Source organism: Phaeoacremonium minimum, assembly GCF_000392275.1.
Source record: "Phaeoacremonium minimum UCRPA7 unplaced genomic scaffold PA7_03_scaffold_359, whole genome shotgun sequence".
NCBI classification, from domain to species: Eukaryota; Fungi; Ascomycota; class Sordariomycetes; order Togniniales; family Togniniaceae; genus Phaeoacremonium; species Phaeoacremonium minimum.
In genome coordinates this window covers 78,448-208,562 of record NW_006921263.1, presented here as the reverse complement: position 1 = coordinate 208,562, position 130,115 = coordinate 78,448, and the positions used below count along the sequence as shown (strand labels likewise).

Here is a 130,115-nt window from a genome sequence, read left to right as displayed (position 1 = left end):
CGACCTCATTCCTTGTTCATCGTCCTAAGAAACGCCGATCCAGAGAACGCCACGGGTATACCATCTAAGAAGGTCCGTATCCCGAACCATATGCAAGTTTGTGATCAAGAAAGTGTCCACCTCCTATCCTTGTCAGATACCAGAACGTATCAGACCATACTCTAGCGAATCATTTATAAAAATCGTAACCAGAGCCACTCCCAGACAGGAAGGCCCATAGCGACGCAGCACCTAATGCCGATGCAAGAAACGAAGGGAAGAAGACAAAACGTCCGTCAAATGGTAGACAAAACCGGAAACTTTTCCTTGCTTTTCCCTCAAAGTACTGTGACACTCATAGTACACATCCAGTCCGACAATGTCTAAAAGAAGGAAACCGGGTATCAGGAAATTTGTGCTTTTGTCCGGGGCGAAGAAGATCAGAAGATAATTCCGATCGCCGTGAAGATGCGTGCCATGCTGATATCGTAACTACATTTGCCCCATTTATATTATTGTACCATGGGTTTGTTCAAGTCGAAGGAGTATTCGTTATAGCGAATTTGGAATTCGAGAATTGCCGTTTCTAAAGGCCTGGGTTGCCGCTGCCTGGTTCCACAACGTTGTCGGACAGGTTGATGAGCAACTGGGCCAGGCATCTCTTAGTTGCGGCGTCGTCACGAAGGACCGAGGAGAAGGTCGCGTCACGCAGCGGCTCCGGGAGGCACTGCCTAAGGGCTTCGCGGGCGCGTGCATTGTCACTAAGGCTGTTGAAATATTAGTACCCTTCCGATAAACGACACATGACGAGGTCCGCGGAATGCAAAGTCATCGTATATCATGCATTCAAGGACTTCAACTCACCGAAGGAAGCAGCGCACGACATGCTTAAGGAGACGAGCGGTCTGCTGCTCCACCAATTGGGCGACCATGTTGCTGAGGACCGTACCGACGGCGTAAAACCGCTCGTAGGTAGCGCAGATATAATTGAGACCATTGTCATCCAACAGAATCTTCTGTACAATGAATATGGCCACGGTCTTGCTCAATTCGGAGCCGGTTTCCATGATTCTGAGACAAAGAGGAATGATCTCTGTAGTCAAGAGAAAATTGATAACTTCGGAGGAGTCGTTCTTAACCAGAGCACCAATGACTCCGAGGCTTGTAAGACGAAGATATTCGAAGGGTCGCGATTTCGAGGTGGTGTTGAGGAAGGGATACAGGTATAGCGGAATATGCGCTGAAAGGAGTCAGTGTGTATGACAGCAAAAGTAACACGAGGAATGTCTCACCATTCAGGAACAATGTCCGAGTCTCGTTGTGAGATGCAACGCACTGAAGAAGCGCGAGGGCGTTGCAGACGCGGTTGGAAGCAGCGGCAGTGAGCTGAGACGGGTTAAGGAGCGTATATACAGAAATGATCTCCTGCAGCAGGGAGGTCATGACGCCTGCTAGCATTTTAGCATGTTGCCGATATCAACAGCAATGGGCTTGCTTGTCTTCAGAGACTGAGCTCAGCCGGTCACGTACCAAAAGAATGCCACAGGATCAGAGCCAATTCTGGGACTTGCTCGCGCTTCTTGCTGAGCTCCAGCAAAGCAGCCTCCCGAGTGTTCTCGTTGAGCAAGTCGGCGATGTAGGCCAATGTTCTACGATTGTCCTCAGACACCGAGGTCTCAATATTGCCATCCTGAGCATGAGCTGCCGTCAGAGCACTCGCGTTATTGTGGGATCCGGCGATGCGGTTGTAGTGAGCCTGCTGCGCAACGGAGGCGGCGGCGGCGGCAGCTGCTGCTTGCTGGGCATGCTGGTGGTGACTCGGCTGGTGCATCCACGCGGCCGAGTCGCCCTGAGGGTTGTAGTGATGCTGGCTGTACATGTGTGGATTGGGCATCATCTTGGGCCGATTCTCCTGAGGTAGAGCACCCAAGTGCGATCGGTAGGGGGTAGACGTTCGGCAGGTGAGTCGAGAGATAAGTGAAGTATCGTCGGCAGATTTGACAAGGGCAGTTGTGCGGTCTGCGTGGTCCTGATCGTCAAGGGCGGGCAGCACGGAAGAAACACCGATAGGTAGTTAGACAGGCAATCAAAGTACGAAATGCCGTTGGAAGAAAATGTAGTCGATGTTGAAGCGGCGCTATGCCCTCACTGTCTAGGTAGAGGCACGTTGAGGAATGAGGAGCGGAACGTGGGATGGGAAACCTGAGGTACGGTAAGTGAAGAAGCGGTCCAATGTCCAACCGCTAAGCAGGAAGGAACGACGGGCAGACAGGCGGGTCAGGGCTCACTTTGGCTAGCCTGGCTTTTTTGCCGAAGATTGTGTAAGGCAAGGTCAGCACTGTAAGATAGCGCCCAGCATGCAATAAGGCAGAAAGGTAAGGTGCGAGGAGGGGTCTGTGCTCCATCATCCCTCCCTATCTATCTTCCCTTGCCCTATAGCCCTTGGTCTGTGCTCACCCGTTTTTTGGTGGAGCACATCAAGCAGCTGCCCGATTGTGACTGCTCACGTGCTTTGACAGCTACACTGCACTAATGGCATGAGCTTCATTCCGTGAGCGACTCTTTTCTTTCAGCAGTTTATGTTCTCTAAAATTTAAGTATTTCGTATGATTGTATATGCTGCATTACAGCTTCTTGATAGAGTCATCAAGGCCAGGTAGACTTGTTGAATTGAGATACATGGTTACGGATCAGTTTGAAGACCAGCACATGTCTGACCCATCGAATTAGTCCTCACTTCGCTTGCCCGGCAATGGAATCTTCTTCATCCTATTGAAGGCCTCTTCAAGCCTGGGGTCATCGTTGTCGAAGAACTTGAGAGACCGAAAGGCCACAGAAACTACTATATACCCGCCAATCTCACCAGCTTCACAAACCGTACCGGTCCCTGAAGATGAGAATGAGGCAGATGGCCCTACGTTCGGCCGGCCATATCGAGATGTAAGTGGTGACATATAAGTCAATAAGAGACCTTATTGACTTATTCGATGTAGCCGATAGCGAGAGATGATCAAGTTGTGTTTCCACTGGATCACTTGGAGCTCGCGCCGGTAACAAATGACAGACTCGTAGAGCTCTTTCTAACCAGACCCAGAGTTCACCATCATGTTGGCGTGAGAATCGTACATATCGCAAAGTCTCTCGTAATAAAAGGCGGGGGGAACGCATCCCCGGGCGAGGGAGAGAACATGATACTCGCTGCTCAATCGCTCCATTCGCCGGTGCCTAAGGTCTATCATACATTCGGGGCCAGCAATCCCGACGACGGGGGGAGGCTGTGCTCAATCACTTCATCGTCACGGACTACGTATCTGGACCGACTATCGAGGACTGCTGGCCTTCTCTTACGCATGAGGAGCGAGAATCTGTAGCTGTGCAAGTTGCCAGTATGATCAAGACCATGCAATCAAGGCCACCGAACAACTTACCGTCTGTTTCACTCGCAGGGAGTGGTGGCAAGGCATTTGAGGGACCCTGGTTCACGGACTAAAGAGCGGGACTATTCTCGACAATCCAGGATCTCGAGAATTGGTGCAATCATAAGATCGACATCTGTCTGTGCTCCCATCAAATACTGCTAGACACTAAATTTCAATTCCACGATCATGCCTTTACGCACCAGGATATCGCGCCTTGGAATCTCCTTCTTGACGCCCAAGGGAAGGTATGGCTGGTTGATTGGGGTTGTGCGGGGGTTTATCCACGCGGGTTCGAGCAGGTCGCCCTGTCCAACCAGTCTAAGAATAAGGTATTTCTCAAGATGGTGCTCTCGAAGCTATCTGATCGACAGGAGGGATTGTGGAAACAATATCTAGCCATTTCATATTGTCTATCTACCGCTGCACTGCTCTAGTAGTTGAAGTTAAAGCTATATAGTCAAGAAAGGCGTTGTCTTCCGGTTCCATACTGTATCACCTCATTATACCACAGACTTTGCTGACCATGCCCAAGGTTGGGCCTTGCAGTGTACAGCCACTTCTCCCAACGTTACCGCCGTCTACGACGGCTTCTGTTCAGATCTCTCAGATAATAGCCACTGGTAGCTGGCCACGAGCGCGTCGCACGGCCACCTTCCCACTCTTGGTTCATCGCCTCCTCTACCTGCCTCTCATACCCAGGCTGCAGAAGGCCCTGTTGAACAAACAGGAGGTATTGGTCACCCATCCACCCTGTGCATCCCCTCCCTGCCTGCGTGAACTCATACCGATGATTGTCAGCATTGACGATCGCGGTGATGAAATGCATGGCAGCCACACCAGGCCGCGCGGGAATGGTGATCCGATGTTCGCAGTTCCTAGTGATAGGATCCATCTGATGGCTGATATCGAGTCGCCCGAGGTAACCTTGTCCAAAGGGACCAGGCCATGCGCCAGGCTCCATGTCAATTCTGACGGACTCGTTGCCAACTTGAAGGTGCATGTTCCAGTGATCCCCACCCGTCTGGAGACGTGTAACAGCGACGAAATGTACCTGGGATACTTGACGCTCAGGTTTGCGAATCCATGATTCATCATTGACAAAATTCAAAGGACTCCACTGTGATAGTTCGTGGTTGCTACCTCCATCTTGCTCAGCGCTGCAGCAGCCTCCCATCTTTCGATGATAATGTACACAGAGTTCAATGACAATGATTAGGTGAGCAATATTCTTTGTAAGTAAAAAACAGATGCACATAGCGGTTAGAGATCCGTCCACATTTATACGTTGAATCGCTCGATAACTTGACGGCATTGCGGTGATGGTTCTGTTGCTGTTGGTTCCTTGAGGCCTGGAAACCGACCAGGACCTGAAACTGAAGGCATTTGATTACAACGGGTCTCTGTGCTTGAAATTCATATACAAGCCAATGGGATATATTGATCTTGAGGCTCTACTAGTCACTGTGCTACGAACTGAAGCCAACACGCGCGTTCATGACCACCAACAGGGTATCATTCGCGCGGGGAGCGCTTACCCCTGACCGCAATGTCGACTCTACCAAACACAAAAGACTTGCGAAGACATTACGTATACAGGCTCCTGCTATGAGCGCGAAATTGATCAGCTACTATGATCTAGACAGAGTGAGGGCTTTTTATCTGGTCAACATGCAGTGGGCGGGCGGTTAGGCAGGCACTGGTATACACACAAACTGGAATTTGGACACCAATCATTTAAATCGGCGGGATTCCCAATCTATAAAGTACTTAAGAGACAAGTTAATAGCCTGCCTATCAAGCTCAACTCAGATCTTCGGAGGGTGATAGACGCCGCGTAGACAGACAGCGGGGGATGCGAGTCCCAGACGCACGCTCGTCCGAAAGCTTCTGCCTACCTCCTTAGGCACCAACAAGCAACCACCCCCAAAGTGCACAAACCATATAAATGTGATTAAGGTGACTACTCGTCAATAACATAATATCAACATCGGTGGTGTAGTGGCCTGGAGAGCAGAAAATAGCCCAGAGGACTCGGGTTCAGTTCCCAACCCGCCCAGAGTTACCTGAATATGCACCGTTGGTATTATCATCAATTTTTTTTATTTTTTATTTTTTGGGCCTCTCTTGCATCCCTTGATTCCCTCAAGCTTACTATCAAGAATATTTCGTGTGCTCACTGAGTCTTCATTTTCTTTTTACAACCGTCAAACATTGCAAGACTGGATCGCAAGGCACATGATCAAGCTTCAACGTCAGCAAGGCAAATTTTGGATTTCATAACAGCATCTATTTGTTTACTCTATTAAGTAGCCACATAGGGTCACTCTGCTCACTATTTTATTTCTGTCCACTGCTTTTGTCCCGGGCCGCACTGAAGGCCCAGGGTAGCAAATCATCATCATCATCATTGCCATCACAAAAATCTTCAACACAATCGACAGCTTAGTATTGCCACTCCCGTTTGACATGTGGCCGTCCTCTACCCCTGGGGCTTCCACGACTGCCGCGCCCACGGTAAGCACCCCGACCAGAAGGAGGGAAGAAAGGTGGAGTCAGCCTGCCACCATCCCAACCCCAGCCATTGTATCCTTTCTCATTCTCGTACTTGTGTTCCGTGTGTTCCTTCTTCTCTGCTTCGCGCTTGTCCATCTCCTTGATGAGCTCACGCCCACAGCCTTCTTCAATTTCTTGGCCATCCTTGCCGACAATCACAGATGCGTTTTCGTTCAGACTGTTTCGGAGGTGATGAATGACGGAGAACGGCATCTCCGTCTTACAGAACCACTCGACTCGGAAGGGATCTGACGAGTGAAAGTTGCAGTGTTCCAGCCACTTAGGCTTGGAAGAATAAGGCGAAGGTACTGTCACCATTCGGGCCTGTGACGTGACACGAGTTTTGGTCAGCAACACAATCGTATCAGATCGCAAGTGGATAGAATTGAACCCAAAGTTCGAATGGAGAGTTTCCTGAACAATACCATACTCACATAACCTTGGAATGCTTTGCTTTTGTTGACGGAAAAGATGAGGATGACGTTTTTGCATTTTGCAAACGCACTGGCGAAGATTTCGCTGTTCACAGTTTGAGTGACCCATAGACCCTAATAAGCATAAGTCAATGACAGACGTCTAGCTTGAAGGCAAGATGTAAGTGCATGGTAAAGCCGAGAAGTTGGCCAGTCGTATTCACCCAAACTCACATCATTCATACACACCTCCACATTGTGCTCACTGTATGATTTGATAGCGAAGAATCGAGACTCTGTGTAGATCGGTCAGTGAAATGCCAATAAACTTTCAGAGGAAAGTAGGGCTAGGGTCCTGTTCATTGGTATTTGGCCAAGTTTTACAGCAGGGAAAACTCACCGCCTGGTTTACCTAAATTAAGCTTCGGCGATTTGCCACTTTGTAAAGTCTCAGAAGACGGAGTGTAAGGATGAGCTAGAGAATGCTTGAAATTACTTGATTTAGAAGATACCGGTCGACGAAGAGGTGGTGATTCTGTTCTTGAACACCCCAAGGATCTATCATCGGAAGATACCTGGCGCTGAGAATGTAGCTGAGGGGTTGGTGGGCTATAAGATGTCCCGTCAAACATTTCCTCTCCCCATTTGATGTGATCTTGATTCGCTCCTGAGCGGTGTTGCTCAACACTGTCACTATACTGTGTGCGAGGGAATTTGACAGTTCGGAAATCTATTCGTGCTTTATCACCACAGCTCCGTTTGGTTGCTCCTACGCCTGGTGGAGCCCGAACTTCAGCTGACAATGGTGGAGTCTCAATCGCGGCCAGCGGTGCAGGCACATTGCTGCCAATGTTCGTCTTCACAGCGATCTGTGTCCTCGTCGAGGAAAGAGAAGACTTGGAAATAGGAGTGGCAGCTCGGTTGTAAGACGACAATACCATTCCCGGTCGGTCATTTTCGTCCTCCTCCAATAATTCGACTCGTAATTGCTCCAACGCAGCCATTTTTCGCTGACGGGCTAGGTATCTCGCCCGATACTGAGGGTTGTAGAAGCCAGTGAACTTCAGCCAGTCATGTAAGTCTGTGTCTTGTGAAGTACACTGGGTTTCTACAACTGATATATCTTGACTAGTAGAAGGCGTTCCGTGAATCTTTGGTGATGTGGATAAATTTGTTGGCAAGGCTGACTCGTCGGAGCGGTTTTCTTCATTGCTAACGGCCGTATTTGCCTGAGAAGGAGCTTCCGATGGCTGCAAAGAATCTATGTTCTTATCAATCTGGGCAAGAGATGTCCTAGATCTTCTCTCCTGTTGACCTTGCACTCGACCTTTGTCAAGAGTGTTCGAGATGTCGCGTAACTCAAGAGGTTCAGGCGATGGGCGCGAATAATTGGCACTACCGCACTCATATACTGAGTACCTGATCGGTCGTATCACATTTGGAGCAGAGTTTATTCGTGGGACATCCATTGCGTGTGTGATCAGAGGTTGTTCGCGCTCATTTGTACCTTTCCGGTGGTCTGCTGGACTGTTTGTGACCTCGCCATCGTCAGGAGAACTTAGCGAATGCTTCTTGGCAGTATTTGAAGAAGGGGTTGTTGAATTGTTAGGCAGCATCGATTCTTGCTTGGTGACATTAGCATGATGCCTCGTCGGGCTTAGACTGAACGAGTTGGGTTGTGGGGTTTCTGTGGCAGAATTGCCTAGCTGTTTGCAAGAGCTATCCGGTGCACGACCCTGTAGATCTGTAGTGTAAGAAGAGGAGACTCGATGCTCCTTCGATGTTTGGTTGTTTAGGGTGCACTCGCCCTGGGACACAGTGCCCGACGTCTCTGCAGAGATGCAAGAGATAAAGTCAGATATTTCATCACCCGTCGCATTTGATGGTTCTCGAGGATGAGATTGTGACAAAAAGTGTGGGAAGGATGCAGTTTGTGCGGGAGTAGGCGTGCGCAGTGTCGGCATGGCGGTATTCAGGGCTTGACTACTCTTCGAAGGAGACATCGGGTCAATGGGATGCTTTTCTTGCTGCTGAGCTTCACGTTTCTTTCGCAGCTGCTCCCTGATTCCTGTATTTCGATCGTCCGTCTGGACGATAGGAGCTTTTGGTGATCCTCCCTGACCTGGGAAGCGCTGTGCTTCCCACATCTCTTGCATCTGTGTTTGTTTGTGTGTGAGAGAGAGATGATTCCAGGCAACTAAATCAGCTTCAATTTGTGGATGAGATAGCAACCCTAGTACCAGGAGAATACGGTTGACATGCTAGGAAAGCGTACAACGCAGCTCGTCGATCGAGTTACTGGGCCCTTGGGGTTATGTAGGTAACTTGAGGGACAGTAGATGATTCACTGGGCAACAAATAGTATTTCTCGAGTTCTAGGAAAGAGAATCAACATAGGTATCGTGACTGTCTTGCAAGGCGGTAGAAAGGAAGTGGATATGGCTCGATTAGAAGCAACTAGCAGCAGCGAATTAAACAAAAGAACTCAGACAAGGAAGGAACAGTTCATTGGGAGCAAGTGCGATCTAGCACACGTAGGTTGGGCATCCGTTTCACAGGCTTTTTCCTTTGGGCGCGGTGTGTGGAGAGAACGCAGCTCCCATCAAAGATTATCTACCTAGGCAGTAATTTATTAAAAGATGGCGATATGTATTCAACGGGGAGAAAGCAGTTTTATGCGACTATTAACGAATAAAAGACTAAAAGAACGAGAAAGTCGGTGACGAAGTGTGAACGGAGGAGCGGTGCACGGACGGATCCCTGCTTTTGAGCCATCGGCAGTCAGGACCGGGGGCGGTGACGGTCTCGGCGCGGAGGTACCCCAGACTTCTGGTCAGCACCGGCTATCTATCACTGTAATTCTCTATATCTTAGCTTCACTAATAACAATTGAATCGACATTCAACATCTCACGCGGAATAGATAGGTGACCTTCGAACTTGTTTCGTAGCTATGAGGGTTTCTCAATATGCGAATCTCAGAGCCTATGCTGGTGGTAGGAACGATGCAAACAGAGCTCCCTGGATGGATGCATACATGACCATGAACACCACGATGCCATTCCCGAGTCTGGAATCCTTCCCATTGACCAGAGACGCAGCTAGCCACCAGTACCATACCGGATATCCAGAGGAGATACGAGTGATGATCTGGACGTGATAGCTAGTCAGAGCCAGTACGGCAAGAACCGTTTGGGCCAGTGCCAAACACCAAACCAGAGACACGAGACGGCTAGATACCTCTTCCGAGACCCCGGATCTTTTAGGCAAGAACCTGCCAGGAGTTGTCAAGAAATCCACTCCACTTCTGCTCAGCACGAATAGCATGGGAGCTGCAAGCAGGAACAGAGGAAGATTCGACAAAGTCCAATAGCTGAAGAGCCCGGTGTTCCTGTGAAGGCATGTGAGTCTCAGGAAATGCCAAAAGAGCGATGACTCCTACCAGTAGTGGTGCTGCACAAAGGAATAGATGCTGGGCACAAGCTCGCTGCACCATGGCCTCAGATCACTGCCGGACGATCCGGAGCAGTATGTCTGATACGCCCAGAACTGCGGTATCACAGATCCAGCCGCAACGCAGAGTCCCCCAACGCCAAGAACAGCCAACTTCTGAACAGAGGCAAAAGATGGTCGTGTGACGATTTCTAGGGACTCCCGTAGAAACTCGTAGGCAAACGGAATGCCGTTCAGGAGGCCATTGCTGCGGAAGGTGGTGGCAAGGCCGAAGGAGACGCCAGCGAGCACTAAAAGGACATCCCGTGCGGCTGGAGAGCCGTCTTTGAGGGAGCTGTAGGCCAAGAGGAGAAAGCCGGTGAACGACAAGAAGGAGTAGGTGCTCTCCTGGTAGGGCGCTGACAAGAACAAGCCCGCCGGCGACAGCACATGCAGCAGCGCGCTGAGGACGGCGACCTTACGGTTCCCCCAGATGACCCAGCCAAGCTGGTACAGGGCCAATACGGAGAGTAGATGGGCAGTATGGGCGATGACTATGCCCATTAGCGGTTCCAGCGCCCAGGGGCTTCGGATTCCCAGCACCTCCGAGCCTACGGCGGAAAGGGGATGTCAGCGCACTGCTTTGGCAACGAAAACTGCCCGGAACCTGCGGTCGGCGACAAGAAATGAGCGAGACCGCCTACCTTTGACGGCCGAGGAGATGAGAGTTGGCAGACCTAGGCCAAATGCCCATTCTTGCTCAAAGAGATAACCCCTCTTCGCGTTTTGGATGAAGTAGATGGCATCCCAGCTAGCCAGCCTCGTGATCAAAGTTGGAACTGACTGATTCCCAACGCCATCGGACAGAAGGAGACTCCCCGAGGTGTCGTATGATGGACCGACGCAACTACCGACTGCAATGGCAAGGAGCAAGCCCTTCCATGCTAGGAAAGCCGTGATCAAGGTCTGATAAGGGGGTGCATCATAATGGAAGAGCATCATGAAGCTGGGTCACGAGGCGAGCCCGTGGTCGCCCTTCCGTGTCTTAGCCCAATTGGCGCTCGAAAAAAGCCAGCAAGTCAAACAGTGCAAATGCACAAGCCTCAAATAGATCGAAGATAAGATATTACCACATGGCAAGTGCCGTTCTGGCATGAACACGGTTGGGAACTCCACTGCAAGGTACTTGCGCAGTAAGATCAAGCGCGACGCGATTTGGCAAATTAAACGAGGTGGACAGTGCCTGGGTACGTAGTGCAGCCTCATTTCGGAAAATGCCATCTGCTATTTTGCCCGCTCCTACAACAGGAAACACGCGCATCAAACACGGGATATGGACTGGGTCATGTATGTAATTATAGAAAGAAAAAATGAAAAGAAATAATAAACAGCGTAGTGTAGGCAATATCACCACACTTGGGATGATCATGTTTTCATACCTCTAAAGTTGCAAAGCTACGAGAGACTGGACACATGCGACTCTTCACTTACACATGCCCACCTACCGGTACTCTACCTGTTACCGCCCTACCTGTATGTATGTATGAAACCCCTGTCCATTGGGCACCTGCATGCAATGCACGCTCTTTCGGCAACTCTGGAAGGTCGATGTGGGGGCCAGAACCCGAACGTTGAAACTTTCTCGAGACTAACAAAGCGCAACCTGACGCCGTCGGCATTTTGCTAGAGCCCGGCCTCCGAACGGGGGACGGCGTCGGGAAGCGACAGGCAGGATATGCACGCGCCGCACTGCGATGCGCGTGCCCCAAGCCCTACCGTAGTACCGCCGTAAGATCCTTTCTGCTGCTACTGCTAGGACGGCAGTGGGTTGCCGCATTGATCTTATAGGATCTGAGATGAATTGAGTCGGTCCCTGCTTACGGCGCCGCTGTTTGGTGAGCGACCGACACGGCCCAATTTGTCTCCGATGCGATGCGAGTGCGAGTTGTCCTGCAGATAGGATAGAACCCCTGGATGCCTTCTGATCCTCAAGCCGGTCACTAATCGCTGGATCGGATCAGCGGGTCGCTGAAGGACTGATTATTGAGCCTGGACACGGTGGAAAAGTCTTCTTCTCTCCACAGGAAACTGGACTGCCCGAGGCATGAGAGCAATGCCGTGAGCTAGATCGTAGTAGTCTTCTCTGTGAGTGGCAGGTCGAGTTCGGCGGTTCAAATCTACCCGCGCGGGTCTTGGATGAGTGCCGAGGTGCGGTCGCCGAGTATGCGAGTGCCAGTGACAGTGCCAGTTCTGGGCGGGTGGTCATGCTTGGTTAAGCAGTTCGGAGGCGAGAATGTCATGACTCTTGGCCTTTGTTGGTGTGCAAAACCTTGCTCTGAGCCAACTGGGGCCTTCCAAGAGCTTCTTCCTCGGCCCCGTCCACCGCCGGGGACCATTTACTGACTGACTGCCTGGCTTAGATAGTATGGAGCACGAAAACTCATTAGCTACACTATGAGGGATCTAAAGTCCTTGAGGTTACGGCATAGTAGAGAAGACTGCAAACCTTGGCAGCTGGGTTCTCTTGAGCCTCTGGGAGCGCGCTGCCGGGATGCCGGATGTGCTAGTTTTCTTATATTGTGTATGACCTCAGCCTAGATTCTGCCTGTTTCGAGCTACCGTCATCTGTTTGTTTTCCAAGCTTGTTTGCGCCTGGCTCGTCATTGCCATCACTGTGAAGAGAGCACACCTTATCGTATACCGGTAGCCACCATTGTCTTCATAAGAGACTGCTCAACTGCTCTTGCTCTTCAGATTCAAGACAGAAGGTGATTGTTATCGCATTCCTGTCGCGAGCAGCACCAGAGACATACGATATCACTGTGTCTTGCCTTGGCGCAGCATCTTTTAATTGCTATTCATGCCCCGCATCAGGCATTTGCCATTTTGCATCCCACCCACCACCACCACTACCACCACCATCATCATCTAGGATTGGACGGCATTACTGCATAGGACAGACCACCAACCATCCATCCACCAGCAATCAAACAAGTGGTGGCAGTCGGTCGGTCGGTCACCTCCTCGTTTACCTTGTCTGACCGACAGCCAAGCGACAAGCAGAAGCAATTACGAGAGCAGCTACAATTTAGGGGGAACACAGTCACAGACACACCATCCCACCCCCCTTATTAACGTTATTTCTGACCAAGTAACTTTACATTAACCTAATCTTCCCTCGTCTGACGGGCGCACCAACAACAAACCTTGAAAATCTGAGCGGCGCGTACAAACGAGGGCGTAATAAACGAGTGCGTGGGTGCGTCAGTGAGAGCCCGGATCGCCCATCCATCAAACCCAATCGTCGAATCCATCACGTCTCACCTTGGCCTGCCTGTCCTTGCCTTGGCTCAGCACTACGGTCTACCCACCGGAAGAAGCACCTAACCTAACACCAAAGAGGGCAAGAATCAGAAAGCGTCTACCTCTACTCAGCGTGAGACGGCGATTGATTGATTGATTGATTCATCGGGCTCCTCCTCACCGACCGACGACTCTTGTTAGTGACCGATTAAATCACCAAAAGCAGCAAAGCGAATCCCTACCGGCCTCGTGGGAGCTGGCCTTACGGCTTACACAGCATTCCTCCAGACTCCACCCCTTTCCAGGTTTCCCAGCCCAGCCCAGCCCAGTCCCAGTCCAGTGTGCAGCAAACACATTTCTCGACTACTGGTACTGGTACTGCCTTAAAGGGGGAAAGGCGCAGCAGCAGCACAACAGCAACAGCCACAGCTCAAAAGCTACCTCCCTCCTAATAAGCACCCCCAAGGAACCCCCCTATTCCTTCGGCGCCGCACTGCTTACCGCCCGAGTCGTGCCCAGTCATTGAAGCTGTCAGGCCACCCTGATTCTGGATCTGCCGTCAAATCTCCACTGTCCCGCTCCAACCTGTCTGCGTTGCGTTAGCGGCACCCCTTCCCATTGGCACCCAATTCTCCGGCTAGTGGTACTTTCCAGCGGTGCGATCAGCCAGCAGCACATCCAATTCGAGCGAGCCTCGTGGACATTTGACATTAGCATCCTTCCCCAGGCCTGCTATTGCTAGCAGCCTAGCACCTCGGACCCTTCGGTCGGTCGTCGTCTCAGCTCAGAAAAAGCTGACATCGTCCGTCCATCCGCCGTCCTTGTCCTTCGTGCGTGCCAAGGTTCAAGGTTAGGTAGAACAGCCCAGAAACGCTTATCAAGACCGCCGCCACTCCTCTTCTTTTCCATTTGTCTCAAACTCTAACAACATCCAACCGTCCATGGGCCACGCCGTCTGAAGCAGCTTCGTGCGGCTATTCTGTCTACGATTCCCGGATAAGGAGGGCTCGAGGGTTCAGGGTTCGGCGAGCAGGCTCCATCCCCAACTCAGCCTTCCTAATCCGATTACGATTAATCTACGAACGCGGGGAGGACACACTCAGGAGGCTCACCACACTACCTACTCTCCAGCAACCTCGACCAGGCCTCGCCATTTCCTTTGCCCTCGTCGGCACGCCATACTAAACATTTCCTTACGTCGCCAATTCAGTTACTGAACCGTGCAGCACATTATAAGTGCTCCGACGTTATTTCTGCTAGATACCCCCCAATTGTAGTCAACTGAGAAGCGGAGCGATTCGCAACCTCTCTAAAGAGAAACTCCAGGGCAGGAACCAACTGGACGGGCAACTACCACTGCGCCTTAGTTTATTTGCAGGAGCTTCGCGACACAGGAAGGAAACACGGAACTATTGATTCATCCCTCTTGACCCTCGAAGTCGCAACTTCCCGTCAATTGCAGTCGCGGGCTCTCCTCAGTGCCCAGACACAAACATGTTTCTGCACTCGGGCGCAAGCCTACACGGGCATGAATACTCCAGGCCTGCATCTACCTCCCCTTACGGCGCCCAGCAACGCAAGACGCCACTACTACGATCAGCTTTCGCGAAGCCATTAGCCCGCCAAAGCCCCAACTCAGAGTCTGATAGCCTTCCCCGGCAACGACCTAGGCGGCCGTTGTCCGAAGTCTATAATCGCCCAGTCTCCGAGGTATTGCCCGGTCGATTCCTAGACGACCAAGGTACGCCCTCTCCGGTAGTTCGGTTCAAAGAACCCGAGACGATACAGTCGCCGGAGCCGATGAGTGAGGACGAGCCGTCGTCGCTGTACGACTCGGATACGAGCCAGCAGTCAACAATAAGCGACAGGAGGAAGAAGAGGCGCGCACCAAAGGAAAGCACCAAGTATCTTCTGGCGAAGCCAGCTCCGAGACCAACGAGAAGGAAACAGCTTCTGATCCAGTCGATCCGCCCCAGGATTCTCATGCAGCTTCAGCAACTCTCTGCCGACAGGCGACCTCGACCCACCATCGATGTGTACCCTTCATCTCGCATAGCCGGTCCACTTGTAGCTACGCGTTATGTTCGGAGATTCCCTGGTGTCTTTGGCATCAAGGGAGAACTGGGCCTGCACGACACTATTTTGGTGAAGAGCGAAGACTACGACTCAGCAGGGGCAGATAGCGAGACCGACGAGGATCACGTGGAGAATCGCGAGCTTCTTGCCGTTCTAAGCCCCCTAAGAAGAGAAGATAAAACAGAGATTGTACTGGATGACGGCTCCGTATGGACGGCCATTCCTCTAGCTACACCTCCAGGATCTTACGACTTTGTCCACGTCGATGCGCAGGGCAACACTACCACAGCGAGATGGGTAAGGAGGAGTCAACCGCCAAAAGCCTCAGCACAAATCAACAGCACAGGCGCTCTGAACAGTCCTGCACCTAGCATGACGTCGAGTGTAAATGGCACATCAGCCCCTGATTATCATTACACTTTCAGCATCATCAACCCCCTGGCTCGACGACATCCCATCTTAGCATCCATGACTCCCCACTCTCTTGAAATTCAAGAAACATATACTACTGTCACATCATCCCATGGCCGATATCCACCTACAAGGCCGATGAGCCGTTCGAGCTCTGGGATTGGACCCTTCTCAAACCCTTTGAATCTCCAATCGGTGGACCCGACAATGGAGAAGACGACACACCCGGTTGAGGAGACTACGAAGAAGCTCATTACTGTCACCGCCATTTTCCTTGCAATGAAAATAACACCCACTGCGGAACCACGCGACTCGGCTGAGCTACCACCGTCCGAGACCCCGTCGACGGCACCATCACCCCCGCCAACAGCGTCAGCTCCACCGCTGTGCCCCCAGATCAAGCGCTCCTGCACGTTGAGCACGCCGCCGCAGGTAACAACCGGGATACCGCGGCGAGCGACAAGCACAGGCGCGGCGTTCATGCACCGGCGGATCTCCATTATGCAGAACCAAGACGTGCGCCAGAGCATCAGCGAGACGGGAGAGTTGGCAGAGCACGGAGGGTCGATCGCAGACGGGAATTCTGTTAATGGGAGCGCGACGGAGGGCGCTGCGATGGGGCCGACGCATGGTGGGAGCCCGGCCGTGAAGCAGAAGCGCAGGCTGAGCTGGTTTAGGTTGAAGTTCACGCACTAGGGTTGCTGTACATCACTAGGCACGGATGGAAGATGACACTACGGATGTGTTGGAGTTGGAAATGCAAATCAAATCATGTCAAATCAAATGGCCTTTGCGCCTCTCTCCCTCTCCAGTCTTGTCGCATATGTGTATTCTTCTGCGTCTCGCCAAGGTGACCTGATTGAGAAAAGTGAGCTGGGCGATCCTTGCCAGTCGTGCCATCTAGCCCCCAAGTCCCAAGTTCTTCTAGAAAGACATCGAGCGGTGACACAATCTACTTACCTACCTACCTACTTAGGCAGCTTTGCTTGCTTCCCTACGGTAGGTAGAACGAACTCGTCGGATATGATTCCGGGTGCGAGCCAAGCGCGGCAGGACGCTCCGCGGGCAGGCCCCATCGCGGAGCGCGAAGAAGAGAGCCACGCCGAGCCACGCCGCATTAGCGCGAGCGCGGTCACCGCTCTTCGCGTCCGGGCGGGGGAGGGGGGAGAAAGCCTTGTGTGTCTCTCCTGCTCGCTCGCTCGCCTCCGTGTCTTGTGCCTACTCACCGCTGCTCCCTCGTCAAAGACAGGAGAAACAGTACAGTACACGCACGCTCGCAGCAGGCGATGTGAGACACGAAGGGTGCGCGGCGAGCTAACGTTAGCTAGCGCTGCTAGCCGGTGGGATCCTTTTGCTAGCTGCCGTCAAGACATCTGGCTAGTGAGCCTGGGAGGGTAGCGCGGCACGCACTACCGCCAAGATGGTGAGTGCAGGTGTTGCTGTTGTTATCCGTGCTGTTTTCGGTTCATTTTCTTATCTTGATCTCAGACATGCAGCTCTTGGGGGTGTTCTTAGGAGCATCTTGTGGCGGTAGAGTTGCCAAATCAAATCAACTTGTCTGTTCGCGAGCCATAAGAGATCGATCGACTGGCCCGGTGACGTCTCAGTGACACCGAAGATCTAGAGGTATACTCAGGTCTTGGAGGTGGTCCAGCCCTGTGTTCCGCTAAGGATGCCATGGCCATAGCACTGCGAGGTCTTGATTGGCTTGTTGATACTCCGCTGGCATATGGCATATGGCATGTGGAGAGCTTTCTTTCTCCCCTTCAGAGCGGACGACGAGGCTTGAACCGTCGCTGCTCGCCTAAAGTCTAGGTATCTGCCATCGGTATCACCATGTTCCGTGTGGTGTCAAACAACTGACAAGCTCTTCCTACCAAGGGGATCAACCACGTGGGAGAGCCAGGCACCAAAGGGACACAGCCGTGGCACCTCAGGGGGGGAGGGGGGATGTATCGTACCTGAATGGGACCGAGTCTATGACGGCGCGGCCTGTCTAAGACAATCAGGATAAGAGCAAGCCGGGTTCGCTTGTGCAAGGCTTCATTTCAGAGATAAGACTGGGGCCAATGGGGTGCCACCCGCGGATCGCCCGTCTCTCGTTGCGCGATCCTTGGCGGAGAAGATGCGGCTCGTGAGATTGATTATCCGGACTCTTTGGGCAGAGCAGAGGCGGTCCTCGGGAGGTCCGCCAGCACGTCTTTGATGGCCAAGCCAGATTCAAGTCAGAGAAATGGCGACTAGCTGGGAATCTATTGCGTTGGAGGACTGTTCTCCACTGAGTGTCTCCCACTTTCCGTCCAAGATCGTCTCGTTCTGTCGCAATCGATAGCAGCCTCTCGCTGTGTTGATGAGGGCGACGCAACCGCCATTTGGCCGGTTATTGTGAGTCCCCATTTCAACACCCTCGACCGGGTCTTGGTGTGATCCGATGAAGGCGGGACGGTAGTGAGCCAATTTTCCCTGGCCCGGATGAGGTGGAAAATGTTTATTACTGGGATGTCAAGGTATTATTGCAAACTGGATGGCAAGTAAGTGCTATCGATATCGCTTGGATAATTGCCCACCGAGTATCAACTTGGGTTTGTGCTGCGCTTTCAATCTCAATACCACCAGACTATCATAGGTAAAAGTGTTCCAATGCGAGTGTATCCTAAGAAGACCTGAGACTCTGGATTTCTGTAGCATGTAATATATCTTCGGCACTTATATCCCATCCTCCGCGTCCTGTTCTTCTTATCGTGGGTTGACAGTTGTGACAACTGGGGTGCAGATGCGGGGTGCACTGTTGCACCACTTGGCGCTTGGGGAAACCGCGGGGTCTAACAAGGCCAAGGCCAGATGGAGATCATAGTGGCGATCAACTTCAGGGGTACAGTACCACAACATCCCCCTGCTTCTTCGATTTCTCTTCGAGACAGTTTGACAAGATCAAGCTTAGTCTCCAACATGAGGATGGACTACATTCTAAGTTCCGAGTCACTCAAAACATATTATACCATGGTCATCTGGTAATTGATCATAGTATAATAGAGACTCGCAAATTGATCTTTCGTTTTTCTTAGACCTAGGTAGGTTGTTCCCGGTTAGTAATTCGCCATCGTCGGAGACTTTCAGCGACAGTTCCTGCCACATGCATCTTCCCTGTTCTTTGGGCATTCGGATTAATTGCCACGTTTTAGCCTGGATATCACCCCGATGACACTCTCCACATCGGCCATACGATGGATACCATAGACCTTACCTGACATGACTCCCCAAGAGAAACTCACGGTGGCAGGGACCGAACGGGGCCGAGAATAGGAAGATCCAAGTCCTCAGGGTCCTTGATTGATGCCGTCAAGAGGGGCGGATTATCTACAGCCATGTTCGTGCGCAACGGCTCTGGGTGGCACAACTCTGCCCTCGATGAGGTGATCATGCCGTTCCCGGTTGAGTGCATCTACTGCGAGAGGGGTCATTGGTCGGAGTGTAACCTGTGTCCCACGGACTACCTAGATACTCTTCAAAGATATTGGGACAATATGTCTCCCCCGGGTCGATGGCTCTGGGACTTCGGGCCTGCGCAGCACACCGCAGGGCGACCCGCTTGGTAGAAGGGTCAAATATAGCTTCATCTATCCTCTACAGCAGGAGAACGCGTAACTCGCTGCAGGGCAGCTTTATCCATATTGGCTGGAGGCTCTCAAGCTGGGACGCGGAAATGAACCGGGGAGAGCAAGCGCAGCTATCTAGAGTGTATCCTGATGATCGCCACGATAAGCGTCCAAAGATGGTCACTATATAAACAATGGCTCAAAGCAGAGTCCTGTGAGGAGACTTCTTGTGTCTTCGACCAAGTCTCTACCGCCTTCAACAACACACGACAGGCCCTGTGAACGAGAAGCTTCAAGATGCAGACTCCGTCTCTTATCCAGGTTCTCCTGACGGGCCTCCTGGCCTCGTCCCAGGTCACCGGCTTCCAGGTTCAGCCTGCTGCTGGTGGAGCCGCTCTGGCCAGACGCTATGCTGTATGATCACCAAATGGAATCTAAGAAAAGATACACGGTACTAATTCCAACCCAGGGAGCTCTGGCTGCTCTCGCCGCGCCGGCCATGTGCAAACCCATCTACGAGCCGCACACCGGTCGTCGCCAGGTTGACGATGATGACGACGATGACGATGAAGACGAGGAGGATTGGGAGTATGACGAGGACGAGGACGAGGATGAGGATGTCGACGACGACACGGACAAGCTGAAGCCCTGGCCGAAGCCCAAGCCCAAGCCCAAGCCTAAGCCGACGCCGACCAAGAAGCCGTTCCCAACTCCATCCAAAAAGGCAAAGGCCACCCCCACCAAGAAGCCTTTCCCCAGCCTGCCGACCCCGTCCAAGAAGGCCAAAGCCACGCCTACGAAGAAGCCCTTCCCTTCTCTCCCAACCCCCAGCAAGAAGGCAAAGGCCACTCTGACCAAGAAGCCCTTCCCGAGTCTCCCAACGCCGAGCAAGAAGGCCAAGGCGACGCTCACCAAGAAACCGTTCCCCAGCTTGCCTACCCCCAGCAAGAAGGCGAAGGCGACCTTGACGAAGAAGCCTCTCCCTTCCTTGCCGACTCCGTCGAAGAAGGCCAAGGCTACTGCCACCAAGAAGCCGTTCCCGTCTCTGCCTACTCCGAGCAAGAAGGCTAAGGCTACGGCGACAAAGAAGCCGTTCCCCATCCCGACGGGGAAGCGCATGTGAGAGGTCAGAGATGCAGGAGGGTTGGAGTGTAGATGAGGGTGCTCGTCTGTTCTGGGCTGTTAGAGGGTTAGATGATCCTGAATGAGCGAAGGGATGTGTCATTGCCGCTTGAAGACAGGAGCGATAGCTCGACAATGTCCAATTCTATTCAACAAGACTTACTTGTATATGTGTTACATTACTGCATCATAAAGTGTCCCGCGCCAGGGAAATGACTCTCGTTGATATAAATCTCTTGCTGCCATATAATGACATCACACACAAATTCCTCAGGTTGTCACGAAATCATGGAATCACGGCACAATTTTAAAGAGATATAGTCAGGGAAGATTTGATGTGACTGCAGTAATCTTTGATTGGTATCGATGACGTGAATCGTGGCCAGTATTCCTATCTAGCCCTCTAACGCCAAAATAATAGCCATGTCCATTGCGGACCCTCTGTTGGAAATGCAAAATAATTGTAAAATGCAAAATAACAATATGCCAAGCTAGTTTATATCGGTTGGGGTAGACGTTCCATATGGTGACGAGGGGATAACAGGTGAGACGAGCGGCGAGAAGTACCGAGAACGCGCGATGGCCTCTTCGGCAGCGTCTCGTAGCTCATGAGCCTGGGTGTGTGAAGTTGGTGTAGTTGGGGTTGCAGGAGAGCTAAGGTCGTTTGTAGAGATTTTGACACCGGAGAGGCCGGTACAGGGGGAGAAGGTGACTCGAGTAGGCGACAGGTCCCAGGCGTCCGTCCTCACCACATGGGCCTGGCTGTCTTGCCGCCCTCAATGCTGCGCGACGTCGCTGCCCGTCCCGTTGATCTCAGCGGCAGGCTGGGTCGTAGCTTTCTCGGGTACGTCCTCGGGGCTGTTGCCGAGAACAGCGCCGGTCTTGACATCGACGAGGTCTTCGCCCTGGAGAACCACCTCCTTGTCGCAAATGCGACGCATCAGCTCCAAGAAGGACGAGTTCTTGAACTTCTCGCCCTGGTTCTTGCCGACGGTGTCGAGGATGTCCATCGCTGCCTTGCGGAACTCGGTTGTGGCGCCGTCGTCGACGGGGACTGGGGCACGCGCGCTCTCCTGACGCTCCTTGCGCTCTTGGCGCATGCGGTTGACGTCCTGTTCATCGGCAATAGCCACCATGGTAGCCTGCACATCATCCATATCGGGCGCGTCTTTGGGTCCATGAGAACTCATCCACTGATGCATCTCGTGCTCAAAGTCTTGATCGTACGCAGCGAAAGCGGCGTCCAGAGCCTCGTCAGTGCTCTGAGAGAGCACGATGTTCTGGGGGTAATGCGCATACTCTCCATGAGCCGCGGGCTCCTGTTGAACCGCTTGGAAGGGAGCAGGAGACTGATGCTGCTGGTGCTGGAAAGGCTGAAACATGACTGGATTGTGAAGAGCTGCCATGGCCTCGGGCTGCATATATGGATTGGCGAACATCGACTGAGCTCCAAGATTTGGTTGAGCTGGAGCTTCTACGCCATGAGACGCACTGCTGTGCACGCCGTTCATCGCTGCACCACCGATTTGCGGATTCATTGCGGAATGAGGTGAATTGTTACCGAGGCGCATGCTCTGAAAGTCTCTAACCCACGAAGGAGCTGCGGCGATTCCAGCAGGATGTACGGGTTGTCCGCCAGTGTGCAGAGTTTGAGGCACGCCGGGGATTTGCATCTGCAAAGCAGGAAGAGATGATGATGAAGGTTGAGACTGGAAAGCATCAAAAGCAGCATCATTGCGAGCTGGATGAGGTGATGAGCGGAACGACTATTAGGGGCGGATTAGTATTGTGGTATTGTTCTTCATTGTTGGGGGGGGACTTACAGCGGCGTTGTGGGCCGGGGATGAGTTGACAAAACGATCTTGTTGAATAGAGCGATTTCGGTCAAAGTGATTCACCAGACTCTTGCCCGCGTTAGAGGGGCCACAAACGCTGTCAGCCATCTTGGTACACTGCTTGCTATCTGCCTAAGAATATCTTGATATCAAGGATAAGAATACGGTGAAAGTTCTGAGAGAGCCCATGTAAGTCGAGCGCTCAGAGTGAGGCTAAGAGGCTAATATCACCCCTGAGAAAGAAACGAGCGTCAGCCGAGGTTTGTATGAATACGGAAGGCCAGTGAGCAAACTGGCTGGCGCAAAACGTGAGACGAGAGGGAAAACTCTCAGTTAGGAGGTAAAAGCGGAGGTATAGGTCGCCTCCATAGCGAAACTGCAAAGAATTTCGTTTGAAGACTGGGTGGAGTGGACGTGAGGCTTAGTGATGAGAGGTGAGATGAATGGGTTGTGCCGGCCCGGTGATATTGTGTGTAGTGGCTAAAGTGGCCGCAGCTTGTGATAGTCCGGGGAACAAAAACGCCGCCACTGCAGAAAGCCGCGGCTAAGATACGGTATAGGCAGGTCTCCACTGGCTTCCACGACGTGCCCTTTCCGTCGTTTACTGCCGTTTCAGGCCGCCTTCCGGTTCGCTAGTGTAGAACCGGACGATCTTATGTAAGCATGGGGTTGGGTTGGTTGGTTTATTGACGATGGATCCATTGTCTCGATTGTTTGTAGAGATGAATAGAGCCGAATGGAATAAAGCCGATTGGTATGGAATTGGTAAAGGTGAAATCCGCAATGACCTATTGTATGTATGTATGTTCACAATAGGAACGTCTATAGATTGTGTCTAAGTAATGCAACGACCGCAGACTATTGTGGAATTTCCAGAGTCATGATTCATAATTATGGATTGCCAAGCGTCTAGGAATCAAGTGGTTGTCCCCCAAGAGTCTTGGGACTTTGTGAGTGATCTTGCCGTTCAGCTCAAACGAGATATTGCATGGAGGATAGTGAGATGTTTTATAAATTTGCGATAGCGCAGCAAGTTGCATTAAGGTTGACCGTGTTCTCATTTAGGCTCTTCGCTTACGGGCGTGGATCGCGTATCGAAGCCTCACGGAGACAGAGCCGGGGTGCACTTAGATAACTTACATAGAAGATCAAAGCCTTGGATTCAGATCAAAACGTGGTCAGCTATGTAGCACCCATAATCAATGACGGCGTACAGGCAGGTTTGAGCTGACTACGCACACGCTGATAATGCAAGACAACCCTTAGCATGCATATAATACGAGATTCATCCTCCTATCGTTGCTCAGGTGTGCCTGGAAATAGATGGCTGCTGCGTCTTGATCTCGATTGAGGCTGCTTCAGCTCCGCGCAAGGCAACCCGGTTGGTGGATCAGCGCTGTACATGCAGTAATAATACCTATACCCCGCAATGGCCGGTGGTCGCCGTTTAACGTTAACGTTAGCCAGTGGAAAGTCCGTGGTGTTTTGACTGTTTTATAGGGGATCTCGGACGGTGGACGGATGAACGGGCAGTTAGTCTGGCCGAAGGCAGCACACCTAAACGGAAACTGCAGATCGACGACGCGTGGAGACGTCTAAGCCGCACTTGGCTTCTTGGGACTCTTGGACCTTAATTCTTTTTTGCGCATTCCCTCGTCTTCTCGATGGTCGTGGCTTCGAATCATTGCTCAAGGATACTTCAAAGCTCTGGTGGTTGACTTTGCTTGCTGGCAAACTTTGCACCGGGGAAAGTGGCCATGAAGGCGCAAAGTGAAGAAGCATCGACATCCGCTGCCCGCATCCTCTAAACTGGGGGGCAATCCGCAATTCACCGTTATCACCGACATGATCACGCGCCGCCTTCTACCAGCAACTTCGTGATCGAGGCTGCGCGACTGTTGCTCGCAAGAACACCAATTAGTGCGCCGCTCTCCCATTCGGCGCCATCATCGCCAATTCATTCGTTGCCGCAGTTCTTACGCAGGAAGCCGGGCCTTTGAGGCACGGACGGCGAACACCGGGAATATGGCGTTCCTCAAGCAGACATGGACGTTGACGTCCAAGAATCTTCTCATTGTCTTTGTGCGCCACTCGTTTGCGACAGTCGTCCGGGCTTTTCTTCTACCAATTGTCCTCATGGCATTCCTTTCCTTCGCTCGAAACCTCTTCGTTCCGCCAGCAGTCTACGGCATTGGAGACACGACTCCACTCAGGTCGTTAGAGGATGCACTGGCGCATGCAGCCCATTCTGGACGGGAAACTTTAGCTTTCGTGAACAACGGGTATACTGGCGGTGATATTGAACGGGTCATCAATCAATTGTCCTCTAGGGTGACCGGGGCCGGGAAGACGGCGACGGTAGTGTCGGAGGAGACAGATCTCGGCGTGGTCTGCCGATCCACCCTGCGCGGCGTGTCACCTTGTTACGGCGCAGTCGTCTTCCGTGCCTCCCCGAGCGAAGGATCCGGCACTATCTGGAATTACACTATCCGCTCGGACGGCGCCCTCGGTAACGGAAGGATCGATGTCGATAAGACCACCAATGATGGAGAGGTCTATATCATACCGCTCCAACATGCAGTTGATAGCGCCATCACGAGTCTCAACTCCTCTACGAACAGCTCTGCCCTGCAAGGCAATGTGCAAGAGTATCCCTTCACAGACTTGACAGTGGAGGAGCGGGCAGATCGCATTCGTGTCCGGTACCAGGGCGCCATCATAAGCTTTATGGGCGTCGGCTTCGTCCTAGGCGTCATTGGAGTATGCTATCACCTAACTGGATTTATAGCTACCGAGAGGGAGATTGGCATGTCAACACTAATTGAAGCTATGATGCCGACTAAACAAAGATGGCAGGCCCAGGCCGCAAGGCTGCTGTCGTACCATATCTCGTTTACGATCCTCTATCTTCCCGCATGGATCATCGGCTCTCTGATCCTTGCTCGGGGAGTCTTCAAGGACACCAATGTGGCTATTGTTCTCATATATCACATCCTAGTGGGACTGGCGATGACTTCAATGTCTATCTTTGGCGCATCTATCTTCAACAAGTCCCAGTTGAGTGGTGTCTCTGTCACCATTGCCTATTTGCTCTTAGCAATTATCGCTCAGGTCATCTCGCATCCGAATACAGGGCAAGTGACCGCTTTGAGCTTGCTCTTCGCTCCATGCAATTACGTCTATTTTATCACTATTCTAGCCCGATATCAGCAAAAAGAGTTGCCCACAGACTTGATCAAAATTGCGCCTAAAAGCCCTTTCAGGATCCCAGGTATTGTACTCTGGGTCTTTTTAATTATCCAGATATTCGTATATCCAATACTTGGTGCCTACATTGAGCGGTATCTTTGGGGGACCGCCACCCACGGACGCAATATCACATTGGGCTCGGACAGATCTACAGACGCCGCCGTCCAGCTGGAAGGCTTCACCAAGGTATATAAGCCTGGGTTTGTCCGGCGCATGTTTGGATTTGTGTCGCGGCCCAAGGATCCAGTGATTGCCGTCAATGGGCTCACACTGACTGCCCAGCGTGGGCAAATTCTTGCTCTCCTCGGCGCGAACGGCAGTGGCAAGAGTACAACGCTCGACGCTATCGCTGGAACTAATCGTCTCACAAATGGCAATATCACCATCGATGGAACAGGTGGACTGGGTATTGCGCCACAAAAGAACGTTTTGTGGGATGAGCTTACCGTAGAAGAGCATATCAGGATCTTCAATAAGCTAAAATCTCCGGATAACGTTGCCACCAAAGAGGAAATCCGGCAGCTAGTCGCATCTGTGGACCTCGATCGAAAAATACACGCCGCATCGAAGACACTCTCGGGTGGACAGAAGCGAAAAGTCCAACTTGGTATGATGTTAACGGGTGGGAGCGCCGTCTGTTGTGTTGATGAGGTGTCCAGCGGTCTGGATCCTCTAAGCCGCAGAAAAATCTGGGATATCTTGCTCGCCGAGAGAGGACGTCGTACCATCATCATGACGACGCACTTCCTTGACGAAGCCGACTTGTTAGCAGATCATATTGCGATTCTTTCAAAGGGGACACTGCGCGCCGAAGGCTCATCCGTCGAGCTTAAAGATAGGCTTGGCGGTGGCTATCGGATCCATGTCGACAGTCACGCAAAGCAGCTAGGGGCGACGCCTGATATTGAAGGAGTTCACAAGAAAGCCTCCTTTGATATTGTCTCATATGTTGCACCTTCATCGAACCTCGCGGCGCAGGTCATTCGCACATTGGAAGCCAATGGCGTTACGGATTACAGGTTCTCAGGCCCCACTATAGAGGATGTGTTCCTTCAGGTGGCTGAAGAGGTTCGATCCGAGGAGGGCGATCACGGCGCACACAAGACGGTCAGCCCTGTCGCCAGCGGCGACGAAAAGCATGTTGCATCTCAAGATATTCCCGGCGGCGAACCTCCCGAAAAGGATGGCCTCGAACTTCAGTCCGGCAGACGTATCGGTTATATCCGCCAAGCTGGCGTTTTGTTCTCAAAGAGGCTCGTCATATTCAAGCACAATTGGTTCCCTTACTTTTGCGCGTTTGCCGCACCTGTCCTTGCTGCTGGATTAACTACACTATTCGTTCAAAACCAACACCCGGTGGGATGTAACGCAGCCGAGCAAGGATCTGATGAAAGTGCTCAAAGTATCTTCAGCTCTGGTATCGGCATATTCCTTGTTGGCGGACCATCTTCTAGAATGTCCCAACAAACATTACTGAACCTGTTCCAACCTGTTTTCAAAGCATTGGCTGGGGGTACTGGCTTGGACAGCACTAGCGAGCTGATTGGCTTGGCAGCCTCGTTCATCGACAACATCACTTTTGTGGACACCTTCGACGACTTCAATAATGCAGTTGTTCAATATCGCAAAAATATAACACCGGCTGGTCTTTGGCTTGGAGATGACAGCTCTCCAGCAACACTTGCTTACCTGGGTAGTGGTGCAGAGGTCTACAGTGCGGCTTTTGGAATTAATTTCTTGGACATTCTCCTTTCAAATACATCCATTGCTACGACATACGCCCCATTTGATATTCCTTGGAATCCTGACACTGGCAAATCGCTCCAGCTTTTAGTCTACATGGGCCTTGCATTTTCTGCTTATCCTGGATTTTTCGCACTATATCCCAATCTCGAGCGACGACGCAATGTTCGCGGTCTCGAGTATTCTAATGGTGTTCGGACACTACCCCTTTGGGTTGCATATACGGCGTTCGATTTTGCCATAGCCATCGTTTCATCGGCTTTGGTCACTATCATATTTGCAGCGTTGTCAGACGTTTGGTGGTATATCGGCTATCTCTTCCTCATCTTCACCTTGTATGGCCTAGCCTCGACACTTCTAGCATATGTCATCTCCTTGTTCTGTCAAAATCAGCTTTCAGCATATGCATTCACAGCTGCTAGCCAAGCGGTCCTGTTTCTCGTGTATCTCATTGCGTATCTCTGCACTATCACATATGCCCCTGTCAACAAGGTGGACGACTATTTGCTCTTGGTACACTATCTCATATCTGCATTCGCACCTATCGGATCTATCATTAGAACATTGTTCCTAGCTCTTAATCTGTTCTCTGCTACTTGCGATGGAGACAAATTGTCAACCAATCCAGGCGGGATCCTGTACTACGGCGGACCGATTCTCTACCTGATCGTACAGTCCATTATCCTGTTCCTCCTCCTGATATGGTTTGATAGTGGCGATGTCGGCGCATCAATCATGCGCATCTTCAGATCGCGGAGGAAACAGCCCGAGCCTCAGGACAATTCCGTCTCGGACGAAGAAGTGGCCAACGAACTTGTGCGGGTTAGCACTACCACGCGCCAGGACGGCACTTCCGACTCGACAGATGGGCTCCGTGTGGTCCACCTGACCAAGACCTTCGGCAAGAACACAGCAGTCGACAACGTAACATTTGGAATCAAGCGAGGCGAGGTGTTTGCCCTCCTTGGTCCTAACGGCGCTGGAAAATCTACAACAATCAGTCTTATCCGTGGCGATATCAAGCCAAGCGGCCGTGGCGCTGGTGATGTCTTCGTGGAGAATATTTCAGTCTCCAAGCATCTTGCCACGGCACGCTCCCATCTTGGTGTGTGTCCGCAGTTCGATGCGATCGATGTCATGACGGTGCGTGAGCACCTACGATTCTACGCACGTGTCCGTGGCATCACCGATGTCGATCACAACGTGAGCGCCGTTCTGCGTGCAGTCGGCCTTACTGCCTTCGCCGACCGGCAGGCACATGCTCTTTCAGGGGGCAACAAGCGTAAGCTGTCCCTGGGCATCGCGCTTATGGGCAACCCGACAGTTGTTCTCCTCGACGAACCATCATCAGGGCTCGACGCCGCAGCTAAACGCATAATGTGGCGCACACTGGCAGCCACTGTACCGGGCCGCTCCATTCTATTGACAACGCACTCTATGGAGGAGGCGGACGCTCTCGCGGGCCGTGCCGGCATCCTGGCCAAGCGCATGCTCGCCATGGGCTCGGCCGAACAGCTCCGCGCCCGCTTTGGCGATGCCCTGCACGTGCACATTGTATGTCGGGGAGCGCCGCGCACACCGGCCGAGGACATGGACCGCCTCGTAGAGTGGGTGCGGACTGCCTTCCCGGGTGCTGCCGTCGAGGACAAAATGTACCACGGCCAGATGCGCTTCTCGGTGCCGGCTGGGGACGTCATCTCGCGGTTCATGAACAGCAACGGCAAGACTGGTCAAGGAGGCGTTGCTTCCTCTGCCGCGTCCTCGGAGACGGAGCGGGAGAAGGAGGCTATCCTGCCGGTGGGAGACGGCGATGATGTAGCCTCTTCACAGAGCGCTATTGGCCAGCTGGTAGTCATGCTCGAGGAACGTAGGGCGGATCTAGGCATTGAGCATTATAGTGTGTGCCCTACTACGCTGGACCAGGTCTTCTTGACGATTGTAGGCAGACATAATGTTCAGGAGGAGGGCGAGGAGGAGCCGGCGGCAAAGAGTAAGAAGGCTTGGTGGAGGTTTGGGCTTTAGATGAACATTACTGTTGGAGCCTCATAAATGAGAGTCCGAGGGTTTTGGAACAGTACTAGGAAGGATACAGGACAGACAGCTTTAATCTCTATGTCGGTGTATGAATGAAATGATTTAATATTGAGCCCATGCAGGGTTATCACCTTGAACTATCAACATTGCTATTTAAAATAGAATGCGCTATGACTCCCTGTCTGCCTACACGGGAGATAATGCGGGTAGGCTTTCATACGAAGTCATAGTTGGTAAATTATAACTTTTTTAGCCTCTATGACCGTTGAACTTAGTGTCACCCGTTTGCACCTGCAGACCCACGGTTGTGAAGTCTGTTGCCAGTGTGCATCATATGCAAACAAGGAAACTACGAGTAACGGCTCATTTAGGCTTGAGGCTTCCACAACCTTCCAGTGAAAGACCTCTTTTCCAACTGAGGGGACTGATTTGACTTCTTATGCGTATAACATACATGAGAACGCCGCACACCATTTCTTGGCCCATGGTTAGACGCAAGTTGTCAATCACCCTGAGATATCGCTGTGATGTGTGAGCAGACAGTGGGGCAGAGTATTCCTCCAAACCATCATAAGCAGACAGTGGGATAGAGTATTCCCATGAGTGCTTTCCTTTGGCGATATTGTCAAGTTTCCGGCGCCACTCACTGAGGGTTAGATCATTGGACTCAGAAGTCTTAGTAGGAGGAGGGTTGTGCTTTGCAACCGTGACCCACGGAAACAGACGCTGTCTTTTTGTTCCTTCTTTACTTGCTAGGCTTTCAAAACCGAACACGATGTCGAACTTATGTATGTTGACAGGGTCCTCATTTTCTGAGACGAATGACTTCGCTGGCGATGTCTCTAATTCGCCAGAAGGCAAGGAGGGAAGCTTTTCCAGGGGTTTGGCCTGGACAGCAAAAGTCACGACGCCATACACAAGACGCCGAATCGTTGATAGATCGGCCATCAGTTCGGTTGCCGACACTGGCGGATTCGTCTTTTCCGCAAGCATATACATAGGAAAGCCAGTTGCGGACCTGCCAAACTTATCCTCAGGATAAAAGGACACCGCACATAACTCCAAACCATCAGAAGTCGTGCTCGAAAGCTGTGTAATTAATCCAATGGCCAGGGGTGATTTTGGCCATGCAAAATTGTGTTTGACAAAAAGTTGTTGCATTCTTCCAGAGCGGGCCCAAAACTCTACGCTTGGGAGCTTGTCGATATGTACCCGAAAAAAACGGGAAGTGCTTATTTTTTGCACTAATATAGACACCCTTGACTTCGTATGATCTTCAGTCTCAGAAAAGCAATCCAGTAAAGCGCTGTAAAGGCCATGACTGTTACGTGGCTCGAGGTGCAAGTTCAAGTCGAGTCCGCCCGGAGATATGGTCACACGCAAGCTATCAGCGGAGAATCCAAACGGCGTGGTGTAAACAGTCATGGAAGAGCTGAAATCTCGAGGTGATCTGGCCAGGAAGCCACTGAATTGCAATGTTTTGGCTTCCTCTTCGCTGATGCGCCAGGCGAAAATACTATTGTCGTCAGTCTGTTTAATGATTGCCTCCTGGAGGCGTAGAAAGGCTTTCCGTGCTCCTTCACCATACATGAGAGGCAGATTGACGTCGAAAAGTCCGAGCAAACAGTAAGACATGTCTTCAGGCTCTGAGGTCATACGCATTGACGCCCATGACATCCTCTGCGCGACGCATAGCTCGTCTAGTGCGACAGGGCCGCGAACGAGTACCTCTTCAGGGATGTGAGTTATCTCGCTGATGATCGCCCTCAGGTCCTGCCGCGTGCCCAGCGGTGTCCAGTCTCGATCATAGAAGATCACGACCTCGGGGGCGATAAGCTCTTGCAGAGTCCATCCTCTTCGAAACCATCGGCTCCTGCGAAACTGCGCCTCCCATTGCTCGTCCAAGGCTGACACGTCGGATAAATACACCAGGCACTCCGCGGAATCTTTGTACCATTGGAACATAGAGTTGATTGATCGAGACAATTCCGCCGAGTTCGTCTGGTCAATACAACACGTATCGACCCATAGGTATTTCAGATCGTGCTCTGCAGCCTGCACGCAAGCCATTTCGACTTTCTTAAAACCCGCATGGTTGTTCAGTGCTCCGTTTGTGATCTTATCTATCTGAAATTCCTGCAGCGAGATCTCGCCATCTGGGTCCTGCAGCCATGTGTGTGAGAGGATAGCATAAGGATGTTCCTCATCCGTCTGCCTCTCAAGTTTGAATGTGTCGACGTTAATTAACCTCATGACTTCAGATACGAACGAGCGGGGCCCGTTGCGTTGCGACCTATTCAACTGGAGACACGACTCGACAATATCAGATCCCTATGGTACAACAGATGAATAACGCCAGTGGGTGAGGTGGCTGATACAAAGTGAGTGACCTTCGAACTGCAATAAACGTGGCAGCAGAATGCCCGACAGAGATGCTCAAATCAAGAGTTCCAACAGAAGACCGCACGTGTGGGGTGAAGGACAGCAGGCAGCTCAGCCTCACCTATCATGCCTATTGGACATTGTGCAACTCCGAAGCCAATGACAGGCCGCCTCAGCTTGTAGACAACGCCACAGTATAAAGCCTTGCCTGGCCAAGGATATATGGAAGTGACCATTCCTGAATTAAAAGAATAGCATGTACCCCTAAACCTGTCAGTGAACTACGACCACGTATATCTCACAATGAAGCTCTCAATAATTCCATGTATGTCAATTACCCATGATGTTTATATACCATAACCAAGACCATGATCGTCGCTAGTAATGTATGCGAAACCTATCCGATACTGCCCAAAAAAAGTAGTCCTGAATGCTCCAATAACATGCGCTCACCGACCGACCGTAAGTAGACCTAGTCCCGTCTTCGTGCTTGGCCTTTAGATGCCTTTTTTTCCTCCCTCTCCCTCGCCAAGTCCTCTTTGCGGACCGCTCTCAGTTCCTCGGCCAGCTTCTGCGTGAGCTTCTCGAGGATCCACTCCGCCTCCTCCTGGCTGCCCATTAGCGGGCTACGAGACCCTACCCAGCTCCATTGAAGCTTGTCGGTGTCCTCACTCGTAGCCTTGGCATCTTCGGTCTTCGTCTCGCCATCGCGGCAGACCTCGCCTCCAAGATGGAAATGTGCCGCCGTCGCGTGGAACAGGCTGGCATGCTCGCTGCCTGCCCCCTCGCTCGGGCCGTCCGTGTTGGTCGTCTTGTTCTCGTGCTTGCGATGCGTGTGCGGCCGCGCCTGCCTATGGGTGTCCGCACTGCGCTCGTCCTCGCCCAGCAGCTTCAAGTACCATGCCCACTCCCGGAAGGTGTACTTTCGCGGCGGGTGCGACTTGAGGTGCTGCGTGACGCGGTTGATCTCGTCGATTAGTAAGACGTGGTAGTCAGCGCGATTGGTGGGCACCTCCTGTGGGATATCCTGCCTAGGGATGGACATGGCCCGCTTCATCTTCACAGTGTTGGCGTTGATGTCGGTTTGAGATCTCTGTGGCCGACTGCTACTTGGTCTGGGTGGCTCCTGGATCTTGATCTTCCCTTTCGTCGAAGATGAGTTGCCCGAGGCGGATGGATCAGCGGAGACGGTTCTGCTGCCGTCAGCATCGGTACCACCATTGCTGGGTGCTCTGGCTATGTTCATGTCTCTATCAGAAGGGTCGACACTACCCGCGACTCCGCGGACTTCCTTGTCAAGGTCACCGGTCGATCCCTCCGGCCCTTCTACCTCCATATCGGTGTCTTCTTCGTCTTCGTCGTCTTCCTCGTTCAAAGTCTCCTGTGAATGTGCTTGCCCCAAAAACCCTGGCGGTAGATCCTCAATCTCCTCCTCAAAGAGTTGACCACAAGACAATGTCTTGATGAAGAGCTTTAGGTCCTTGCGAAAGCCGTGCTCGCCCGGTAGGATGGTGATGTTGCCAATCTGATTTGTTGCATCCCTGATGCCCTTCACGACGGTATCCCCTGCATTAGAGATCAAAACCGTCATGGTGGGAAGGGCGAGCAAAGACCAAAAGACAAAGAAGGCCTTTCCAGCGGGCGAGGCCGGAGTGACATCACCATAGCCAATAGTCGTCAAACTGACAAATGCAAAGTAGAAACCATTGTAGTAAGTCCATCCAGAATAAGCAGACTCGCAGCTCTGAAAAATCAAGGCGCCGATGAGCCACAAAGCTACCCATGTGGTTGAAGAGATACCCATGGCAATCCATCTTCTTCGATGATCCGCCCGCTTCTGGATTTCGCGCATCAACTTGAATTCCTTCTCTCGCCGCTCGAACTCGGTAAGCCCGGTGTCAGCGGACATGGGGCTTTGCGGAGGCATTTCATCAGTAATCGGGATCAGCATATCGTCCTTGCCCTTGCGCGCCATCTGTCGCAGCATCCGGCGTCTCTTCTTCTCAACCATCCGAGCGTCCAGCCGCCGTCTTCCACGCTCAAGGACCAAGCTTCGGATGGAACCAATGACCAAACCGAGAGAAATCACACCAATGAGCGCGTATGGAAAGAGCAATGCTCTCCCGAGATTCGTCTGCACAGAAAAGTCGCCGAATCCGACGGTGAACAGCGTAACATCAGCCCAGTACACGGCATCCAGATACTGCCAGCCTTCAATAGTTGAGAATATCAGAGCACCGATAAGCAAATACATCAGAAACATTATCGTCTGCAGCATAAGCGTGCGCTGGCTGGTGGTGAGCTGGAAGTCCTTGTCATAGTGACCAGCTTGGGCGCCGTGGTAGGTGACCACCATCAGGGAGGAGCAGAGAAAGTAGAGGGCGGCAGAAAATATGCCGTAGTAGAAAGCCTGCGACCAGATGAACTCATCCTTGGGTCTGATGACCAGGGGTCCTGACGCGGTTGCACTTAGTGCGATGAGACATATCGAAGAGATGTACCTGATACATGTGAGTAGAATGTCTTTTGGAGGATCAATGCGGTGCCGGGCAGTCGAGAACCCACCATCCGACGATAGTCACAGGCTGCGCTATAGTGAACCTAAGCCTCCTCGTCATGTTCAGCAAAAGGAACAGATTGGCAATGATGGCAATAACCAGCTGTGCTCCGTTTATACCCAAGAGCCTGTTCACAGTCCGTCATCAATAATGGCACTTCAATATTGGTCAAACCGCTGAGGATCTCACCATTTCGGATCAGGAATGAACTCCAGAAAGGCCATGTCGTCTCCCGGCGCATACTTTTGTCTCCACGGCCGGACCAGTGCACATATACTGAAGGCGGAAGCAACTGGGCCCAAGGTGCCTGCAATCATGGGGAATGCCGAGCTGGCAAACCACCACCGGCTGGTCATGTTAGCATGTAGATCATCCATTAGATGCTAATGCGTTCGTCGTAGACTCACCTTGGATCAAGATGCGCCTCATCATTCTCGATCTGATTCTTGGGCAATTGCTTCTCGTGCTCGTCGACTCGGTCTCCGCCGGCGTCCTGCATTTTCCCAAAGTTTCTTGGCTGGAAGCTGGTAGCTGGCCTGACTAAGAGCCCGACGATGCTCTCGTCAAGCGCGCGACGGACTGCACGACAAACGAATGAAGCGTCTCCTGCGACAGACAAGACGGTCGTTATCGAAGAGCCGTCGTCTCGGCGTCCATTTGGCAGAAGCTTGGCAGAGACTTTTGGTGCGGATTCAGCGGATGATCGACTGTGGACAGCTTCGAGATCTACAAAGACGCGAATTGGGGGATCTACCTTTAGATCTGGACCATTTATGACGTCGTACTACAAACGCCCCCAGCGCTCAGTAACTGCGACCTTGGCACGGGTCGACTTAGCGCTGTTCGAGTGCTGGTTACAGGGTTACAGGGGAGGTGCTAGTCACCCGTTGATCCCTGTCGTGGGGTGCGTCCGCGCTGATTTCTGTTGGGCCTCCAGCGCTCTTCATTGGCTGGACTACCATCATATGCTAGGCATTTGGAGCATCATTTGCGGAAAGCTTGTCTTGCATTCCTTTCCATTTCGCCGGACGTTCTGGCCTTTTTCTGCGTATGAGCACGGATTGAGCGGGTGAGCTTCATAGTGCGCCAGCATCGATAGAAGAGCAATTGCATTGATCCGCATCGGGTAAGACGGGACATCGCCAGTTTCGGCGTGCTCTGTTGCCCGGATCAGGCGGCGATTGGACCGTCCGGCCGGACTCACTCCCGGGACGCGGTCGGCCGATCTGAAGTGTCCTTCGGATCTGAGCTAAGCCACGCGATGAAACGGCTCGGTGAGTTTGTTCTTGGTCTCCGGTGTGAATCATGCCATCTCAACTAACGAAAGTATGAGATGCCCTCTTATTTCCCTGTTAAACATGGGATGCGAAGATGGGCACCGCGTCTCAGACATTGGGGTCCATGCAGGGCCTTCAGTAGCGAGTCTCATCATATCGAGCGCATCTCCGTACCTTGTGGGTCGTCCGGAAGTGTCACCGTCAGGTAAGACTGTGCCATATTACAAAACCTCTCATTATCCCATCAACGCGTCCCTAAGTTGAAATCGTAGCCTTCACAATGTAAACAAGCATTCTGCCTCGGCTCCCTTAGTGATTTACATACCACCCTTCTCGTCCACAGTCGAGGACTCTTCAGAACAGCTTCCTACCTTTCTGAATCGCTTCCCCACCGCTTCGATTCACTACAGATGGAGCGAGACATTGGATGAAGTCAATGCTATCGTGACGAAGCCAGATGAAACCGGCGAGGGCAGCGGCGAACCCCCAACATGGCTGCACTGGCCGACGCCTATCCACGACACTCTCTTCGGCTACGAGTGGATCATCAACAATCTCTGTCCTTCAAACACGCAACGCAGAGACGTCTATGTCTACGGCTCCTTCATCGGCGCTAGCCTCGCTGCCTCCCTGGCGCTGACAGAGTCCCACGCGCATCAGCGCATGGCCGTCCGCGGGCTGCTGGCCTTCAACGGCATCTACAATTGGACCACCTTCCTGCCAGACCACCCAGTCAACAAAGTGAAGACGCAGAGCATCTTTGACACGCCACACCGCGATGCTGAAGGCACGACTTTCCACTTCCTCAAGCAGCAGATTCCGGGCCTCTTCAAGTCGCCAACGAACCTGTTCGACCCCTTTGCAAGCCCTGTGCTCTTCTTCCACACCGCTGGCCTCCTTGTGCCGAACTCATTCACGGACTCCACTGTGCCGTCGTCTCTGCTCCGGGCTATCGATGCGCTGTCTGGCGATGCCCATGCGGAGGAACCGACCGTAGAAACAGCCTTCAAGACGCCAAGGAAGGGCTATCTCGCCTTTCCGCCGCGGCAGTCCAGCCTCAAGATCCCGGAATCACTCTTGCTACATGAAATGCCGCCTCCAATATCAACAGCGGGTCTCGGTTTCGGAAGGAGGCGACGCTCAAGGAGGGTGCTCACGGCCAAGGGCGAGAAATCCGGCGTCAACAACTTCCAGACCCAGGCGGAGGAGCTGGCAGGCATGATGCGGCGCAGCATCAACAAGTTGGAGCTGAAGGAGCGCATGAAGTGGGACGAGGACTTTGACGATTGGGACCACGAGGCGGAGCGGAGGGTGAGGACCGCTGATGTGGGAAGGGTGGAAGGAGTCGGATTCGAGCTGAGTGAGCATGGCCAGGAGTTGGCCGTGTCATGGCTTGAGGAGAAGATGTCTGGATGAAGTAGTAAGGACATTGTGATTTTGATTGTAGCTATATAATGAACTCGACAGGAAATAAATTTGGTATCTTGCCACACAAACGCCAATTCTCCAACGTGGTCATTAACAGATTCTCGTTCGTAAATCATGCACAAAATCAGCCCTCACCGCCGACCGAACCTCGTCTGCCTCTCCCAGGGGCTCGCTGGCGGCGGCCCCGAGTCCAAATCCGGATTCGTCCCCGCCTGCTGATACGACTGTTGGTACTCCTGAAATGGCCCTTGGCTTGCAGGCGGTATGTTCGGCACAGAGTGTCCTGCGTCGAACGCGTGCGGATCCGAATACCGGGGGTACGAATGGTCGTTCTCTCTCGTATCGCCCACATAAGCCTCCTGTTCAGGCTCGGCGGCATGCTGTGCCGCCAGCCGATCTTTCCTGCGGCGGTAGAGGAAATATGATAGACCTACGACTCCAGCTACCAAGAATGGAATCCCGACGCCTAGTCCGGCCTTCACGCCGATGGATGGCTCACCATCTGCCGCGCTGCTAGAGCTGGTGCCCGTTGCCGATGAAGTAGTTGAGGATGTTGATGATGGCGTTGTGGTCGAGCTGCCATCTGAGGTGTTAGATGGCCCGGGATCCGATGAGGATTGGGTCTCTGCTGCTGCCGTTGTCGTTGGTGCCGTTGAGGACGGTATTGTCGATGGTGTCGTGGTCTCGGCTGAAGCGCTTGTGGTCGAGATATCGCTAGAAGTGCTCGTCACAGCTGAACTAGACACCTGGGATGACTCCGGAGAGGAGGAAGTTGCCGTGACCAAATATGACGGACTTCCTGTGAAGGTTGTCCAGGACACGCCGATGATAGTCTGCGCAAGACCAGCCTCGACATAGAACGAGTCTCCACCGCTCGAGCAGTCACAGTCCCCGTCATCGTAATCACCGGCACAGCAAAACCTGTCACTGCCACAAGCGACAAGATCACCATCTGCGTTTGCGCCCTCTACCGTCGAGTTAGCGGGGTATAGTTTCAATTGGTTCAAGGACACTATCAACTCACCTAGACATTCGTCTCCGCATATCGCATCGTTCCAGAGCGGATTTGTACATGCGCCTCTTAATGCCGTCCCCTGAACCAAATTCGGGTATGTTCCGTCTGGCAACGTCGCGACGCACAACGAGTTGCTGAAGCATGTGTACCCTTCCGGACAACACATTGTGATATAAGCCGTAGGATCACATGGATAGAACCCCGAGGCAAGATTGCCCGTTGGGTAGTAGCAAGGTGCGTTGGGATCGCATGATGCCTGGCTTGCTAAAGCCACAAGTAGCAGAAACCACTGGCTTCGCATTGTGACTATGAGCTTCCGCTGGGAAGACGTCTTCAGATCTGACACAAGCCACATTAGATCTGCAGAATTCAAAATGTCATTGTTAAAAGAGAGACTCGTGATATATATGAAGGAAATACATCAGGCTGCGTGTGGCTGGAGTTTCGCCACAGTAAGGCTCTCTGCAAGCAAGATCGCTAAATACAGGACTGCAGCTCGGTTACGCGAGGAGTACGGGGGAGGGAGCCTGACAAGGACATGTTCTACAGCACTAACTGATGCAGGCCTGGAGATCATCACGCCTACTTGAGCAGAAGCACTTCACCACCTGCAGCTGGTGGGCTGTCTCGCTGGAAATCCGGATTGCGAGCCTCTGGCCCTGAGGGCTTCCGGGGAGGGAAACCCAGCGGGCTGTGTTCTGGAACATGCATGCCCAGAGGGGTGTGCCTCGTCGTGATTCGTCTGGCTGTATAGCAGATCGCCACTGTGAGTGGTTGGAGATTCTCTGTGGCTGCACTTTCTGGGATGTCGTTAAAGTAGGTGCATGTGGCAACCTCGGCCACGCAGTCTGAGTGCGTTGAGAGGCGTAGATGACCCTGCACAGCCACACCTTGAAGTGTGGTGCAGTTATTGAAGCAGAATCTCGACAAACACTTCAGATGAGTGGAATAATCAACGGGACATCCAGATCAGTCATGATATAGTGTTGTTTTCTCAAACATCCATGGCTTTGCTTGAGTTTGTAATGTCTTATCTAGAGTTGGGCGGAATGTTTTAGATATGCTTGTGTGGCCTGTGGCCTGGATGTTGGGCAACAGCTGAACAGCTAATTTGAGAGGCGCAGCGGCTGAACAGGCGCTCTTAGAGACTTTTATTTGACAGCATCAATAAAACACTCTCATTTTCTTAAATAAATAAAATGTACTCAGGTTCCGATGAATGCGAGAAACTTATTCAAGTAAGAATGTCATTGTTACCTACATCTCGAGTGAATCCAAGTACTTGATTTTACAACATCATCTCTTTTCACTTTCCACACTCGTTTGAACAGCCAGGATGCCAGGGGCGAAGAAACGAAAGAGATTGGAAGCACCCAATTCTACAGCTTCAGGCAAGTCTATTCAAGGTTTGGAAACATCTACTCCATCCGGAGCGGTGACACATGATTCCACAAACAGTGAACCAGAACTCTGCGCACGATGCCTCGAGTTGGGAGTTCACGAGGCTTTCGCCTTGAAAGATGCCCACCAGGACTCCCCAAACATCTCCAACGTGGTTATGCGGCGCCTAGTCTTTGACCAACCGAGCTCGTTGCGCCAAAACTGCACAACATGTTCCAGGCTGACAAAACTTGGAAATCGTCAAGCGATCGAGCCGTCACGGGTTTCTCGGCGAGATCTTAGTAGCGCTGAAATCGAAGAAATCAAGTCGAAGTCGTCATATTCTTTCTCCGGAAACGTTGTAGTACGCAACACCTCGAAGAGGGACTTTGACAATTTCTCCAAAGGGACTTTTAACATCGCCGGGGAAGGGTTCTGGGAAAGGGAGACATATCGGAAACTGTCTCACGATTTAGAAGGTGGGACGGCTCGTCTCCTCGACTCAAAACCAGACTACGCTGCAGTGTTGGCCTGGATGAATCACTGCAGTGCTAATCACAAAAGGTGTACCCCAACATATTCAGATTCACTTCTGTCGGTACGTCTTATCGACGTTGAAACAAATCGTCTGGTCCCCTACCCCGCTGATCCTACACGACCGGCTGAGTACTTAGTTCTGAGCTATGTATGGGGAGGATTTACTCAACCAAATATCTCTTCTGCCAATGAAAACTTGCCGGAACCCTTGCCTAGGACTATTAGGGATAGTATAATAGTCACAAAAGCTCTTGGTATAAGATACCTATGGGTGGACTCTATATGCATAGATCAGTCCAACAGCCTCGAGAAGGAGAGGCAGATCTCGATCATGGACTCCATCTACCTTGGCGCTTCTGCCACGATCATCGCTTTGGACGGAGAGGACGCCAATAGCGGCTTACCAGGTGTGCATGATACGGCTCCGAGAACCCCCCAGTTCTTGCTTGAATTCAGTCCTGGGGACCAAATGGTTGAAATGTTTCCGCCACTGAGTGAAGAGGTTCGAGTTTCGCGTTGGGCCAGGCGGGCGTGGACTTTCCAGGAGGGCATCTTATCTCGAAGGCGGATCTTGTTCACCAAGCATCAGGTTCACTACCTCTGTCACGAAATGAGCTGCTGCGAGACCATGAACGACTCGACACAATTCGGTCGAAAGAGAGACGTGGCCACGGCAACAGAAAAGCATCGTCTGGGACGTAGCATCACCGCTCTTGAAGACCCGTTACACATCCGCGACGATAGAAATCCTGTTCAGATATATGCAAACATGCTCAACCAGTACGTCACCCGCTCTATGTCGCACGATTCAGACTCGTTAAACGCCCTGTCTGGACTCCTCCAGTATATACAACGGAGCTTGTTCCCACAAGGATTCCACTACGGGCTTCCCGTCGAGGAGTTTCGGACCACTCTTCTGTGGCAACAAAGCAGCGACTCGCCTTACCCACATGACCAATACGCAATGTTGAGAAAGTCACGACGCCGCATCGCTGTGGAGCTTCCCAGCTGGAGCTTTGCAGCCTGGCACATCCAAAAGAAAATTCGCCTTCCCTTTTGGGAGGACGATGAGGGCTATGTTGGGTTTCGACCTCCCTTGCGTATCACTGATGAACAGGGACGTTGTCTCTGTGACACTTTGCACGACTTTACCAAGTTGAGGCGATTACGCCATTCAACGAAGAGGACCAAGGTCTACGAAGCCGCATTGGCTTTACAAGATATATACGAGTGTGGTACAGAGAGGGCAACTTACAAGCCAACGAGTAGCTCTGAAGGTCCGGCCGACAAAAAGACTCTCCGGATACGTGGATTGATGCTGTCACTACCCTGCGCCTTGACGAAGTCGTATGGCATGTTTCATGGCTCCAAACCGGTGAAGCACCCATGCCTTGTTTGGTCTGTTTTGGGAGTCGATGAAGATAGCTATGATGAAAATTGGTATGTGGATGGGCAATATAGCCGATTCAAGCCCAGCTCTCCAGACGGTGGATATCAAATGCACGAATTGTTACTTGTTGAGACAAACTTCTATTACTATGAAGGGTCAGACGACAACCGCGACCTGGAGCTGGACTTGCTGCTTGTGTACGAGGAAGGCAATAGCTACGTTCGCGGAGGGGTTGCTAAGCTCCGCGTGACTCTTGAAAAGGCCAATGTTCTCTTCAGAGATACGAGAATGAAAGACATTTTACTCGAGTGATAGACCGATAATATATTTTATTCTAGATTCAAGGAGAATTATGGCAGTCTCTAATAAGATGCAAATGATACTGCGTACAATGCTACTACGGCCACCAATTGTTGCTCGTGTGCCGACCTCAGGGTATTCAAATGTTGGACTAGAAACTATGCAAGCGGATATTGTACGTTGACGGCCGCTTCCGCCGAATGTGTTATTACAAGGAAAAAGAAAAGTCTGACCCAGTTGTCAACTAGACCTTGAACTCAGTTGCTAATTTGCGGTCCCGTTAACCTTGCTTTCGTCATTCTTGGAAGCTGATGCTTTCGGGAGTTCTTCTGCTGCAGTGACAAAGGTCTCCATCCCTGGCCGTTTTGGCTCTGGCACGACGGCTGCTCCATTGACTGCGATGGGAGTCGGCACTTCACTTTCATCCTGTTTTCCAAAGTCTATTACCCCATTCAAGGGCGAGGCCGGATTGTCGGGACTTCTGGGCATGGGACTAACAGTGCGCGAAGCTTGCTCGGTGTTTGAGGTGAGCGTCAGCATGCTGGCTGTTTCTGCCTCCTTATTCAAGCTGAAGGGCACAGCAATGCCGTCAACGTACGGCCTCTTCCCTGATATCCCGATATCTGGCTTGTAATCTGGGCTTAGGAAGTCCGCTTTGGACTTGGATGCAGGCTCGTCTTTCTTTCCCCCTCCTTTCAGTTTAAGCAACTCAGCAACCGAGGTATTCTCGTCGGCCTCGGTCTGGTGCTCATCTACGACTGTCCTCCTCCGCGACCTGCTTCTGCTTGTAGCATTTGGAGGAGGCGCAGTGTCCTGCCTCTGGATGTCCTTGAAGGCCCTTGCGCCCTCGCCCTCTAAACCGGTTGCAGTCCTGACCTCTGGCTCTTTGTTGGCTTCCTGTTCCCGAACAACAGTCATCTCGTCATGCTTAGAGCCCCATAGTGACCATAGCGCCAGACCAATACTCTTAGTCTTCTTCTTCTCCTCGAAGGCTGCGGCGCCGATCTTTCTTCGGCCCGCGAGAGCGCTGGGAGGAGGGAACTCCCCTGCGCCAAAGCCCTCATACCCAACAATTAAGTCCTTGACGAATCTCTTATGGACCTTCTTCTTGGCGGAAGAAAAGCGAACATCCCACTGTTGCTTCTGGTCTAGCCATTTCCGGACTGGACCTTGTTTGATAATACCAACGAGTTCGTTGGCCATGATGCAGCCTGGCAGTTCCGAGGCAGGGGCCAAGGGGAAGACAACGCCATGCCTGGTTACTCTCTGACGAATCATGTGGTTCTTGAAGGGGGGCAGGGGATCACCAGCCTTTCCGATCTGCCCATTCGGTTTCAGAGGTGGCTCTTTCTCCTCCTTCTTCGTCTCGGCTTCATCGCTGTCGGAGCTGTCGGAGCTCGAGATGATCGAGATCTGGTCGTCATCGAGAATGTCGATCTCAGTCTTCTGTGCTCTTGCAAGAGCCCAAGCGCCAAATTGAGCGATAGAACGGTACATGTACTTGGCTGGTCGAGTGAAACTGAGAGTCGGTGCAACATGGCATAGGTCATCCCAGACTTGGAGGTGGACATCTGTCGGTTTGTATTGCTTAACTTGAGCTCTTGCCTTCTCATCCATCAATGAATCCGCAGGCAGATATTTAGAGGGGTTCGCGCATTTGTGGGCGAGATATATCTGTTCGTCGCGTAGAATCTCACCTCCACCCACCATAATGAGTAGCGGAGGCAAACCACCGAGTGACGGTTGCATAACAGGGCTAACAAGTGGATGAGACAGAAGCTCATTCGTAGTGTACATCTAAGTCCGGGTCAGCTAGTTTCTTGCCGACTATCAGTTAAAAGCCTACTTGAATTTGTTCTTCAATTTCAATATCCTTGCCGTCAAGGGTCAAGTGAAGCCGTGTCGATGCTTGAGTGATCTCGTCGCTGCTCGGTGCCGCATTGGCATCTTTGCTGTTTGCACTTGCTGAATATTCCGCATTAGCAAGGACACAATATTTCTCATTCATCTGCTTACCAGATTTTTTTCGCTTTTCTTCCAATGCTAGTTTCTTCAATTGATCCAACTCGTGCTCGTTCGGTGGTGGCCAAGCTGGGGATGGCTTGTGGTGGAATCCAGATTGAGGAATGTAGTCAAAAGGGGCTTCGCCAGCAACACTGGGGAAAGAGTGCGTCAAATCGACCCAAGGGCTGATCAGAACAGCGCCAGCAGGTAGTGGGATTCCTTGATCTCGGAGCGCCACAAGCATTGATACCACCATGCCGCCGCCAGCAGAGTCACCGGCCAGTATGATCGTGCTGGGATCCTGTATCGTCAGGAGGTGAAGATACGCCGCCAGACAGTCCTGCAGACCGCACGGGAAAGGGAATTGAGGCGAGAGGCGATACCGGGGCGCAAACACCCTGGCCTTTAGCTTCCGAGCATGTCTTTGCATCTGATAGCGATGTTCGTCGACACTTCCGAAGAAGTAGGCACCTCCATGGACGTAGAGCATGACACGCCGGCCGGGGTCGTTATTCCTCTTGCGCTCGTTGTAGTCGGACCGCATCTCGATCCACTCGGCCTTGAGCGGGCTGTTGGGCTTCCTCCACTGCCACCACTTCCGCCCGCCGACCTTGCGGACGCCGTCCCGGCCCAGTTGGGCCTCGAGCACCGCCGCTGCATGGGCGATCTGGTCGTCGGGGATCTTAACCTCCTCGACCTTGACCCATTGCGGATGCGGCACCCATTGGGCCGTGAAAGCCTGGAGCTCCTCGACCGTGTGGTGTGACGCGAATGCCAGGAAGGACCTGATGAGATGCAGACCTTCATCGTAGGACAGGTGCGCTGTGGGGCGCTGTCGGAGAGGCTTGCGATTGAGGTACTGTGATGGCCTATGTCAATACGGGTCGAATTGAGATGGGATGATGGCCAATTGCAAGCTGGAAGCAGGGAAGCAAGCCGGATGATGGCAGTGGCATTGTGGATGCCATTCCCTGCTTTGCGTCTGCACGGGAGCTGGTCCAAACAAGGCACAGAGTGCAATGCATAGGGTGTACGTACATGTGATAAGAAGGTCGAGACCACAGTCGGCGTGACCGCCATCGACACGGACGCGGTGTTGAGGTTCATTTTCGGCGTGCGCTCCTACGCTGAGTCTGGCACATTCAGTAGAGCTGCTCAATTGCAAAAGAGGAGAAGAATCCCACGAGGTGATGAGGGGATTTTGGTATCTTGGGATCTTCATCTGCTGGGCAAGCCCATTTGAGACATAACAGGCGCTGCTCACTGCACCACGCTGCACTAATTAGAGCTTCTCGGGCTGCTGGCGTTGCCCGGAAGCTGGGCCAGTCTAGGGGTTCAGTGATGTCATCTGGCGCCCAAAACGGCGCTGGCGCAGCGCTGTGCCACTCCTCTTTCCTTTGCCGGCGCCCTCGGATCTGGGGTTGGATCGGCAGGTCAACCTTAACCTGAAATGCCCCGCGCCGCCGTATCCAGGTGTGGACTTAGTCGCGGGGGGAGTGAGGCTAGTGGCGCTCACAGGTGGGAAACATCGACAAAAAATTATTTTGCTTCAATATTGAATGCCCCTCCATCCTAGCAGACGCACCCAACGACACAGCCTCCACTGGCCACGCTCGCCTTTTAGCACTGATCATGGCTTCTGATGCACTCTCTGGAGGTACATATTCTTCTGGCCCGACAAAATTTCCTAAATAACTGACTAATGCATGTGACAGCCGCTCGGCAATCCAACTTCGAGCAGGGCGTCGCGCTCTCCCTCAACCTGTGGCCGGACCTCACCCTCGCCGTGCAGAACCACTGGGGCGGGCCCGACTCGGCTGACAAGCGCGACTGGTTCGCTGGTGCCGTCGTCGACCTGTTCCCCGACCTCGCCAACCCTCCGAAGCCCACAGACAAGCCGCAGAATGGCGCCACTGAGACCGAGGAGCCGGACGTCGAGTACGTCGAGACGATGCTGCTGCAGGTCATGCTGGACGAGTTCGAGGTCAACGTCGACGATGACTCCGGGTTTGACGTCGCGCAGGAGATCATTCGCATACGCGCGGGGTGCCTCAAGGGCGACTTCGAGGAGGTGGACGCTCTGAGGCGCAAGTACGAGGGTAAGAAGGGCGGCAAGGTCGATGCCCTGTTCAAGAAGGCAGAAGATCAAGACAACGATACGGATTGGGACACCGAAGACGACGAGGAAGACAGCGACGACGACATGGACGATGCCCCGCCCCTGGTTGAGACAAAGAAGGAGAAGCCACCGCCGGAAGTCGACGAAGATGGATTCACAAAAGTCACGAGGAAAAGGTGATTGATATTCCGCTATGGGCACTATCTTCCTCGAAGAGATCCAAAAGTCTGTACATGGGAGCACCAATTATTATACCGCGCAAAATCGCAACATCGTACGGCTATCTAACGCCAATCCCAATTGCGCATTCAAAAAACCAAAAACGATACCCGGGCGGGCTTTACTCCCAGTCCTCCTCATCACTGTCGTCCGCCTTTCGGGAGTCCTTGGGGCTGTTGGGGGCTTGGCTGGGAACCCCAGACGTCGCGCCAACCAGATCATAGCTCGTGTCGCTATCGGCCTGAGACTTCTCGTCGTTGGACTTTCGTGGCTCCGAGGGCTTGAGAAGGGTTTGGGCGGGCGTCTGAATCTTTTGTGGGTGGAGAGTCGTGGAGGACTCGGTGGATGCTGGTCGATCAGCTTTGGTGGACTTGCTAGGTCCGGCCTCGTCATCAGAATCCTCATCCCATCCAACTTCTTCCTCTGCAGATGCAGCTATATGCTGGTTAGCAAGGTGTAACCAGGCAAGGGGTCCCATGAAAACAAACCCTTCAGCAAATCTCGTCGCCTCTCCTCCGCGATGTCAATGCCATGTCTCAAAAAGTAGTATCTCTTCCAGAAGTCGGCATAGGGAATTTGGTCAGGCACAAGCTTCTCCATCGTGGTCCTCAATTCAGGGTATTTAGCCAGATCCTTGCTGATGTCCTCCGTCTTCTTGTCAATGTCAAACTCCTTAGTCCATGATGCATATTCCTCGGTCGCGGGATCCTTGGTGAAGCCCTCCGTATTGGTGTGAATAACATGTAGCTGAGCATCGAATCGAGACGTGTGGAACACCTTCTTGCCCGAGGCGTCCTTGCTCTCGAACATAACGGTGCTTCCCTGGTTATCGCCGGTGCCGGTGGAGGGTGCTATAACGACGGCATCCCGAATGAAGTCTCGGATGTTGGTACCAAATCGCAGCAATGCCTCGTCTGCAGCCTCCTCAGCTTTCTGGATATCCTTGAGCCTCTTTGCAGCCTCGGACTTGAATCGAGACAGCACGGTTTCAGAATCTTGGATCGACTGGTCGGATGGGCCAGCCTTCGAAGCTGTCGGGGTTGCTGCAGGGTCCTTGTCTCCTGATGGCTCACCGGCCTGGTCGGCCTGGGGCCCGGTGGCTAAGGATAGAGCTCGGGTTCGGCTGATAATCGAGGACCGGAGGTCAGAGAGTCCCCTGGTTGCCTCCTCACCAACGGCAGTAACCTCTTGTGAGACTTCTTTGTAGACAGATTCACCCTGGCCATATGTCAACATTATATCCGACGGTCAGGCCAGAGAGGGCGGGGTTGGACATACCTGCTTGACTACATTGCCAAAGAAGCCACCAATTCTCGCGCCCCACGGGCTCGAGGAGATGGCCTTGTAAGCTTCCTGGAAGTCAGCATTGAGGGTTGACTGCTGCTGAGAGCTCCGGTTCTCTGATCCCTCGGCGTCCTTCGGGAGAGACTCCTCGGTGATGTGATCGTACGCCAGATCCATGGCGATGGACGATTAAAGTATTATGTCAATAAAGTGTTGCAGTTCTTTCCCTCCTCGACTATCCTATCCGTAGAGTGGAGGTCGTGCAGCCGATAAGGGGGGAAGCTTGAGCCCTGTTGCGTCGATTGTGTTTTAGGAGTTCATTCCAGGGGTGGAGCTTCGCCTGGGAGGCGGTCGGGTTCGCTTTGGTGCATGTGCCAAGTTGCGATCACCCGTCATCTCCTGGCTAACTGGATGCGGGGTCCCTTCCTCCCTCATCAATTGATCAATGCTGTAGCATGGTAATCACGTGCACGGACACGGGATGGCTTTCTCAAATGCATCACCAAAATGGCATAGAGAAATGCTACACATATGTTGAGAAGGCTTACAGCTTCGAGAGCAGCTGGTAAGGGAAAGACACGATGACGTACCCACAGCACCATACCTGCTATACCGGATGTTGGCAAGATGCGGTCGAGGTCGACGCCTCAAGAGACCAGCATAGTCAGGAGACGACGGCATTGAACTCTTTGATGCATGTGAAGAGAGCATATTCACTTGCCTGAGCCCCAGGCTCTGGCAGCTCGGATCTACGAGTACGGCAAAGGACGAAGGCTCCGTTGCCTCATCGTCGACGGTCAGGTTGGGGCCAGTCTCCTGCCAACGATGGTACTTTGTACCAGATAGAAAAAGCCCACAAGGCCCGGGCATTACAGCGTCGGGTTAGCGTCGGCATGAGAGATCCCAAAACGACATTCCTCGCCGGGAGGATGGGAATGTTCTGCTAATGCCATTGCAAGCAGATAACCCTCCCTGGGCTAATTCCTTCACCGTCTCAGCTGCACTTCTCATCCTCCTGCTCATGCTCTTCGGCCGGGTCAATGTTGCAAGCTAAACGTCTGGTAGCAGATCCGAGGTAGCGGCGGGTGTGTGCAGCACGGAAGCGGTACCTCCGCTCGTTAAGCACATCCCGGCTCCGTAGCAATGGGACCTTACTCAGCGGCTCACAGCAGGTCACCGTGCGCATGGACGGCTCTCCCCAGCGAAATGCGGGGGTTTCTCTACGGTGTTCGCACAGTGGGAAATGTCTCCGAGTCCCGGTCCAGGCCGGGTCATCACTCCTCGAGCAAGATAAAGTGGCGGCGATCAGCTGTTGCTCTGCCTGAATCCTTCCCGCCCAAGGCCATCCTCGGTCTGGTTCATCAGGGCGGCACTGCACGGGGGCAGGCACCTGGCACTGGCAGGGTGAGAGCACGACATGGGGAGGACACGGTGGCGACAGTCGCCATAGCACGGGGTCTCATCAGCACAAGCGGGATCTGAAGTACAATTGTACTATACCGTTTCTACGTGTAGAGCAGTAAGTATGAGTTAACAGATGGGGAATCGGGGGAATAGGATGGGCGATTTGGAGGCTGGGTCGTACGAAGGAGGGACAGGCAGGGCGTGTGTGTATCAGGGACGGATCTCCTAGCCTTATCTCCTAAGAGCGACCGAGACTCCTGGTACCTTAGCTGAGGTATGTACTGCGTAGGGTGTCATGATTGCCCACGGACGAGTACCTGCTCTCTCCTGACTCGCGAGGGGTCAGATAGATTGTCGATGCTGCCATGGCCCTTCTGCAGCATGCGTAACAGACAGATGATCTGGCTACAAGGGCGAATTCAAAAGAAAAATCAGGGACAGAGGGACGTTGTCCGATCTGACAGGCCGGTAGGATACGATACATGCAAACCCCTGGCCTGTACCGCTCGCTCTGGCCGTCTTAGTGTTCGCTGAAGGCTTCTTTTTCGGGAGTCTGGCGGTGTTGCCAGTGGCTTCCACCACGCCCTTGGGTGCTGACAAATTGGAAATCAAGCTCTTTCGACACCCCCTCCCCTCTATTCGAATCGAGTCGGAGGCACCACCCAACCCCCTCACTCACACTCACGCTCACGCTCACACTCACCGTCCGCCCGCTCTTCTTTTCGCCTCACCACCTGCAGCCAGCTCTGGCGGGGATTCTCATACCTTTCAACACCAAAAACACCCCGACCAGACACGCTCTGCTCAATCCGGGAAGGCCTGCAGAAGATTCTTTGCCGGCGTGAGCAAACCTTCCCTCCATCATCATCTGTCTACAGTATCTAAATTAGAGTTACCGTTTCCTACTGTAGTCTAGATTCTAGAAGCAGGGTGAGTCAGGCAACCACATACAAATCCCGTCAGGCGGAAAGGCCGCAACTTTTCTCTCCCCTCCCACTTCCATCCCTCCTCTGTCCATCTGCCCGTCCCATCGCCCATCCACCCCCCAGCGTCAAGTCACATACATACGTACACCACGTACACCTTGGATCGGGAAGGAGCACAGTCAGTCCATTCGTCGGCCGGGCCTCGCTCCATTTCTTCACTCCTCCACCTATTCCTGTTCCTGTCCCTGTCTGTGGGAGGCGAACTTTTTTCCCTTCTTTCAACATCCTCCCCGTCTCATCGTCTCTCATAGCGTCATACCCATCCCTTCTTCAAGGCCGGGTCTGACCTCACTTGGACTTCACTCCTCAACCTTGACCGTTCCGCCTGTCTGACATTGCCTCTCAGGAGACTGCGATCGCAGACTAACTCCAGGACTCCGGTCGACGGCTGTCGACCAACAACATCTCTCGATCACCCTGTGATCGTCCCCCGTAGCAACTTATCTCTATCTCAATTCCAATACAAACACTCGCGGCTGGTCCTCCAGTCAGCTCAGCTCAGCTCATCTCATCTCGAGGAGAACGCGGACGGTTTCGTTGACCGCGCGCTCTTCATATCTTGGGATCAGATCCGCCTCTGGCCATCATATCTACTAGCATACAGCTCGCATTCCACCTACCTTATTCGCAATGGCTGCGACTCGTAACGCTCTGAACGACTTCGTTCTCACCCCGCAGCAGCAGAACCTGCTGTTCGCCGCGCTCAATTCCAACAAGCCGGCCAGCGCCTCTCCTGCCAACAATGCACTGAACCTGTCTCCAACCTCCTACAATGACTCTCCCGTCCAAAGATCAGACGCTAGTGGCTTTCAAGAGAGTCCCTACTTGGACTACGACTACGAGTTCAACGGCGACTCCAGCTTTGATTTTGACTTCGCCAATGGCGGCCAGCCCAAGATGATTGGTGATCTGCCTGGCACAGATGACACCTCCAAGGCTGAGTCGGATGATAACGACGGCAATGATAAGCGCAGTCATCCGGATGATGATGACGACGATGAGGAGGAGAGCGCCAAGAGGCGTGAGAGCGGAGAGAAGACCGCGAAGAAGCCAGGTCGAAAGCCCCTCACCACAGAGCCCAGCTCGGTGCGTTCAACCCGTACTTCTATGCCAATTGACTCGTCAGTTTCTAACAGTGTTGCCGTACAGAAGCGAAAGGCTCAGAACCGAGCTGCCCAGAGGGCTTTCAGAGAACGAAAGGAGAAGCATCTCAAGGACCTAGAGACTAAGGTCACGGAGCTTGAGAAGGCGTCTGAGGCTACAAATCACGAGAACGGACTTCTCCGTGCTCAAGTCGACAAGATGACTGTCGAGCTCCAAGAGTACAAGAAGAGAGTGGCACTGCTGGCCGGCTCTACTCGTGCGCCACCTCAACCCCAGAGGACTGCTTTTGGCCAAGCGGTCATTAACAACCTCAACGATGTCAACTTCCAGTTTGAGTTCCCCAAGTTTGGTGCTCTTCCTGGCCCTCCGCAGCCGAGCACCACTTCGCTGCAGAGTGCACGATCATCCCTGTCACAGTCTCCGAACCTCAACCGGTCTCCTAGCAGCCAGGTCAGCCCCAATGACCAGGGCAAGGGCAGCGTTAGCTCTGCAAGCTCGCATTATACCAGCGGTCTTGATGCCCAGACCAAGGAGGATCTGGCCAAGTTCTCTGGCATCTTCAGCCCTCCATTGACAAATAACAATGTTTCCAATGCTTCAAGGAGTAGCCTCGACTCTCACTACAGCGCTGCGGCAACCAACACTAGCTCCCCCTCGGCATCATCAAATTCCAATGGTGGCCCCAGTTCTTCGTGCGGAACTTCACCAGAGCCCTTCACTCAATCTCCCATGGGATTCAAGCCTGTTGACACAATGGCTACAATTGGAGAGGAGCAGCCATCTTTGGCTAACAACAATCAAGGTATGCTTTGAACACGGGGACGGTCGACTATTGTCAGAAAGGTGCTAAATTATTCCAACAGATTTTGGCCATTTTGCCTCGATTGACATCAATGATATCAACTTCCTGGCATCTCAGAACAACTTCCAGTTCGATCCCCAGCTGTTTGGAGACTACCGCGAGCCTCAGGATAATGTCCTTGGCAGCGGTGGTATCGATGATAGCTTCTTCAATGATGCCTTTGATATGGATTTCACAACGCCTTACAACGTGGCGTTCAACAGCCCCGCGACCACCAAGAAGGATCTCCCCGCCCCAGGCGCAAGCAAGGATCTGATAGCTCAGATCGACGCTGCCAAGGAGGGCGATGATGAGATTGTGGGCGCTGACGGCCAATTGCTGACATGCAACAAGATCTGGTACGAGCCTTCTTCGCAAACCCCGGCGACCCCGGCGGCGGACGTGACTAACGAACCCCACAGGGAGAAACTGCAAAACTGCCCCAAGGTCCAGAACGGTGACTTCGACCTGGACGGCCTCTGCTCAGACCTGCAGAAGAAGGCCAAGTGCTCCGGCTCGGGAGCGGTGGTCAACGAGAAGGATTTCAAGAACGTGATGCAGAAGTACCTGGGCAAGACCGACAAGGAGATGGAGCAATGTACCGGCCCCAAGCTCACAGCATGATTCCCTCACCAAACGGGAGTATCACTGTACGCCACAGACTCTGTACAACAATCGTAACCGGGCGTGGACGGAACTGGACGCATCTTCAGGAGTCTTATCAGAAACCAACAAAGGCAGGCAGGCCGGCAGGCAGGCAGGGTTTGGCTGTTGGTTCATTGGTCATTTACACTGGACAAAGGAAATATGGAAGGAATACCAACGGGAAACGGGGGAGAATCCTTCCCGAGAGACGTCAGGGCGTTAAAGTATTGGTCTGAAGCAAAATTCGGAAGTTACGGTCGCGGCGTCTTCTCAGATGCCTATTTATCGGCTGGAACGAACAACAATCACACAGCTTTTATCATTGAAATCAAGTGGTAGTTATCGATGTTGATGTTGATGTACGCAGACGGCGAGAGGGACATCTCGGGATGATGGGTCTGTCGTTGACGAAGTATGGAATGAGAAGATTTGTGTGTCGTGTTGGTCAACTGATGACGCGTTTGCTGTTGAATAAGATACATCTCCATCTCTTGGGTTGAGCTTTCATGCGGTTTACGGTATGGATGAGTCAAGTAAAGGTAGTAAGTAGCTAGCTAGCTAGCTAGCTTCGTTGGCTGAAATGTCTCAAATGATGATTGATATCAAATCATGCTTTGTTGCTGGGCTCCTTGCTGCTGCTGCTGTTGTATTGAAGAGTCGAGATGAAGAGGTCAAAATATCAAGTCACTCCTCTCAATTCTCCACTTGGTCGTCCCCGTATTCAGAATCGTGATATGAATGTCCCACTTCCTGTATGATTTACAAGGTACAGCCACTCTCGTATTTCACTCTTGGCAAGTGGTCAAGGGGCATTTGAGCCATGGTCTCATGTTATCTAGTCTTGATTACACAACCAGCTAGATGCATTTCTCAGATGGGAACATCGTCCGTGATTTGATTCGATCTACCCAACCACATCCAACGTCACCGCCACGGAGGAAAAATATCTCCTTCCATGATGCTATTGTCTAGAACTCTCATTCATGCAAGCCTGACTGACTGACTGGCTGACTGGCTGACTGACTGGCTGGCCAGCCTGTTGTGCTCCTTCGTATCAGAAGCTTCCCTGTCTGTGCAAGCCCAATCCATCCTCCCAACCGCGAAGATCTCTCTGCTCCCCACGCGCAACGACGACGACGATGCACCAAGCCATGGCAGGACGGTATACACTATGTGCTTTGCTGCCAATATACAAGACAGAGCAAATCCGCAACACAATTGCAGGGAAAACTTAAAAACATACTGATGCATCGCCTATAGACGGACGTTATGAAAATAAAAAAACCAGAAAAAATGACAAAAACACACAAATAGGGGAGTGGTATCGATTTGCTGCTGCTGATGATGAATGACGATGATGAATGACCCTTGAGATGGTATGATGGGAGAGAGAAAGTAACCGAAACATGACGAGAGTGGTCGACCTTGTGATGATAGACATAATCATGTCTCCAAGGCAAAAACCCCGTACATGACGGTGCCTGTAAAAGTTGAGAGTCGGAAGTTCGTGTATTCTTTCTTCCGCGCTGCTCGCTTCATAGAAGCGGTGGGATTCGACCACCCGAGTATGATATTACTCGTTCATAATCAGCGTCCTCCATTTTAGAACGACTCAGAAAACCGCTGACTGATTGGTCTCGGCGCAGCTCTGTACTCTTCATCTTGGCCATATTAGCATACATCCCGGCGAGATGCATTTCTCGGAGGTGTTCAGCCTATAACGACTCTCGCGCCTTCTTTGCCAAGCACACCCCTTTCCTTCGGTTTCGGGCTGTTGCCTCTGCCCTTGCCCTTGCGAAGGAAACCAAACACACCTCCAGATGCGGCTTCTTTGCCAGCCTCGTTAATAGCTCCGCTAGCATCAGCAGGGAGCGTTGCGTCTTGACGTGCCAGGTCAGACCAGCTGCCACCGCCATCAAGCGTAACCTGCACTCCACCCGTAGGACTCTCCACGATGAGGCCCTTCGGACCACCACGGCCTGGCTTGCTGTTGGTGTACGAGGTGGGGTATGGGGGTAGCGGGGGAGGACGTCCAGGAGGTACGCGGCGGCCGTGGCTGCTGCTGGGACGACTCTTGTGGGATCTTGGACTGCCATCTTGGGACGGTCGAGAAGCATGCGTCTGTTGCATTGAGTCAGGCTGGAACACTGGTTGTATCACGGCTCCATTGGTTGTATGCGCCGTCGCTTGCGAAGCTGGCCGAGCGTCGTTTGTCGTGAGAGCTTGTGGTTGTTGCTCCTCGGGTAGGCCGTTTGTGTTGCACTCGACTACAACTGGTTGACCGTCCTGCCCGTCTTCTTGTTGCTGCGTGATCCTATTTCGTCCAATATTAGCATCGTTAATACAACCAATTTAGGCTCAAACTTGACACATACTTCTTATAGGCCGCAATTGTGTAGTCGAAGGGTCGGAAATCCGTCTCGATCATTCTGTATAGCTCATCTTCCCTGATCTCCTTGTCGGTAGCATCATCCTTCAATCGCTCTCTTGGCTTCTGTCTTCGAGCTCTGGCTTCCAATGGCGCCTCTTCAAGGAGGAGCTCCTCCAGGTCATATGTCGCATCGAAGTTGGTCTTCTCGGAAGAGGGCACAAATACGGGCTCGATTTGCTTCCTCTCTAGGGCCTCGAAATCAAGGACTGCGAAGAAATCGTGTCGCGTGAAGCTCTCCCATGTTGCGCCAAGTCGTTTATCGGGATTAGATTCTAAGGCGTCCCGGATCGCATACAAGCACAGTAATGAAACTGGAGGTGAGGTGATAGGGTATTTCGGATTTGCGGCCTGGATCATACTGCTGAGCGTTGACTCTGAGTTGCCTTCGAACGGCCGCTATTACACCGCGTTAGCTCTGTCAGTCATTGTGACCTGTCTCCCTGCCCCTTTTTCTGCACAGCAAATGCCTCGAAGCACAAAGCATTACACATCTTGACATGATTTGCCAATGTGTTAAACCCAAGGGAGTTACGACATAATGCCTACTAACCTTATTGTATATGCACTCGTAGAACAGCACACCAAGCGACCACCAATCGGCTCTCCAGTCATAGCCCTTGCCCGCATACACCTCGGGCGCAAGATAGGCGAGGGTTCCAGACTTGCTTGTGAGAATCTTTCCTGGAATAATATCGGACGCAACGTTCTGGCGCATCATTAGCTCTTGCTCGTGTATCCCACGGACTCCCCAACATACAAAATCAGTCAAATGGACATGTCCATCAGCATCCAACAGAACGTTATCGGGCTTGACATCACGGTGAATAATGCCCTGGCCATGGATGTACCGTAACGCGCAGCCCAGTTCCGCGATCCAGAATCGGACGGCATCTTCTGTGAAGGTCTTTCTTGATATATGAAAACGTAAATCGCCACCACTCATCAAGTCGACAACGAGATACCTGCAAGTCATACGTCAGATATGTGACGGAAGCTTAGAATTGGGCATGTGGCGAGGTCAGACATACATGTACTCGATGTCCTGAAAGCTGTACCGCAAGTTGCATATGAAGGGGTGATTCACATGCTCGAGCATTCGCCGCTCCCGTATAATATTCCGTACACTTTCCGACCGAACGACTGCAGGTGGGTACTTTGTTAGTCCATGGGGACACAGGGTCTTGAAATTGATTGTATTCCTCGACGTACCTTCATCTTTGCGAATATATTTTAGGGCGAAGGATAGCCCGGTATCTTTTCGTTCAACAATTCGAACCTTGCCAAAGGCTCCTCGACCGACGACTCGTAGGAGGCGGAAGTGATTCAGGTTCACTGCTTCGAGAACAAATCTATTAGCTTGGCTTGTCCACCTTCAAGCTCAAGGAGATCCCCAAGAGCTCCGCACGGGATAGCCCAGCTCCAGATAGAGAGAGAGAGAGAGAAAAGGGCAATTGGGTATAGCATGCATGGTGTGCGCACCTTCTCCGTCGAGATCGACGGGCTTGCCCTGGCTGTTACCCATTGGCGCGGAGGGTGCTGCTGAGGGTGTGTGTTGGCGTAATGCCTGCTCTGCAACCGCCAGCTCTTGTTTCTCTAGATGGAAACCGACGACGACAACGATGATTGTCGAGAAGTGGACATTCTATGCCTGGGGGGCTTATTCGAATGGTCAGTGAGTTGGCCGGCCGCCGAGATTCGCAGTGGGTCTCGGGAGGAAGCGTGGGCTCGAGGAAGTAATGGGGATCTGCAGTGGGCGAGGTCGATAGGCGAGGCGATGATGCTGGTCGAGCCACGAGGACGAGGGAGATTCGGGATTCGAGATTCGAGATTCGAGATTCGAGAATGACAATGAGCTCCGTTGCCTTTGCTTACTCGACTAGCTGATTGTAAGTTCGCAGCAAGAAACGAAGCTATGTGCGACCAGAGGAGAATCGTTGTGCGAGATGGACCTGAGGATAATCGTGTCGCCTATGTCGGATGCCGCAGAGAACGAGAGAGGCGGAAGGGGGTCAGATTGTCGTCACCCGGGGACAATCCTCCGTTGTATTGCAGTGCAGTGGGGGGCCGGCGGGTTCGAGATGAAACGGGGTGTTGATGGGATGTCGTGAGATGGGACGGCTAGCTAGCCTGATGCAACGTCGTGATAAAGATGCCGATGCTGCTGAATGCTGCTGTTTCCACTTCGGATGAGAAGAAAAGAAGCACAACTGGATGGGAATTAGTAGTTGTATAATCAGGGCAGCAAGAGACGGTGAAGAGCGAGAGAACTGAGTAAGGAGGAGATAAAGTAGCGTAGCGTAGAGTAGAGTAGAGAAGAGTAGAATGAAAGAAAGCGGCCTGTGCTCGTGGTGCTGGACCTGGATGAATGGATCCTGGCCTTGGGATTGGATTGCCCCGGGACATTGGAGGTGGTGCCCTGGAGGTGGTCGATGAAAGGGGAATTACCTGAATTACAGGCCTGTTTGGGCTTAGCAGGCTTGGAAACAAAGTTGGTTAAGGGGAAGCTAGTCACAAGCCCAGGCCCCGGTATACTATGCAGTAGGTAGAATATCATAGGGTAATAAGGAAGGAACAAAGATAAAAATGATTATTCTTCACTGCGGGAAGGGGCGACTCTGGTAATAAGCTACCTAAGCTAGGTAGGTACTTACGATACTCAGAGAGGCACCTCCTATGCATGGGTATGCAGTACTGCAGATTGCTTGACTAGAGGAAAAGACATGGCAATTGGAAGGAAGGAGCGAGCGGTCTGTGGTGTGTTTTAATGGTAACGTTAGGTGGTGTGGCACCCGTAGCACGTGGAAATGTGTGCTTTCTGCAGGTGTGGTGCAGCCCACTACCTACTGCGGACCTAGCACTCTCCATAAGTTAGTGAATCACAGCGTGTTTTCCCTGCTAGACTACCTCCTACCTAGACTCGCTGCCACCGCAGTCCAGTGGCGTGGCGTGGCGGCATGCTGCGTGGGAATGGGATGGCTTCCACGCTTTTCCAGCATGCGGGAGCAGGGATCTGATTGCTGCTTAATTGGGTCCCCGATTCAGGTTTCTGGTTCTCAGACACCGACAAGACAGGCGACTCGCATTAGCGGGGCATGGCCATGGGCAACCGCCGTGGGCCTGTAGGAAACAGTCCGACCTGACGAGCTGACCTAGCAAGTACCTAAGGTACCTATGGCATTCTTCCAGACCCCTTTTTTGGGTACGAGAAGAGTTGCACACGTATCCTGTCATTTCTCTGATTTTTTTATATAATTTTATATAATTTTTAATTAGATTCTTTGTTCAAGAATGGAGTAAGGAGTATAGTGAGGCAAGTATAGCATCGCTTGAAGCAGCTAACACGACTCGCATGACATGTGGCCATCCATGCCTTCTGAGGCGCGTGTTTGACAACACTCCAAGCCCCATCGCCTAGCGTCAGGAGAATGATATGATAGAAGTAAGTAGGTAGGTAGGTAGGTATGACATGGGGCTGGGTATGCATGCCGTCGTTGCATTTGCTGGTGTTAGGCAATCGCGGCAATTGCATGTACCGGCAGTGATAAGCTACTAGGGCTACCTATCTACAGTATTTCTTTCCAACATCTAGGCCAGCATGTGTGCTTTGACTTCTCTTCTAGTCGCCTGTGGTTGTCGTCACATCACATTCTACGAGTATCTATCGCAAGGATCTCTAAGCGAGCGAAAGGCAAGAAGGAGTGCAGTGCCACGGTGCCACGGTGCTACGGTGCTACGGTAGGGCTCCTGATTAGCACCGGCACTCATAACCCTTACCGGATTGTACCGAATAGGCGGGCGGGCGTCAATTAGTCAGTCAGTCAGTCAATCGAAGTCAAGCAGCATGTGAGCATGTACATAGTAAGAAAATAGATAGCCATACCAGCCATACCATACTATACAAGCATGCTATATCAGCAGTTGCCAACAGGCAAAGAAGACGAACCTCGGTCAAGAGGAACCTGGAAACCCACAATCTGTCAGTCAGGAATGCCCCATTCGTCATTCCCGCGTCTTGCTCGCCGGGATGGCCTGGCGAAGTTGGCATCGGTGGCTTTTTCGAGAAAAGGGCGCTCCGAAGAGCCGGTGGCTGTTAGCAGAAGACGGCGTCCGCCTTAGACAGAGAATCTCGTAGCGCTAGCGAATCTTGTCGATGGTGTACCCGAGACCCTGGGTCCAATGGTCCAATGGTCCAATGTTCCCGAAATTCCTGGGTGGGAATATTTGTGGAAGTGAAGTGCTGTCAAGAGCCAGGTTAAGCCTCACCGCTCTTCAATCAGGGAGCAGATTTTCGCCCTGATCACCCATCGGGTGTGGTGTAGTGGTAACATCCATGACTCTCATTCTCTCGCTGGAAAGAGAGGTTCTCATGAGCCCGGGGTTCAATTCCCCGCATCCGAGTTGCTTTTTGCTTAGATAGGGCTGTTTACTTTTGGCGTTTCTTTTTGTAAGCAGATCTCAAGATTGCTATAGTCGAAATAGTCAAGTAGTGTTAGATCATGTGGTATCATATCATTCCCGATTCATTGTCGAGAATGGAAATGATGAGAATATTGGTTTTTTTTTTTGTTGGTGGTGGAGCATTTCTCGCCTCTCTACTGTAAGTAAGCTACCTAGGTACCGAGACTAATCCTTGCTTTCCCACGTGCGCAGTGCGACAGGTGCCGAAACAACAGACGGGACGGTGGACGGTGGACGGTGGACGGTGGACGGTAAAGAATCCAGCGGCTGTCCCAGACAAATGGGAGCGAGACTGCAGGTGCATGGCAGATGAGGTGAGGTGAGATGGATGAGACTTGCCTGCACCTGCATGTTTGCTACTCTGCAGTACGTTAGGCCGTCATTCTTGCAGTAGCCAGCGAGCCAGCCAAACTACCTTTCCTCGTTCTAGCTCTATCCTCTCTCGAGCCTCTCATGCACGTACGTACTGGTACTGCACAGCTTCGCATCCGAGCCATCCAGCCAGCCATCTAGAATCAAACTACTACTACGACGACGACAACAACAACACACACACATCATGCACACCATCCGCCATGCATTTCAGACAGCGAGCATCCCCCACACCTGACTGGCCCAGCATCGCCCGGGACCGCCCAGCTCGCATCATCTCGCCTCCCTCCACGCCGTTGTAACAAGCAAAGACATGCAGCACCATCCCCGCTGCTTGACCTGACAGGCTGCAGGCATCTATCAAAAGATCGCCCATCCCGAGCATCCCTTGCCGACTGACCGGCCCTCTCGGCCCTCTCACCTTCCTCCTTTGCCTTCAGCTCCCCTTCTCGTCCCTCTTCTCCTGAAAAGCCACGCCCCAGCTCGTCAGAAGCTATGCACAAGAGGGGAAAAGGAGGACCCAGCTTAGGAGACGATCATATCCAGTCAATCCAGTAAACCGCCTCGCCACCCGATGGAGTGCCTTATCTGAGATCGATCTACGCCGGCTCTTTTGTCCTTTCTAGGGGCATTCGGTTGCTAAAGAAGCCGTCGCCTCTGACGAGGGTTGACAGCTGTCCTGTCGGGATGGAAATCTTCCTTCGACCTTCTATTCCGCTGTTCATTCCTTTTTCTTTGATCGGTAGCAGGCTGATCTCGCCCTAAGAACGCCAACGAGAATCCGAGAGTGCCCCTCGCTTTCGACAAAGACGGGCCCGCCGTCTCTGCCGTCTCTGAGGTCTCCTCCAATCCCCGGCCTACCTCCCTGCCGCTTCTCAAAACGCCTCTTCGTGCGTATCTTTATTACTTGTGCATGGCGTTCGGGGACTCTACAGGTCGATTCTGTGCTTTGGAACCTGTCATAACCTTCCCGTACTTCCTTTCCTTTTCTCCAGCCTCCTATCAAGCCTCCTGTTCCACCGCCTTTCCGCCCACATGTCCACCTCGCACACGTGCAAGGAACAACATGCCCTTGTCCTGACGCTGTGCCACCTACCCTAGGTAGCTTGCTCAGCCGGGTAATCAATATCGACATCTCGAAATGATAGGTAAGCGAAGGCAGGGAGCCCGGCAGGGCATGGCCATTCCGTGACAAAGGCCGGTCATGAGAGCAAGCAAACAAGCAAATCTCCCCCCTTCTCGTGATGACCCAAAGCCTCGTGGGCAACCCGCCAAATCCGGACGAACAGCCGTAGATCTGATCCAGACTCTTCCTCATGCCCCGCTCCTACCCCTTAAAGGTGAGGAGGCGCGCCCAGGTGAAAGAGAGACAGCAGCCCAATCCAATCCAATCGCCCCCTTAATTCGACCCCGCGATGCAACGAGGCGGCGTGGTTTCGCAGGCCTGCACCGCACTTGCACCGCACTACACTGCACGGCTTGGCCCCCCTGCTGCTGCAGGGAAACATTCAAGCCCCTGTCCTCCTTTTTGTTACTACTGTACTTTACGGGAATACAAACATGGAAATTGGTTTGCCAGACATCTGCCAATCTGTCAAGCCAAACATTCTCGCGAGGGCAAGTCCTTTCGACGACTGTTGAAATTACTTGATATATAACTGCTTGTTTGCCCTCTTGACTTGCGATCCAGGCAATACGCCAGCATCCAAGACGCAAATTCAGCAACTACCTAGGTGCGCAATCATGAAGGACTAATTGGAATCAACTCTACTTCTCTGCGTCTCAACAGCACCGACCGCCATGCTCCCAAGATCAGCGCCCCGGCTTGCCCCTTCGACAGTAGCAGATATAGCCTCCAGCGCTCAGATATGACTAATGTCCCACCGCACGCAACCGCACCTACTGTATTGGCCTTGTGGCCATCCAGCAAAACGAGCCAACCCCGTGGGATGATTCATGCCGGCTGCCGTGCCGCCTCGGAGGTTTTCCCAGATAGCTGGGAATGCCCGCATGGCCGCTCGCGATGTCCCCTGCAGAAGAATCCCGCCACTGGCCACTCTCCTCCCCCTTTCCCTTATCAGTGAAGTCATTGCCTGGGCGCAGTATCGCGGCGGACAGGGGCTTGCGTAAGCACTTTGTGCTGCTATCAAAAGTGTCTGGCAACGGGCAAAAGACTGGAATGAGTTCGCGAAGCTTTCTTCTCGTCCCTTGTCAGACTTAGTCTTCTATCGTCTGTATCAAGGAGGCAAGTAGAAAAATAGTAATTATGTGACAGTATTATCATAGACATTATTCTTCTATTCATGAATTGATATTGACATGAGGAGCCAGTCCTTGCAAGTGAGGCTAGCTGTTCAATGTCTCTCTTCAACATGGCATCTTATCGGGCAGACCATGTGCCCTGCGCCAGATTATACAATTACTCGTAGAGCTGTTGGTACAGATATCAACACACATATATGGACCACACGACCTTGAAGCCAGCCGACGTAATTTCAATACTCCGCGCCCATCCAATCCAGCACGCGGCATACCAGCCGCAGGGCCACCAGTCCCGCTCGCAGAGCGACACCGACGACCCTTTCCACAACAAATGCAATGATCCACAGCGCAGTAAAGCTTGCTTCAAGAGTGCGTCCCACGAATCGAGCTAGTCAATGCCCACCGCCCGTGGCGAGCAGCAGCCGCCGGTTCTTCTTGATGACCTGGTTGAGGCTCTTCTCGAGCTTCTCCGTCTCCTTGCGCGCCAGCGCCAGCGCCTGCTCGATGTCCTCGAGGCTCATGGCGGGGATGTTGGCCAGCGGCCCACCGTTGCCACCGGCCCCCTGAGCCGGTAGCACCTTGCCTGGATCACCCGTGGCCAGGGAGTTCGCGCCCGACATGGCAGAGAAGTCGAAGTCATCTGGGATGGCCAGCTTAGCGCTTCCTGGAACATGCCCGGCAATCTCTGCGGCGACAGCAGTCGCACCAGCAACGCCGTTCGCAGCGAAACTCATGATGATCGGGGCAATGGAGTTCAAGGCGGATGTAGTTAGTGAAGCTGCGCCCTTGGCGTTGCCGCCGTTCGGGTAGGCCAGGTTCGCGGTGCCGAGGTTCAGACGCGGCAGCACAGATTGGTTTATGTAGTTCAGTGCCGCATCGCGTGTCATTTTAGTGACTGGGTCCGTTGGAAGCGCCTTGCTCTGCGGGAAGTAGCTCGGCGGGCCGTTGGGTACGGCACGGCCCTTGATAACACTGAAACCCTGACCGGCTTCATGGCGTGAGTGCACAAAGGTTGCAGGGTCTGTAGCAGCGGCAGCTATGAGTTCCTGCAGCTCCATATAACGTTCCTCCTCTTCGGGCGTGAGATTACGCACGCAATTCCCATACGGACTAAGCATGACTCGAGCGCCGTCGACTAGCTTACGGACAGGCTTGCCAGCATTGAGAGAAGCTTCCTCCTCTGAAGTCACGAAGCACTTAATTTCCGTCACGCCATCCTTGGGCGGGATAGGATTATACTGGTCATGACGATGGGAAGAACCTGCGATAGGCTTCAACAGCCCCATTTTCTCCGGATCGGGGAGCTGGCCATCTTTGATGAGCGTCTGTAGAATAGATAGAGGTGTTGGCGTCAATTTGTCAGAGCTGCTGGTCTTTGGTTCCTCCACCGAGGGACTAGTTCCTGCCTTCGACACTTCTTTGACGTTACTCTTTGTGTCCGTAGCAGCTTTGCCAGCTTTATTCTTGGGCGGTGCTGACTCCTCAAGTGACATGGACTCATTGACAGCCTGGCGATAGGTAGAAGTCTCCTCCTTTACTGGCGGAGGCGGTTGTTGCGTTACTGGAGTGGCTGGGCGGCTCTCAATCGGAGTTGCAGTCGAGCTGCTCGTTTTCTCCTTTTTCTGCTTCTTTTTGCGGCCCAGTATTGGTGCAATCTCCACCTCTGGTTCGGGCTTTGGCTGTACCGCAATTGCTGCAGTTTCTTTCTTTAGAGCCTCTTTTCTCTGTTTCCTTTGTTGACTCTTTGTCGTGTTCCGGACGGCGGCAGACCCTACTTTAGATGGAGGAGGAGAACTCGTTCGTGATGCGGAAATTGAAGCCGAGGCTATAGAGACGCTATCAGAGATGATCTCGCTCACTGGAGTCTCAGGCCTATGAATCGTCGCAATAGACGACCGAACAGATTGTGTTGAACCCCCTGCCACGGCGAGAACTGGTGGAATCTCTGTCTTCGGCGTTGGCACTACCCTCAAAGTCTTTGGTGCAGCGCGTGCGATGGGAGACGATACCGAAGCAGTAGTCGGGGTGGGCAGGGCCGGGAAGACGTGATCATCAGTCTTCTGAGATACGGACGGCGAACTGGGTTCCTTGTGTTCGGCAGTCTTGGTGGCGGCAGCAATATTGAGTACGCCCGGGACTGGACGCTTCTCCGTTCTTTCCTTCCGCGGTGTTACTATTTCCAAAGGTGCAGGCACCGGCGCAATTGGCTCAGGGGCAGACTTCTTGTTTACAGTAGGTGTCTTGCTGGTTGATGCTTTGGATGCTACCGCTGGCGTCGAAACCTGCGAGGGAGTCGGTTTGATGGAGTCCGTCTTGGCAGTGTTCAGGGCTGGAAAGTCTTCGTCCTGTAAGACCTTCTTGCCTTTGATTGATTTAGCTTGCGTCGCAATGTCTTTCGAAAGACCACTCTCTTGAGCGAGGGCTTTGATGTTCTTCTTTGCATCCGAGCCAGGAAATGTTGCAACCTTTTGTTTAGGTTTCTCTGGCGTTGTCATGGACGCAGGCTTTAATGGTATTACAGGGGCAGGAACATTAGGCGGTACCTGTCGGCTAGAGCTTGGGACCGCAATTGGTTGTTGAGGTGTGCTCGGCGTTGGTTGGCGTTGAGGAAGACCGAGGCCTGGTGGAATCGCCGGTGTAATTGGCATGCCAAATCTACTGATATCGCTTGCGGGAGTGAGCGATCGAAAGTCGGTTGGCTCATCAGAAACAAGTGCGTCTACGATCGTAGTGGCTTCATGGAGAGATAGCAAATCGTCATCTACTACGCTTGTTAGCAATACTGCTTACCACGGCCAATAGAACGTTCGGTGTAAAGTGTCTGGGAAGAGAGGGACGCTGAGGAAGAGTACAGAATGCGCGCAAAGACAAGAAGCCGAAGGGGCCATTATATACAGAGTGGGCTATAGGTCACGTCACGCTCCCATCTCGTCTTCCCGTAGGAAGCTATTATACGGATGGCACAGGATGGTGAAAGGTGAAGGTTGCTATATTTGTCCAGCAATCCCACCCAGTCCGATGTGTCCGGAATCTGGGCGTGTAAGTTAACGTACAAAGATAACCTTGCGGAAGACGAGATGGCTTGCCTGACGTGACCGTATGCCCAAAGCATGCAAATGTTGAAGTGCCAAGAATGTGTGGTACCAAGGGGTGTCTCAGAGACTCTCCCTCATTTTCCAGAGAAAATAATAGACGCCCAATGCAACACCGGCCCATCCCGCCGGGATGTGTGATCATGCTCGCTAAGACAATGCGCAAAAGAAATCCTAACCCCCTATGAAGCAACTCTTTGCTAATCACAAGCCATCATAACGCCTTCATAATACATAGTGGGAAAAATCAAGCCAGCAACGCAAACCAATGGAAGCGCTATGTGAATGTGTAGGAGGCCTACCAGCCTCTATATCCCGCGGCATTGTACATCATGCTGGGGTTGTACCCACCTGAAGACTGACCACCAAACAGTCCCTGGCCGACCCCGGCATTGCTCTGCTGTTGATGCTGCATTCTAGCCTGCAGGATACTCGGGTCCGCAAGATCTACTAGGCCACTCCCCCCAGAGGAGGAAGTGTTAGCTTGCCTGTGCTTCTTCCCCTTCTTCTTCTGCTTGGATCCGAAATCTTGGAATGCTCCGGGCTGAGAACCGTAGAGCGATGCCAGGAGGCCGGCAGAAGGAGCTGGGGTGGAGGAGGTGGAGGGTGGGTACTGATTAGAAAAAGTAGAAAATTGGTACTCACGCTTTCCTGCATCATGAGCCTGGCTGCCCACTCCGCCTCGGCCGCGGATGAGGCTCTGAAGAAGTTCGTTGGAATCCTTCGGTGTCGCGCCGAAACCTGAGCCACCAAATTGGCCCTGGCCAAACATGTTTGGAGGTGTGCCGGTTGACTTCAAACCTGGGGGAGGCCCTGGCATGGACGTGCCATAGTATTGGCCACCAGGCTGAGAATGAAATGCAGAAGGCATCATAGAAGACTGTTGTGCCATAATACGGGGATTCGCTGATAGCTTGACAGATGTAGAGGAGGTCGAAGAGTTCTCGTTCGCAAAACTGAATCGAGAAGCCTGGCGGCTGTGTCCTTGTCCCTGAAACAAAGACGACTGAGCCGAGCTAATCCCTGGGGGCATGTTTTCAACAAATCCACCCTGAGGTCGGATGAAGCCTTGCTGTTGAGGAGTCATCGTGCGCCCGGATCCAGAACCAAGGTTCTGCGCAGCTTGGGGGTAGGTTGTCCCAATGGCAGGGCCGAAGAGAGCATCTGCATTTGTTCGCTGGATAGGTGGCTGAGCGCTCGGCCGGCGTTGGTCAAAGCCGTGACTATCACGACCCTGTTCGCGATCTTCCGGCTCTCCTCCCAGTGCCAAACTTCCACTGCTCTCTGGTTCGCCTTCTGATGGTGCCAATGCATCGATTTGCTCCTCGTGCTCGCCACTCAGTCGTGCCTCCTCCTCCTCTCGCATTGCCCTTCGCTTCTCACCACCTCGAACATCAAATAGTGGCGGGCAATCGTCGAGCGATTCAGAGGTAATCGCCGAAAAGGAAATGGTACAAGAAGCCATCGACTTGAGCAGTTGAGATAGGAGAATATCCCTGGGATCGCGCGTTGGCTTTGCCGACTCGACAGGCGCAACAGCGGTAGTTGGTTCCGGTGTTGTCTTCGTTTCAGGCTGGACTGGTGCCGCGACTTCCTCGGCTGGTGCAGATTCAATCGCCTCCTCGTTGGCTTCTGTGGTGACAGGCAAAGACATTGAAACAGCTGGACTGGCTGCCGTGCCACTAGTGGCATGACTGCCTCGTCGACTTCGCTGCTGTGTGCTGCGAGCCCAGTTGGCTGACGAAGGAAGCGCAGATGCATCGCCGTTCTCAGAATCATCCTTGCTGGAAGAACGGACCATAGGCTGAGAAGCGATCGGATTAGGCTGCACGGATCCTTGTTGTCGCGAAGCCGAGCGAGACGGACCGGGGTTCGATGTTGGACGCTGACTGTTGATGCTGTTGAGAGAGGAAAGATCTTGTCTGGTGTAGCTATCTTCCTCGTCGCCCAGCTCATGAAGGAACATGCACTGCCGATTCGTGCACTGTTCGTGCCGCAACCAAGCAGAACAGTACTTCGTCGTGCCGAGCTGAGCTTTGAGAACCCTATCGCCATTTTGTGAACCGTTAACAGCTTGAATACAGCGTGCCGCATCCTCCTTCTTCTCGAACGTCACATAGATGCCGAGAGATTGATGTTGGCCGTCGGACGTTTTACGGTTGCTGATAGAGATCTTCTGGATGTTACCGTATTGCCCGAAGAACTGCGGCTGTCGTAGGGTCTTCAAGAGCTCATCTTCCCGAACCGTAGGCGTAAGGCCAGTGACGTATACCAGATTCTTCTGCACTACTCGAATGCCGACGAGGTTCTTGCGACTCTCCTTCTCGGTGTCTCGCTTCTGAGTCTCTTTTTGCCCTTGTACCTCGGCTCGCTTTTTTCGATTTTTTTGTACGTTGGCCTTGTATTCAGCAACCCTATCCCTCGTTAGTCTCTTACCCAACCCCATGCAATGAGGTGGAAAAGCTTACTCTTCGGCAGTAACCATCTTCCATTGTATTGTCTTCTCATCGTATGGTCTTCGGCAAGCAGGACACAGACCATTCATGTTATTCCTGATGTTGTTGAAGCAGAACTGGCACACCTAAGAGAGAAGAGAGTTAGCTGGAAGTAATCGAGGATCGTAGCCATTGCTTTCATACCTGGTATCCGCATGGACACGGTCGGAAGTTCCGATCTGAAAGGTCGAACTCTTCTATGCATAGCGGGCTGAGACTTGTTAGCATCTCGACGCGTAAACTCGCCTTAGATGTGACGCGAAGGTCAGGATAGTGTGGATGGGTCGACATACCAGGTGTCGTCCTCTTCTTCAAAAAAGGTATCTTGTGGAGCCATAACTGAGGCTGATGGAAGTAGTCGCTCTGGGAAGGGGTGGCCAGATGGTTCAAGTCGGGTTTGTCTGAGTTGAGGGATAGATGATGATTGCTAAGGTGGCAATCGAGATGGTGCCCGAACGAGGTAATATTAGGGTCCGCCGGGAAACGCAGCAGGTCGTCCAAGGAAAAGAAAAGAAAAAGCCGAGAGGAAGACCTCAGAACGCCCTGAAATAAATACAAAGCACAGAGGTGATGATCCAAACCCGTGGGCGGTGGACAAGTGGAAAAGAATCGTTGGGGAACGTGCTAGTGATGGTGACGATGGGATGGTGGTAAAGGAAAGAACAGGAGGTTCGAGAAAGCAGAGCAGAGCCTTCTCGAGAGATGCTGCTACAGCACGCTAGCCTCCTTATGGAAAGGTGGCCCCAGTGGTCGGTAGGACTTGCACGTGTCTGCTGGCGGTTGGTGACTCGCATCACGATGCAGCTGCTCGCCGGCGTCTACGAGCTTTGCAACAGACAGATTATGGTTTCTGTCAGGCGTGAATCTCATATGCGACCTCTTCATGTCAAATCGACATCCGAAGTTGTCTGGTGGCCCTACGGACGACTGGCCCGGACTTGAGAGAAAGCTGAATCACGTGACTATACTGATGACCCGTTCGGGCACCCAATGAGCTAGCAGCTATTTGCGACTTTAATCATTGGATCCCCGGCATTGTCCACCCGAAGAACGCAGTTTGAACATCGAGTTGCAGCTACAAAGCCTGGGAGTTCCGGCATCAATTGGCCTTCCAGCCTTACCATACCAGCAATGGCGACCAAATTGTGCAGGAGCCGAGCTTTGGCTACGGCTCTGAGGCCAGCCAAGCCCTCCATGCAGACTCGGAACGAAGCTGCTGCGCGATGCTTTTCCGTCACAACCCGGCAGAACGTAGCCCTTCCCAAGGAGGCTCAGAACATGCGAAAGGCACCTCGGCCGGAGCAAGGCACCCTGAAAGCTCCCCTGATCAATCCGGCAGACAAATACCAGGCCAAGGCCGACGATATGCATCGTTACGGCTCGTGGCTCATGGGCTGCCTACCGAAGTACATCCAGCAGTTCTCCGTCTGGAAGGACGAATTGACAATCTATATCTGCCCATCTGGCGTCATCCCAGTATTCACCTTCTTGAAGTGTGAGTTCTTCGCCTAAACAGCTCTTTCAACCAGTCTTTAATGCTCACCTTATTAGACAACACCGCGGCCGAGTTCACCCAAGTCAGCGATATTACAGCTGTCGATTTCCCCACCCGAGACCAGCGATTTGAGGTCGTGTATAACCTGCTGAGTGTCCGACACAACTCTAGAATTAGAGTCAAGACCTACGCCGACGAGGCATCTCCTGTTCCAAGCATTACTGGCCTCTTTGATGGCGCGAATTGGTACGAGCGGGAGGCCTACGATCTGTTTGGTGTGTTCTTTGTCGGCCACCCCGATCTTCGCCGTATCATGACCGATTACGGCTTTGAGGGCCATCCGCTACGAAAAGATTTCCCCTTGACGGGATACACGGAGATTCGATACGACGAGGAGAAGAAGCGCATTGTCACTGAGCCATTGGAACTGACGCAGGCTTTCAGAAACTTCGAGGGAGGATCAAGCGCATGGGAACAGGTTGGACCCGGTCTCGACAGAAAGCCAGATACCTTCAAGCTGCCGACACCCAAGCCAGAGGAGAAGAAGGAAGAACCAAAGAAATAGAAATTGCCACGGTATCTTGTAGAGATGTATATATCATGTGTCAACTATTCAAACGCGTGCTCAATCTAAGAAGATGCACTGTTCCATGATTAACCGGTTCCAGCGCGTGAAGCTTGTGTCTAACCACGTGTGAAGCCGCATGTTGCTTGGCCAAGATATAAAACACAAGTTGACAATTGAATATTGCTAACCCGGAACTTAAACCCGGGGATCAGACAGCATTGCACCCTGAATAGCGTGTGATTCGCGTTAAAAGCTGGGAGACGTTTAATCGTTTAGAGAATCCCGAGATACAAAAAAAAATCTGAAAGTGTCGGGTTATGTGGAAACCCAAACTTAGTTATGGTGGTCGACTTCCTACAACAAATATAGATAGAGTTCACCATCAATGCCATGGATCTGAAATTATGGTTCAACGGGCACGGTAGTCAAGTGACTCAAGTGCTTCAAATACTTGCTCCGATATGACTCTTCAATCGTTCTGACCGGGGCTATAGGAGATAGGTCAAAATGCTTAAGTATAAGAGTCGCCGTCATGCGTTCCCCAGATGTTGTGTCTTCCCCTCTCTCTCAACATCAAACCAACATTGACCATTACCTACAGTCTGGTATTGACTTCACACCGCGGCCTGCAGTTTCCGAGAATCTCGATCTCTAGAACTCACGAACACTACGCAAATATTTGTCAGAAACCACTGTTTAGATTGACATCATCGACAGCTGTGCTCAGCCTTAACCATGTATGCCATCGGCAACGCTACAAGCAATTTCACTTGCGATTCCCCGGCATTGAAGCACATCACAACTCTTGAACAGCAATACACATCCCTAAGAGATCCATTGCTAAGCTACGAAGATGACATCGATTTTCACGATGCGATCCGGGCGCTTGCCAGAGTCAACCCATGGACCGCCAGCCCCAAGATTACTGACTCAAGAACACGTTCGGTCAAGAGAAAAAGACTCTTGTCTCACATTCGCGTCAAGTTTACGCAAAAGATTTAGCACTCTATTAGTCGCTCTATGACCTATTGAGCTATGGCAACCCAATATACGTCGCGAGATGGCGTTCACTGGGCAGAATTACAATGCCTATGTTGTCCACGAAGATTACAGAGTAAAATGCTACCCGAATCTTACCCTTACCCATTTACTTCTTTATGAGTGGGCCGGTGCTGCTGCTGCTTGAACCTATGTAGTGGGTGTGTAGTGGGTGCGCTTGGTGTGTTGACTGTGGCGCTATTTGGGAGCCTCAATCTGCCACTCTGGTTTAAGTTATCATAATACCAAAAATAGAATCAAGCACTATGTCATGTAGCAGGCGCACGATCATTGGGGCCACAGTGTATGTATTGTGCGTGTCTGACTAGAGGCAATGATCGGGTAGACTTCTGTGACAGCTTATGTTGGTGGCCGGCCTAGGAAATAGGATCACCATAACATCGACGGCACTTGAGGGGCAGATGCAAGCAAGCGCCCATGCCACACAGCTCACGGTAAAATGAAGGCATAGACATTGCGAGAGAAGTGTAACACGATACTCAAGACTGTGGATCAGTGACGTTGGTGCAGGTCACTATAAGCAAGCGTCTAGTAAGAAATCTTTCGCGCTGCAAGCCTCTATATCATCGTCACCCTCACTGACAAGTCAGAATTGTCTTGGGCGATTGCCTGATAGCTCGCATAACGCAGGCTAAATGGAAAATAAATAAGTGGCGAGACTTGAATATATTTCATAGCTCCAGGGAGGCTTAATTCTACATATACTTTAATGAGGTCTTACTATGAATTTCTATTGGTTATCCACCGACAGGACCCTAGCCCTCATTTTCTTCAAGCCTTGCATGTCTCCCCGTTTGGTCTCCTGCCATTCTGGTTCGATGTACTGGGTGGTATATCCGCCGCCGAAATCAACAACAACAGCATTCCCATCTGGATTGATGATGACATTGTCAGGCTTCACGTCGCCCCAGACTATGCCGTGTGCGTGTAGCCTTTGAACCGTGTCCTCAACCTGGCTTATCCACTTCTGCTTGTCGATTATCGAGGCATCCCCATACATTTCCTCGTGGAGTGTTGGCCCGTCGATCAGCTCCATCAATATTCCCAAGATGACATCTTCGCCATCATACTTTACCAAGCCGACGATCTTCGTTGTTCGTACGCTAGGGTCCTTGTTGGCGATGTTTCGAATTTTAGTCAGCACATTCAGCTCCCGTCGAAAGCCGTGGAGCTCAGACGCGGCCTTAAAGAAGTACTTCTGGTCGGTTCCTAACCTCCGCACAGTCCTAGGCGCTTCACACATCTCTTCCTCAATCGAATCAGGACCAGCGTCCCTCACGATCTGCGATGCTTCAAAGAGTGGCAATAGGGGGAGATCTGTTCGTAGAATGATGTTCTGTTTGCTTCTCTCATGGTATAGGCTATTTCTGTCCTCTGAAGGCTCAGGAGTGACGTCGCTGATCACAAATCGTGAGCTCGGGTTACCATAGACAGCTGGATCGTATGGTCGTGGCAACCCCATGAGAGAGCCGCCGACGTTTGCCATCTCAAAAACAAACGTCTCCGCGCCGTAATAGTCCTGAAGCGATGTTGGTTTCCAGTACTGCGACGGGGTTGGGACGAGGGCGTTGATGTTGTCGTTGATAGCATCGACGACCCACGTCTCGAAGTCGCTCAGTACGTCGGGATCGTCGAGGTTGTCTTTAAAATCGTAGAACTGGCCAACAAGACCGCCCTCGCCCTCTAAATCCTTGACCGACATAGACAAAATGAAGCGCTTGTTCTGACACATGAATGTGTAAGTCAAGTCCTCGTCATACACACCCAAATCCAGCATAGAGAAGGAATAGGCTGATGGGGCTACAGCTGCCTGAGCTTCAGTTGCCATGATGCAGTTCACTTTTGTGGTTGTTCAGATGCAGACTGTGCGCGTGAAATCCAACTGACTGGGAGGCCGAGAACAGGATCGTGTAGAAGTGCAACCTACAGAAACAAAGAGAGATGCTGAAGGAGTAAGAAAGAAAATGTCACAGAGAAGGCCTCGAGATCGACTGGCCTCCAGATGACAAAGATCCACCCAGCGCTGAAAAGCAAGGGAAAGCAAACACAGAGTCTCTGCAGCAGGATACCTTATACGAGAAATATCAGTCTAAGAATATCATCCTTACGAAGAGTTGATAGTTACGTTATTAAGCCACTCTCAGCTCCAGGAGCCGACTTGACTAAACCATGTTCATAGAGCATCCGGTGCCAGCCTGTGCCCGCCCTCATTAGCGCCGGTTTAGCACCTGTTAAGCCGGGGGGNNGGGGGGGGGGGGGGGGGGGCGCGCGGGAGCTTCCGGCTTTTGGAGGGTAAATTTCGGGGAGCATTACAGTCGATACATCCGGCGTCAAACCAAAAGTGCATCATCAATGGCAAATAATGCTGGGAAATTTATATTCCAAAGCGCAATGTGGAGTCCATGGGACTAGCACGATATGAGAATGTCTAACGGCAAGGTACTGCACGGAAGGAGTACATAGCAAGGAGTACAGAGCAAAGGCAATCGCAGTCTTGGACTGCAAGTCATGCTATTGGGTTGACCTTATCTCTATTAGAATAACAAATCAGCTTTCTAAAATGCAAATTTGGGATTCTGATCTAATTAACCTGCTTAAATCTCCAGATCCATGCTGCGCTTCCGTACATATTTTTTCCCTTGAACTGAGTGGAAAAATGCAACCAGGATAAGAATTCCTTTATCTACTCCAGTTAACAAATCCCGACCATTGCTTTACTCTTGCGGACTCAAAGATACAATTGACTTGATCGCATCTACCTTCTTGTTAGAAAACTCGTCCACGGTTCAGGATGTGTTATTGAGGACAACGATCCTCACACATACACGTGATCGTTGGGGGCTGTGTAGTTTGTATATCAGCTGAGCCTTGTATACCCCTCAAGCAATTTGCATCATCTCACCCGTCGTTGCCTATGAGAACTGCATGTTCATCCAGCTGCTGGGCGTTATAGGCGTACAATTTCTTCATACATGGAGGTGCTCGGAGCAGTCGCCTCTGTCGCCGGGCTCATTAGCCTGGCTATGGAGATCCCGAAAATCATTGACGCCGCTGCTTCTATTCGATCAGCTCCAGAGGAGGCTAAGCAACTCTCAAACATAGTGGGTGCACTGGTGATAACATTGCAAAAGCTTGAATCATTTTTGAAGACCGATGAGGCCATGGAAATGAATCCAGCGAACGACAGTGCTTTGAACATGTCAATCTCAGCCTGTCAGACTCGAATTTTAAACCTATCTAAAAGACTGCGATCCCGGTCTTCTCCGTCGTCCGAATCTTGCAACGACTTCGCTTCGAAGAAAGTAAAGGCTACAATATCTAATTTCCGATGGCCATACGATAAGAAGGAATGTCTGGAAATCATTTCAGAAATTCATGCTATGCAAAGCACGTTTGAGTTCTGCTTAGTGATGGAAAATTGGTCGGTATTTACTCTTTCGACTATTTGATTTGAGAAACCATTCTAATTTCGGCGTGTCTGTATCTCACCTTTAGCCAACAAATGGCAAATCCCATAAAAGAAGTTATCTCTCATTTCAAGACGCAGAGCGAAACGCTAGCTCAGATGGCAGCTGCTTTTCCCGACCAGGCTGCGCACGTGAAGAATATGCTTGAAAGAATACATGCCATTGATTCATGTGTCCGTCAAGCCGCTCTAGAATTGGAAGAAGTCCAGGGGGGCTTGAAGGAACTGCAGGAGTTTAATAAAGGTCCGGAAACTCGCTTCGCTCCATTCCCATGGATCATCATGCTAATCTACTTGTAGATCTTGGAAATTACCACTCGGACATAATACACTGTCAAACATCAGAATGGCTGTCTCCAATTGATCCTTCGGAGCGACATGATGAGATCAAATCCGCTAGACTTTCCGGAACATGCGAGTGGATTCGCACAGATGTTGAATTTCAGAGATGGGTGAAGACGACTCCATCAGATAATAATCATGATGTTATTTGCTGGGTTGGAGATCCTGGTATTCTGCCTGAAGTGCTCTCGGATAAACCATCTGATGGCACGATGATTATTCTCACGGAGGCCATCATCGGCTTCATCTGGTGTGCCATCTGGGCTAGGAGTGATTAGCACATAGCCACCGTTCTTTATAAGCTGCTCCAAGATAGAATCCTTGGGCTTGAGGACCATCTCCAACTCGACACCGAATCGCAGCTGTTCGGGCATGTTGACTGGCTGATCGATGCGTGTAACCTGGTGAGATTGTTAGCTTGAAGCACTTCTGGTCCAGATGCAGAGTAGGTGGATGGATGTTGGTTTAACAACATCCACATCGCGCCGCGTGCCGCCCGATACTGTACCTTGGATGCCCACTACCTACCTAAGGTAGGTACCTAAACTATGTACCTCCTTAGGTAAACTCAAAACAGGCGCATGTACCTATGTACACAGCGCCAGTAGCAAAGTCACATAGACAGCCAGGTACCTACCTATGTACCTATCTCCGAAAGAACCTGGAGGCCCGTTTATTGGTGAAGTAGCGTCTATAAAGCCTAGGTTGGTATCTGGTGCCTTCTGCCTCCTGTCTAGAGGGCATCTAACTTCCAAGGTTTTCTAGCTGCAAACCTGGAAGGTGTCATTATTTCCCACCGAAGTTGTCATTATTTCGAATTTGTCGTTCCTTTGCACCAAAAGTGTCATTATTTTGCATATAAGCTGCCATTATCTCGCACTGACACTGCCCTCTTCTCTCCTGCCTTCTCTCCCTTTGTCGTGGTTGAAGCCATCCCATCATCAGGCACAAACACGAGCCATGGCCGACAACATAGAGGAGTTTGATCCTACGATTGCGAGAGTGTGGGCAGCTCACGAGCGCAGTTGCCAGATCCAGAAAGCAACCGACAGACTACAGCAAGTGGCGATGGCAGTTCGCGATCCCAATGCCAATACAACGACTGCCAGTACTGCCGGTACTGCTAGTACTGATGATGGCGATGCCAATTTTGCCACCACACGAGGGATATGGGCGCCTCCGGTATACGACTATGAGCTTCCGATCAAATCCTTCGGGCATCTGATGAGGACCTACGGCAGCAGATATACCCTCATCTTCACCGAGTCAAGCGTACTGAAGCCCTATATCCCAATCACCCAGACCCCGAGCTTGACATCGAGCTTGACCCCGAGCTTGACCCCGGGATTGATGGTCCCCTGGATCATCGAAGCCCCCCTGAACTCGATCGAGATCCTCGAGGCAATCCTCAAGCCGTCACATCCTTTCAAGATTTACACGGCTCACCATTTCCACCGCGGCTGCACTCAGACGCCTAGAGGCATGGTGCCGCTTGCCAGGACACAAAGGCTGCACGCCGAGTACAGCCGACTCCAGGGTCGACTGGAGAGCGATCGTGATATTTCCTTCATCTGCATTCCCCGTTCCGCCGTCTCCATCATCAAGGAACGACTCTTTGGGGTGTTCACGCCGGTCGTATTACATTACATCTCCATTCCTTGGTCGCTGGGCGGCACGCACCGGGCCCTGGTGAGCCCATGGGCAATGGTGCTACACAACAAGCCTTGGGAAGTGGACGGGGTGTTCCACACGTACGAGGATCGTCTGGAGGGTCTCCTCGGCAAGATAGGAATATCAGATGTCCGGTTTAAACGCAGTTTGCTGGAGCACGGGACAACGCCGATGCCAGAGTGCTTGTGGGACTGGTATGCCGGGCGGGCGGGCACGACTGCAGCGTTGCCGTATTTTGCGTCGACGGAGGAGGTGGAAAGAAACCGGAGAGAGTTCAACGAGTCCGTGCAAAACGAAGAGTCCCATCAGGGCCATGCAGGCCTGATAGCTTCGTGCTGTCTTCCAACAGCCGAGGGAAAATGGAAGAAGACGATGTAGTGTGAACAGGGGTTTCCATCACGGTGCCGTCGTCCGTTGGATGCATCAACGAGAAGGCAGGACCACCGTGCTTTCGTGAGCTGAAAAGATCTTCCCTCGGAGTACTGAAACAGGATAGCAGGCAGGGCCTACCTACTAGCCAATACCAATTCTATGTATCACGTAAAATGAGGCCTTCAAGGCAGTAGAATGTAGGCAAATCGTCAATTGGGTCAACCATAATAATTCCAAGTCTCTAGAACTAAGGAAATCGTGCAAGGTGAAGTGAGTAGTAGCGAAATGAGTCACCTGAACTTCATCAGGGCTAGACCATTGTCCCCCAACTCAATACCACCGGGGCCGAATCCGAATAACTGTAAAATGATTTGATGTTCTCTATTGCCGCCATAGTCCGGCGCTTCTAATGGGGAACGCAATGAAGACAGCATGCTTCACGAGAGCCGGTTCCAGGAGAATTGTGCTTCTGGAAGCACAAGACAACTGACCCCAAGCACCTTTTTCAAATACTGAGAATAGAAGGGAGGATGCAAGAAAAGGAGGCAGCGTAGGTCACAGTGGAAGGATATCAGTTTGACAGTTAGAGAATGAGCGAACGAGAGAATTAACATGCCCTACCCTGGGCCTAGCCTGGAGGTAGATACCTAGTCTAATGCTCGTTTCTATTGGCTCAGAAAGTTTTAAGCACCTCCTTGAGCACGCAGCAGGAATACTAAAGAGCCTACGTCGTGGTCGTACCTTCCCATGCTTGTCCTGTTAGGTTAGTGGTGGTACTTGTAGTGGTGCAAGGAATCCTGCCCAAGATCTGAATTATTGCTTCAAACATCTCCAACCAGCGCTCGCTATATATGGTGACAAGACCCCACGCTCCCACTATAGATTCAATACTATAACTAACCTATTTTGTCTTGCCTTGCAGACTACGCACAATCAACAAGTAAGTAGCATCTCAGCCTAAATATTGGGCGCACGCCTGGAATTACTGAGGCTCTGTAGCTAACAATATATCAAGACACAAGGAACAACACCGGTAAGTCCACAGAGCTGCCCAATCTAATGCTTTAGATGACCTCGCCCTTATACAGCAAGCAAGTAACAAGTAAGTCGGTCTTCACGGACATAACCAATGCTAAACTATGTGAGTACTGACTTATGCCGTTCTCTGAAGTGGCGCCAACCAAGCCCGGTACGTATGATTAGAGAAATCAGTCGAAGCTGGAGGGACTCATGACTAACGCATCTATATCGGTGAAAAGAGAAGCCCAAGAAGCAGAGTGATCCTATCTACAAACTCGCTTTACGACGGGTGAGAGTACGTTCTAACACTCATCCTAGAGAACGCGAAAGTCAACAGTCAGCAGCCATACTTAGTGCCCAACGAAGTATCATGACTGACATCAATCTCTCCTTCAAGAAGACAATCGTGTCAAGAAGCGTCGGTACAACCTTTCGCTTGTCTAGTCGAGAATGTGACACTGACTTAGACGATAGCGGCCGACAACATAAGACATAGTTCGTCTCGGCTGTAAAAGCCTCAACTGACAAACGTCTTGAAGTGTATCCACTGTGGCAAGCCGGGCCACACCCCGGCCAAGTGCTGGCTTCGACCAGCGGTAAGTACAATAGCTGCATCTCACGCCATTCCAGGTTTGATGAGTTGCTAATCACCGACATAGAACCAAGGAGAGGTAAGTACTCGAACAGAGGAAGGCTTTGAGAATCGTGGTGACTAAGTAATTCCATCTATCTGTTCAGGCTCCAGTCACCGAGGTATGTACTCAGTATCCGTGATAAGCAAAGCAACTTCGACTAATTTGCGCGCAGAACTCCGCCCGAGTACATTACAGTCAGATATATCTGTATTATAACTTAACTGACTTATTTTGTCTCAAGTTCTGGCGCAATAAGCGCAACGTTACTGGCACCTTTATCATCTACTGATTTAGACTAGTTGTCTTGGCTAACAAGCCTTAGAACAACCTGGCCATGGCCAACGTAAGTTTTCCTAGTGTCTTCGAGGCATTGTAGCAGTAAAGTGCCGAAAGTCTGACAAGGCTGGTAAACTCGTCAGATCAAGCTGAACGAGATCTCGGTGGGTGACAGCACAGCTACATAGCTATGGCTATAGATACTAACACATTGTCAGGCTCTTCAGGCCGAGCACGACGTGAGCCTGAATTACCGCTATTTACACTTCTATGAGGAATACTGACATAGGAATGCGAACTTCAGAAACTATGCAAGGAGGCCGCCGTAAGTTGTCTATACCTTAAGAGTATTATGGGATTTTCTGTCTAACTTTGTCGGTTTTGAAGGATTGTGAGAAGAAGGCACTGGTACGTTAATAGCACTTTTACTCGTGAGCTATACTGATTTGTTATGTTTCAGGCCGCTGTCGAGAATGGCGTCGTAAGAGACCATCTATCTACTATTCTGACCATATGAACGAAGACTGAAGCCTGATAACTTATAGAATAACAACAACGCCACCACGGTAAGCCCGCAGACGTTCTGTGTCTGGACGATTACTGACATGTAGTTAGACCAAGTACCAGCAATTTGTAAGCGGGCTTGATGGCTCCCAACTTCAGCTTAGCATTCGCTAACACAGGAGGTTTAATCAGTTGGCCGAGTAAACCGAACCGTAAGTGGAGACAGCATATTCGGTTAGGCCATAATGACAGATTGAAGATAACAATAAGCAGAGATGGCGAGGAGGACCAGCGCTTTTTGGGGTCTGTAAGTAGTGCCTCGCATTGGCTGTTACGGTTCTACTGCTAACGAAACGCGATTAGTTATGTCTTATAACAAACGACGCGGTCAGTAGCTCATTGCTCGTTTGGTGTTATCGATTGGCCAATCTCAATGACTAACATATATATGACTTTTACAGGCTTGAGACAATTAGGAAGTGTAAGCAACCGCGCTTGGAGTAGCCCTTTCCATGAATGCTAACACTGGTTAGAGGGTAGACTAATACTATGGGCTAAGCCCCTTAGAAAGATATGTCAATAACACAAACCTTCCCTTTTTTCAGCGACTTGTAGACTATCGTGTCATTCGTCTCTCTATGTGAAGGCTATGAACATGAACTCTACACTGTATTAAAAAACAACTACTATTATAGAATGCTGCTTTTCGTGTAGACGAACCTCCTCTTGATAGTATATGGGTTCGAGAGCCATATCATCTGCTTGCCAAGCCCCTGCTTGTCTTGATCGAACGATTGCCATCTTGGCACCTTCTCGCAATGTAGTGCTCGTTAGCTTGACTGTCAACTCCCGGAGATACAGTCATAGGCATAATGAGCCCCGCCTCCAGTCAGCGTGCGGACTTGCTCCGGCCAATCGATATCATGGTAGTCGACAAGATGATCGTAGCTATAAGGCTCTGTTTTTAGGAGATTAAATCGTGCTGGGCTTGCCGCGCCAATAAGCACGAAACGTCTTCCGCTCCCTTTCAAACTATGACGGACAAGCTGGGCGGCGAATAAGCCGACGGAAGTCGTTGCACCATAAATAAAGAAGAAAAGCGGTTCGCCCATCCCAGAAGGGACATTGGGATTCGTCACGCTGACCTCTACCCTTCTAGTCTCTGACGATTGCCAACTGAAAGGGGCATCGAGCCCTAGTCGGTAGAAGATAGCCTGCGCAGCTGTAAGACCACACAAATTGATCGTAGCGGCTTCCTCGAAAGAAATGGAGTCAGGGAACTTCCAAACCAGGCTCGTGGGGCAAACAAGATATTCTGCAAAGGCGCCTGGTCGTTCGTTGGCGCTGCTTGCACCTTGAAGAAATCCGGCAACTCTCATCCCCTTTGGGAAACTTCAGTCGTGACTCGACTCCACGACACCGGCGAAGTCACTGCCAACGACTCGTCCAGTCCGACCAAGAGGATACTTAGTGTAAAGGGCGTCAACAGGATTTAGAGCGACCGCTCGAACACGCACGAGAATTTCCCCGGCGGCTGGTTGGGGAATGAGTACTTCCTTAACCTCCGCCGCTCTCCTTTCTGCGTCAAGAATTAAGGCTTTCATATTTGCGGTTGGCTTTACATTCTCATCAGACATGGAACTTCAACCGCTATATATAACAAATACACCTCTGCTTGTGATGGGCGTGACAGTGCATGTCTTTCTGACGACGTACATTCGATGGTGTCGTTCAAAAGGCGTCCGTGCTGAGTAATCGGACTTCTCATTATTAACACAGAGTAAGATGCTTTCCACAGCTTGCTTTATCCCATTTTCTTCTCCCTTACTCAGCCAGTGCTCATGCTGCTTTATTCTATGTAGGAAATGCAGCACATGCGCAGTGGACGAGCAGTGGGCAGGCTTGATGTCTTGAAAATGACGATGTTGACGAGTTACAATTTGGCTCCTATGGGTCAGGCTGCAAACTAAGGATACAGTCGGCATACAGGATGACTATCATCAGGAGTCTAACTCATTAAACATGGTGTGATTTCTCAAGATCACTTAACATGCCCTACTATAAAGTTGGGGAGAGCAGAGTCGACAGGCCCTCAACTCATTATGACGCTCCTCATCACTACCATGAGCTTTGATTCCACGGAACGGCCGATGCGGCTCTCGAGGCATTCTTGATAGAAAGTAGGCTCTGCTTCTAACATTCCCTGGTGCATATTCCACAGGGGCATGTTAGTCTTATTTAGAACGGGGCTGTACACCGAGTCGCCAAGAAACACCACAGAGACGGCGCTACAACGTAGTGGGGATGTCCTCAGGGTGTTGTTACTCCACTAATGAGGCAGGGCTATTTAGTCACGGAATAGCTGAAAACGAGGCAAAGAGGGAGCCCAGTTGATTATGTCGACACACTGGCCATGGGGTACTAGAGAGAACTATTAGTTACTGAGATCTCAGCCAAGCAAGTCGCTCATCAGCTGTACAACCTAAAGACTCAACCTCGTCGTCAAGCAATACACAAATCTTGCAATATGGGCCGACGCCGAAACAGCCCTCGGGTGGGAGCGGAATTCTTTCGATGCATCCTTGCATTTTCCTTGTTCGCGATGCTGGTCTACGTCGCAGTCGCACCGCACGAGATGGTTAAAGTGAAAGGAGAGATTGTGACAGTTTCTTTCGCGGCTTTCACCTTGGCCGTCCAACTCTACGTTATTTTCTCAATGTGCTACCCCTTCCCCTACGCCATTAAGCCTTTAATTATTTTGGACGCATTCTGCGGCATATGCTGGTGCGCTTCCATCGCCGTGCTGTCATATTGGGATCGCCAAGTGGTTTATACGCCACGCGAGGGCGACCCAGGTTGGTGGTTCGAGTGTGCGAGTGCTTCCAAATGGGAAGACACCATATCGATAACTGCGGATGGCGATTATGTGCATTACATCAACATCGTATGGTGCGAGGTGGACGTCAACGGGCACTTTCGCTTAATCGGTAATAGTCGTGCGCGCGAACAACTTCGTGTGATGATCGCAGTATCCACTGCATCTCTGTTCCTTGCAGGGGTGATTGTCCTATGGACGGTACGAAGGGGGAAGACTCTAGGGTTGATTGGAGATCGCAGAACAGACCTGGAGACTCACGCAGGTGCTGCAAGTGACACTTCATCGTCTTGGTCGCGGTGAGGAGCACTCAACTTTTACATCCTACGAACATACCAAAACAAAAATATCTCTCATCCCTACCTTAATAGTTGACTTGTGAAAACGGTTCTGCAGGCCTTTTCGAGAACAACTCGGGGCACCGGACCTTTCATGCCTTGTCATCTTATAGACTTCTACTGGCGTTGATGAGCGCTTGATAAGTCGGTCTGATATATTGTTAGAAGATTTCCGCATTGGATAGGGATGTTGCGACTTGACACCTAATCCCACCAACGCTAGGAACTTCAATCGACATCGCATACAAAAAATTCAGCCTCTAAAGGGAGAGAGAGATATACGGTGGAGTAATTGCAAACAGAAGCCTAAAGTTCTGAAGGGAAATCCGAAAGAGACCCAGCACACATCGCTCAGTCTTGAACAGCCAAGAAGCCGGGCAAGTATGCCACATAGCGGCTGAGATTTATTGATAGTATATTCATGACTCGAGGAAGTCAATGAGGTCCTTGAGGCATAAAAAATAAAATATGTACAATTTGCAAGCTAAAATCCAAAGCTGTCGAAGTGTTTCATTTAAAGGTTCTAGAATAGTTTGATAACCAGCCTCTTCGTTTTGTCTAAGACTAGGGAAAAGTATAATAGTCCACATATGCCTTTTGTGGCCTAGAGGGCTCAGGAAAGCAGCGGTGTTCCACATGCAGCTCTGGCTTGGAAAGGTTCTGGCCACACGGCTCGAGATCCGGGACGGCACGGTAATTTGTGTCAGCTGTCTCGCCTGAGACAATGAGTGAGCGAGGTTCAAGAAGCGAGAAACTTTCTGACAACAAATAAGGCGCGAATGTGATTGAGGATCCAAAATCGAATGGTTTTCAGTTCGCAGACTTGACTAGACAAGAAGTTTGGTGTGTGGTAGACTTTAACTAAATTTGTCGAAATTTCTTAAGTCTCTTCAGTACAGGCGACATAAGCATATTGCATTCAGGCCACGGTGAAGGTCCCGGCAGGCAAAAGTGTGTCAAGTATAAATGAGGAGACAGAAGTCTACCTAGATTCCATGTCTGGTAGTTTAAACATCACTAAGTCCACTGACATTACATTCAAAAATTATATGAACCCACCTCCTCGAAGTAAAGGAAAACAAGCTAGATACCATGGCAGGTCAAGCGCCGAGTCATGGGGAACTCAGAGACAGTTTTGCTGTCCATAACCTGGAGAGACTCGCTTCTTATCCCCCTCCCCTACCTAACGATGGAGATCCCGAGATTTCTACTTGCAAAATTGCGCTCGACATCCTCAAGGGATGGAGTGCCAAGAACAAAGCTAGCATCGATTTTGCTATCGCAGCCCAGGCATTCGGCGGCAAAAAAGACATTAATTGGAAGACTGCTTTTCTCCCGTTCATGGAGAGCATAGCCGTGTACCTTCGGGACTGGGGTTCGCTGAGAGAGGCTTGGGAGACATATCACGCCTACAAGCAGGGTGGTAGGAATGACGAAGTCCAACGCAACATTGCCATCAGTCGGTACCACGATGCCTACAATGAAATCCGAGAGCTCGCCAAAGAGTGGAATATGGACTATATGAATTTCTGTGACTTCGTTTCAGACTTTCCAGATGGTCACCCCACTTGGGATGGGCCATTTTGTGGCGGTTTCTATACAACTGATATTCAGAAGGACAAGCCCTTCATTGGAGTGGCTTTCAAAGGCACCAACCCGCTTCAGCCGCGGGAGGTTTTAGTTGATTATAACTACCAGCTCATGGATGGGGGCTCGCTTCTCGCTGACACTCAAGTGTCAACTGGAGTTTGGACGGGCCTTTTTGGAGAGTTCCAAAATCCTAATCCACCCCCCACACTGGATGCGCCTTTTACAGTCATCTTGGATAAAATGGTCGCGCTCGCGGGATCCCTTGACACTTCCACCGGACCTGTCCGGATCCATGTGACGGGGCATTCTCTCGGTGGCTCTTATTCAACGCTCTGTTATCCAGTTATGGCCAAGGGTATTGAGACAATTCCCTCATCAAAAGTTGCCATGGGAGACGAGTACACATTCGGTGCACCTCGAGTTGGGAGCCAGAACCTCGCGATATTTAACAGGTCCGTTGTGACTGACCTCGAAGGGCAGTCCTGGAGGATCGTCAACAACCAGGATATTGTACCGCAGGTACCTCCAACGTCTCTTAAAAAGCAACAACTGGACTTTTGTCACGTCGATCAGGGCCAGAAAATCTTCAAGAATCAACTACCACAGCCCATCCCCAGCGAGATAGGTGGACCCCTGCCACCCGTGTACGATATCAAGTCATGGGAAGATTTTGTCAAGGCAGTGAAACAGTCAACAGATCATCGTGAGTGCTTATGCCATTGCAAAGTAACGTGCCATTAACTGTTGGTGATAGTCCCTAATTTCTACAAAACCTCAATTGTGTATGCGATTGAACACACCGGGTGAGAAAGTGGTTAGCACTATGTCTTACTTTATCATTACTGTGAAGGTGGCAGGAAGGAGAATATAGTTGAATCAATATGGGAAAACGGCTGCTTGAGGTTAAAAGACAGGTGCTTGTAGTGGATTGCACGAGTCTTTAGTCCCATTCAAGTCAATTCAGAGATCCATCTCTAATGACCACGAACAAAAGTAACAATGTTAAGAGTCGACAACCCCAGCCCTTTGCCCAAAGCTCGAACAATCGTGCGCTAATAGAAGAAATTGGAAGTGCCTTGATGCCTCCGTCAGATTTTCTTTGCTGTCCGTTTCAAGCTCTTTTCCGACTTTAGATCTCATTAGCATACGTTGCATTTTCAAAGGTCAGCGAAATCAAGTAGCCGATCAATATCGGGCATGATTCTCTTATGCGCACAGGGAACACATGAGATTTATTGTGTCATGAGGAAAAAAATTCGTTGTGTTGATTTCAAGAACAAGAAGCTCCAGCGAATTTGACAAGGTATTATGTTAAGGACTATCACGTCTTAGTTCGCCCACTGCCAGATTGAGAGAGGTTGTGGTTGCCTGCTTAGTCATCTGCTTGCCACAATGAGTCAGGTGCCGCTCTTCCCAGCTCCACCGCATTCGGAGAGGAGTGTCAGCAGGCTTGCGACAGCTGCCCAGACCTGACACAGGCGACAGCCTAACACTTCCATCATCCAGCCACCCCAAGCGTCGGACGACAGGATCCCAGTAGCTCCTACACCATCTCTCCTCCATATTGCTTTTGGGGACACGTTCCCATCTTCTACTTCTCACCTTCACATCTTATCTTCCAATCTATCAGCTGGCAACATCGCTTCTTATCTGGCCTCAACCAAGCCTCTAGATAGCGGGGCTCGACACTCAGGGCGCCTCGATATGGCCGACCCGCCTTATTAGGCGCCCGCGTCATCGCCATATCGCATATTGCCGTACATTCATCTTGGCTCACTTGTCGACTGATCCTTGATTCGTCTCGGCACTGTTGCGATGGCTAGAATCGGCCGCCGCATGCCGGTCGAGGAGGCCGACGAGGATGATCACTTCGGCGTTATGGATCCTGCATCGGAGCCCGACGAGCCGGTGGATGGCCTCGCATTGTCCTCGGAGCTGGCTTGGCGGGCACCACCACCGCCGCCGCCAGCAGCAGCAGCAGCAGCAGCACCATCGTCTTCAACGAAAGATGATGATTTTGTGGACATCCCTTCGTCGGAGCAGCTCGAGGAGAGCGCGAATGGGGATGGAAGGACGGTCACCAAGCGCCAGGTGAAGCAGCAGCTGGGCAACTTCGCCCGGGAAGGAAAGGAACTGACGTATCTCCTGGGCCTGGCGACCGTCGAATGGTGGAAGAGCCCGGAAATGCGGGAGCGGAGAAGAGCGACCGCCCAGACCATGGTGTACTATGGCGGCCAGGTGGCTCTGGGAGCGAAGGATGTCATTGTGCGGAATACGCCACTATCAAGGTTCGCCAGAGATCCTCAGCTGGGCGTCGAGACTCCAAGTCCTCCCCCATTAGTGGACGTGAAACAGAGTCCTAAGTCGGAAAAGGAAACCACCCCGTCACTATCAGGAGGCGACAGTCCGATATTTGAAAGCAGGGAGACCAGAGTCCGGAGCCCAAGCTTTGACATCGAGGCAGAAGAAGACCCCTTTGCTGGCGGACTCTTCGGAGATCAAGACGACGATGAAGGCGGAGTATTCGGAGCAATGGGCGAAGAAGGCGATTGGGACTTTTGATTAACTGGGAGGAATTTGCGACTGCATTTGTGTGATCGGAACACGGCGACGTTGGACACGAGCGATGATATAGGATACATCCATTGACTGGCGTTCTGGGTTGGGAGACTTTTTTGCGTTCGGCGCTCACCATTTGGGGCATGATTTGTTCATCAACCATACGAAGCATCTCGTCTACTGTGCAGTTTGTAGCTGGCGATCCGGGAGGAGTTCTAGGGTAGCCGCATTCACCTCACACTATTGCTTAGTGTAGTATTATAGACTCGGCGACATGCAATCAGAAGTAAGCTGGTCAATCAATTCAGTGCTACCAAGAGACTCCAAAACCAACCATCAAAAGCCCATCAATGACTGGAATGATAGCAGAGTGATCGAAGTCGTGTATGAAATCCAACGTCGCTATCCAGCCTACCAGAACGCCTAGGAGGCTCTAGGGCGCTGCCAAGCCTGTCTACTCAGGTAGGCCACCTGCAGGATTGCCCTTTATAAGGCTGTCAACCCCTCCCCACTAGCTATGTAGTACCTACACGGCACAACCATCTGGCAAGTCCAATGCCGACCTCAGCACGCGAAGCGCCTCGACTTGGTGAAGCAAATTCGGCAATCGGGCTGCCCGAACACGAATTCTCAGAATGGCTCAAGCGTTTACAAAGGCGTGTGGAGTGTCTCCAGAGACATTTCAATCTAGAAGGTTGGTAGCGTCATCGAGTCGCACCACTGCCATCAAACTTGAGCAGCTGAATAATTGTGAGCGATTCAGTGACAGATGACCAGTTCTTCAAGAAGATCGCGGTAAATAATGAAGAGGGAGCTCCCACTCTTCAGCCAATACAAAATGGATTGGACTTACTATGCGCCGTTCAAAGCCTCATGGAGCTAGCTGGCCATATGCCAGCTTCGATATCTTCAAAAGCACTTGGCGCTCTTCAGAACTTGACTATAGAGCCCACACAAAGTTCTCCAGTCCACCCCATCTACGGTGGCCAACGATTACACGATACCACATCACGAATACGACTCGCGTATCTTCAGCCCGGCGACGATGATGATGACATCCGTATTAACCTCGCGTGCGTGGATGACATGCACAATTGCCTATACGAAGCCGTGTCATACGTCTGGGGCGACAGCACGGACGAGATAACAATATCAGTGAACCAAGCAAATTTCAATATTTCGGTCAATCTGGGCGCTACCCTTCGATGTCTTCGACACAAGGACCGCAGCAGGGCCCTTTGGATCGATGCCTTGTGTATTAATCAGGCTGACAATGATGAGAAGTCTGCCCAAGTGCGGTTGATGGGACAAATCTATCGCAGCGCCGCTCAAGTTGTCATTTTCCTCGGTGAAGAGGCAAACGATAGCAACCTTGTGATGCAATATCTGGATCTCGAGAGCACCGATGACGTTAGGACGGATCTAATCACCACAAAGGAAACAGCCGCTGAGCGGGAGGCGGCCGTCGAAGCACTCATCCAGCGCACTGGACTGGATCGACTGCAATTGCTTCGCGCTGCTGAAATCTTCTTCCGACGGCCATGGTGGACACGCATGTGGGTGGTGCAGGAGTACGCATTAGCAGGGTCACCGCCTCTCTGGTATTGTGGACGAGCATCGACGAGCACAGCTAATGTGAAGAGTCGCTTGGCCCAGCTCTTCTCGTATATCACGGATCAGGCAATGCCAATCAATGGTGATCCCGCAGTGGCAAATTATTTGCTGCAGGGAAGTGCCGAAGATGCATGGTTAGAGATGTTCTCACGCAGGTGGAATGTCAGCCGTATGCTTCGCGTGCCGTGGGACATATCGCTGCATCCAGCGCAAGGAGTTGTTCGTACGCTGTTTCGACAATGCGCCGATGCCCGCGACAAGGTCTTCGCAATGCGTGATATCTGGGACCCGATCTCTCGAGAGATTTTCCCCCCTGACTATTCCACTACATGGCCATGCCTGTATCCCTCCATGACGGCGTATTTGCTACTCACGGATGAATGGGGAGAGCTATATGGGAATATACAGCTTATATCCGGTTCAACTGATACGCCGTCCTGGGCAGTGGATTTCACAAGACCCTTTACGACGACCGTAAGTGGTCTCATGCTTGCGACCGAAAGATATGGAAAGACGACTTGGATGCAGAGAAAGGGACAAATGTCTATGTATCGTAATATTCTCGGAGTGTCGGGCGTTGAGTTAGACATCGTCGACTATGTCTTCGCAATAGACAATACTGTGGACGATCTGGCTCTCTTGGAACAAATTTGGCGAGTTTCTGTGGCTCTGATCAAACTGAAACCTAGTATGCCACTTCCTGAAGTAGCAGAAAAGTGCTTTCCGCCAGGATGCCAGGTGCCTTTCAAGAGTGTCTGGGCCATGCAGAACGAATTCACCGTGCTCAAGAATGCTTTCCCAGTAGCCATCGATCTCCCAGGATATGCGCGATGTGTGATGGAGAGTCAACGAGCTGTCCTCAGCACGCAGCCTCCACAATGGCAGCCGGAAAATCTCAAATGCGACTCATGGAGACACAATTCATCTCTTTCAATTTGGAGAGAGGTGTATAGTCGTTATGGTCACGTAATGATCTCCGCGACAAAAGTGAGCGAACCCGAGACAGACCAGGACGATGACTCCTTTCTTGCTGGGGCAGTATGGGACTTAGAGAACCTCAAGGCCCAGATTCAAGCGGTTAGGCTGATAGGTCATGATGATTCCGAGCCGGAGCTCAACTCTGCTCCATCACCCGACTATCACACTATCCCGCAATATCCGCGCATTTGCCGCGCAATAGCACAAGCAAAAAGCGAGATGGAGCTCTCTAGACTCAAACAAGTTGTTATGGACCTGGCTCACGCATACCGGCAGATCGTTGAGCTCTACCACAAAACGCCTAGTGACAAACATATGCCTTCAACACCAGACATGCTTGACGGTATTTCCTCATCCAACAGAGCCCACCTGAGCAAAAACATACCCGCATGGCAAACTCTGCATGACTTGTGCACCTGTGAGAATGATGATCACCGGCGGTTATTAAAGCAACTCATTAGCCGCTCACAGATGGCTATACAAAAAGAGGCAGAAGCACGGGAGCGAGAGCTGCCCGCGCGTGTTATGGGAAGCTATGACTACACGCCAGGTCTTGCGGCGGCAATGAAGCGCCAATTTAAGTGTTTCTTTGTTACGGAGCGTGGGTTTCTCGGTGTCTCATATCAAGACCACCATGGGATTGAGAAAGGCGACAAGGTATTATTGCTGGATGGCATACCGTGTGCTATGGTGGCATGCTCAGCCGAGGAGGCTGACAAACGAGTATGTCGAATGAAGGCTGCGGCGGTAATAGTAGGGGTTGAAAAATTCGATCTTGATAGCCTTGTTGAATTGGACCTCTGCCAGAGGAGAGACTGGAGATTTGTGTAAACGGTCTCACATAGGTTGTCCACCGATAGCTACTAAGGAAGGCTCAGGCCTAAGCTGTACAGTTGAGATTATGCCCGCTATCATGTCATACATTGACTTTCTTTCACTTCGTCACTACCTATTCAATGCTGATCATTGTCTATGGGAGAAAGTATCGGATGGACCGGTAGTTTTAATTTTAGGCCGGCCTCAAATATCAGACCACCTTATCACCAACGAAGGATTTTACGATACTCACTAGGATGCGAGAGGGTGCTGTGCCATATTTCGGGTCCGTTTGACTAATTTAAACATAGCTTTTTAGTATGATGTTGAGCTATATGTACTCAGCTAGCCCACTTTCGCCCAGGAAATTATATACATGTAGTATGTTGTACTTGAGAGCTCTTGAAATGAAAGTCATAGTGATATGAAGTGAGATTTAGAGATGGGGAGAAGCCAACCCTATGCTAAGACTCTACTAGACCATCTGGATTACTTCAATGACAGCTTAAACCACCCCACATTGCTCTAATCTAGCAGTTATTCTGGCGCTCTTCATGGTCTGCAAGACTTCTGAAGTCTTCGCGTTCACTGCAGCATTGTTCCACGCGTCTTCGTTTACCATTGCCCGGAAAGAGATGTCATATAACGGGAAAGAAGAAATCGTCGGTAGATTTCCCTTGCCGAACCATGTCCAGAATAGCTCTACCCATACGAAAATAATTGTGAATCCCTGTAGGACGAGGAAGAAGATGAACATCGCCTGGTCGAACTTGATCTTGACGTGAGGGGCAACGATTGATGCATGAGTGTAAAATTGCGGCGGCATTCCTAGGACTGTCTGATTGGACTTGAGTGCCGTGTTCGCCCAGTTGTTGGAGTTGAACAGCCAGCAGGGAAACGCAAGAATGCTTTGGAAGTTCTGTTCTAGGATGCCGTAGGTCGAGGGACTTTGCAGCTGGGCGCCTGAGCTCCAGAAGCTCTGTGCGATGGACGAAGGAGGCGGGATGTCCGCGGCCGTGTAATTGAGTAGCCATGCCAACGCGTCCCTGTAGGCTAAGATATCGATGTCTGAAACGAGATTAGGCGCGGTCGTATCCTCAACACTGACTATGCTATAGTTGGAACGGGCCGCAACTATAGTCGCCTGACGTGTGTAAAATGCCACGGTGCTGGTTATATTCGGTCGTGCCTCTTCAGTTTCACATGCGCCTTCGTCGATGCCGTCTGTGCAGACAAAGAGACCTTTCGCATATCAGTATCTTGAAATTGTTCTCATGAAGAGGTGGTGAAATGAGCGGACAAACCTGCTCTGACCAGACCAAGAGTTGACTGGTCTTGAGCCACGCATAATCGAATTCCTATCGTAGTACCGCTCTGACCAAAGATGCTGCAATCTGTGCTATCAAATTTGTCACTTGTAGGTCTAGAAAAGTCTAACTGGACCGAAGGAACACGATCGATCTTCACCATGGAGAATTCCTCGTAACCTTCCGGTGTCCAGTGTGCTACCATCTCAAGACCACCAGAAAGTAGATACGAGATGCAATTGCTACCATCAAGACAATGAACCGGTGAAGAGATTGTGGAAATGAGAGGGTTCGCGACCAAAATATACACTGCGGCAAAATACGTGAATGGGAGGACTTGGTATGGATAATCTGGGGCTGTGGCTTGCAGCGATTCAATGAACGGCTGAATTAATGACGAATTGAATGGCCCTACACCCGCGCTTGTATTGTATATCTCTGCGGTATCATATACAGTCACAAGAGATGTGTTGACTGCCAGTATTAGCAGTCATGGTTTATGGAGCTTACCTCTGACGATTCACTTACAAAATAAAACGAGACCTGAGAGACCAAGAAGTCCAGTGAGAGCAATTCTGCAGCGCGTCAGCAAAAATTTCCCTTGGATAGTTTTCAGGAGCCTCGCCTTGAGATAGCCCATAGTTTTGAAGTGAGTCTAGTCACCGAAGTAGTTATGAGTTTGACAGCCCCTACATTATCGGTAGTTGGAGATAACGCAAGCATGCTGAGGTAAGGCAAGCCATCCGGAGTGTTCATGAGCCTCCATTGCAAGGAGATGAAGGCATTCTTCAGGGCGATAGCGGAGATGGCAGACAATAGTCCTTGTGCAGTTCTAACGACTGTTAGAGTCGTGCTGACATTCACTTTGAGAAGATCAGTCAATTGTTGTCCGCGCCGTGATCGTGACTCAGCTATAAAAGTCGATTGGACAAAGAGGATAACAACAGCGAGAAGCCCGAGAGCTACAATGTTGAGGGAAAGCTGCGGGACTGTTTTCGAAATAATGGATCTGTCATTATTCGCTTTTGCGGGTGGAACAACACTGTTTGCCATCCCGAGTTCGCCAATGATTTGTCAAAACCTTCGGATTTAATGGTACTCAGAATGACGACGACATGTTTCAGGTAAGGCTTTTATTTAGCATTTGCGTTTTCTTTGAGAGGTTTCTAGAGAAATATGTCGCCACGAAGAACCTACTGTTTATGACGGCAGGTGAGGCTGAGATTGGTGCAGCCCGTAACTGCACGGTTCTTTTTAGCTTCACATAAAAGCTTAGCCAAACCGTGGAAAGCGAATCACGGCAAGAAGACCAATGCCGATCTTGACAACAATTACTAAAAACCGTTCAACCTGACATCCATCATTTGTGCACTTCTAGTCTGCATTGCAGCCTAACCGGATCTCGTTTACAGAGGATGCACTCCCATCTCGCGCCATGTAAGACAAGCTTTTTTGGCCCTGAGCTTTTGAGGCTGGACTGCAACGCCTACCTGAAAAGGTATGAGTGGTACTTCAAAGAAACCGTGCAACATGGATTGGCGACGCTGCTCAATCATAACCAGCAAGGCTTCGCTCTTGGCCCCCTTTTGCCATATAAACTCTTCATTTTCTATTATTTTTACGTTGTTTCATGAGCAGACCATAACAAACCCACAGCATCCTCCCGTCAGCTATCCATGCCAATATGTATTTCATCTCCTCATCCGGAATTGTACTCGCTGTCTTGCTTTTCATTGCAGAAGGTATTTGAACAGCGTTATCCACGAGGTGCGGCACGTATAGCTGAACAGCCCACAGGTCCGAGATCGATTTCGGCTTCAATACAATGTTCTGGTTTCGCGGGTTGCTATATAGGCGACACCGGTGGAATAGAAGATGCAATGTTTGGGTGGGTAACAGACGAGGAAGCTGACTCTGCCGGGTTTGATCCCCTTTATGCTACCGATATGACGGTTACCCTCGTCACCGTCATCAACACAGTACTGGACACCACAACAATTAGTACTCAGTTTCCTCCGGACTATACGCCACCACCGACTAATTCCGATGGCACGAGAATTCAAGAGATCACATATACCAGAAACGGAGAAGCCACCACTACTGTACTGTGAGTCAAGAGATTTATCTTAAAAAGACATACATAAGAGTCTAATGAAACACCGTAGGACCTATCCGACATTTTTCGCTGTTTGGCCGGACGACTATACCTGGGACGGGCAGATACAGCTGACATATGCCAATGGGGATCCAAGCACCTGTTTAAGCGCCCCTAGTGGCGGCTTCACCGTTACAATTTTTGAAACCGCACAGCCTTCAGGTGACGCGTTAATTTCCAGTCTTTTTGATGCAATGGGTGTCGCTGACCCTAACACTGCACTGGATCCTCAAGGGCTATCGTACCATTTGGCGTCCGATATAGGCGCGCAATGGGCTTTGACTGTCTTGTCAGACATGTTTCCAGGCTCACCAGAGGTGACGTCGTGTCAGGTCGAAAGCCCCGGTCCTAATTGGGGCCACTTCACTCAAACACAGTGGACCACGTCTTCCTCGACTCAATATACTGATGGGGGAGTTACTCAAAGCCCAACTACAAGTACAGATACAGACCTAGAGCCCATCACCACCAGCACCGTCAGCGAGCATAGCTCAACAGAAACCCAAGATACTACATCGGATAAATCATCTGCCCCCAGCTCGACGTCAACCTCCGACCAGCTGTCATCGTTTCAAGAGACTTTGACGTCCCTTGATGATTCATCATCGTCAGCCGAGGACAGTTCTGCTGCTGGTCAGTCTAACACTAGCATTCCTTAGTTATCTTCATTATATCAAGCAGTGATATCAAGGACGTTCTGCCATTTTGATCAATTGCCTTATTTTAGCCTCATAGCCTCATATCTCGATCAAAGTATGACCGCTGACTTCCTACAGGCAGTACAACGACTACCAGTAACCCTACTACTAGCAGTCTCATATCCCAAAGCACATCAGTGACCCAACCAGCAGTGACAGCCTCTGCAACGGCAATAAATCGGCCAATCCGCTGGCCCTCGCTCATGTGGTTGTGTCTTTTTGTGTGGCTTACAATGTGAGTCGCTTAGGTAATTTGTTAGCTTGCAAAGCCTATCACAAACACGGGGGTATTAAATAGAAAAAAGGGGGGCGGGTTTCCATTGAGGAATAAAGGGAGGAAATGTGTAGATTGCAAAAATTCTATAACCATAATTCTCATAGTGACTAAACTGCTTAGACCTTGTGGTTCTACTCCACTGTGGTTTTTCTCGTGAAACGTGACATCACTCTCAATGAACACTTGGCCTTTGGCAAATTTTAGGATGATTGTCACCTGTTTGCGACTTTATACTATTTATTCCTAATGGACTTCCTCTGTGAGAGATTTGCCTGCGACTCGCCTACTGCTTGGAACTGTTCTCAAAGATTCTAAGTATTTATCTGAAACAAAAGTCTGACCTCATTAATAAATCACACACTGCCGTAATGGGCGATATATATGTATATGGTAGACAACTCGTATATGAGATATGAATACGCAAATAAAATGTCTTACCAGTGAGCTCTAGAACAGTGACAAGCGGCGATTATGGCAGACCAAGCTTCGGATAGAGATTATGACAATGAGATTGCAAGACTGAGGCAGATGTGGAGGGATGTCAAGTAAGGAGGGCTACTTGCATGACAGTCGGGCATGACAATAAAGCTTCTGTTTTCGGATAACATTGCTTCGGATGACTATTTAGAAGGCACACCAAATCTTTCCAACTCCACAATGACAGATTTTTGCAGTGACAAGGCAGAAAAAGCTGGCCACATAGCTTGCCACAGTGAAAGCTATGACTCCATAGTAACTCCCATCGCACCTCTTTAAGAGCTCTCCTGCAATCGGTATGCCAGTCAATGTGCTTGTACATGTTAGCAAACACAAAATACCTGGCGAGGAAACAATATACCTGATGCTGACAAGTAGATAAGCAGTGGCATAGTAGCGGCCGTAAGATTCGAGCTTACACAGCTGCCCGACGCAGACAGGTGCAAGACTGAGATTGCCTCCAGAAAAGAAACCAAATACCACAGCAAATACTGTCAGTAGTGCCTCGCTAGAGCCAGCTGTCAGCCACAAGCACGCACTACTGAGAACGCAGCCAACAATTGTGATAATTAATACGTTGAACCTCCCGTATCTGTCCGCGTAGTATCCAGGAATCCACCGACCAAATACTGCGCAGCCATTGATTAATGCGAGGAGTAGACTTGAGAACTGGCTGGACAGCCCCTGATCCAAACCGTAAGATGTTAGGTATGAAAGTGGGATGAAAAGTCCCCATTCCATGAAGAATATGCCCAAGCTCGTGAAGGTAAAAGCAATCCTACTGAAGGCAGTGATGTCTGGTCTGATCTTCGACATGGTTATTGACTTTGTAGGAAATCGGCGGCGTATGAAGACAAGCGCGATTATGGAGGTGACCAAGCAGATGAGAGCCATCACTCGCGTGGTCCACGCAAATCCGATTTTGATAAACAAATTCTCCAGCATCAAAGGAATGACAAGTCCACCAAAAGAAGATCCGGATGATGCTATGCCAGTCGCCAGGCCTCTTTTCCTATGAAAGTAATGCGCTACTATGGCGATAGCTGGGCCAAACACTAGTGACAGACTTATGCCGCCCAATACTCCAAATACGAGCATAAAATGCCAGTACTGGGTGCAAAGTCCTAAAAGTAAGAGATACAAGACGGTGCCCATACCTCCGACTAGCATGAGCCCCCGTGGACCTCTTGCATCGAATATAGGACCGACCTGGACGCCAACGAGAAAAGTCACGCCGCTATAGACGCCGAATATCCATGCTACCTTGTCAACTTCATAATTGGAGAGCTGATTTCTTGATAAGTAGGCCTGAAAAGAACCTATACTGTTCATCAAGCCCATAGAACTGAACGTGGCCAGCCAACTACCCAATACCACACACCATGCACGCCAACCTCCTTCGGGATGGGTGATTGGGTTTTGCTCGTCGGGATCGACTTCAACATCGATACCTTGGTTCAATACTGCATCGTTTTCTGCTTCCTTGCGTGCAATGCTTTGGTCACTCAGAGAAAATTTCTCGTTGGAAGATCTTGTCTCATTTGCTGTGATTGATGCTGACATGCCTGCTTTTCATTCCGAAACCCAGACTACCGCAGGCCTGAACACTGAAAATAGAGTCGTTGCAAATATGTATCAAACGGTGGGCAATCAAATTGATGTACTCTCTAAAAACATTCTAACCCCTGTGCGTAGTATTGCCACAAGAAACGTTAAAATATTTGGCCATGAAAAGAAAAAGGGGACCAGCGGGGTGTCCGGTCCACGATTTTTCTGTCGGACCGACCGACAATTGTTGACGCGAGCTAGGCTATTCGATCCACATGAACTTATAAGAATCGCGCCAAAGACAATATTAAATTGGGCCTTATTGCCAATTGTGCTCTGTATGACACCTGAGCCTGCAATAAACTCCTAAGTTGATAAATGGCATAGCCATGCGATAAGTTATCAGCGTTGCATCAGCTTATTGTATGCCGCGCCTCGAGTCCAACACATATAGTTTATAATGATACCCTTTTACACCAATTATATCCATTCCCTGTTTTTCATTTGCTCATGTCTTGCCGATTTGTAGAACACGAAAATGGGGAACCGGAGTGACTGAGAGCACCATTGCTCGCGATTTGGTGTATTGATACCCTTTGAAATGCGACTTGCACCTCGAGAAGTCGCTTTAAAACACTGCTGCGTATGTGAAGTATGACTAGTTAGTATGTTTCGAGAGGAGAGAAGTTTATATCTTGAAGACGGTCGTGAGTTGTCATGTGCTATTTGATCTCTCTAGGTCTTTACTTACGGAGTAGTTCGTTTCTTCGCTTGCTTGGTAACACAGTTGAAGGGATTTGGTTCATTTCAAGAGTGATGTCTCTGAAACGCATCTGCTATTCTGATCTAGATGGTCGCTTCAACTATCCTTCTATCCCTCCATCTCTTTCCCCAGCGTCTAAGTAATACTACTGCTACACTGCAGACAATCCAATCTACTAATCCAACTAGCGTGAACACCCACCCTCGCCCAATTGCAGTAACGAGAGGTTGTAGTGCTGCAACCACACCGGCTGAAAGTGCACAACGAACAATGTTGTTACTGGCAGCAGCCGTGCCCGTTTTTTCTGAGAAGATGTCGACCAGGAGAGTAGAATATATCTGGTGCAATACAGTACACTTCCCTCCGATGAAGAATTGCAGGACTAATGGCACGGCCGGGTGAACCATGCGATCAACTGCCCAGCCATACCCAATCACTATACAAGCGGATAGGGCTAGAATGACTAGAGACCCACGACTGCGTGCGTGCTCTATTGGAAAGGTCCTCATATCGTCTCCGGCGCGCTTGTCAAGAGGTAATCCTGCTTGACGTGCCGTATACGCATAATTCCAATCCATCAGGCGGCCAGCGACGAAACCACCGCAAATGACTCCGGATCCGCCCGCGAGAAAGCAGAGCCCAACGTAGAGATCATTGAATCCGTAACCTGCATCGGATGTCCCATATATCAGGGGAATAGATGTCTGGACGATATACCAGAGGGCATACGGCGACCCAGCCAGCCAGAGGATGAGAGAAGTATCCCAGTAGAAGATGAGACGAAGAGATATAAATGGGTTTGGGATGCTTAATTTGCCGCGACCTGACGGTTTACTGGCGACATCTAATATGTTTCCGGGACTGCTTGCACGGACAAGGCCACCTTCTGCATGGGGATCGTCCGAGTGGTTGTTGCTCTTCAAAGAATCTCCTAATGTCCTATCTTCGCTTGCATTTCCGTTCTTGAGAACGCGCCTTTTGCTTTCCAATGACCAACAGCTCCGCGTACTGGACTTCTTGCCGGTAAAAAGAGCCCACCATGTCTTCCAAACTCCTCTGGCTGGTGCCGTGCCGTTGCCGACGACGTTTCGGCCCGTTTCCGGCATAGTCCACCCGATGAGCACGGTTGCCACACCGCCAAAGATGAACAGAGCCCAGAAACACCAGCGGGGGTTGCCACTCGCGAGTATCGCGCCTCCACCGATCACTGGCCCGATACAGGGGCCTAAATTGGTGCTTGCTAGAAGTGGCCCAAGTATACGCCCACGCTCAGAATGCACACTGATGTCGGCGACGACAGCATACGCGAGCGACATGATCGCTGAGCCACCGATGCTTTGGACAGCCCGAAGCAGTAAGAGCGCGACATAGCTGTGTCCACTGAACGCGAGGCCCAGGCTGGCAACTGTATATAACGTAAAAGTACCTAACAAGACGGGGCGACGGCCGAGAGTGTCGGAGAGCGGAGAGAAAAAGGATGGAGCGATGCCCTGGAAAACCACATAAAGTGTAATAGTGAGGTTGATAGCCTGAATAGAGACATGATATCTTGTAGCCAACAGACTGATGAGCGGGAAGTAGATTGTGGCTGTCAGGGAGGAAGCAAGCGTAAGATAGCCGAGGAAGTAGGTGAGGTATCGTATCTGCCAGCGACTGAAAGTCGTGTATGGCGGAGGGGATGATTCTGCCGGTTCCAAGACTGGGTTTGTGGGAGGTTGTGTTCTCTGAGTTATACGCGAATCCAATGCCAGGCGGCCCTCATCTGTGGATGTCATGATATCTCTTCGCGGGAAGCCATTGCCTACCCATTTCAATCGGAAAGTGTTGTGTTGCTCGGCATATTATTACAGACATGGCGGGGTTAGACCCTACAATATCCGATATGCCTCTTAGGCGGTCATTAGGCGTAGATCTTGCTTGCTTGTGGTAACTTTGCGTTCATTTCCCTAAGCACAAAAATTAAATTCGCTTAATATGTACTAAATTGATATTGGGTAAATGATCATCTTCATCGGAAGTTCAGATTTATTTTTGATAAGGATGTCTTGGGTCGTTTTCTATAGCTATATCATGATTCACTGCTTGCCACCACATATGTCTAGATGGGCAGATCGACCTGCATTCCACAAAGCCACACACAGGCCTGCATCCTCTATCTTAACTACAAGATTCTGCAATTCTTTAAGCCATGATATATTCGTACAGAAATAGCAAACCAAATCATTTTATCACGGTAGAATAAGCTTGATTATAACGAGAACCTCATGATGACTATGCTGCAGATGGTGGTCCTCCTCAGCTAAGGCTCGAGACCGTGTTCTTTCGCGAAATCCTCATACCCCCCTGGATATTTGTCAACGAGTTGTCGACACTCATCTCTAACACTGACATCACAGTATCAGCATTTGTAACGGGTACGCAATATTTCGTCTGTAACTCACATGTTCCGAAACCGTAGATTTCCGGGGTAAAGTGAAGAGGACATTAGGTCGAAACGTCTAATAGTCTCTACTTAACAATGGAACTTGAAATTTCATCACTGAGACGCTGAAAAGGAAAAAGGAAAGTGTTTACTTACATGCAATAAAGCAAATTTCTGTCGTCGAAGTCTTCTTTCGGCTCGGAAGCTGGACAAAGGCGAAGATATTCCCTGATGTAATTCTGTCCAATCTTATGACGGATGGGGCGCCAGGGGCCAAGTTCGTCTGATTTGCGAAATGAGATTGTTATCTTGTCTGTCCTGACCTCATCTCGATTCCTTTATACTCACATTCATTATGTGCCCATACTGCAGTCGAGTCAAAAATAACAGGACGATTTGTCTTAACATCTACGCCAACATTACCATGCCACAAGTCACCGTGAGTGATACGGGGCACTAGAGTTCGACCCCCTGTAGCAAGAGGTCGAAGTAATCTGGGAATGACCTTTTCGTACATTGCTTTCCGGAGAAAGGCCATGTCTTCATCATAGCCTTGTGACTTTTCTTCTTGAGCGAAGTTTTGGTCAAGGTTTTTTTTGAACGTCTCTTCCCATGTGTCACACATAGGGAAAACTTGGGAACTATTCCCTGCGAACACTTCGTACGGGAAGCCGAATTTCCCACCGGGGTTCGGTCCCCGCTGATGCATTTCTACAATAATGGCGACAAACTCGTCTAAATCGGGGATATCGTCGGTCATTTCGCGGAACTCGCAAACAAAGAAGTAGATGTCCTCCATCTCCGTGTAGGCACCCCATCCAATGGGTCTAGGCACGAGTTCGGGCATGTTATTGTACAATGTTGTCATGGCTTCAAACTCTCCATGGACAAGACGTTCTCCTTTCTCGCCTTGATGAACCTGCTGCCATGTTAAACAGTGCAATTTGTATGCAAAGTCATACCACATACCTTGATGAAGTAAGAGACTTCCTCCCCATCTGGATTAGCAGTTTCTATCTTGGCTGTACGTGCCCAATATGAGGAGCCTGATGGCATGATGCCCACAACCTTGTCATTAGGAGGAAACTCTAGGAAGAATATTAGACTTTTGAACTCTCCAAGTTTTCATTTGATGAAGTCACGAACTAGCCCTCACTCCCTCATCGACATAGGAGATGACTGTGGCCGGGACATCGATCTCCTTATTCCAGATAGATGTGTCTGTCATTGTGGTCAAAGCTTAACTACTAGCACTAGAAACAGAGCAAAGTCTCAGAGACACAGAGAAACTAACTCGCGTCCCAATGTTTTCAACCGAATCAATATCTTTTCTATTGATACAATGCTGTCAGATTAATTAAGAGATGGCGAGCTTCTGGGTTATCTAGCTGCCACCCATGTTGTGGCCGGGTTTCCGAACTCGCCCAATGTACTTTCGCGGGGACGGGTAGACAAGGCCAGTACAGCGAATCAGCAAATACGCGTCTGCAGGTCTTGCAGTAGTAAGCATGCAGGTTGATTGCTGGGCTTCTCGCAGCGTCACACCCTTCCGACTAGCCCGGGCGGCACCGCCTCCTTATAACACACAAGCAATAATTAATTGGACTCTTCAGAACTCCACCCGACGGGCATCTCTCCATAATGGACACAACCACCGCGATCGACAACAGAGTAAGGCGGCTATGTGTGAAAATGGCCCCCAAGTTGCAGGAGGCATCCAGCCACAAGCTAAGCACACCCTGACAGTCTAGGCCGTTGCCGGTCGCATTTTCGGCCGGCCATTTGGGCTTTCCTGCGTCTTCAGACAGCGTCGCGCGCGTGGGGGATATTTGTTTCAAGCGAACCATTCGTATGAGACTTGCAGAGGAGCAAGCAGAGCCCCATCCGTCGTTCTGGTGCTTTCTTCAAACCCCGCGTCATCACGCTTCCCTTTTTATGCAGCAAGAAGCAAGCGGCTGCACCGTTTCACCAGGCTTTAACGTCCCATCACTCTTCGTTACCATCTAATTTCCCTCGGCGATTAGATTTTAATGATCATTGTACCCGTCACTCCCTATTTGCCTTTCCTTCCGTCTTATCCCCGCTTTTGCGAGGTGCGAGGTGCGAGGTCGCTGCTCGAGGACTCAGCCTCGAGGCCGCCGTCGCCCGCATGGAGTTGAACCTCACTCCAGTCAACCGGGCCGGCACTGAAGCTTCGACGTCGTCGAGCAGGTCGTTCTTTACCCGGAATATTATTCGGAGGGAGCGCTCTGCCGATGACCCGACGAAGGGCCCTCTCGGCCTTACCACGCTACACGGGCCGGAAGAGGCGCCCGCTGCTGTAGATCTGATCTTTGTTCATGGCCTCAATGGCGGATCATACAGCACCTGGAGCAAAGGAGGAGACCTCGCCTATTTGTGGCCAAAGGAATGGCTCCCTAAGGATGAAGCATTCCGAGATGTTCGCATCCACACTTTTGGCTATTCGTCAGGGTTGAATCGAGAGTCGATTCTAAATATCCAAGACTTTGCTCAATCACTTCTCGCATCGATTAAAGATGCCCCAACGATCCCACGAGATGAAAAGGTTCGTGTATCTCTCAGTATGTCCCTGCAAGGATTCTGAACACGGTAATGAATATATCTCTCTGGTCCGAGAGTAGGGAGTATGTTTCCCTTGGCCGCCTCAGCTTCACTATCGCACCCCCCGATGGCTCCCCTCGTCGTGTCGTCTGTTGTTGAGCTGACCATCGATACTGATATATCTACATAGGCGCCTTTGATATTTGTCGCTCATTCTATGGGGGGTTTGGTCGTCAAAAAGGCATTTATTCTTGGTCAACAAATATCCGAATTTATGCCTTTAGTCCAGCGAGTATCCGCCATCTTCTTTCTAGCTACACCACACCAGGGCGCAGACATTGCAAAGGTGCTAAGTCGAATTCTCGCAATTGCTCCAGGCTCCCGACCATTCGTCCAAGATCTCGTTCCCACATCCCCAGCCATCCAGTCCATCAATGACGAGTTTCCACAGCATAGCAGTCATCTGCAACTGTTCTCATTCTACGAAACGAAAACAATGAACTATGGCATTGGGACTGGGCTGATAGTTGAAAAGCACGCTGCTGTGATGCACTACGTTAATGAGCGGCGTACATTGCTCAACGCAAACCATCGCGATGTGGCTCGCTACTCGTCCAGAGATGATCCATCTTACGTCTCCGTCAGGAATGCATTGGCGACTTTCATCGAGGCTGAGCGCGATTCGAGCAATCAAGTACGACAAGAGATTGGAACAACAGAAAGGACAACTCTGAGCGCATTTCTCGGAGTACATGATGCACCGGAAGACGATTTTCTTGCACACGATTCTGTACGATTACCAGGATCCTGCGAATGGTTAACACAAAGGCAATCATTTCACGGCTGGAAAGACAGCATCTCGAAGGTGTTTTGGGTCAGGGGTCGACCCGGGGTGGGGAAAAGTGTTATTTCGAGCCATGTCATCACTCATCTGCGTGGCCTTGATCGTGATTGTTGCTTCTTCTATTTTGTTGAAGGGGATAAGACTAAAACAAGCGTTGATTCCTTCTTACGATCCATGGCATATCAGATGGCGTTGATTCACCCCGAGATTCTGACTGCAATAATGGAAAGTCGGTCGAGTTGGAAGGAGGCGCCCGCTGATAAATCCGACCACAACACTATCTGGCGCAGGCTCTTTCTGGCAGGGATCCTCAGAGTGATGCTAAATAGGCCACAATACTGGGTCATAGATGCCATGGACGAATGCAAAGCAGGCACAGAACTTCTCAACTTCTTGTCCCGAGCCCAGGAATTATGGCCCCTCTCCGTGTTCGTCACGTCAAGAGATCCTATTGAGACATATCTGAACAGTTACAATCCTAGGATCGAAGTTATTTCTGAGACGATCACCGAGAATGACAACGAAGAGGACATTAGCCTATATATGGCTGAAAATATGAGATCACTTCCTGCTCGAGACATGGCTCAGAGGGAAGCGATGGCGGAACACATTGTCCGGAGCTCTCGAGGCTGTTTCCTTTGGACGAATCTAGTCCTCCAAGAATTGAGCCAAGTTTCAACTGCTGGGGATATTGATAAAGTGCTCAGAAGCAATCCTTCTGACATGGAGCAACTATACCAAAGGATCTTGAGAAACATGTCCGCTGTTCGGTTCGGGAAAGACCTCTCAAAGGCAATCCTGACTTGGGCAATTTGCTCTTTTCGACCTTTGACGATTCAAGAAGCTCATCTTGCGCTGGAGACTGATATCAAAGGTCAAATCCCGGATCTTCAACACGCTATTGAGACTTCCTGTGGCAACCTTGTCTATGTGGATAAGCAAAAGAAACTCCAGTTGACCCACTTAACTGTTCGAGAGTTTCTCACCAACAAGGACCTCGACTCAGAATTTGCTGTCAAGAAAGCAGAAGGTCATAGGCAGCTTGCTCTAGTTTGTCTCAAATTCTTAAGCTCGAGTGAAATGAAGCCGCCTAAGCCACGCAGACCGAGTGTTGACCAAAGTCGACGACCTAGTAATAACCAAGACCTGCAGCAGAAACACCCTCTTGCCGACTATGCATGCAAATATCTATTTCGGCACCTGGTTAATGTCAGATCTAATGATGATGAAGTTCTCTTTGCTTTGTCACAGTTTTTGGCCTCAAATAATGCACTCACATGGATTGAATATGAGGCCAGCCGAAAAGACCTTCAGGTGCTCTTCGACGCAGGCAAGACCCTTAGAAACCTTCTTCTTCGACGAGCCCAGCATAGCCCGCCATTAAGCTTCCACACCAACAGAGAATTAGCACTTTTAGAGCAGTGGTCGGAGGATCTTATCCATCTAGTTACGAAGTTTGGCAAACGGTTGACCGATTGCCCCTATTCGATACATCAACTAATACCACCTTTCTGCCCCCCGGAGTCTGCTTTGCGCCAGAAGTTTTGCTCTTCCTTTAGAGGCTTAGCAGTCCTAGGTCTAGCCTCGACCCGATGGGACGATTGCTTGTCTACAATAAACTACATCCTTGCTAATCAGGATGGACCAACGATTTCCAGCAATACTCGATCAAGCTTTTCTACCCGTCCAATCAAACCATTAAGAACTGCAAGCGCAAAAGAGCAGTTTGCGGTGGGCACATCCACAGGCAAGATTATATTCTACGACGATACCACCTTTCAACAAGTTCGCACCCTAGAACAAAGGCAAGAGCCGGTATGGTATATGGTCTTCAGTCAGTCTGAGCAGCTTCTGGCCACTGCTGGAGCGAATACAGTAACTGTTTGGGATCTGCAGACAGGAGTCGAAAAGTACCGCTTCCGACTCAAAGCCATGTGTATTGCCCTAGTGTTTCTTGAAGACGATACGGTTCTCTATGGTGTCATGAAGAATAATGAACTCTTGTGTTGGGATTTATTTGACGGAACTCTAGGAGATGAGCCAGTTAATTGGACTAGAGACGAGGAGGTGCCTAGAGACTTACAAACTCGTAGTCCACAGGCAGCTATTTTTTGTGCACACATGGGTTTACTTGCGATCTTGTATCGTGGACAGGACCTCCTCCTATGGGACATTGAGGCGGAGCGTTTATACGACATCTATGAGAAAGAGACTGGTTCTCGTAAAAATTATTCAACAAAGGTGGCAGATGGCGCCACCTGGGTTTGGGATGTCACTTTCAGCGCTATGGTTGAGACATCGCTTATTGCTGCAGCCTATTCCGATGGCGATGTCATAGTCTACGATATGCAGAGAGGCACTCCAATCGGAACTCTGACTGGGTTATGTCCCCAAATCATCTCCTCATCCCCTGATGGGAGAACACTTGTCACAGCGGACTCTAGAGGGGACATCCAGCTTTTCGACTTCGAAACGCTTAAATTTCTCTACCACATACAATTCGACACCGATGTCATTATGACCAAGGCATTAAAATTCACATGGGATAGTCAAAGACTTATAGAATTGCGAGGCCCACAATGCCGAATTTGGGGACCATCCGTCCTCCTCCGACATGATATAGACGACGAGAATAGCGATACGGTATCGATCACCACTGGGCCGCAAGAGGTTGAACATCAGTCCACGGACTCACTCAACATTACAGCCGTCGCTTATGTTCGATCTCAGCCTTTTGTCTTTTGTGGCAAAGAGGACGGCTCTGTACATGTCTACGACATAAGCAATGAGCCACAGAGTCAGCCGTTTTTTGTCCACAGCGCAGGTTATTTCATCACACTGCTACAATTTGATGCTGAAAGTGGTATTCTGTCATGCTGCGATGCATCAAACACAGTGACCTCACGAAGAGTTATCCGCAAGTCAAAAGCGGACTGGGAGGTATCGGAAATGTTACTCGAAACACGGCCCTTGTCGCCTGTATACCAGCTCATTGGATCTGGCCGGCATTCGCGCCTCATGGTATCTACGAAGGACCATGATACGCTATGGAAGCTTCGTTCGGGTGACGATAAGACGGAGTGCATTAAGACCATCACCGGGAGTGATAAACCCCGATGGGTCATGCACCCAACAAATCCAAATCTCTTGATTCACCTCTCTGAGAATAAAGCTACTACATACAACTGGACTACCCTCGAATATCTTGCGAGCTACGACCTCATACTTCCTGAGAGCATGCTATGCACCATTGCTATCCCTTTAAACAACTCTCGCTTCTTTGCTTCTTTGTCTAAAGGACCATCCGAGGCAGCGCGAACTACTCGACCATGTATTCAAATTTGGGACTTCAAGGATTTTGAGTTGAGCACTAAGTCCACCCAGCCAGCGATGGACCTTGATTGGCTGGCACCAAGCGTCCAAGAGATCATTGGAGTTTCTCGCAACCGCCTCGTCTTTCTCAATACCGACTACTGGGTTTGCTCCGTAGATTTGAGCCCTCGTCGCCTATCAGCACAGGCGGCTGAACAGCCAGGATCCTCTGATCCTGCAAATCAGATTGTGCGCCACTTTTTTGTGCCGTACGACTGGATCAGTCTGGCCAATAACTTGCATCTAGACATTGGAAAGAATGGCGAGATCATATTTGTAAAGAGATCAGAGTTGGCGGTGATCAAGCGGGGACTCGAAGTTACAGATAGCGGTCCTTTTAATGTTAGACGGGGGGCGAGTCCAATGATGGACCTTCCCTCTCGACCCTACATGGGTTCTAGAACTTCATCATGAGCCGCCGTAAGCGGCCAGATCGAATAAATAAATAGACAAGAAATTCAACAAACATGTAATAACCATTCTATTATAACGGTATCATCGTAATACATATAGCATCTAGTTCATGATATCTTCGAACTTAACAAGCGACGGATACATATACGAGGGTTCATCTATGAAGCCTCGACTCCAGTGATTAGCAAACCCTTCAGCGAGCCTGCATCTCGCCATTCTTGAATATATTTGAGGAATGAAATAGTTCCCTCTGACCATGACGCACTCTTTGCTCTCTTTTGTTTCTCTTTGGGGTCATTATTATTTGCGGCTTCGCCATGACCATTGAAATACCCCGGAGTGCATCCCGCCAGAGCTGAGTAAAAGGGAGCCCGTTTCACAATCTCAGCAGTATGAGCTTCTTCCGCTTCTTGAGCGACTTCTATGATGGCGCGCTGATCAGGACCAACTCGTTGCTTTGCTTCAGCAATCATAAAGGTGACGTGGTCTGCGATGAGATTCAACATCCATGTATTATTTCCTGTTATAGTCGCCTGGCCGGATCCTGAGAAAAAGAGATTTGGGAATCCGTGCGTTGCATAGCCATGCAGTGTAGCTGCTCCATTCTCCTGCCACTTCGCGTCGATTGACTGACCTCCACGACCGAATATCTCAACCCCTGTCCGAGCTGCAGGGCTCCCTTGACTACGGCCAGGCGTCTTATATCCAGTACCAAAGATAATAATATCGAGTGGGTACTCTGTGTCGCCAACAACTAGACCTCTTTCGGTTGCCCCAGAAGGTCCCATTCCATCTGTGTCAACAAGGTGGACATTGGGCTGGTTGAAGACTTGCAAGTATGTGTCGCTAAATGTCGGTCGTTTACACCATGAAGGATACCAGGGCTTTAGCTTCGCGGCCGTCTCTTTGTTGTTCACAAGCTCGTCGACCCTGGCTCGAGGGCCTTCCATATTGGGTAAATCTAGAGCATGGAAGTTTGCGGCGTGCTTCGCAAGGTTTTCCGGAGATGGATCGACTACACCATGACTGGGTGATCCGAGGATAGCTGAATATGCTGGCATGTTCGTCCATCCATCGTTTACCAAATTCTCTTCTCCAGGTTTGGCAGAATTGGTAAGGAATCTATTGGCACTGAGCTGTCTCTCGTATTGCCATCCAGGTTTGTTCGCAACTTTGGTTTTAAACTCGTCAATATCAGTGAGATACTGACCGCGTTGTTTGACATAAGCTGGCGTCCTTTGGATCACATAAAGCTCTCCAGCATACTTGGCAACTTCAGGAATCACACCAATCGCGGTAGCCGCAGTACCGACGACAGCAACCCTTTTGCCCTTTAATTTATCAAGGTTCTGGTTTGTTGGTGAACCACCAGATACTTTATAGTTCCAACGAGCAGTGTGGAATATAGATCCAGAAAATGACAGTAAACCGGGAATTTTAGGGATTTGTGGCCGTGTGAGAACTCCAGCAGCAAGGTAAACGTATTCGACACGAAACTCAAGATGGACTGGATCGGTTGACGGCCCGCGTTGCTGAACAACCTTGACTGTCCAAAGCTTTGCGTCATCGTCCCACTTGACGGTCTTAACGTCAGCGCGAAAAAGCGTCTTGTCAACTAATCCCCATTGTGCTGCGATTCGTTCCGCGTGCAACCGAATTTCATCTCCAGGAGCATATTTCTTTGTAGGTACATAGCCTGTCTCTTCAAGAAGAGGCAAATAAATATAGCTCTCCACGTCGCAATGAAGGCCAGGAAACCTATTCCAATACCATGTACCCCCAAATCCGCCGCCTGCGTCAGCGAGACGAATGTCATCGGGAGTGGCTATTCCTCGCTGGATAAGGTGGACCGCGAATTGAAGACCGCCAAAGCCTGCACCAAGGGCAAAGTATTTATAGGTTGCATTATTCGTGATGGGTGATTCTTTGGCATTCAGAGCCTCGTGGTCCACCCATGGGTCTTCAGCGAGGACACGAAGCCGCTCCTCGTCTGACTCTGTCAGTTGCACAAATTGTGCAGGACCTTCCGGTCTAAGACGCTTGCTCGCTTCTTCGTCGTATTTCTTGCGAATTGCAGCTAATTTTTCCTGGCTCACCTTTGGAATCTCTTGCGTCCCCACAGCCATCTTTATGATAAGATAGAAACACCCTTGTTGTCGACCGGTAGGAATCCTGACGAATAAGTAAACAATATATATACGGTTTTGATTCACATCAGTCTCAATATCTTGTGCTCTCTAGCTTTTTGTTTGTGTATCTTCGCATAGAAGCGTTTTTATACATATGTTTGATTTGATTGTAGCGGATAAAGAGCTTCAAGGGACTAGCGATGACACCAGACATCGAACCAAAGACGCAAGCGATAAGCCCCACGGTTCTCTTCCTAAACACTCCACAAATCGCGCGAAACGAACCACGAAATCAATAAGTTCGCGCTCAAGTTCAAGAATTGCATGATGATGAAAGAGGGCCTTTCCTGTCTTGGTATCGGCTTTAACAAAGAAGGCGCTGCAAAGTCTCGGACTTAGAGCTGCCAGACCTACAGCTTGCCCTACAGGCAGGCAAAGTACTTACAACACAGCCGATGTCGCAAAACAGATCATGTTTGTTGAAGGTTATACCATTGTAGGCAGAGATCAAAGAAATGGCGCTACTGGCAAAACGTCAAAATGCAGCCCGAATTCGTTATGAATTATGCTTTCAGCTTTGGCTTACTATACAAAACACTGGTCTCCTGAACCAAGGTTGGTAGCTAAACCTTTTTTAAAGACTATAAGCAATGCTCATCGATTTTATTTATATCATCAAATTATCATGTAATCGAATCTTCCACCGTTGACGGAATCTTAGAAGGACAGCTGGTCAACTTGTGTTGAACTCAACCAAGTTGGTTGGTTGGAACTCGAACCTCTGGTACGATATCTCTCACAATTCATCCATCCAGTACCACCGTAGTTCTTTCCCACAGAACTAAGGACATATGTATGCTGTATGTGGTAATCCAGACTTGCGCGTCTCGGTCCGTACGAGCATTGGGAATGCATTGATAGCTAGAAAAACGGCTCTCGGCGTTTCTACTTCTGGTCAAAGCTTGGCGATCAAGATAACTCCAGCTACTTTACACTTCATACACCCGGCGTTTCCAGCAAGTATGAAGCGTTTGCCATCTCTCTTCATGGTCACGCAGGCCATTAAGCATTCGAGGACGTCTTGTAAATTGATTTACTCCATGAACGGGTAGAGATATATGTTAACTGTAATGTTGCTCGCGCGCAACCAAGTACTTGTCAAGAAGAGTATAATCATTCAGCGTGTCAATCTACCACGTTATTTCTCGCCGCAAATCGGGCTAGCATCTTAATGTGGAGAAATGTCGACATATTTAGACACGACTCCCTTCACTGCTTGGTGCCGGAACCGTGGCACGGCGTATGCACTGTATGCAAATGCCTGACTACTTAATACCAATGACGATCTTGCATATAACAGGCTAAAATTCTGAATATGTTACGGGCATTTTGCATGTCAGTGATTGCGAAACATTTTCTCACACAATATGGCAAACACCAAGTCCAAACAACTTCATCTGGCTGCCTTCATTTACTCTGGCCAGGTCTCGCAGATATGGAGGCATCCAGTCATAGGACGTGCGCATGAGAGTCTTGACGTTGACTACTATATTGAGTATGCACAACTAGCCGAAAAAGCCAAGTTCGACACATTATTTCTAGCCGATGGAGCCTCGTTTCCTGGCGGCCCACTTGCAAAGCACTACTGGAGCGTGAGTGCCTTTGAACCCGCGACACTGTTCTCTGCCATTGCGGCGCGAACAAATCACATTGGTCTGGTGTACACAGCGAGCGTCAGTGATAACGAGCCGACTCACGTCGCGCGCCAGCTTGCCAGTCTCGACCACATTAGTCATGGCAGAGCGGGATGGAACGTTGTCACCACCCTAGGACCAGGCTCACGTAACCTTGGTGTACCACTTGAGGAGACCAAGAATAGTGCGGCTAAGTACGGAAGAGCAAGAGCATTCTTGAGCGCAGTAGAAACGCTTTGGGATAGTTTCGAAGACGATGCATTGTTGAGAGACAAGCAGAGCGGCATATTTGTGGATTTGGACAAGGTTCACTCGCCGGAGATTGATGGTGGACTCTATCATGTGGATCAGCCACTCCGGGTTGAGCGTCCTATACAGGGTTATCCGGTAATTGCACAAGCTGGAACTTCGCCCGAGGGTATTGCGTTCGGCGGCTCGACTGCCGACTTGATCTATTGTGCGAACTACTCCATTGCAGATGGACAAAAGACCTTTCGCGCTCTTAAGGCTGCTGCCGCCGAAGCAGGGAGGAATCCAGATCATCTGGTGATTCTTACTGGCGTAGCTGTTGTCTGGGGAGAGACACACGAAGAAGCTGAACGGAAATTAAGGGAGGTCTCGTCGCTTTGGCCTATTGATGTTGCTGTCCAAAACCTTGGTATTGACTTTGGTGGAGCCGATCTAGATTCGCCATTCCCTGATGAATACGAAGTTGGCTTCAAGTCTAAGACCGGAATGTCATCGAAAGGACGTGCGGCTGCTATAGCCTCGTTTGCTCATGCAAATAACTTGACTATTCGACAAACCGCGGAACGCTGTTCGATAGGACTGGGCCACCGTCCTCTTGTTGGCACAACACAGTCCATCACGGACGACCTGCAGGCCTGGCTGGAGGCAGAAGCTACAGACGGGTTCGCAGTGATTCAGCCACTGTTGATAGATGGCTTGCGTGACTTTAGTACACATATCGTTCCGGAACTTGTACGCCGTGGCTTGTTTCGATCGGAGTACGAGGGGACAACTCTCCGGGAGAACTTAGGTATTCCTCGACCCACAAATCGTTATGTCAAGCAGTAAGCCCTCATAATGTCCAAACCTCTCTGTAATACGGTGGGCCGGCGACAATTAAGCAAGGACGCTCTCAGACTAGCGTTGTCCAAATATAAGTATTATCGCGAACATTAAGATAGGACTTTTCAAACATTTTGGGTACCTTCAAATCATGATTGAGATTGAACTCGTTTCCGTGCTTCGTGCTTCGTGCTTCGTGCTTGAACCGAGCTAGGACCACAGTAACGAACAAAAGAGACAAAGCCTGGTCATTCTTCCTTGTTGTTTTTGAAATACTTTGTGCCTCCGTGCCATCTCAAACTGATTACCTATGGCTTACTCAAAGTGTAACTCCTTTCGCGACACAACTTTGTGAGCCATTGGCATGCGTAAAGACATTATAATCATTCAAGAAGGTAAAGAGAGTCATGTACCGTGTTCAACTAAGGAAAATCAGAAATGTTTTGTTTTGCAATGATCAGATCCCAAGTTCCGCAGATACAGTACATACCTGCCCGAATCCACGTGATGACGCGCTAAAAATTACCTGCTACCAAATTTTGTTCCAGCGTGTTGTCAACATCTGCTCAACTAATCGAATCAACTCACCAGCAAATTGCCATATTATGAGCCGACCACATCATATCTTCAACGCTCTGATTCGCACTCATCACATCACGTCTCGGAAGAAAATTCACCGCCTCAAAAAGGCTGCATCTCAAAATGAAGTCGAGTTTGTCTTGATTCGGAGCGGAGGTTGTCCGGGCATCATGTATGTCGAGAGCAACAGCGAAGCCGGCGTCACGGGATGGGTCTCGGCCGTACAGGCATTGAGATACAAAGACTATCAGTGTGTAGCCAAGCCATCTGCTACCAAAATCACTGACTCTGCTTTGCCCTCTGGATTCAAAGAGGTCACGTCAGTTTCGGAGTTTGCTGCAGAAATGCAAAAGAGAGGTCTTGGACCTTGGTGGCGAGCAGCAATTGGATACGGCAACCACGAGAACTTGAACAATGACGACAATGACGGGGTTTCATAGATACAATACGTTGAGCTGATTGCGGCTGAAGTGCGTTGGCATGTCAGGTCTACAATGTTTGTGGCAGCTCCTAGGGAGTCCAAACACGTGGTTGGCTCCCCACACACATGGTATCGATCCCTTACAAACGGCACACCACTCGATTCTCCGTATCACCTGTCTTCTTCAACGGCTCGATCAATCACATTTCCTACATCTTCAAAGCGAGGAGTGATAACGGCATCGAAGTTCATGGGAGGCGGGCTTTTTATTTATTAGCATCATCGGCAGTATGCTAGAGGTCTCAAAATCGGAGAGACTTACGAGGCAAGAAAAGCTCCCCAGTCCTTGGGGTCAAGACTTGGTAATATCTTCTGGCCCTTCTCATCGACAGGCGCAGTTATGTCAAACCCCCACGCGAAACTTGAAATTACTAGGTCCCCGTCAAATTAGCCGTCATGGTGTGATATTAAATTCTAAAAAGATGACAAACTTACAAAGAAACAATGTCTGTTCAGCGAAGTGCTGGCCGAGACACTTACGACTTCCGCTGTGATTACATTAGTGATCATCTACGGGGTGTGTTGGAGAGAAGGATGGCTCACAACCCAAACCCAGCGTGCGGCAAATTATTCAGTCGTCCATTCTCATCTAAAAATCTCTCTGGTTTAAACTCTGTGTGGTCTGGGTACAATTCTTCATCCTCGTGGATATTTTGTGACAGTGCGAAGACAGTAGCACCCTTCGGAATGAAGTAACCATTGTATATGTCGTCGCGGACCACGGCGTGTGGAATGGCTACCGGCGCCACTGTGCGCCATCGAAACGCTTCCCGTATCATAGCTGTGATGAAGGGGATTCTGGCAACGTCATCAAAATTGGGTAGACGATCTCTCCCGACTGCTTCATCAACTGCCGCTTGAGCTTTCTTTAAAATGTGAGGAAAGTACATGAAGATGATCATGCTAGACAGCGTTAGCTTTGCAAACCATGCTTCAGAACATAAGAATTCTTACAAGACGACAGTCGTGGCTGTGAGTGTTTCGGTTCCGCCATCGACCATAGCCGCCGCGATTGTTGTTCCTTCAAGCAGACTTATTTGATCCATTTGGGTTTCGATCAACGTCTGGACAAGACTGGGATGACCGTCGGTTTTCTCCTCCAATTGCTTCTGAGTCTTGTCCCACAACTCGCGGTATAATGAGTCCACTTCTTCGCGCCATTCCAATCCCAACTTCTTCCAGCCCATACCCGGCAGCCATGACGGGAGGTATTTGAGAAACGGTAGAAAGTCGACCCAGAATCGGCCCTGGATCTGAGCAATGAATTGATGGTCAGTAGCCTCATTGATCCTGGCAATAAGTGGGTTGTCAAGACTCGGCATAGATCCATGGGCAAACGTTGTATTCAACATCACATTGACCATAAAACATTTGATATTGCTGATGAATCGATCAGGATGTTGGGTGAGGCGTTGGAGGAAGAGATGGACTTCGGGCAGTTCAGCTGGGTGGGCCCAATCCTTCAGGGCTTTTGCTCGAAGGCGTTCGGCTAGTATTTTTCGCTGCTTCTTGTGTGTGTCATGCTTTGTTCGAGCGGTCCCGATGTAATATCCGTTTTGAGTGACAAGTTCCTGTGCAACAACCAATTCTGGACGATCACCGTAGTTCATCATTCGCTTTTGTAGGAGTGCCTCTGCGTGCTCCATTTTCCCAAGGAGAATTGTGGGTTTGCCCATGACCCAAAACATGACGATGTCGCCTATACACAAGTGACAGTGTCAGGACTCGAGTTGCATCCGGTGCTACTCGAAGGCGAGACTTACCATACTGCTTTGTCCATTGGCCGTAGGTAATCCAAGGTCTCTCATTGTTGATGTCAAGCAAGCTTCCAACGATTGGTAGGCCCTTAGGCCCAGGAGGATAGCGATGCTTTGGCTTGGTGTATGTATAGACAAGCCAGAAGGCGAGGGCAATGAGCGGCACCGCTGCTGATAGTGGGACAGTCATGAGCGTCATGATGACAGCGACAGACTGACGGCATCTACAGATTCATCGACCTAGCAGCGCCAAACCATTCAGCTTGGAGGGTATTTGGTTCTTGTAGCGGGCCATAGGCAACCCCTGTGCTCCGATAGCCCCGCCGTTTAGATATGACCGTTTTGTGGAGGACCCAATCAGTCGGGATTGATAAGTAACTTACATTTGTCAAGACACTGGATGTCATGGGACTCTAGATGGCTAGTCCTGTGCATAAGCTATAGCATAAGGTCCCGGGCCGTAGACATCCTCGCTTGAGTGTCCCGGACCGTAATAATACTCTGAATAAGTGTGCGACCCCGCCAGGACTCTGATTGAAGCGAGATAGATAAGGAGGAATGCCTAGGGGAATGAAGGTGTTGATCAAACCGATCTAGGAGACTATCCTGAATCAAAGCGGTTTAGTGCGGATGTAGACTCCCGATACCCCTCCTAGCCGACAACCAATACGATAACATTGAACTTTCCCAAGCTGCTGGAGGATTCGGAGCAGCTTGGTATTGTTACTGAGCCTCGACTCTCGTGATATTCTTTCTTGTATAACACCAGCATTGAAGATGTCAGGGCCACGATATCCCGCCATTCCGCCAGAGAAGCTGACCCCAGCTCAGCAAGTTTTTCATGATGAAATGATGGACAAGATTAACAACGGGATGGGCTCAACGTCAGCTTCTCCTTCTACCCAGCCATTTCGCAATACATGCTAAGAGCTCAATTTGTAGGTTCACCTTAATAGGAAAAGACGGCGAGCTTTTAGGCCCATTGTCCATTATGATGTATACTCCTGAATATTCAACGCACACGATGCGCCTCAATAAGGAGGTCCTTAACCTCCCGGCTCTGGAGCCAGCTGTAACAGAGGTTGCTATTTTGGCTGTTCAGGGACATTACACGGGTTCCTTTGGAGGCGGCTTTCTCACATACTCGCACTCTAGAATCACTGCGAGCAAGGGGCTTTTGACCGAGGAACAAATGAAGAAAATTACCGAGGGAGAAAAGCCTCTAGGGTTAAGTGAGAAAGAAAGTGTGACATTCGACTTGGCGATGCGGTTGGTTAAAGGAGGAAAACCTCTGGAACAAGAATTATGGGAAAAGGCGAATGCTACCTTGGGACGAGACCAGACACTTCACGTCATTCAACTCGTTGCATACTACAGTCTTCATGGTGTGACGCTTAATGCTGGAATTATTGGACCACCGGATGGAGAAAGCATCTGGAAGTCATGAAAAATTAAGAAACATGTAGATTACAAGAGGGGTGTGGGGAAACATAGACCAAAAATTCCGGCCAAGGTGTAGTCTTCCTCCAATGTAAGGTCTATGAGAAATAGAGGTGTGTTTCGCGATAATAAAGCTCTATTTTCTCGACTTCACTTTTGGTTGGGGATTTCTAATCCATGCTCCTTATCTCGGCACACGGAACTTGGCATTCAAGATTGCGAGTAGACTTCTACGCGAAAGACTCAAGAGCTCGGCTGAAAGCAAGCGAGGTCGCTCGTTCAACCGCTTATCAGTTTCCAATCGCTATAGCTCCGATGGACTGGGAGCTGTAGTGGAGTCACTAAGACTCCTTCGTTGCGACTAAAGGCGCGGAGCCCCCAGCTTTTGATGGGGCAGCTGTCAGAGCTGTTGATAAGGGGCCGCTAACATCCGTCTTATTCGCGCTAGAGCCAGTCTCTATCACCTTTCAAGGAGACGACAACAGTAGCAGTGAGGAGTCGGCTACGTTCCTAGCAACGGTCCGTGTCGATCTACTCTCATTTTCGAGACCACCTTGTTTTTTCTTAGAGCATCGTATTAAATCTAGCTATTAAGGCCCGACCGCCTTGTTTAGCGCTGGTGAAACCTCTATCTCCAATGGCCTTATCTTCGGCTTGGAAGATAACAGTTCCAGTTGGTTACTTCAAGCATGGATGTTTTTTGGGGTTTGGCATGCCTGTTCGCGGCCGGTTCGATTGGGAATAAGCTTTAGACCCTGTCGTCTACGTGCATATAGGAACTTCCATGCGTCCCTTATTCCCCGATTCTCGGGAGAGTCTTGCTATTCAAGCCGTAGACCCCTTTCCAAACCTACAGACTGCTCCCTGACAGTTAAGACTCCTTGATAATTGTGCGAAAGCACACAACACGTCGAAATGCTTAGCTATCAATGGCCTTTCAGGGGTCAGAAACTCATTCAAATTCTGAACTACGCCAACTCGTTTGCATTCATGCTCTATGGTTGGGACGCTGGTGAGAAACTTTGGATGCTCCTCTCGTGTTGCCTGGCTAATGAGGTCTTCATCGCAAAGGTGTCATCGGCGGTGTCCTGGCCAATCCATATTTCTTAGACGCAATCGGCAATCCAACAGACTCGAGATACATTACCTTTATCGCTGCGGGTATTCTTCTTGGTGACGTTGTTGGCTTGGCCGTTATTGCACCCCTGAGTTGGCGTCTTGGACGTCGTCGGACCGTTATTTTATGCTGCTATGTCGCGATTATTGGTGTCATCCTCCAGACAGCTACCCAGGGTCCGATTGAAATCTTGGTTGGACGTGTCGTTTTAGGTATTGCTAACGGACGTACGTGTAACCCCGTTCACCAAAGCTGTGGCAATTGCTAATGCAATATAGCCTTGGCTGCCACAACGCCGATCTACCTGCAAGAAGCCAATGTGATCCATAAAAAGCGAACAGTCGACACAATGATTATGGTGCTATGGGGCATTGGCGGTATCTCGGTTGCGACTTGGTTCGACTACGCCATGTTGAAAGCACCAGCCCATGGCGCATGGCGAGTTGCACTTGCAATGCAAGCTTTCTTTCTGATCATTGCCCTCATTCTCGTACACGGCTGTCCAGACTCCCCTAGGTCAGTATCGATTTATCGAGGCCCCTCAACGTTGAGGGTTGCTGATCTGATTCACAGATGGCTTTTGGCAACTGGCCGAGAAGCGGAAGGCGAAGATGCTATCAAGCGGCTGATCGATACTGACGAGAATGATGAACGCTTCATTCGGGTCAAGGAGGATATTATGACATCTATTAGACTAGAGCGAGAGCGGACAAAACCTCTAACTTTGAAGGTGCTTTTCACCGGCGACGGCAGCCCGACAAAGAACGTGCGACGTATCTGGTATAGCTATTTCTGAATTTATATCCCACACGTCTTCACACTAACCTGGAATTTAGGATCGGAATTCTCATCAATGTGGCTGGGCCTTTCTTCGGAACGCAACTCATCACTTTCTATGGCCAAGCACTCCTTCAGGGCGTTGGACTCGAAGGAGATGACGTGACCTTAGCACTGGCAGCTATCAACACAGGCATCCCGATTGGAATGGCGCTTAGCTTCGTTATCCTTCCACGAGTCGGAAGACGGCCAGTGCTATGCTGGGGTGGCACGGTAAGCCAAGAGAGATAGCAGGTTGGAGAGCAAACTACTGACCCTGGGTTCCTAGGCCCTGACAACCCTTATGTGTATTTACACTGGTCTCGCCAATGTCAAAAATCCCTCCAAGGGCGTTCAGTGGGGATCTGTCGTCATTCTCATTCTCTTCAATCTGGTAAATGGTCTGAGTTGGATCTGGCTGGGTGAGTCCAACCTGAATAATTTCCGGAATTCCCAAAGCTAATATTATCATTGAAGCATTCCTCTATGCCGTAGAAATTCTGCCGCTGCAATACCGAAGTCAAGTTCAGTCTGCATCTAATCTCGTCTTCTGGTTTATTGCCTTCCTAGCAGTTTATTTTGGTGGCCAGGCTGCGAGCGATCCCAACGTCGGTGCCCTTATCTATATTTGGTTCTGCCTAGGTGGAGGCATCATTACGATTTTGTCTTGGATTTTTGTTGCGGAAAGTAAGTTGCTCATTTTAATATTAGGTATGAGGCCTGGGACTGTCACTAACATCTCCTCCACTAATAGCCAAAGATCTCACGCTTGAGGAGATCGACTTATTATGGGCCGATGAAGAATTCAAAAACACTCACCAGGATCTATCTATTCTTCATAAAGCTGACCCGGATCGTAAGGAAGCAATTTCTGCTGAAGTATCGGCCTGAAGGCATAAGAAACTTGATGTCTTTCTGGAGCAGCAGTAGCTGTCCAAAATACTTGCCTCAGCAGTTTCGGATATTTCTACTTCAGTTTGCCCATGCTACATAACTACTGAATTAAGAAACACTCTTCATGTCAATCGCCAAAGTGGCATTACCGCGTTATAATGAAAAACATTCCCACCTGAATATTGTACCAGGTACGACTTTCAGACTTCGTAGCAGCTGTTTCACTCATGGTGCCCAATAATCCCAGGACGGAGTTGGGCTAGGAAAATTGTTGCAGAGAATCCCCATCGTACCATGGCAGTTGCAACAGTACCAAATTGCCTTGTTGTTCTCTCACGTCACATTTTTGTTGTATCCATACATGACGAGAGGCATCTGATCGTTCCGATGTTTACAGCCCATGAAGAAACATGAGAACATGTCAGCTATGTGGCCTTGATAGGTCAGCTCGCTGCTGAAAGACGTTTACAAGGCAAGCAGAAGCCCAACTGAACATCAGTTTGAATTTTCGTAACCCCACGCACCCCACCTGAACGAAGGCCTAGAGCAAGTACAAAGTTGCTTCAATTGATGCACTAGGAAGCTTTCCCGCTGCGGCCCGTGGGACGCCAATGGCGCTTGCGCAGCACAGAGCACAGCCCTTACCGCTTTGAGTTTCTACACCGCGTGGCATTCGCAGTCAAAGGAAATGCCCGGGACTTTGGGGGAGGCGCTGATACGGAGCAAATAGCAATTGGTCAATGAGAGGCGATAGAATCACGCACTTAGAACGTATTATGTACTAGGTTGTCCAAAATAGAAAGTCGACGAATGGGGGAGCAGCGGTATCGCCAGTACTCTTGTATTCGCTTCCACTCTTACGTTGTCTGACATAGCAGCACCCACACGCTTTCTTTTCTAGCTTCTCATTTGCAAAAGCTCTCACCTGTTCTGTTCGACCCAGCAATTTGTCCCGGATCGGTAGCTCACAGCGTTGCTCAATCTCAGGTAGCGACATGTCATCTCCAAGATCCGCTTCGCATTCCCCGAGATCTCCGGAAGCTGGCGAAGGCGGCGCAGGCGCACCCGCCGTCATTCAATTCGTAAGTTGTTGATCTACCTGCCGGGATCCGGTGCATACAAGACGTCATCTCGTCTAGCATCTTGCGCATCAAGACCGTGCGTTGTAACTCATAAATAACCTCTGTCCCTGTACCGTAGGATCCGAATGTCGTCGGCGACCTGAACGATGACAACGATTCGGCAGCTGACGCGGGCAGGTAAGACGCATCCCATGCTTTCGTCTGCTCGGCACGAGAAAGATTGTGCGAGCCAGAGCATCAATTGACACGGTTACCGTACAGCCTGCGCGACTCAACCGCATCAATAGGATCGAGCATTTTCGAATACCGCACCATTCATGGCCGAGCATACCAATCGTCTAAGACCACAGAATACTGGTTAGCAACTTGTCCTTGCGCAAGCAAATGCACTACCTTCCCTACTGATTTGGATCTAGGGCGCCGACAGATGACAAACACCTCGAGGGCCATGATGTCGCGTATGAACCTTGTCTCCATGACAAGATGCCACTGTATTATACTGATTAAAGGGTAGACACCAATTTCAACTTATGCTCATGGACAACAAGCTGTTTTTGGCCCCTATTGGTGACAACCCACAAGTATGCCCACACTTACACCCCAACCGGCCAATTTGGCCTGGGCATGGCTCATCTCTTTACGCAGAAAATATTAGATGTTGGCACCGGAACGGGAATCTGGGCTATGTGAGCTGACTTTTTGAAATAACACCTTACACGGACCACAAAGTTTGACCATCTTATATTTCAGTGATATCGCCGATGAGTTCCCCTCAGCCGAAGTAATAGGCACCGACATCTCTGCCGTCCAACCTTCATGGGTTCCTCCTAACTGTGCGTTTCAAATCGACGATGCGCAACTTAACTGGACCTTTCAGCGCGAGACCTTCGACTTCGTGCACATCCGTCAGCTTTACGGCGGCATCGACGACTGGGGAAAGCTCTATCAACAGGCGTTTGACCACCTGAAGCCCGGAGGTTGGTTCGAGAATGTCGAGATCGACCTCGAGACGAGGTCTGAAAATCCCAAGATCGCCAATGACGAGTCGCATGTGTTCAAGCAGTGGTGTCAGTTGTTCTGGGACGCCGGCGACAAGATCGGCCGGACTTTCAAGATCGCGCGCGATGGGCAGATGGAGAAGCTGATGCATGAGACCGGATTCGTGGACGTCGTCCACAAAGAGTGGAAAGTGCCGATCGGAGGCTGGCCACAGGATCCTCTGCTAAAACGGGTCGGGCAGTACAACGGGTTGTTCATCGACCAGTCGTTGGATGGCTTTGCTGTCTACCCCATTGGGCAGATTTTAGGCTGGACGATGGATGAAGTGATGGTCCTGGTGGCCAAGATGCGCGCCGAATTCAAGAATCCAAAAACTCTACCATATTATGTCATGTGAGTTACCCTCTATCCTACCCTTTCTTGTTAACTTGCCAATGCCGGTCTAACATTATTGGAAGACACATGGTGTACGGTCGAAAGCCCGAGTAAGTCCGGTAGGCGCGTGGGTAACTTGGTGCTGGGTGAACGATGCTCAACATTCCGTTGTTTACTTTGCCTAGTCTAGAAGTCCCCGTATTTTATAAAATTCTTGGAGTATACGTCGAATGGCGTTTGAAGTATCCTTCAGTTTTTGCAAGCATTCGCTCTAATAATTCCGGGGGTCACTATACCTTCTCTAACCTATTTTCGGAACCTGTTCACGACTCCATCCTCTCCTTCAACTTTCGTCTTTATATCCAAGGCGGACGAGATGAAGTCACGTAAAACGTCATTACGATAACAACTACCTCGCTAGTAAGAGAATGGGCTAGACCGTGGTCGCTAAGTGTATGTTTGCCAGTACATGAAGTTAGACGTAGCCTTGGGCTGCTCAGTTACAACTACGAGCAGCGTATACTCTGAAATAGACCGTAGTACTTATGACTTAGGTTGTATCAGCCTGATTGGAGGATACTCACAGCTACAAAAAGCACTAATGCAGTCAAATTTACTGGGGATCCACTGCGAACGTTCCAACTACAGGCTTTCCGCCCGTCATCGAGGATGCTATAATCATGACTAGGGAATTACTCCTGAGGTATATCTGGGTGGACAAATATTGCATTGATCAGAAAGATACTGCGGTAAAAAAAGAACAACTTTCGAGGCATCGACGTCCTCGACAGATCATAGACATTGGACAGCAACTATTCACACTAGTCCAAGTGGTGGGAAAGATCTTTCACAAAGGATTGGGAAGAGCAAATGGGCGACAAGAGACTGGACCTTTCAAGAAGATATGTTTGCGCAACGCAAGTTATACATGACAGAGATGGGTGTTTGTTTTGCCTGTAGTCATGGCAGCTGTCTTGAAACTATCTGCGACTCCGAGTATATTCAAAAGGCGCGACTAGAGGCAATGTGGCTCTTTGAGATTACACCACCGCCACCAGACACGAGGACCAGAAAGGAAATTGGCATTCATCACTGCTTATCTCGGTTTGCCACTCGTGATCTAACATTCCCCTGCGATAGACTCGATGCAGTCCTGGCCATCTTTTGAGGCCTACGAGAAAATGCCGAACCCGACGTATAACGTCAAAAGCGTACTTTGAAGGTCCAACTGCTCTATAATAGCGAATGTACAGAGTGATGCTCTTCCGATGTAATCTCAAAAGTAAAGCGATTGTAATTGTATTTACATACATACAATAAGACGCTGATGTCTGCAGACTCGCTTGCAGAAGTCAAGAGTCGTTGTCAAATGATGGATGAGCTTTTAGCCGGCAGTTAGTCCACAAAGACCCGTCGTCTTAGTTGTAAGTCTTGTACGGGCTGACCTAATTGGCCGGGACCACCAGTAGCTTGGGAACAATTACCGCCGCCACGTTCCGAATTGCGCTGGTCGGCGATGCTTCCCCACATCGTCCCGTAGTGCCAGGCCTCAAACGTGTGTAGGACCAGAGGGGACCCCGCCACAGATGGATGGAGTCAAGAAAAGCTTCCCACGGAAAGGTGCCGGTTGGGGCGATACTACGGCCTCGGATATTCTTATACTATTCGTTGGAATGTTTTGTTCTTACAAGTATTAACAATCGCAATCATGTTTGATGGTCCAATTTCGACTTTCTTCAGTTCTGCTTCGACGTCCCAACTGGTTAGGTGAAGAAGCCGGCCACAGCATTCGCTCCTTTGCCAATCCCGGCAGAAGCATCATCTGCCGCCGACGTCACTCCAGAATGCCCCTCCACCACTTGATGATCGGGACCTGGACCCCGCCGGGCGCCATCTTCACTGTCCAATTCGACGACGAGAAACTGGAATTGAAGCTCATCAAGAGGACAGAGATTCCCCAGGAAGAGCCCATATCATGGATGACCTTCGATGTACGTTTTCCATGACCCTGAGGAGACTGCGACCAATTGGCTAACACCATATCTGTAGCATGCGAAGAAGAATCTCTACGGCGCTGCCATGAAGAAATGGTCCAGCTTCGCCGTGAAGAGCCCAACCGAGATCGTCCATGAGGCATCACATCCCATGGGAGGTGACCGTAAGTTTCTCTGCCTCTTTCCACCGAAGTGTCTTAATCTCTTCGCGATGCGACAAACCACTGACTTCTTTGACCTTCAGCCAAAGCGAATGACGCCTCAACCAACACTCGCGCCATCTTCCTCCTCGCAGCGAAGCAACCTCCATACGCCGTCTATGCGAATCCCTTCTACAAACATGCCGGCTACGGCAACGTCTTCTCCGTGTCCGATTCGGGCGCGCTCGCCTCCAACACGCAGAACTACGAGTATCAGCCCAACACGGGCATCCACGGCATGGTCTTCGACCCGACCGAGACGTACCTCTACTCGGCCGACCTGACCGCCAACAAGCTGTGGGTGCACCGCAAGACCGACAGCACAACGGGCCACCTCGAGCTCGTCGGCTCCGTCGACGCCCCCGACCCGGGCGACCACCCCCGCTGGGTCGCCATGCACCCCTCGGGCCAGTACCTGTACGCGCTGATGGAGGCCGGCAACCGCCTGTGCGAGTACGTGATCGACCCGGCGACGCACATGCCCGTCTACACGCACCACGCCTACCCGCTCATCCCGCCCGGCATCCCCGACCGCGACCCCGCCACCGGCAAGGGCCTCTACCGCTCGGACGTGTGCGCCCTGACGCACAGCGGGCGCCACCTGTTCGCGACGGCGCGCGCCAACAGCTTCGACCTGACGGGCTACATCGCGGCGTTCCGGCTGGCGGACTGCGGCAGCATCGAGCGCCAGATCTGCCTCAACCCCACGCCGACCAGCGGCGGCCACAGCAATGCCGTCGCGCCGTGCGACTGGAGCGACGAGTGGCTGGCCCTCACGGACGACCAGGAGGGCTGGGTGGAGATCTATAGGTGGAAGGACGAGTTCCTTGCGCGGGTGGCGCGGTGCAAGATCAAGGAGCCTGGGTTCGGCATGAATGCGATATGGTACGACTGAGCTTGGCTTGGCTGCTGAAAGTCCTGGTTTAGGGATTTCCGCACTCGTATCGGAGACAGCCACTAGAATACGGGCGCAAATTGCCAAGTTGAACTTAGATTCCTGTATAAAACCCAATGATAACGTATTATACACCATGTTAAGCCCCCAATCCTCACAGGGAGATGCTTTCAGGATTCACTAGATCATTAGACCAGTCCGTCAGCGATTCGTACTACGATTTGCTGCCTTTTCTCTTTTTCCTCCGGTTCTTCTTCTTTTTCCCACCCTGTGACTGACCACTGCCAGTGGCACCCGACGCTCCTTCTCCATTACCGTCATGTTCATCTTCGTCCTCTTCCGACGCCTGGAGTGCAGACGGCACGCTCAAGTGCGATCGAGTCTCAAGCGTCACATCCTCCTCTGACTCGTTCGAGCTAGTCGTCTCCAGCACCACCTTGCGGATTCCTCGCGACTCGACGACATTTTCTGTGATGCTCCCGCTACGGACATATGATCTTACCCCGTAAGGGCTGATATCGGATGAGGGTGAAGGAATGTCATCCTCGTTGCTGGTCTGAGGCTCAAGGTGGACCAGATCTGCCTTGCTGGAGTGCGCTGATGTTTGAGTAGCCTGATCCGCAAGCGCTCGTGCATCCGCGTCGTCGACCTCTATCCTGATGGTCTGGCCATTCTCGGCGGGTTTAGACGCGATGTCACCTGTGCTCACTGCACCGTAGCTCTGATGAAGAGCTCGGATGCCGTCCTTACCTGTTGGCTTAGGGCGAAGGAGGCCGGCTGTCTCGTCTCCATCATCGTTCGGTATCTCCTCGATGACATCACCTGCCACAGACGCAGCCCGGGGTTGATGAAGTATAATGCCTGGCTTGATCTTCACTGTCGTGGACTTCGTTCCCTTGGGGTTGCTCGCCGGATTGGACGGGCCGAGATGCTTGAGATGTTCCCTGATTTCCTCGAAGTTTGCCCGTACGGGAACAGCACCGTCAGTTAATCGACCATCCACACCAGCAGAGCTGCGTCTCATCAATAGTGTGGCAGTTGTTCTGGGGCTACTAGACAACTCTCGAGTATCGCTCTTCCCTCCTACGGAGTCAATACGTTTGTATCTTAAGTCGTGACCTTCTAGCAAATCGTCATCGGTAATTTTAGTGTCGTCCCTCGAATGTCGTCTGATCTCATCCTCCACTTGTGACAATCTTCTTTGCAGACGGGCTTTCGGTGCGGGCGTGAGGCGTCGGATGGCTTTGTGGACATCGATATAAACGTCCGACTCGTCGATAATCTCCCTGTAAAATAGATTAGCTCAAGTCATCGAGGGTAGAAAGCAAATCACGTACTCTCCAATCAGCTCTTCAATGACATCCTCCAGTGTCACGACTCCAATAGCCCCGTGATCTTCTCCTGGATACTCTGACACTAAAACCATGTGCGACTTTCCCTCCTGGAAAAAGTTGATAATGTCCAAGCAGCTCGTCTCTGGTCGTGTCTCGGGCAGCGTCGCTAATGCGAAGTCTTTGACCAATCTACCATCCTCGGGATCATAGGTGATGAGGATCTTGACGAGAAGCATGCCAATGAAGTTGGTAGGATTACCAGACTCGTGGATGGGAATTCTCGAGTAGCCAGCAGACAAAATCATATCCATGGTCTTCTCGTCAAGCTTTGTATCTTCTGACATGACGAATACGTCGTCCATGGGTGTCATGACCGCTCGGACTGGCTTTCCTTTCAGGTCGAGTACAGCGCCGATGATCGTGACCTCGTCCTGGTTTAGTCGTTCCGACACCTCTCCTAAGCTTCTGTGTAATGTGACGAGCGTTTTTAGACCACTCTTCTTATATACTGTTCCGTGATCCTCACCAAGAACCCAATCGAGGAGCTTCGCAGTCGGCCATGCTACAGGAGCCATGAGGTACATAAGTAGGAGAACGGGCTTCGACATGTATCCGCCAATAGGAAGACCATACCGCACGCAGACAGATTGCGGTAGCACCTCACCAAAAATGACTAGAAATTGCGAGTCAGTAAATTGTCGCTGTAAAGAGCAATGACCAGATCACATACCGATCAGTACGGTAGAGCCTATGACGGCGGCAACGCCACCTCCAAGACATCGATCGAGCACAACCGGCAAAGTTTCGTTCACTATAACGTTTCCAAGCAACAGTGTGACCAACACCCAGTGTTTTCCCTTCTTGAGAAGATCGTATACCCGCCTCGCATTCTTTTGCTGTGGTTCGCTCGGGTCTTTCGCAAGAACTTGTAGATATATGCCATCCTGGCCCATGAGCCTGCCAATTCGTTAGCCCTGAGAAATTCTAGAGATGTATGAACATGACTTACGCGATGGTCAGACCGGCAAAGGCTCCGCCAAGAAGTACCAAGACCGCAGACGCGACATACAGCACCCACAAACTCGCACCTCCAGCCTCGTCGCCATCATGTAATTTGTCCAAGATGCTGACTGGGGCAGCTGATGCGGCTACGCCCATGAATACTAGCCGAGAAAATCCCAAAATCGCGGGCCGGGCGATGCTGAGAGCTCCATTGGGAGCTGTGGTGTGGTGCCCTCCGCGTGCTCTGTGTCTCGCCATCTCGGCTGATTCGAATTATGGATGGAATACCGGCTCCTCGGAGCTTCAGGAAGGCGACATACTAGCAATGTTCGGAAGACTGACAAGTGATACTAGTACAAAATAACGGTAAAGACCTCCCCGAGTCGACGAACGGGTCAGGCCTGACGTTGTTGGAGTTTGGTGTCGTGTGAAGAGAGGTGGTGGGATAGAAATGGAAAGCTGAGAGCTCTCTCTCTCTCTGTGGATGCTCTGTGCGTGCGGCGAATTTCCACTGCGGAGCAAAGCGGCATGGCTGCTAGCTCAGGCCCACAGTTCACTGCGTTAGCGCCATTCAGTAGTGTCATCGTCGGCTATGACGCGAAGACGGATGGTCTGGCCGCCTGCATCGTGTAATTTCGCCCAATTAGAGCGGTGTTATGGTGCTCTTAACCACCTACCACAATGCAACCACCACATGAAATTCCTTCTGATTGTGAACGGCAAGCGGCGTGATGCATCGGCTCTTTGAGACCGTCCATTCGGCACACGGGAACCTTGATGAACAGGCATGTCAGGCAAGAAGGCATCTCCAAAATCGTGTCAATATATTTATCTTGAATCGTATTTTATATTCGTTACACATGTTGAGATATCGAGAGTCTGAGAAGCCACCGAAAGTGTATAAATCAAGTGGCTGAAACAATATACATCGTACAAACTCTGGTTCATGTCTTCCTCGCCGAGGATAGAACGACATCAGATCGCCTCGGTACGGTTACTATTGAGTCAACGCCATTGTTTATTTCACAACTTAACTACACTCACATCCAATATGCCCTCAGATTTTCCTAGGTCCTGCAACACCTCCTTCGTCACTTCACCATCAACACCAAGAATCATCAACGCCTCATTTTCCCCGTTTCTTGCGCGCCCATTGCCATTGCCCTCACCTGAGCTAGTCTCTATGACAGGTGCATCTCTGGCCTTCTTCGCCAGCTCCAGTTTCGTCTGCAAGTCAAGACTAGCAACTTGCATAAACGTCACGTTGATGCCATGTCGGCCCAAAATCATCCCTACATTCCCAATTTTGCCCGGCTCATCATAGTTGTGCAGAACCACCAGCGTGCCCTCAGGCGTGAAATTGGCCGTGAACCGGTCCAGCTTCGCAATGTAGATGTTCTGCCCAGAGACATAGCCCTCGATGACTTGCTCGCCGCCCGCGCCGCCGTCTGATGATCGTAGCGTGACTAGCGAGGCATACACAGAGTCTTTCGACTCGCGGGTGTGTGTCTCGTTGATCGTGATGCCCTTGTCCTTGGCAATGAGCGTTGCGTTGACAATGTTCACGTCTCGACCTCCCGAGTCACTGATCGATGACATGAGCCCCTTCACTAACGCCGCAAAGAGCGGCCGAGTATTCGAGACGCTCGCCAGCTCACCGTGATAGATGAGCTCGAACTTGCGCCCGCCAATCATGCCTCCTTTGCCGCCCACAAAATGCTGTGTATAAAGCCCACCCATGCGCTCGACTAGGCGTACGAACGGCTGCAACTTGCGATACTCCTCCGGGAGAATGAGCGGGGCGTTCACAGCGGCCGTCGGCAAGCCGCCGCGAAGAATCTCAAGGACTTGCGTACACACATCCAAAGACACATTCTCCTGTGCTTCCACTGTAGAAGCACCAAGATGGGGCGTGGCCACGACCTTGGGATGAGCTGCCAGCCGCGCTGCCGCCGACTCAGGGGCAGGGGGCTCGGCAGTGAATACATCGATGCCGGCGCCAGCAATCCAGCCCTCTTCGAGTGCTTTCACTAGAGCATCTTCATTGTAGACGCCACCCCGAGCCACGTTTAGGACTCTTGCCGTCTTCTTCATGGTCTGGAACTCCTCTTCCCCCAACAAGTTCAGCGTGCTCGCCAGCAGCGGGGTGTGTATGGTCAGGAAGTCCACCACGGGTAGTAGGTCGCTGAGTTTGCCTACGAGCTGGACATTGGCCTGACGCGCAATATCCGCGCTGGCGTACGGGTCGAGGGCAACCACCTTCATCCCCAGCCCAATGGCCATGCGTGCAACTTTCATACCCACCTTCCCTAGGCCGATGATGCCGAGTATCTTCCGCCCGACTTCCACGCCGACTAGCTTTGACCTTTCCCATCGCCCGCCCTTGAGGCTGGCGTCGGCTCGTCCTACGTTACGAGCTGTAGCTAAGAGTAGAGCTATCGTGTGCTCGGCGGCCGCGACAATGTTGCCAGCAGGGGAATTGACAACCTTGGCGTTGGGGGCTCAGCATATGTACCATAGCTATGGAGATGAGAGATTGGAAGGGCTCGAAAAGAGGCATGTGAAGATAGCTATAGGCAGTCAATGTCTACTCACGATTATACCCTGAGCCGTAGCCGCGTCGACATCGATGTTGTCGACACCCACACCAGCACGAGCAACTACACGCAATTTGCGTCCAGCGGCGAGGACTGGGGCTGTTACTTTTGTCTCAGAACGGACGATTAGGCCATGATATGAGGGGATCAGTGCAATGAGCTCATCGGGAGTGAGCCCCGTGCGGCTGTCTACATCGTATAGATCTTGGAGGAGTGCAAGCCCGTCCGCTGAGACCTTCTCCGGGACGAGGATGCGGGGCCGGTCCGAAGACGGCGTGGATGGAGAGTCGTCTGTCAGTGCTCCGGGTGCCATATTCGGTACTCTGGACTATCAAATACGAAGAAATGGCCGTGGATAATGAAACAAAGACTCAGCAACTTGATGATCCAGATCTGTTTGCAGTTGATGGAGGACTCGTCAAAGAAAGATGTCCCCGGAAACGAAGCAATCCAAAGTATAAGTAAGCACTTGCTTCAAGACGTTGCTGCATGAAAGGTTCACTGCAAAAGAGCGAAGCTACGTCGAGGCGCGAGATTGCCAGGTCAGACACTCGCTTGCCGGGCTTTGTGACTCCGATGGCCATACACGAAGCAACAGGCCACGGCAGGCAGCGTCGAAGGTGCAGATGAAGCGAACAAAGGAGCGCCAGCGAAGCAAACCAGCGAGCGAGATCGCTCTCCCTCTGGTACATGCTACCGCTACCATGCAAGGTGAGCGAGGGAGCCAGATGAACAATAAGATCACCTAAAGACGGGCTAAACTCTCGCAATGACGCCGCAGGCGCCGGTGGCGGACCTATAGGCAGGCCCGGGCTCGATGGCAAAACGTCAGCTCACATGGTGTAAGTCGCACACTGGAGGCGCAGAGGACGAAGACACCTTCTGACCCCTCCTTCACCCTTCCCCCACGTTATGCTAATGCAGCGCTACTGCATCCCCCGCGAAATCAATTGAGACCTAGCCAGGCTTAACCTTGTGCTGAAATGGGAACTGTAGTAAGGCAACGGGGGCTTCCGACCGGAGAGCTGGGGCGGGCTTAGAGCTGACATGGAAGCCTGGCGCAATGCCTAGGCCTCAATGTCACTGAGCTTTGCATCGCTATGTTCGGCTATGGCCTTGGAAGCTGGAACAGTATCTTTTTCACCTCCTGGCAAGTCATAATGCTCTGATATCCGTTCGTGGTCATGTACAATTTAGTCGTCCATGTTATATCAATCCCGTCTTTCGGCTAGCCTTGCTTCTCAATTTAGAAGTTGTCCTTGCCGGCAAGCTTCTCATTCTGGACAATCTCAACCCAGTATCCATCGGGATCAAGAACAAAGGCGACATTCTTCATCCGGCCATCCGTGAGCCTCTTCTTCCAGTTGACGTTCAAGCTTTCAAAGCGAGCACACGCCGCATCCAAGTCATCGACGGCAACACCTAAGCTTTATTAGTATCGATTCTCGTCTCCGCGGTCACAAAAGGCTTACAGATGTGGCCAAAGCCTTGTGGG

The 130,115-nt window shown here is 50.9% G+C and overlaps 24 protein-coding genes across 24 annotated transcripts in view; 11 read left to right on the top strand and 13 right to left on the bottom strand.

The window, feature by feature from the left end:
* Nucleotides 1-565: 565 nt before the first annotated feature.
* UCRPA7_4639 (putative cell differentiation protein rcd1 protein) lies at nt 566-1,858 on the bottom strand (the record flags this gene model as incomplete). The annotated part of the gene is made up of 4 exons (XM_007917190.1): nt 566-746; nt 844-1,219; nt 1,272-1,427; nt 1,510-1,858. The coding sequence occupies 4 exons, from the start codon at nt 1,856-1,858 to the stop codon at nt 566-568; spliced, it is 1,062 nt and encodes a 353-aa protein (XP_007915381.1).
* Nucleotides 1,859-19,478: 17,620 nt separating this feature from the next.
* On the top strand, nt 19,479-20,304 carry UCRPA7_4638 (hypothetical protein; the record flags this gene model as incomplete). The annotated part of the gene is made up of 2 exons (XM_007917189.1): nt 19,479-19,595; nt 19,651-20,304. The coding sequence occupies 2 exons, from the start codon at nt 19,479-19,481 to the stop codon at nt 20,302-20,304; spliced, it is 771 nt and encodes a 256-aa protein (XP_007915380.1).
* Nucleotides 20,305-21,079: 775 nt separating this feature from the next.
* On the bottom strand, nt 21,080-21,742 carry UCRPA7_4637 (putative peroxin 20 protein; the record flags this gene model as incomplete). Its single annotated transcript, XM_007917188.1, has 1 exon — nt 21,080-21,742. One exon carries the CDS (start codon nt 21,740-21,742, stop codon nt 21,080-21,082), a length of 663 nt encoding a protein of 220 aa, XP_007915379.1.
* Nucleotides 21,743-24,274: 2,532 nt separating this feature from the next.
* Nucleotides 24,275-29,152, top strand: UCRPA7_4636 (putative abc transporter protein; the record flags this gene model as incomplete). Its single annotated transcript, XM_007917187.1, has 1 exon — nt 24,275-29,152. The coding sequence occupies one exon, from the start codon at nt 24,275-24,277 to the stop codon at nt 29,150-29,152; it is 4,878 nt and encodes a 1,625-aa protein (XP_007915378.1).
* Nucleotides 29,153-32,018: 2,866 nt separating this feature from the next.
* On the bottom strand, nt 32,019-34,603 carry UCRPA7_4635 (putative potassium channel protein; the record flags this gene model as incomplete). Its single annotated transcript, XM_007917186.1, has 4 exons — nt 32,019-34,047; nt 34,112-34,231; nt 34,294-34,452; nt 34,512-34,603. The coding sequence occupies 4 exons, from the start codon at nt 34,601-34,603 to the stop codon at nt 32,019-32,021; spliced, it is 2,400 nt and encodes a 799-aa protein (XP_007915377.1).
* An 806-nt stretch (nt 34,604-35,409) lies between these two features.
* UCRPA7_4634 (hypothetical protein) lies at nt 35,410-36,797 on the top strand (the record flags this gene model as incomplete). The annotated part of the gene is made up of 2 exons (XM_007917185.1): nt 35,410-35,430; nt 35,745-36,797. The coding sequence occupies 2 exons, from the start codon at nt 35,410-35,412 to the stop codon at nt 36,795-36,797; spliced, it is 1,074 nt and encodes a 357-aa protein (XP_007915376.1).
* Nucleotides 36,798-37,295: 498 nt separating this feature from the next.
* On the top strand, nt 37,296-37,667 carry UCRPA7_4633 (hypothetical protein; the record flags this gene model as incomplete). The annotated part of the gene is made up of 1 exon (XM_007917184.1): nt 37,296-37,667. The coding sequence occupies one exon, from the start codon at nt 37,296-37,298 to the stop codon at nt 37,665-37,667; it is 372 nt and encodes a 123-aa protein (XP_007915375.1).
* Nucleotides 37,668-41,695: 4,028 nt separating this feature from the next.
* Nucleotides 41,696-44,515, bottom strand: UCRPA7_4632 (putative lipase esterase family protein; the record flags this gene model as incomplete). The annotated part of the gene is made up of 5 exons (XM_007917183.1): nt 41,696-41,857; nt 41,930-43,228; nt 43,278-43,396; nt 43,448-44,294; nt 44,474-44,515. The coding sequence occupies 5 exons, from the start codon at nt 44,513-44,515 to the stop codon at nt 41,696-41,698; spliced, it is 2,469 nt and encodes an 822-aa protein (XP_007915374.1).
* Nucleotides 44,516-45,067: 552 nt separating this feature from the next.
* UCRPA7_4631 (putative pre-rrna-processing protein tsr2 protein) lies at nt 45,068-45,734 on the top strand (the record flags this gene model as incomplete). The annotated part of the gene is made up of 2 exons (XM_007917182.1): nt 45,068-45,092; nt 45,151-45,734. 2 exons carry the CDS (start codon nt 45,068-45,070, stop codon nt 45,732-45,734), a joined length of 609 nt encoding a protein of 202 aa, XP_007915373.1.
* A 160-nt stretch (nt 45,735-45,894) lies between these two features.
* UCRPA7_4630 (putative bsd domain-containing protein) lies at nt 45,895-47,234 on the bottom strand (the record flags this gene model as incomplete). The annotated part of the gene is made up of 3 exons (XM_007917181.1): nt 45,895-46,208; nt 46,262-46,991; nt 47,052-47,234. 3 exons carry the CDS (start codon nt 47,232-47,234, stop codon nt 45,895-45,897), a joined length of 1,227 nt encoding a protein of 408 aa, XP_007915372.1.
* A 2,843-nt stretch (nt 47,235-50,077) lies between these two features.
* Nucleotides 50,078-52,016, top strand: UCRPA7_4629 (putative transcription factor pap1 protein; the record flags this gene model as incomplete). The annotated part of the gene is made up of 4 exons (XM_007917180.1): nt 50,078-50,533; nt 50,597-51,353; nt 51,415-51,751; nt 51,815-52,016. The coding sequence occupies 4 exons, from the start codon at nt 50,078-50,080 to the stop codon at nt 52,014-52,016; spliced, it is 1,752 nt and encodes a 583-aa protein (XP_007915371.1).
* Nucleotides 52,017-53,747: 1,731 nt separating this feature from the next.
* On the bottom strand, nt 53,748-55,990 carry UCRPA7_4628 (putative agc yank protein kinase protein; the record flags this gene model as incomplete). Its single annotated transcript, XM_007917179.1, has 7 exons — nt 53,748-54,351; nt 54,413-54,864; nt 55,019-55,174; nt 55,226-55,430; nt 55,497-55,608; nt 55,678-55,800; nt 55,948-55,990. 7 exons carry the CDS (start codon nt 55,988-55,990, stop codon nt 53,748-53,750), a joined length of 1,695 nt encoding a protein of 564 aa, XP_007915370.1.
* Nucleotides 55,991-61,952: 5,962 nt separating this feature from the next.
* Nucleotides 61,953-64,055, bottom strand: UCRPA7_4627 (putative general negative regulator of transcription subunit 4 protein; the record flags this gene model as incomplete). Its single annotated transcript, XM_007917178.1, has 1 exon — nt 61,953-64,055. One exon carries the CDS (start codon nt 64,053-64,055, stop codon nt 61,953-61,955), a length of 2,103 nt encoding a protein of 700 aa, XP_007915369.1.
* A 2,372-nt stretch (nt 64,056-66,427) lies between these two features.
* UCRPA7_4626 (putative general negative regulator of transcription subunit 4 protein) lies at nt 66,428-67,484 on the bottom strand (the record flags this gene model as incomplete). Its single annotated transcript, XM_007917177.1, has 5 exons — nt 66,428-66,456; nt 66,519-67,066; nt 67,121-67,233; nt 67,292-67,358; nt 67,441-67,484. 5 exons carry the CDS (start codon nt 67,482-67,484, stop codon nt 66,428-66,430), a joined length of 801 nt encoding a protein of 266 aa, XP_007915368.1.
* Nucleotides 67,485-68,278: 794 nt separating this feature from the next.
* UCRPA7_4625 (putative nadh-ubiquinone oxidoreductase-like protein) lies at nt 68,279-69,207 on the top strand (the record flags this gene model as incomplete). The annotated part of the gene is made up of 2 exons (XM_007917176.1): nt 68,279-68,642; nt 68,699-69,207. 2 exons carry the CDS (start codon nt 68,279-68,281, stop codon nt 69,205-69,207), a joined length of 873 nt encoding a protein of 290 aa, XP_007915367.1.
* A 1,792-nt stretch (nt 69,208-70,999) lies between these two features.
* On the bottom strand, nt 71,000-72,097 carry UCRPA7_4624 (hypothetical protein; the record flags this gene model as incomplete). The annotated part of the gene is made up of 1 exon (XM_007917175.1): nt 71,000-72,097. One exon carries the CDS (start codon nt 72,095-72,097, stop codon nt 71,000-71,002), a length of 1,098 nt encoding a protein of 365 aa, XP_007915366.1.
* A 2,105-nt stretch (nt 72,098-74,202) lies between these two features.
* On the bottom strand, nt 74,203-74,451 carry UCRPA7_4623 (hypothetical protein; the record flags this gene model as incomplete). The annotated part of the gene is made up of 1 exon (XM_007917174.1): nt 74,203-74,451. The coding sequence occupies one exon, from the start codon at nt 74,449-74,451 to the stop codon at nt 74,203-74,205; it is 249 nt and encodes an 82-aa protein (XP_007915365.1).
* A 35,269-nt stretch (nt 74,452-109,720) lies between these two features.
* UCRPA7_4622 (putative nitrilotriacetate monooxygenase component a protein) lies at nt 109,721-111,064 on the top strand (the record flags this gene model as incomplete). Its single annotated transcript, XM_007917173.1, has 1 exon — nt 109,721-111,064. One exon carries the CDS (start codon nt 109,721-109,723, stop codon nt 111,062-111,064), a length of 1,344 nt encoding a protein of 447 aa, XP_007915364.1.
* Nucleotides 111,065-116,230: 5,166 nt separating this feature from the next.
* Nucleotides 116,231-117,711, top strand: UCRPA7_4621 (putative mfs transporter protein; the record flags this gene model as incomplete). Its single annotated transcript, XM_007917172.1, has 6 exons — nt 116,231-116,327; nt 116,645-116,659; nt 116,711-116,948; nt 117,006-117,212; nt 117,269-117,482; nt 117,538-117,711. The coding sequence occupies 6 exons, from the start codon at nt 116,231-116,233 to the stop codon at nt 117,709-117,711; spliced, it is 945 nt and encodes a 314-aa protein (XP_007915363.1).
* Nucleotides 117,712-119,754: 2,043 nt separating this feature from the next.
* Nucleotides 119,755-120,620, top strand: UCRPA7_4620 (putative sam dependent protein; the record flags this gene model as incomplete). The annotated part of the gene is made up of 3 exons (XM_007917171.1): nt 119,755-119,805; nt 119,870-119,910; nt 119,975-120,620. 3 exons carry the CDS (start codon nt 119,755-119,757, stop codon nt 120,618-120,620), a joined length of 738 nt encoding a protein of 245 aa, XP_007915362.1.
* A 1,822-nt stretch (nt 120,621-122,442) lies between these two features.
* On the top strand, nt 122,443-123,687 carry UCRPA7_4619 (putative carboxy- -muconate cyclase protein; the record flags this gene model as incomplete). Its single annotated transcript, XM_007917170.1, has 3 exons — nt 122,443-122,589; nt 122,648-122,756; nt 122,837-123,687. The coding sequence occupies 3 exons, from the start codon at nt 122,443-122,445 to the stop codon at nt 123,685-123,687; spliced, it is 1,107 nt and encodes a 368-aa protein (XP_007915361.1).
* A 214-nt stretch (nt 123,688-123,901) lies between these two features.
* On the bottom strand, nt 123,902-126,179 carry UCRPA7_4618 (putative duf21 and cbs domain protein; the record flags this gene model as incomplete). Its single annotated transcript, XM_007917169.1, has 5 exons — nt 123,902-124,509; nt 124,897-124,973; nt 125,025-125,694; nt 125,752-125,978; nt 126,031-126,179. The coding sequence occupies 5 exons, from the start codon at nt 126,177-126,179 to the stop codon at nt 123,902-123,904; spliced, it is 1,731 nt and encodes a 576-aa protein (XP_007915360.1).
* Nucleotides 126,180-127,017: 838 nt separating this feature from the next.
* On the bottom strand, nt 127,018-128,933 carry UCRPA7_4617 (putative d-3-phosphoglycerate dehydrogenase protein; the record flags this gene model as incomplete). Its single annotated transcript, XM_007917168.1, has 3 exons — nt 127,018-127,020; nt 127,068-128,510; nt 128,619-128,933. The coding sequence occupies 3 exons, from the start codon at nt 128,931-128,933 to the stop codon at nt 127,018-127,020; spliced, it is 1,761 nt and encodes a 586-aa protein (XP_007915359.1).
* A 933-nt stretch (nt 128,934-129,866) lies between these two features.
* Nucleotides 129,867-130,115, bottom strand: part of UCRPA7_4616 (putative lactoylglutathione lyase protein) — a gene marked incomplete at both ends in the record, with an annotated part of 1,188 nt that continues 939 nt past the window's right edge. Inside the window, 2 exons of the mRNA XM_007917167.1 lie at nt 129,867-130,042; nt 130,093-130,115. The exon at nt 130,093-130,115 is cut by the window's right edge and continues 251 nt beyond it. Of these exons, the coding sequence (XP_007915358.1) occupies nt 129,867-130,042; nt 130,093-130,115 (199 nt within the window). The remainder of the gene's footprint in view (nt 130,043-130,092) is intronic.